The sequence below is a fragment of the Plecotus auritus genome, assembly GCF_963455305.1.
Source record: "Plecotus auritus genome assembly, chromosome: 8".
NCBI classification, from domain to species: Eukaryota; Metazoa; Chordata; class Mammalia; order Chiroptera; family Vespertilionidae; genus Plecotus; species Plecotus auritus.
The window spans coordinates 5628398-5771711 of record NC_137782.1 but is presented as its reverse complement, the minus strand read 5'-3'; the positions used below and the strand labels follow the sequence as shown (position 1 = coordinate 5771711).

General features: G+C 47.1%; 3 protein-coding genes across 8 annotated transcripts; all 3 read right to left on the bottom strand.

The window, feature by feature from the left end:
- Window positions 1–34908: 34908 nt before the first annotated feature.
- MEP1B (meprin A subunit beta) lies at window positions 34909–64196 on the bottom strand. Its single transcript, XM_080685359.1, has 15 exons — window positions 63562–64196; window positions 61458–61476; window positions 60584–60634; window positions 60450–60493; window positions 57667–57745; window positions 55093–55210; window positions 53944–54122; window positions 51513–51731; window positions 49774–49926; window positions 47097–47312; window positions 44251–44694; window positions 42348–42527; window positions 40148–40304; window positions 38656–38860; window positions 34909–35353 (listed from the first exon to the last, which is right to left on the bottom strand). The coding sequence occupies exons 1-15, from the start codon at window positions 63622–63624 to the stop codon at window positions 35339–35341; spliced, it is 2142 nt and encodes a 713-aa protein (XP_080541485.1). The 5' UTR covers window positions 63625–64196; the 3' UTR covers window positions 34909–35338.
- A 13890-nt stretch (window positions 64197–78086) lies between these two features.
- On the bottom strand, window positions 78087–100570 carry RNF138 (ring finger protein 138). 4 transcript variants are annotated; one of them, XM_080685362.1, is made up of 8 exons: window positions 100512–100570; window positions 99717–99889; window positions 90133–90298; window positions 87276–87391; window positions 84887–84943; window positions 83719–83827; window positions 82154–82261; window positions 78087–80448 (listed from the first exon to the last, which is right to left on the bottom strand). In XM_080685362.1, exons 2-8 carry the CDS (start codon window positions 99824–99826, stop codon window positions 80380–80382), a joined length of 735 nt encoding a protein of 244 aa, XP_080541488.1. In that variant the 5' UTR covers window positions 99827–99889; window positions 100512–100570; the 3' UTR covers window positions 78087–80379. The 4 variants fall into 4 exon arrangements, with proteins under 4 accessions (XP_080541488.1, XP_080541487.1, XP_080541486.1 ...); XM_080685361.1 differs by having other exon boundaries at window positions 100400–100526; XM_080685360.1 differs by lacking the exon at window positions 100512–100570 and having other exon boundaries at window positions 99717–99933.
- Window positions 100571–109513: 8943 nt separating this feature from the next.
- On the bottom strand, window positions 109514–142332 carry RNF125 (ring finger protein 125). Of its 3 annotated transcripts, XM_080686190.1 has the most exons (7): window positions 141988–142179; window positions 132260–132395; window positions 129833–129986; window positions 123037–123131; window positions 119633–119723; window positions 116467–116574; window positions 109538–113467 (listed from the first exon to the last, which is right to left on the bottom strand). In XM_080686190.1, the coding sequence occupies exons 2-7, from the start codon at window positions 132367–132369 to the stop codon at window positions 113381–113383; spliced, it is 645 nt and encodes a 214-aa protein (XP_080542316.1). In that variant the 5' UTR covers window positions 132370–132395; window positions 141988–142179; the 3' UTR covers window positions 109538–113380. The 3 variants fall into 3 exon arrangements, with proteins under 3 accessions (XP_080542315.1, XP_080542316.1, XP_080542314.1); XM_080686189.1 differs by lacking the exon at window positions 132260–132395 and having other exon boundaries at window positions 109514–113467; window positions 129833–129959; window positions 141988–142332; XM_080686188.1 differs by lacking the exon at window positions 132260–132395 and having other exon boundaries at window positions 141988–142329.
- Window positions 142333–143314: the final 982 nt, after the last annotated feature.

Here is a 143314-nt window from a genome sequence, read left to right as displayed (position 1 = left end):
AGTGTAAGTGGACGCTGAGTGTAAGGGGCCGCTGAGTGTAAGGGGCCGCTGAGTGTAAGTGGCCGCTGAGTGTATGTGACCGCTGAGTGTATGTGGCCGCTGAGTGTAAGTGGCCGCTGAGTGTATGTGACCGCTGAGTGTATGTGGCCGCTGAGTGTATGTGGCCGCTGAGTGTATGTGGACGCTGAGTGTATGTGGACGCTGAGTGTAAGGGGCCGCTGAGTGTAAGGGGCCGCTGAGTGTAAGTGGCCGCTGAGTGTATGTGACCGCTGAGTGTATGTGGACGCTGAGTGTATGTGGACGCTGAGTGTAAGGGGCCGCTGAGTGTAAGGGGCCGCTGAGTGTAAGTGGCCGCTGAGTGTAAGTGACCGCTGAGTGTAAGTGGCCGCTGAGTGTATGTGACCGCTGAGTGTAAGGGGCCGCTGAGTGTAAGTGACCGCTGAGTGTATGTGACCGCTGAGTGTAAGGGGCCACTGAGTGTATGTGACCGCTGAGTGTAAGGGGCCGCTGAGTGTATGTGACCGCTGAGTGTATGTGGCCGCTGAGTGTATGTGGCCGCTGAGTGTATGTGGCCGCTGAGTGTGAGTGACCGCTGAGTGTGAGTGACCGCTGAGTGTAAGGGGCCGCTGAGTGTATGTGGCCGCTGAGTGTATGTGACCGCTGAGTGTGAGTGACCGCTGAGTGTGAGTGACCGCTGAGTGTATGTGGCCGCTGAGTGTATGTGACCGCTGAGTGTATGTGACCGCTGAGTGTATGTGACCGCTGAGTGTATGTGGCCGCTGAGTGTATGTGGACGCTGAGTGTAAGTGACCGCTGAGTGTATGTGGCCGCTGAGTGTATGTGACCGCTGAGTGTATGTGGCCGCTGAGTGTAAGTGACCGCTGAGTGTAAGTGACCGCTGAGTGTATGTGGACGCTGAGTGTATGTGACCGCTGAGTGTATGTGGCCGCTGAGTGTATGTGGACGCTGAGTGTAAGTGACCGCTGAGTGTATGTGGCCGCTGAGTGTATGTGACCGCTGAGTGTATGTGGCCGCTGAGTGTATGTGGCCGCTGAGTGTATGTGACCGCTGAGTGTGAGTGACCGCTGAGTGTAAGTGACCGCTGAGTGTATGTGGGCGCTGAGTGTATGTGGCCGCTGAGTGTAAGTGACCGCTGAGTGTATGTGGCCGCTGAGTGTATGTGGCCGCTGAGTGTATGTGACCGCTGAGTGTAAGTGACCGCTGAGTGTATGTGGACGCTGAGTGTATGTGACCGCTGAGTGTATGTGGCCGCTGAGTGTATGTGGACGCTGAGTGTAAGTGACCGCTGAGTGTATGTGGCCGCTGAGTGTATGTGACCGCTGAGTGTATGTGGCCGCTGAGTGTATGTGGCCGCTGAGTGTATGTGACCGCTGAGTGTGAGTGACCGCTGAGTGTGAGTGACCGCTGAGTGTATGTGGCCGCTGAGTGTATGTGGCCGCTGAGTGTAAGTGACCGCTGAGTGTATGTGGCCGCTGAGTGTATGTGGCCGCTGTGTGTATGTGGACGCTGAGTGTAAGTGACCGCTGAGTGTAAGGGGCCGCTGAGTGTATGTGGCCGCTGAGTGTAAGTGGCCGCTGAGTGTATGTGACCGCTGAGTGTATGTGGCCGCTGAGTGTAAGTGGCCGCTGAGTGTATGTGGACGCTGAGTGTAAGTGACCGCTGAGTGTATGTGGCCGCTGAGTGTATGTGACCGCTGAGTGTATGTGGCCGCTGAGTGTATGTGGACGCTGAGTGTAAGTGACCGCTGAGTGTATGTGGCCGCTGAGTGTATGTGACCACTGAGTGTATGTGGCCGCTGAGTGTATGTGGACGCTGAGTGTAAGTGACCGCTGAGTGTATGTGGCCGCTGAGTGTATGTGACCGCTGAGTGTATGTGGCCGCTGAGTGTATGTGGACGCTGAGTGTATGTGGCCGCTGAGTGTATGTGACCGCTGAGTGTATGTGGCCGCTGAGTGTATGTGGATGCTGAGTGTAAGTGACCGCTGAGTGTATGTGGCCGCTGAGTGTATGTGGACGCTGAGTGTAAGTGACCGCTGAGTGTAAGGGGCCGCTGAGTGTATGTGGCCGCTGAGTGTATGTGGCCGCTGAGTGTATGTGGCCGCTGAGTGTATGTGGACGCTGAGTGTAAGTGACCGCTGAGTGTATGTGGCCGCTGAGTGTATGTGGACGCTGAGTGTAAGTGACCGCTGAGTGTAAGGGGCCGCTGAGTGTATGTGGCCGCTGAGTGTATGTGGCCGCTGAGTGTATGTGACCGCTGAGTGTATGTGACCGCTGAGTGTAAGTGGACGCTGAGTGTAAGTGGACGCTGAGTGTAAGGGGCCGCTGAGTGTAAGGGGCCGCTGAGTGTATGTGGACGCTGAGTGTACGGGGCTGCTGAGTGTGAGTGGCCGCTGAGTGTATGTGACCGCTGAGTGTATGTGACCGCTGAGTGTAAGTGGACGCTGAGTGTAAGGGGCCGCTGAGTGTAAGGGGCCGCTGAGTGTATGTGGACGCTGAGTGTACGGGGCTGCTGAGTGTGAGTGGCCGCTGAGTGTAAGTGGACGCTGAGTGTATGTGACCGCTGAGTGTATGTGGACGCTGAGTGTACGGCGCTGCTGAGTGTGAGTGGCCGCTGAGTGTAAGGGGCCGCTGAGTGTATGTGGACGCTGAGTGTATGTGGACGCTGAGTGTACGGGGCCGCTGAGTGTGAGTGGCCGCTGAGTGTATGTGGACGCTGAGTGTATGTGGACGCTGAGTGTACGGGGCCGCTGAGTGTGAGTGGCCGCTGAGTGTATGTGGACGCTGAGTGTAAGTGGCTGGTCGCACACAGACTCCGAGCGTCAGGCCCGGTGCTGACCCCGTGCTGCAGGAAGGGGTGCTCCTGCCCTCGGGGATGCATCACATCTGCATTCTTCGCAGTGGTTAGACGGGTCTGATTCATGGAATTGCTGTCCCTGCGCCGAGCGCTTGTCCGGAGGGGACCATGGCCCTGGCAGAGAAGGCAGGCAGAGCCGTGATCGAGCCTCGGGGGCAGAGCCGGGGGAGGGGGGGGCAGAGCCGGGGGGGCGGGGGGGGGGGTAGGGGCAGCTCGCCCTTCTGAGCTGTGCTTTTTGCAGCGACCAGTGATGCGTCAGGGAAGTCCCACCAGCAGAGCTGCTCCCAACCCATCAGGTGGAGGCAGAGCGTGCCGGCCGCTCCCCGCAGACAGGGCGGTGGCCACACGTCCCGGGGCGGGGGGGGGGGGGGGGGGGGGCGGGGAGGAAGTGTCGGTCAAAACAGGACCCTTCGTTGGGTCCTTACATTCCTGGCCAAAATCATCACGGCCCTCCGGAAAGACAGTCAGCAGTAAACCAACCCACGCAGCTACAGTGTCAAAGGTGGAGCTGGCTCCCCGAAGGAGGGAGCGAGGGAGGAAGGGAGGGAGGAAGGAGGGAGGGAGGGAGGAGGGAGGGAGGGAGGGAGGGAGAGAGGGAGGGAGGGAGAGAGGGAGGGAGGGAGGGAGGGGGGAGGGAGGGAGGGAGGACCCACACCCTTGCAGCCTGCAGCCCTCTCCCTCCGGGTGGGCTGCTGGGCCTGATGAGCTGTGAGAGTTACATACGTGCTCTCTCACCCCCCATGCCGTGTAAGCGTATGAAGTCGCCCCAAGCTGCCCAGGCGAGGACACGGCAGTGTTTATCCTTGTCTCGTGGAGAAATAACACAACCATCGGACGGGAAATGTTACGGCTGCTTCCAGACACAGCCGTAAACACCCTCCGCTCCATCCTGGACCCCCTGCACATCACCCGGGAGGTCGGGGTCCATGGGTGCGAGGGCCCTTCTTCTCCCCAACACTGCGATTCACAGGTCACCTCTCGTCAGCCACGCCGCGGGATCTAAGATGAACATCTCAAAGAACAAACAGGAAAACAGCAGCTCCCCGAAGAACCTCCGAACTGCTCCAGACGATTTCCACGTCCTGCCCCGAAACCGTCATCCCCCTGTTGGGCGGGGGGGCCTCGCGGAGACTGAGTTCATCGGATGGACCCCCACTGTTAGTCTGGTCCTGGACGCGCATCCGCTGCTGGGGCCAGAGGAGGGAGGTGCCCGGAATGCCCACGATGGGAACGGGACTTGCACCGTGTGGGGCTGTGGGATTGCGGATCCCGATGGCTTGCCTCTTGTCCAATCACACCGCGTCGCCTTTAAAACATGGTGTTTTACAGCTGGTCTCCCGTGAAAGCCAGGACCCAGAGTAAACGCCGTTTCCGTTAAAACTGGAGAACCGGCCCTAGCCGGTTTGGTTCCAGGGGTGGGCAAACTTTTTGACCCGAGGGCCACAATGGGTTCTTAAACTGGACCGGAGGGCCGGAACAAAAGCATGGATGGAGTGTTGGTGTGAACTAATATAAATTCAAAGTAAAGGAGCGGAGGGGAGAGCAAGAGAACTGGATAGAACAGCCAGATCCGGCCCGCGGGCCGTAGTTTGCCCACGGCTGGGATAGAGCGTTGGTCTGCAGACTGAAGGGTCCCGGGTTCGATTCCGGTCAAGGGCACGTGCCCAGGTTGCGGGCTGGGTCCCCAGTATGGGGCGTGCAGGAGGCAGCCAATCAATGATTCTCTCTCATCATTGATGTTTCTGTTTCTCTCTCCCTCTCCCTTCCTCTCTGAAATCAATAAAAATATATTTAAAAAATAAAAAATAAATAAAACTGGAGGACCGTCTTCTGTGAGGCTGCTGCTGTCTCGGGTTTAGGCTATGATTTTCGTAACGAGCTTATCCGATTACAGATTTCCTTCGTTGACGATCTCCTGTAGTAGGGCTCAGATCCCTTCTCCGATATCCACCTCCTCTCCCATTGTCACGTGACGTTCCATGAAAAATACTGATTAAGCCAAGCCTAAAGAATTGAACTCAAAAACTGGGGAATTTTTTTTAACTTCCGTGGAAGTGGCCGGTTCTTCTCACAGAATTCCGTAACCTGTACTGTTTCTGGGCCTGGAAACCGGGGCCCGTGGACTACCAGGTCCCAGTCGCATTACTGTCCAGACTGCAGGGGTCCTCAAACTTTTTAAATATATTTTTTAATTGATTTTTTACAGAGAGGAAAGGAGAGGGATAGAGAGTTAGAAACATCAATGAGAGAGAAACATCGATCAGCTGCCTCCTGCACACCCCCTACTGGGGATGTGCCCGCAACCAAGGTACATGCCCTTGACCGGAATCAAACCTGAGACCCTTCAGTCCGCAGGCCGACGCTCTATCCACTGAGCTAAACCAGTTAGGGCCTCAGACTTTTTAAACAGGGGGCCAGTTCACTGTCCCTCAGACCGTTGGAGGGCCGGACTATAGTTTAAAAAAAAACTATGAACAAATTCCTATGCTCACTGCGGGCCCGGGATGAGTCGGCTGCTAAGCAGGACAGGCAGCGGCACCCGGCGGGCCAGATCAATGTCCTCGGCGGGCCGCATGTGGCCCGCGGGTCATAGTTTGAGGACGCCTGGTCCAGAGCATTACCGGATGGGCCTGCGGTGTACCTCAAGAGAAACGTGGGATGTTAGTCTGAAAAAATTCGTTGTCACTTTTCAATGGTTCTGAAATGTCTATAAATAAATTTTAGAAGTTGCTTTCCTACGATTGTTCCTCAGCGAGTCAGACCTGTGGTTTTCTAGAACTGCTCTTCCCCGTCCTCATTAAAGAGAAGGAAACTTGCCCTAACCGGTTTGGCTCATTGGATAGAGCGTCGGCCTGCAGACTCAAGGGTCCCAGGTTCGATTCCGGTCAAGGGCATGTACCTTGGTTGCGGGCACATCCCCAGTAGGAGGTGTGCAGGAGGCAGCTGATCGATGTCTCTCTCTCACCGATGTTTCTAACTCTCTATCCCTCTCTCTTCCTCTCTGTAAAAATATCAATAAAATATATTTTTAAAAAAAGAAGGGAACTTGCTCTCACTGGTTTGGCTCAGTGGCTAGAGCGTCAGCCTATGGACTGAAGTGTCCTGGGTTCGATTCTGGTCAAGGGCACACACCCGGGTTGCTGGCTCGATCCCCAATGTGGGGTGTGCAGGAGGCAGCCGATCCATGATTCTCTCTCATCATTGATGTTTCTAACTGTCTCTACCTCTCCTTTCCTCTCTGAAATCAATAACAATATATTTAAAAATAATAATAAATAATATGATTTTTTTTTAATTAAATAAATAAATAAAGGAGCAGGGAACTTGTCTGAAGGGAATCTTAATGCTGCGAGCCCGTTCTGTCTGAACAAGAGCCGAGACCCACGGCATTCAAATAACCCGACAGCTTTCACTCAGAATGCAGCGTCTGTGTGATCGGGAGTCAGAACCAGAACACAGACAGATGAGCTGGAGAGCTTTAAAATAAACAGTGTCCATGTTTGCACAGGACAAAGAGAGGACACATGCACAGCGCTGGCTCTTTGCTTCTCGGACCTCTAGGCTTTAAGTTACACCTTTGTATCAAGCAGAACCAGCGAGCAGAAATGGTGAGGGTGCTGGAGAAAGGCCTGGGCATTTAGTGTGTGCGCTGTGGCATCCACCTGTAACACCTGTATGTTTTCCAGAAGGGTGAGCAAGTGGAGGCTGGTAAGCGCTTTTATGGTACTCCAACCAGCATCAAGTAGCTCCCCAACATGTATGCCCCACATTTTTCTGTCTTTTTTTTTTTTTTTTATCGAGCCGTTGGAGTGAGAGTCACTAGGGGAGGAGGATGGGAGGACAGTGAGGTCAGATGTTCTGACCTCCTCAGCTTCACACCAGAAAGTCGTGCTGTTCTCTCTTCCTGGACAGGGCACCCCCAAGTCATTCACCCCATCTTAGTACCTGAGGCTCGACCCTCTGTCCCGTTTCCCGGGGATAAACCTGTGGCTGAACTGTAGGTGACCCTGTGCTGGAAGAAGCTATAGGATCCACGAGGTTGTCTGAAGCGTCCGAGGATCGGCCTCACAGTCCCGGGAGCTCTGACCCCGTGTACGCTAGCACGTCTGACTCCCCCAAACGGGACCCTGCGAAGTGAGTTTGAGTTTAGAAGTAAGTTGCGTTAGGATCAAGGGTATTTGGGACCCTCCATACCTGAGGCTAGAAAAAGCCAGGTCATTGGAAAGAATGCTACGTCCTGGGCACGTTCTTACTGCACGGACTGAAATTTCCCTTAAGCCCCTTCCCCGCCCAGCCCCTTCTTGCGCATCTAACTCACACAGACCCTTCAGAATTGGCCAATAGCACCCGCACGCTCACGAGGTGTCTCTCTTCTGTGCTGAGGTGGCCCTCCGTGCATACCTCCGACCAGCAGTTGAGTGTAACCCAGGAACCAAGGGGTCATTGGTTCAACGCCTGGGCAGAGCACATGCCTGGGTTGTGGGCTTGATGCCCCGGAGGGGCCCTGCAGGAGGCAGCTGATGGGTACTGTTCCTCTCTCGCCGGTGTTTCCAGCTCTCGCCCCCTCTCCTTCCTCGCTCCCTCAGCATCAGTAAATCATATTTACAAAGAGCAGGAGGCGACCTTGCCCGGCTGCTCCCTAGGCAGTGCCGGCTGGAAATCAAGAGACGCTCCCCCTGCTTGCTTGCTGCTTATAAAACGGAGGCTCTGGACATGTCCCCCGCTTTTTGACCCAAAGGGGTGACTCTGGAGAAGTGAAACAGTATCAGACTTAAAAGCTGTAAGCAATTGACACAGAGGGCACACACCTTTCACCCCGCTGTGGCCAGGGGAGCCCCAACAGGGGTCCTCAAACTTTTTAAACAGGGGGCCAGTTCCCTGTCCCTCAGACCGTGGGAGGGCCGGACTATAGTTTTAAAAAAAAACTATGAACAAATTCCTATGCGCACTGCGGGCCCGGGACGCGTCGCTGCTAAGCAGGACAGGCAGCGGCACCCGGAGGGCCGGATCCATGTCCTCGGCGGGCCGCATGTGGCCCGCGGGGGCCGTGGTTTGAGGACCCCTGGGCCTAGGAAGTTTACACACTGGGCCATGTGGTGGAGAAGCAGCTGTAGTACTAAGTATGGCCACATGGTGTCAGGCTTTTCCAACCAGCTAATGGGCAGGCAACATTTTTTGTTTTGTTTTTCTGTAATCATTATTTCTATGGTATGTTTCCCCGCAGCTGTAATTACTATATACCACACTTTTTAATGCAATAAGGGAAGGGGAGATAAAAGGGTAATATTATGTCGACCGGTGGGACTCCGTGGTTGAGCATTGACCCATGAACTAGGAGGTCATGGTTCCTGGTCAGGACACATGCCCGGGTTGTGGGCTCCATCCCCAGGAGGGGGCGAGCAGGAAGCATCCAATCAATGATTCTCTCTCATCATTGATGTTTCTCTCTCTCTCTCTCCCCCCACCTCTCTCTCCCTCTCCCTCTCCCTTTGTCTCTGAAATGAATTTTTAAAACTATATTTTTTTTAAAAAGATGAATGTTATGCTAGTATTCTGGAGCTACAAGACATGAGAAGAAACAAGAGGATGTTAATTTTATTGCAAACGAGGAATCTCCGGGCGGAATCTCCACTGGACCCTTCCTGCGTGGAAGGAAAATGGGAACTCAGTCAGGCAGCACATGCGCTCTGTCCTCTCGACCGTCCCTTGGGTCCCACACCTACAAGCGTTTTTCCAGGCTGCCAAGCAGGAAGAACGCTTAGACGTGGGAAGGATAGAAGACACATAGCAAATGACTCTGGCCTTTTTAAAAAAATAAGGGGGGGGGGAGGGTATTGATTTCAGAGAGAAGAAGGGAGAGGGAGAGACAGATAAAACATCGAGGAGAGAGAAACATCCATGGGCTGCCTCCTGCACGCCCCTCACTGGGGATGGAGCCCGCCACTCGGGCATGTGCCCTGCCCGGGAATCAATCGAACCGTGACCTCCTGGTTCATAGGTCGATGTTCAACCACTGAGTCACACCAGCCGGGCCTTGACATGACTTTTTGAACAAGGGGCTCCCCATTTTCATTCCGTCCTGAGCCTGGCAAGCTATGTCGCTGGTCTCAGGCAAACGGGGTAAGCCGCGGACACACATGATCCGTGTTGTTGGCTCGGTCCTGTCTCAGAAGAAGCAGCCCCTGCTCGTTTAACGCTTGCCCTCGTGCTGACGCGATCGGCATGTGAGATGCTGAAACAGCGACGCCTTCCCTCATCTCCACACCCTTCCTCCACCCATTTGTGGAGAAGGGGGTGGGGAGAGGCGTGTCAAATTAGTATCCGATGTAGTGACAAAAGAAATAAGCCTCGCCTTGTTATCGTAAGTGGATCTGAAGAGCCATTTAAAGCAAACTTTCTTTAAACGGGAAAGCAATGCAAGGGACCAGTCTCAGAGTGCCTTGGGGAAGGGAGTCACGTTTCTCTAACTGATGTCTGTCCCCGCGGACAGGGGGAGCCCAGTGGACAGGAGGAGCTGGTGGCTGGCGGGCTGCAACAGAGGCTGAGGGATGAATGGGGCTGACAGAGTTCATCGGGAGGTCAGGGACGCTCTCCAGGCAGCCCCCGCCAGGACCAGGGCACCCACTGCGTGCGCCAAGGAACCCCGAGGCTCTTGTCCCGCTGCCCGTCCACGGTGTGTCAGTTTTGTGTGGGCTTCTGGAACCTGCACTCACGGCCAAGCCGGACCACCACTCACGAGACCACAAAGGACACACGCCCGCAGCAGCGAACGTCCGCATTGAAGGAAACGCCTGGCAACGGGACAGCACCCACACCCGGTCTGGGTTGCAGATCTCCAGGAGAACGTTGGGATGCAAACCTCTGGATGTTGACAAGGACGGCAGGATGGTATAAACAGAGCCACCCACAGTCTAACCAGGAAACAAAAGTAATGAAGAAGCTGATTTCCTAAGCCGTAGGTCCAGGCACATAGGCAGTTTTTAATGTATTTTCCCTATTCTATCACTTTCAGCCTAAAATGTCTTTACCGGACCCCCATCACCACAACCCCACAAACGGAAGGCGAGCGGGCCTCCCGGAAGGCGAGTGTGTGCTCCATAGGGTGGTGTGTGACCGGCACGCCTCCCGCTCTGTCGCGGAGAATGCACGTCTACCTCTCTTCAACTTTGACCGTTAGGAAGAGCAGCGCAGAAACGTTACCCTTTGATCTGGGAATGGAGACGGGAGCGCATGCTCACAGGGGCCCTCTCTCCAGTGGGAGGGAGCCTTCCGCATTCTCTAGGTGAGCACGGTCCTGCTGCTGCTACTGCACTCTGCTCCTTTGCACACGCCCCTTTGTACACACTTCTTTGTACATACTCCTTTGTACACGCCCCTTTGTACACACTTCTTTGTACATACTCCTTTGTACATACTCCTTTGCACACGCCCCTTTGCACACGCCCCTTTGCACATGCCCCTTTGTACATACTCCTTTGTACACGCCCCTTTGTACACACTCCTTTGTACACACTCCTTTGCACACGCCCCTTTGCACACGCCCCTTCGTACACACTCCTTTGTACACGCCCCTTTGCACACACTCCTTTGCACACGCCCCTTTGTACATACTCCTTTGTACACGCCCCTTTGCACACACCCCTTTGCACACGCCCCTTTGTACACACTCCTTTGCACATGCCCCTTTGTACATACTCCTTTGTACACGCCCCTTTGCACAGGCCCCTTCGCACACACTCCTTTGTACACACCCCTTTGCACACGCTCCTTTGCACATGCCCCTTTGCACACGCCCCTTTGTACACACTCCTTTGCACACGCCCCTTTGTACACACCCCTTTGCACACGCCCCTTTGTACATGCCCCTTTGCACACGCCCCTTTGTACACGCCCCTTTGCACACGCCCCTTTGCACACACTCCTTTGCACACGCCCCTTTGCACACAATGCCTCACTGCATCTTTGCCCTCAGCACCTGGAATCCTTTTCAGGTGCTGTAAGCAGGCCTGGCGATGACTATGACGTCGCCTCGGTGTTGGGAAACGTGGGGGTCGCGTACAGGACAGCCTGGTGACCTTGGGAGCGTACTGGAAACAGTAGGGTTGCCTTCAGGGAGCAGGAACCTGGCTTTCAAACACTTGAAAGAGGAGCGCTGAGCCCAAAGGAAAAGCAACGAGAAGCAGCAGGGTCTCTGCCTCAGCGGGAGGGGGAGGCGCTTCCTGCCTTAGATGAGGAGCCCGGGGTGGCCTTCTCCCTGGAAGGAGACGGCCTGCCTGCCGGTGCCATTTGGAGTCAGGAGCTGGGCCGTGTCCTCGCGCCCCACAGCGCCCCACAGCAGGAGCTGGCCGCGTGGTGGGCAGCAGCGGGGTTGTTTCCTGGGTGGCTGAGTGCCTGGGTTGGCTGGTTGGTGGATTGCAGTTCAACGAGTGCCGTCCTCTTCTTCTCCCGTGTTAGTGTTTTGGGACTGAGGGGTCCGATCGCGAATCAGCGCCCAGTCAGACACGGACAGGAGTTGGCAGCGCAGAAGGCAAGGGTTTGTTTTTAGGAAGTGGCCCAGAGACTGGTGGGCCAAAGACCTGCTCCCCATGGCTCCCGGGGCGGGTCTGCAGGGGAGATCCTTAACCGTGGGGACCGAGGGGTTAGGGTCGTGGTCTCTACTGGCCCGTCAGTGCTAGGGCAGGGGCAGCCGATCCCTGCATCCATCCTGATATCAGCCATGGCGTCGCTTTGTGTGGTTTCGATGCTACCCTGGCCGGGAGCTACAACATGACGGAGGCCTAGACATGCTCTCTAATTTGACCCAGACTCTGTCTCTGGGTCAACAGACCCAGGGTTTGTTCCTAAGAGGATCTGATGCCGATCAGAAGCTCACTGTCCTGGGGGCTCCATGATTAAGGGAGTGGCCTGCAAGGGAGAAGGAGAAAGGGGAGGCAGGGGCTGGGGAGGCCAGTTTGAGTCAAAAGGAAAGAAAGGAGAGAAGGTTGTAGAAGAGAAACGAAGCCCTAACTGGTTTGGCTCAGTGGATAGAGCGTCAGCCTGCGGACTGAAGGGTCCCAGGTTCGATTCCGGTCAAGGGCATGTACCTTGGTTGCGGGCACATCCCCAGTTGGAGGTGTGCAGGAGGCAGCTGATCGATGTTTCTCTCTCATCGATGTTTCTAACTCTCTATCGCTCTCCCTTCCTCTCTGTAAAAAAATCAATTTTATATATATATATATATATATATATATATATATATATATATATATATATAATTTTTTTTTTTAAAGAAGAGAAATGCAGTTTTGCCCAGCCGGTGTGGTTGAATGTCAACCCATGAACCAGGAAGGAGGTCACAGTTCGATGCCCAGTCAGGGCACATGCCCAGGTTACAGGCTTGATCCCCATTAGGGGGCGTGCAAGAGGCAGCCCATCAAACTTCTCTCTCATCATTGATGTTTCTCTTTCCCTCTCCTTTCCTCTCTGAAATCAATTTGTGTGTGTGTGTGTGTGAGTGTGTGTGTGTATGTGTGTGTGTGTGAGTGTGTGTGTGAGTGTGTGTGTGTGTGTGAGTGTGAGTGTGTGTGTAAGTGTGAGTGTATGTGTGTGTGAGTGTGTGTGTGTGAGTGTGAGTGAGTGTGAGTGTGTGTGTGTGAGTGTGAGTGTGTGTGTGTGTGAGTGCGTGTGTGTGTGAGTGCGTGTGTGTGTGTATGTGTGAGTGTGTGTGTAAGTGTGAGTGTGTGAGAGTGAGTGTGTGTGAGTGTGTGTGTGTGTGTGAGTGTGTGTGTGTGAGTGTGTGTGAGTGTGTGTGTGTGAGTGTGTGTGTGTGAGTGTGAGTGTGTGTGTGTGAGTGTGTGTGAGTGTGTGTGTGTGTGTATGAAAGGAAGTTTCTATGGTCGCAGGAGCAGCCTCCCCCTCGTTCTCCTGTCTCGGCCGCACGCTGCCGGGCCCTGCCCTGTCCTCAGTAACGTTGGAACCAGCGGGCGCGTTCTCACGCTGGCGCCATGAAGGGCCTCTCTCTCCACCAGAGGACGAACTGGGCCCTCAGGCTCATGTTTCCTCCCACCGGATCGCAAGCTCCGCTGTCTTCTTTCCCTTAGTCCCCCTCCTCCCTGCCCCCGGCTGTCCCTCCCTGCCACATGCGATAAATAGTTAAGTTGTTGGATTGGAGGATTTCAGCAAATTAACCATTTACTTAAATTCTGCTTTTGAAAACAAACTCCTTTTTGAGCAGTGTTTGTTAAAAAGAAGATACACGTCTGCCAAAAGCGGTGTTTAGATGCCTGTGCTGTAGGCGGCGGAGGGGCACCAGGTGTGTGATCCGTGGGGAGGAGGAGGGTAAGGGCAGGGAAAGGCACGGGTGGGTGTCTCCGGGGAGGGAGAGGGCGCTGGGCCCTCCCTCCTCAGGGTTCTGAGGGCGGGGACTTTAGGGGAGGTCCCGGACTTTTAGGGGAGGTCCCGGACTTTAGGGGAGATCCCAGGGAAGAGCTCAATAGACTATGCAGCAGCTTTCCAGGTGTGTCCATTCAGGGCTGTGGTCTCCACTGATTGGCCGGCACCGGGCCGGGGTCCTTACCCCATTCAGCTGGTCCTGACGTCAGCCCTGGCTGGTTTTGATGCTTATCTGGGCCTGGAGCTGATGCACCTGAGGCCTGGATGCTCTCTCTAGGAGGAAAGGTCGGGGCTCCAAACCGCAGTGATAGGCTGGGGCAGGAACAGTCACCCTTGGCGGGGGTCCCATCCCACAAGTGACTGTCCACTGGAGGCACCTGGGCTCTCCGCCTGGGGACCTCCCGTACGTGGGCCATCGTCCTTGCCCTGCTCACGTCTGTCTCATTCCCACAGCAACTGCATGTCTCTAACTGCTGGAGAAATCCATTCTGCTCTTAACCCTGAAGCTGCGTCGAGTTTTCAGTCCAACGAAAACTGCTGTTAAAAAGGCACCCAATTTTCCAAGCTTTTTAGTTTTCCCTCTTCTCCTTGGAAATGATCGGAAAAAAGCGCACCTGAAAGCATATAGTTCTCTCTCAGTGACGGTGTGGTGTCCTTCCTGTGGTCTGAAACATTGCACTGTGCTGTCCTTCTCTCCCCGTGTGCACACCAGCTGCACCCTGTGGACTTGTCCGAAAGCAGAGAACACCAGCCACCTCTGGACGCATCTTATTCCCCATTCCCGAGAGGGCCTCCTTGCCGGTCCCTTCTTTCAGCAGTTTCAGGAGAGCGCCCAGCCGGCATGGCTCAGGGGCTGAGTGCTGACCTATGAACTAGAACAGTGGTGGGCAAACTCATTAGTAAACAGAGCCAAATATCAACAGTACGACGATTGAAATTTCTTTTGAGAGCCAAATTTTTTAAACTTAAACTTCTTCTAACGCCACTTCTTCAAAATAGACTCTCCCAGGCCGTGGTATTTTGTGGAAGAGCCACACTCAAGGGGCCCAAGAGCCGCATGTGGCTCGCGAGCCGCAGTTTGCCAACCACGGATCTAGAAGGTCACACAGTTTGATTCCTGGTCAGGGCACGTGCCTGGGTTATGGGCTCGATCCCCATGAGGGGGCGTGCAGGAGGCAGCAGATCAATCATCAATGATGTTTCTCAATCTCATCCATGTTTTTATCTCTCTATCCCTCTCCCTTCCTCTCTCTCTAAAAATCAATTTAAAAAAAAAAACATTTTTTAAAAAAAGTTTTAAGAGAGCACAAGTCTAAAAAGAGATACACAGCCTAATTTTCTGTCTGAGATGTAGAGAAGGCAGGCAGAGATGAACAAAAATAGAAGGAAATTTAACTCATTGCCTTTTATCGACAGCAATTTCCAAGTAGCTTGCTGTTATGAAGATAACTATCCAAATTAACTATTTAATAGTGAATTAGCAGCATCCCTTAGGACAGTGGTTGGCAAACTCATTAGTCAACAGAGCCAAATATCAACAGTACAACGATTGAAATTTCTTTTGAGAGCCAAATTTTTTAAACTTAAACTATATAGGTAGGTACATTGTTATTAACTTAATTAGGGTACTCCTAAGCTGGCCTTTGCTAAAAACTCAAGGGGCCAAAGAGCCGCATGTGGCTCGAGAGCCGCAGTTTGAAAGCCACTGCCCTAGGAGATTTCCCCACGGGGCCATCATCCTGGCTAATAGCACCCAGCTGATGAGCGAAAACACTGCACCTACGTTGCCAGTTGGTGATGTGGCAAAGATCAGGAGACCCTGCAATATACACAAGCTAAGGTGCGTTACAGATGGCGCTTACACCAGCTAATGGATAATGAGATTCTACTCTAATGTTGATAATGGGCCACGGAAGTGTTCCCTGTTTCTTAAACAGGGTATCTTTGACCATTTAAACAAGCCAGGCATCCACACACGAGTATACTAAAAGGGCCATTTTGCGTATACGGCTGGAGGTAATGCACGTGAGAGAAGACATCAGCGTCTTGTTAATAGCTAAGAGCACGCTGAGCTAATAGCGCGTTGATAACTTATTCTTATTCTCCCCTCCTCGCCACGCTTGCATGACCCGGATGATGTAATATTAGCGAGAAAACCAACAGCCAAACTCACACAATTACTGTGTCATCGTTTTTTTGTATCGGGATGTGCTTGCCTTCTATTAGAAACACTTTTTCATCCTCCAGAACATCATTTGACCTTTTCCACAAATATTTTGTGTCCAATACATCAAGCCCCAAACTCCCCACTTCTCCCCTTCCTCTCCCCCTTTATCCAACCCCAAGGTACAACTTCGACCTATTCAAAAACTCACCCAACACCCGAAAAATCTGACCATTGGCTCCGTCTCCCTCTAGCCTGGGCCCTGCTCATCTTTTCAGCCTTCCCTTGGAGCAAAGGCTCACAGGCCAGTAGAGTTTGAGCCAAGATTTTGGGGTGCTTTTGCCCAAGAGCTTGCAATTGGCGATCTTTGCCCACTGCTGACTCTGTCTTTCTCACTGCTTGGCACTCCGGGAGATTAAAGATACACGAGACACAATACTGCCTGATGTATTCCTCGGACTTGGCATTTACTAAGTACTTACTCCATGCCAGGAATTGCCAGACACGGACAGAACCAAAACGTGGAGACATAAAGCTGTCCTCAGGAACTTACAGAAAAGAACAAGAAGTAGACGTGTTAAAAGATTAGTGCATGGCCCGGCTGGTGTGGCTCAGCGGTTGAGCATTGACCCAGAAACCGAGAGGTCATGGATTGGATTTCCAGTCAGGGCACATGCCCGGGTGTTGGGCTCAGTCCCCAGTAGGGGGCGTGCAGGAGGCAGCCGATCCATGATGTTTCTCTCTCATCCATGTTTTTATCTCTCTCTCCCTCTCCCTTCCGCTCTCTCTAAAAATCAATATTAAAATATTTTTAAACCTTTCTGCAAGGTTGTTAAGTCCTTGTCTTCCAGTTTGCTGTTATGTTAGAAAGGAAGGGACGGGGCTCCTGTTAAAAGAAAAAGATTAGGATTCTCTGGGAAAGAACATCGGACGTTCTCCATGGATCTCAGGAAGTATTGTCTCTTCACATATTGAGTTACATCCACTGGCATTTATAAGACTCTAAACCCAAAGGCAGGCCAGTGAAATTAGTCATTTCCCATAGCCTATCTCTAGTACGCGGAGATACAAAGACACTATTCATTCACTGACATTTGGAAATGAATTATCCAGGGCAAGCATGTCAAACTCGAGGCCCGCGGGCCGCATGTAGCCCACAACAAATATTTTTGCGGCCCAGCCAATATAACAGCATGTAAGAAATTTTAATAAAAATTCTGTAACTTAATTTTTACAATATCCTGTTATACATAATTATTAATAACGAACTACAACATTCGCTAATGACTGATGACTATCATCGTGTTGCATTCATTTCCCTTACGCGCCTTACGCACAGGCACACCATTTCTCTCCACTAATACTAGCAGCGAATATTCTAGCGGCCGATGGCCACGTCCTTAGTCTTGGACTGACTTGTTTGATGTGCGCAACAGGAAATATTTCGCTTTCGGAGAACAAAAAAAAAAGGTTTGTTTGCGTACACTTATTAATTTGTGCGGTTATTCAGTGTCTGGTAAGTTAATGTTCAAGAAAAAATATTAATTTTTATTAAAATGTTCTATTATTTTATGTTAATGATGACTCATTTATTTCAGCCCTTTGTATTTAGCATGTCTCTATTGAAATAAACCTACGTCTCTATGAAAATTGAAGCTTTTGTTTTTTTGCGGCCCACATCCACGTAAACCTTGTTCATTTGGCCCGTGTTAGCCTTTGAGTTTGACATGCTTGACCATTTTAAGAACCAACACTTTTCCATTTGAAACTATTTGTTGAAAGAAGTACGAATGGATGGATGGCTGAATGAAATGAATTGTGTAGTTGCATTTAGCAGTGGACATGGAACGTGATTGCTCGGTGAACTTGTAAACATGAGCTACACTGCAGGACCATCAAACAAGTGCACCGTGGGAGCGGAAATGTGCGTTGGGACCGAAGCTTCGTCCACCGCGCTCACCTGTGGAATCAGAGGAATGGAGCAAGCCGAGGTGGCGGTGGGGTGGGCCAACCAAGAGGCTGTCCCTGATGGCTACCAAGGCATCTGCCGAGGAAGCACCTGCAGAGAAGCCATCAGACCCAGGACTGGTTAAAAAAACAACCAGGGCCGGGCTCCTTGGAGGCCGGGGGACTCTGAGACCTGCAGAGCACGAGTGAGTGTGGTGTCTGTCCTCTGGGAAGCCGTCATGAACTCGTCACAGCCCTAGGGAAACAGGGAGGTGGGTGCCGGGTGCGGCTGAGCTCCTGGGAGGAAACCCGGGAGAGCCTCAGAACCACTGTGAGTGGTGGGAGGTTCCCCGAAGCAGTTGGAGGCAAAAGACAGAAAGATGCTACTTATTACTTTTTAAAATTTCTCTTTTCCCGTTTCATTGAGATATAATTGACATGTTGTTACATTGCATAAGGTTGAGGTACACACAGGATGGTTCGATACACGTATGTAGTATTGGGAAATGATTAGCACAATAGAGTTAGTTAACACCTCCATCACCATCACCTCCCAGGATTACCTTTGTGTGTGTGGTGACAACATTTCCATCTACTCTCTTAGCAACTTTCAAGTGTACGATACGGTGTTGTACACCATAGTATCATGCTGTGCATTAGATTCCCAGGACTTGTTTACCTTATAACTGGAAGTTTGTACCCGTTGACCAAAATCTCTCCTTTTCCCCCACCCACACCCTTTGCAGCCACCACTCTCCTCTCTGCAAGAACGCTCAAACCCACCTCTGTCAGCTGTATCCCTCCAAGCCTTCCCTTCTACCCCGGGCTCCCCAGGAATTTGCTACAAGAAATAGCAAATAAGAAAGTGCCATTTTGGTAGGAATGAGTTAGTGTCCAATGCCCAGCATAGCCCTGTGATGAAACTGAGCTGGAGCATACAACATGGGCCTCCCAACTAAAAGTCTGCACCCAAACCTGAGATAATACCACTCTCCAGCCAGACGCAAGGGGCGGCAGCTCAGTGATCTGCACCTTTAGGCGTGCGTACAGGGAAAGGAGAGACCCGGCAGGCCCTGAGTCCACCTAGCCAAGGGCATAGAGGCAGCTCAGACCAGGAGGCCGGGAGGCAGAAAAGCAAGGTGAGGGCAGAATTACTCCTCAGTGGTCACAATGCATCTGTTTTGTCATATACTAGTATTAATTTCATATATATGAACAATAAAATAGACTCCCCTGGGCAATTTACTTTTTTAACCCAATACTATAATGTTTTGGTTTTCATTTCTAAAATGTTTCAAATGATAGAGCAACTTTATGTAAATCCTATCTAATAAAAGAGTAATATGCAAATTGACCATGCCTCTGCTGCACCCACAAGCCACGCCCACCAGCCAATCAGGAGTGCGTATGCAAATTAACCCAACCAAGATGGCTCCAGCCACGGAGTGAGCAGGAGGCTTGGGTTTCCCCGGCAATGGAGGAAGCCAAGCTTCCCGCACACCCTGGCCTGCCTTGGCCTCCACTCAAGGGTACAAAGTTTCAATTATAGAAGATAAATAAATCCCAACAAAAATGGCGGCAGCCACGGAGCTAGAGAGAGCAGGAGGCTTGGGTTTCCCCGGCGATGGAGGAAGCCAAGCTTCCCACACACCCTGGCGGGCCCAGGCCTCTGCTCAAGGCTACAAAGTTTCAATTATAGAAGATAAATAAATCCCAGATACCAGGGCCTCCGCTTGGGTTGCCGGGGGGCATGGCCAGCCTGCAAACCACCACAGGCCCCACGCTCAGGCCACCCCATGCCCCAAGGGAACCCCCACCCTGATCCAGGTCACCCTTCATGGCAAACCAGCCAGCCCCCACCCGTGCACCAGGCCTCTATCCTATCTAATAAAAAAGTAATATGCAAATTGACTGTCACTCCAACACACAAGATGGCTGCCCCTATGTGGACACAAGATGGCCACCACAAGATGGCCAGCAAGGGAGGGCAGTTGGGAGGGATCAGGCCAGCAGGGGAGGGCAGTTAGGGGTGACCTGGCCGGCAGAGGAGGGAAGTTGGGGGCAACTGGGCCTGCAGGGAAGGGCAGTTGAGGGGGACCCAGGCCTGCAGGGGAAGGCAGTTAGGGGTGACCAGACCTGCAGGGGAGGGCAGTTAGGGGTGACCAGGCCTGCAGGGGAGGGCAGTTAGGGGAAATCAGGCTGGCAGGGGAGTGGTTAGGGGGTGATCAGGCTGGCAGGCAGAAGTGGTTAGGGGCAATCAGGAAGACAGGCAGGCGAGCAGTTGGGAGCCAGCAGTCCTGAATTGTGAGAGGGATGTCCGACTGCCCGTTTAGGCCCGATCCCGGTGGGGTCCCAGATTGGAGACGGTGCAGGCTGGGCTGAGGGACACCCCCCCATGCACGAATTTTGTACACCGAGCCTCTAGTATATACATATTTGCAAATTCATATTGAGTCCTTTAGTCCTCTAGGTAATTATCAAATTGTCAAGTTCTATTTTCTATCCTATATAATAAAAGGCCAGGGACCATAAATGTAACAACTGGAACAACCACTCGATCAGTCGCCATGAGGTGCATTGACCACCTCTCAGTCCCTCCCCCGCTAGCCCGCAGGTTCCGATCACAGCATGGCGAATGGGGAACCACAGCGAACTGAGGTGAGTGGCTGCAGGGCGGCACTGGAGAGCGGGTGGAACGGCTGGCCTCTTGGTCCCTCCCCCTGGCCCACAGGCTCTGGGAAACCGGAGCCATGCTGAGATCAGAGAATCATGGCAAACCGGGGGGTGGCAGCAGAGCAGGACTGGGGATTGTCAAGCAGGCAGAAGATGGCCCTGATCACAGGCTAGGCCTAGAGGCCCTATCCATGCACAATTTCATGCACTGGGCCTCTAGTTGTGTTATAACTTCCATTGATAATGCATCAGTGATGCATAAATCTATCCTAGATAATAAAAGCGTAGTATGCAAATTGTCCCCTTGACCAAAAGGTCATCCAGGAGTTTGACCAGGGGGCGGGGCTGGCTGGGGGAAGGGAAGAAGGCCCCAGCAGCGGCAGAAGGCCAGGGGAAGGGAGGGAGTTCCCGGCCGGCAGCCAGCAGCCACTAAGGACCCTACCAGTGCACGAATTTTGTGCACTGGGCCTCTAGTGTATTATACTTAGTTAGGAATTCATTCTCTTCCTTATTTAAAATTCTCACCTGTGACTATTACATACCAGCCCATTTATTCTTGTCCTTTATTTTTCATGTTAGGGTTTTACGATTTTCTTAAATGTTGTGTGTCCTGAGTAATTCTCAGTTATTCAATATTTACACCAAAAAAGAGGAATCTTTCATTATCATTGAATAATTTAGCATATAGCATTCACATGTACAAATAATGAATGTTGTATGTTTATTTAATATATATAATTAGAATATTTTATTACCTCTGATCATTTTTGATAGATTCCTTTAAATTTTTCAATGATAGATTAATAAAACCTACAAAATTTAACTGTTTATTCTTTTAGTTCTTTATACTTATTTTTTTCTTTCTCAACTATCTTTTTTAAAAAAATTTATGTTAAAAGGGTGAATTTCATTGAGTGTGGAATAAAATACAATAAAAAAACAAACCCACCAAACAAAGTTCTTTCAAACATCCCATATATATCATCGTAGTAAATACGTTTCCTCAAAGTAATCCCCACCCTGAGCTTCATTCATGTATTCCGCCAGGAATTATTTCTTTTTTTTTTTTTTTTTTTTTTTTTTTTTTTTTTTTTAATTTATTTATTTATTTTAACTATGTGAAAGTAGTTTTTATTTTTTTATTTTTTATTTTATTGTTTTTTTTTTAATCTTTGAGTGGTAACTAAGTCTTTTATTTTCTGTCTAATAAGACTATCTCCAATGTTAAATTACGCAATTCTTTTTCACTTTTACAAATCTTAACATATGCAGTTTTTAAGATCAAATGGAAAGAACAACATGAGGTTACGTATAAGAAATTCAAGTGCTGCCGTAACCGGTTTGGCTCAGTGGAGAGTGTCGGCCTGCGGACTGAAGGGTCCCAGGTTCAATTCCGGTCAAGGGCATGTACCTTGGTTGCAGGCACATCCCCAGTGGGAGGTGTGCAGGAGGCAACTGATTGATGTTTCTCTCCCATTAATGTTTCTAACTTTCTATCCTTCTCCCTTCCTCTCTGTAAAAAATCAATAAAATATATTTTTTTTAAAAAAGAAAGAAATTCAAGTGCTAAGTAGAATAGCAGTGTTTCATTCTTTTTAATGAATTAGAAAAAAAGCTCTCTACAGATTAACTATGTGGGACATTCCTCAGTATCACCCACATTTGGGGGCCACTTACCTCTTTCTCTTTATCTGGGGTTTCCCAGAATCACACGGCCTGTGAATGGGCGGTGAGAAGGGCGGTTCTGATCATCAGGGCAGAAGAACAGGTGCCAGAAGTTACCCTCCTGACTCTCCCCACTGCCCATTTGGTGATTGTTTTCCAACTAGAAAAGAGGATCATCAGTGGTCAGCCGCTTAAAGAATGGAATCTGGTTTCTAGCAGAACTGCTTGAAAAACGCAATCTCAACTTTTGGGTGTTACTCCAATATCAGTCACTTACTGCAGGCACGACACAGTCTGGGCACCCAATCCACGGTGATTTCCCTGCAGCCAGGGTGCCACCCCCTCCTTGGTCACAGGGGTGCGCACTTGAGCCACACTGGGCCAATCGCACCACCTTAGCCTGGCCACCTCCTTGGCCCAGAACCGTTTCAGCTGTGGGCAAACTACGGCCCGCGGGCCGGCCCGTTCGGCTGTTCTATCCGGCCCGCGGAGCCGAAAGAGCAGAGGGTTCTCTTGCTCTCCCCTCCGCTCCTTCACCAGCAGCAGTGTTAACATGGCAACGTCGGGAAACACGGCCGCAGCTCCTTCTTCTGAGTGGGTGGATTTATATCCCCATTCAGTAGAAGGAACAAACTCTCAATCTTCCAGAGGCTCCTTGTAATGCCCGCGGACGCGTCCCCGACATCACCCTGGGAATGCGGAGACACGTTATCGTGGTGATGGAGGGAGACACGCCCCTGGAGAGCACAGGATCAGAGCATTAGCTAAAAAGGAGACCAACAACACTGTTCCCACTGAAGTGGATGTTTTAAAGACCAAAAACCTTTCAACCCAGTCTACATTGCCATCTACATCTACGTCCCGGGCATAATTTGGAAGTTGCACTAAAGAAAATGTTTCATTTACTGTTTACACATTTTGTTCTTTTCTGTTTGTTTTAGTTTTAAATTATTTTATTATATTTAAGTTTAATTTGAAAGGCTTTTGTACCTTTCCTTTGTTAGGCAATTTTATTTTGCCTTTGCCATCTTCAATATAAGGTATGTTATTGTGCTATGATTCCTCCATTTTTTGAAGTTTCAAATTATAATAATTAGTGTTTACATTCTTCTTGTTAAAATGTTTGAAATGAATAAAACTATTGAAATTAAAAAAAAAAAAAGACCGTACCCTTTTATGTAATGATGTTTACTTTGAATTTATATTAGTTCACACAAACACTCCATCCATGCTTTTGTTCCGGCCTCCGGTCCAGTTTAAGAACCCATTGTGGCCCTCGAGTCAAAACGTTTGCCCACCCCTGACCTAAACCATGGCGATCACAAATCCTTCTCCACAAGCTTCCAAGTGCAGCGGGAGGCAGAGCGCCACGTCCCGTCTGTGGCAGAGCTGCTAGAACCTGTGCCACACCCCCTGCCACAGAAAGGGGGCCGGTTTGACAGAACACAGCCAGCACACAGGGAGAGGCGGAAATGGGAGAATCTGGGCCAGAGGAGATCCTGGTGGCAGGCATGTTTCTGATTCCTGGGCCAGCTTGATGGCCAGCCTTCTTCCGAAGGTCAGGATTTCAGGCCCATAAAGTCCTCATTTGCTTAAACAAACTGTAACTCCTTCCCTTATCACCCAAAGAGCCCTGAATTGCACCGTCAAAGGTCATGTCTCCACTCAGCTGTTCCTGGAGCTTATCTTCCTCGGTTCTCTGAAATCCCACTGCCATGTCCATGACTAACCAGCAGCGACTGTACTCTCTCTAGGGACAACGATGATTTCTTTCTCATTTCTCATAGGCTCTGCCAGGTAGCAGTGGTTCAACATCTAGGCTCTTGAGTCAAAGGTTCTGGTCAACTCTCAGCTGGAGCGTGTGTTTACGAGCGGGGAGATGAAAGCGCAGTGGGGACACCTGGAGAAAGTGGTCCATTTACGTGGTCTGTGGAATGGAGGGTCCTTTTGGTGGGCCGCCTGTAAGTGGGCATCTCACAGAGCATATGAATGTCACGCGTCATAGCATGGTCTCCAGAAAGCATTCTCATTCTGTCGCTCCGGCCATCGCTCTGTAGCTTTTCCTTCCTTCCCTTTTCCTTCTTATATTGTCACCAGAGGCCTGATGCACGAAGATTCATGCAAGAATGGGCCTTCCTTCCCCAGGCTGCCGGCACTGCCTTCACTCTGGCCGGAACCGCCTTTCCGCCTTCCCATGCTGCCCAGAGGCCCATAGCGGCTGGGGTGTTGCATCCTGCCCCGCCCATAGCCGCTAGGCACCTGCATATGTAAATTAACCCGCCATCTTTGTTGGGTTAATTTGCATACTCACTCCTGATTGGCTGGTGGGCGTCACAAAGGTACCGTCAATTAGCATGTTACTCTTTTATTAGCGTAGATTGTAAATGATCCCAGAGGATACAGCCAAGAGAAAGAACAACAGACAGGCAGCAGCAGCCAAAAGAAGCCACAACTGGAGGGGCATTCAGTGGTTGAGCATCAACCTATGAACCTGGAGGTCACGGTTTGATTCCATGCCTGGGTTGCGGGCTCAATCTCAAGTAGGGGGCATGCAGGAGGCAGCCAATCAATGATTCTCTCTCATCATTGATGTTTCTATCTCTCTCTCTCCCTGTCCCTCCCTCTCTGAAATCAATAAAAAATATATTTTAAAATAATTTTTAAAGAGTAGAAAATAGATAAGTTTCTTAGGATGATTAGAGTTTCCAAGGAGAGAAAAATATTCCGATCTTTCCTGACATCAACTACCTTCTTCGTAGTTACCTTAATGTTGGCTTCAAGGCTTTCAGAGGAGACCATGAAAATTAATTCAGGAAATACTGCCAAACTATGGAAGCCTTCCCTGGGGGCAGGGTGCCTCTATGGCTAAGGGTTACAGATCAGTAGGCGTTGGTTGTACGTTGCTGACAGTAAGCCTGCCTTATCAGTCAGCGCATTATCAGCACCATCCTGACAATTCCATGTGCTCATTACATGTGATATAGTGTCCCAAAGCTCCGTGGAAAAGGAAATGTTTCGTAATCCTAGCTGATTGGGGCTACACCAAATCACTATCACTTATCACTAAGGTTTGTGATGACTGGGTCATTTCCCAGAAAAAGGACACCTTTGACCTAAAGCTTTCCATCCAGGCCCTAGCCAGTTTGGCTCAAGGGATAGAGCGTCAGCCTGCAGTCCGAAGGGTCCCCGAGTTTGATTGAGGTCAAGGGCACATACCTTGGTTGCAGGCTCCTCTCAGGCCCTGTTCGGGGGGCATGCGGGAGGCAACCCATCGATGTGTCTCTCTCACATCCGTGTTTCTCTCTGTCTTTCCCTCTCCCTTCCACCCTCTCTAAAAATCAGTGGAAAAAATATCTTCAGGTGAGGATTAAAGCTATTCATCCAGAAAAGTTGAGTCTTGAGAACCTGGGAGTGATTTTTATACAATTATCAGAAAATGAGGACAAAAATTAAATTTTTTTATTGTGACCATTAGAGTAAGAACACAAGTAAACCCAAAAAGATCCTGTGATGTTTGAAAATACTTAGGAAATTGGTTTAAAGGTAGCTAACAACACATTCTCTAAACTACACTTCAGGTAGTTATATGAAAGATGTACAAATGAGATTCTTGTAAATAAAACAACTTATCCTTCCCTAGCCGGTTTGGCTCAGTGGATAGAGCGTTAGCCTGCTGACTGAAGGGTCCCGGGTTCGATTCCGGTCAAGGCCACATACCTGGTCGCAGGCCCCATCCCCGGCCTGGGCCCTGGTTGGGGCTCGTGCAGGAGGCAACCAATTGATGTGTTTCTCTCACACTGATATTTCTCTGTCTTTCCCTCTCTCTTTTACTCTCTCTAAAAATCAATGGAAAAATATCCTTGGGTGAGGATTAAAAAATATATTAAAAACAATAAAAAATTTTTTTAAATTTATCCTCACAGTTTAGATGTCCTAATGTAATGATTAGAAAACATGTTAAAAATGTAATCATTTAAAATATTAAGAAGGAAGGGGACATCTCTAATACTTTTAATAATGAAGATAAATTTAAAACAATTAAGAAAAAATATTGTACCTCCTCCCTCTCCGGCTCCCACCTGTGTGTGCCTTCCCTGAGCCTCTGGAAGCAACTCTAAAGCAAAAATTCATACACTCTCCAAAAGCTTAATGTCTGAAACTAACAGGTAACTAAGATTTGGACCCACTATGGCTACACGATATTCATGAATGGCATTTTACTATGGTATATGCACCCCTGCTCCTTCCCTATCCTTATGATATGTTCATATGTTACATATGAGTGATATGATCATACTCAATAGAAGAAATTTGGGACACTTTCTTCCACTGGTCCTAGAGTAAAAAATATAAAATTCTCAAAAACTTATCTCAGTCTCCATTGGGGAATTAGTAACAGCTGCCCATAACTGGGAGTGTTAGTCACCCGAGAACCACACTTAGAGACCAATAGCTGCATAGAAGACGAGAGCAACCTTTGAGGGCTCCATTTTTAACCACTATCTTTACGGCAAATAAAAGTTTAAAAAAATAAGAAGCCATGAACAAGCGCTTTGAGGAAAGGCTCCTACGCAATTGCTTTTGCTAATGAGATCGTTGGAAAAAGCTCCTTTAAACGGTTCTTCCTACCAATTCGCTGAACATAATCCGCTATCACCCAAGATCTTTCCTCCTGCTTCCCTAACCTCCCTCCGCAGTTCCTCCTCTACAATAGCAGCTCTCTAGCACCTAGTGCTCATGACGTGCCAGGCTTGTTCGAAGCACTTGACATAAACAATGCAATTTAATCTTGCAACAGCATTATGAGTAGGTGCTATTTTCACTCAGTAGAGAGATGAGGAAATTAAGCAGAGAGAGATGAGTAACCAGTGTGTGGGCAATAATTTCCTGCTGTGGCTAAAGTGATTTCCTACAACTTCTTCTTTTTTTATTTTGTTTTGTTAATCCTCACCCATTGATTTTTAGAGAGAGTGGGAGAGGGAAAGTCCATCATATAACTTAGTATCTAAACAGGGACAATTTTGAGGGTGATAAGAGTGCCAGGCAATAGGTTTTACCTGTCCCAGGTGTGGCCACCCTAATAAAAAGAAGTTGAGGGGCCCTAGCCAGTTTGGCTCAGTGGATAGAGCGTCGGCCCGCGGATTGAAGTGTCCCAGGTTCGATTCCAGTCAAGGGCACCTACCTTGGTTGCAGGCTCCTCCCCAGCCCGACTCGTGCAGGAGGCAACCAGTCAATGTGTTTCTCTCACATCGATGTTTCTCTCTGTCTTTCCCTCTCTCTTCCACTCTCCTTAAAAATCAATGGAAAAATATCCTTGGGAGAGGATTAACAACAACAACAAAAAGTTACACGTGGAATTAGCATATGACCCAGCAATTGTACTCCTCGGTAAATTCCCACAGGATTGAGAATAGGTGTTTAAACAAAAACTGGTACATGAATGTTCAGAGCAGCACAGTTCACAACAGCCCAAAGGAAACAACCCAAAAGTCCACCAACTTTTGAATAGATACGCGAAGTGTGGGGTGTTTATCAGTGGAATGTTACTCAGCTTTCTAAAGGAACAGTGCACTGATGTTTGCTAAGTGAAAGAAGCCACACATAAGAGGTCACATCTTGTACGATTCTGTTTATACGAAACTTCCAGAATAGGCGAGTCCATGAGGCCAGCAGGTCCGTGGTTGGCCGGGACGAGGGGGCCTGGAAGGGGAATAACTTGAGGCACAGAACTTCCTTTGGGGGTGAAAGTGTTCCGGAACTAGATAGTGACGGTGACTGTATGATGTTTTCAATGGACTAAATCAGGGGTGGGCAAACTTTTTGACTCGAGGGCCACAATGGGTTCTTAAACTGGACCGGAGGGCCGGAACAAATGCATGGATGGAGTGTTTGTGTGAACTAATATAAATTCAAAGTAAAGGAGCGGAGGGGAGAGCAAGAGAACCCTCCGCTCTTTCGACTCCGCGGGCCGGATAGAACAGCCGAACGGGCTGGATTTGGCCCGCAGGCCATAGTTTGCCCACGGCTGGACTAAATGCTACTTTAAAATAGTTAAAATGATGACTTTTATGGTTTTAAAATTTTATCACAGTTTAAAATTTAAAAATTGTGTGTGGTGGGTGGAGTGGGGGGATGTAATGATGAATAAAACTGGTGGTGCCTTAGCCCAAATCAAGGCAGTGGTTCCAAACTCCACTGCTAGGCACTGTAATCTTCACTGTTACACACTTGCAGTAAATAAATAAAAAAATAAGCAAATAAGTAAAGTTCAAGCCGGTTTTATTAAGAAAGCCCTTCATGAAGCAATAAACGCTGTTAACTCTATGGACGCTCACCCCTCTAGCACACATCTTTAAACAGCCTGTGTGATAAGTGGGAGGTAGCAGGGAGGCACTCTGCTGCCTGGGGAAGTAGAGTCGTTGTCTCAAGGAAAAGCACCAGCATGGTTTTTGAGTTGTGGGATGAATAAGCTTCTTTTCTCATGGAACACAATTTTTACTTTAAAAAACAACTAAAGGATAAATTATGGTTGTTCAGACTTAGTTATTTGGCAGATATTTTTTCAAACTTGAATGAAGATTATCCTAATATATAAAAAGCCAGGGGCCATCATGACTGAAACAACTGGACAGACGAACTAACAGCAGGGTGCGTGGGGCGACCAGGCTGGTGGGGGGGGGGGGCAGTAAGGGGTGACAAGGCTGGCAGGGGGGGCAGTTAGGGGCAACCAGGCCAGCTGGGTGGGGGGCAGTTGGGGGAGACCAGGCTGGCTAGGGGGAGGGGCAGTTAGGGGTGACCAGGCCAGCGGGGGCGGGGGGCAGTTAAGGGCAATCAGGCTGGCAAGCAGAGGCAGTTAGGGGAGATCAGGCAGGCAGGCAAGTGAGCAGTTAGGAGCCAGCGGTCCTGGATTGTGAGAGAGATGTCCGACTGCCAGTTTAGGCCCAATCCCCAGGATCAAGCCTAAACCGGCAGTCGGACATACCCCAAGGGGTCCCAGATTGGAGAGGGTGCAGGCTGGGCTGAGAGGACCCCCCATCTAGTGATTTTATATACATGTATAATGTAATACATTATACATATATATGTCTAATATATGTGTTTTAGCATGTCTTCATATGGCTCTTAATAGCGGTTGCTCTAAGTATTACATTATATACATAATTATAAACATAAATTATTACATTATATATTATTTATAATGTACATATAATCCTAATATATAAAAACCCTGGGTTGTAACAACCAGAGGCTGACCAACCGGAAGTCAGTGCTGGCCCCACCCCCAAGCAAGCGGATAGGGGCAATCAGGCAGGGAGGCAGAGGGGTTAGGGTAACTAGGTAGGCAGACCAGTGGTTAGGGGTGATCAGGTAGGCAGACCAGAGGTTAGGGGTGACCATGTAGGCAGGCAAGTGGTTAGGGGAGATCAGGTAGGCAGGCCAGCGGTTAGGGGTGATCAAGTAGGCAGGCAAGTGGTTAATGGAGGGCCCCTAGCAGGGCTGGCCCTGCCCCCAAGCAAGCAATTAGGGGCAATCAGGCAGGCAGGCAGAGTGATTAGGGGTGATCAGGTATACAGACCAGTGGTTAGGGGTGACCAGGTAGGCAGGCAAGGGGTTAGGGGAGATCAGGTAGGCAGACAGCCCCTCACCAGGCTGGCCCCACCCCCAAGCAAGCGGTTAGGGGCAATCAGGCAGGCAGGCAGAGGGGTTAGGGGTGATCAGGTAGGCAGACCAGCGGTTAGGGGCAATCAGGCAGGCAGGAAGAGGGGTTAGGGGTGATTAGGTAGGCAGACCAGCAGTTAGGGGTGATTAGGTAGGCAGACCAGCAGTTAGGGGTGCTCAGGTAGGCAGACCAGTGGTTAGGGGTGATCAGGTAGGCAGACCAGCGGTTAGGGGCAATCAGGCAGGCAGGCAGAGGGGTTAGGGGTGATTAGGTAGGCAGACCAGCAGTTAGGGGTGATTAGATAGGCAGACCAGCAGTTAGGGGTGCTCAGGTAGGCAGACCAGCGGTTAGGGGCAATCAGGCAGGCAGGCAGAGGGGTTAGGGGTGATTAGGTAGGCAGACCAGCAGTTAGGGGTGATTAGGTAGGCAGACCAGCAGTTAGGGGTGATTAGATAGGCAGACCAGCAGTTAGGGGTGCTCAGGTAGGCAGACCAGTGGTTAGGGGTGATCAGGTAGGCAGGCAAGTGTTTAGGGGCCATCAGGTAGGCAGATGGCCCCTCACCGAGCGGGCCCCACCCCCCAGCAAAGGAAAAGGGAGGCCCAGGCCAGCCAACCCATTGCACCCCAGCCTGTCACCTGCAGAGGGAGGCCACCGGTTGCAGGGGAGGGGGGGCAGCGCTGCACAGATGGCAAGCAGTGGCAGCAGCGGGGGTGGGGCCAGCTGCCTGCAGCCCAGGGAAGAAAAGCCCCAATAGGTCCTGATCTCAGGCCAGGCCTATGGACCCTACCCGAGGGATCCCAGACTGTGAGAGGGTGCAGGCCGGGCTGAGGGGACCTCCCCACCCCACGAGTGCATGAATTTTTGTGCACCGGGCCTCTAGTCCTATATAATAAAAGCCTAATATGTTAAGTGTCCGGTCGACCCGTCGGTCGTTCAACCAATCAAAGCGTAATATGTTAATGATATGATAAGGCCGCTCAACTGCTCACTACGTCATGCACTGACCACCAGGGAGCAGACAGTCAACTGGTAGACCAGTCACTATGACATGCACTGACCACTAGGGGCAGACGCTCCAACTGGTAGGTTAGCTTGCTGCTGGGGCCTGGCTGATTGGGACTGAACAAGATGGGCCAGACACACCTGGAGCCCTCCCGCGGTCCCTCCCCAGCTGGCCAACCTCCCGCGTCTCTCCCCGGCTGTGACTGTGCACCAGTGGGGTCCCTCGGCCTGGCCTGCACGCTCTCGCAATCCAGGACCCCTCGGGGGATGTCAGAGAGCCGGTTTCAGCCCCATCCCACAGGGGCAGTGCCGCTCAGCCAGAAGCCGGGCTCATGGCTGGCAAGCTCAGTGGTGGTGGCGGGAGCCTCTCCCAACTCTGTAGCAGCGCTAAGGATGTCCGACTGACAGCTTAGGCCTTGGGAGTGGGCCTAAGCTGTCAGTCAGACATCCCCCGAGGGCTCCCGGCCTGAGAAAGGTCACAGGCCGGGCTGAGGGACCCCCCACACACACACAGAGTGCATGAATTTTGTGCACCAGGCCTCTAGTTATATAAATAATGTAATACAATCCAATGGAGTAAGAATTGCCTTTTCAATAAATAGCAGCCGAAACCGGTTTGGCTCAGTGGATAGAGCATCGGCCTGCAGACTGAAAGGTCCTGGGTTCAATTCCGGTCAAGGGCATGTACCTTGGTTGCAGGCACATCCCCAGTAGGAGGTGTGCAGGAGGCAGCTGATCGATGTTTCTCTCTCATCGATGTTTCTAGCTCTCTATCCCTCTCCCTTCCTCTCTGTGAAATATCAATAAAATATATTTTTTTAAAAAATAAATAGCAGATACCAAAAGCACAATCTATTTTTTTAAATTGATAAATGGGATTTCATTAACATTTAAAACATTTGCCCTGCAAAATACCTTTTTTTTTTTTCATTGATTTCAGAGAGGAAGTGAGAGTGAGAGAGAGATAGAAACATCAATGATGATGAGAGAGAATCATTGATCGGCTGCCTCCTGCAAGCCCTCCACTGGGGATCGAGCCCACAACCCAGGCATGTGCCCTTGACCAGAATCAAACCTGGGATCCTTCAGTCTGCAGGCCAACGCTCTCTCCACTGAGCCAAACCGGCTAGGGCCAAAGTAACTTTTTAAGAGACAAGCGACGGAATGGAAAAATATGTTTCCAAACTACATAGTCAACAAAAGCCTAGAGCTAGCGTATGTAAAGAACTCTCAGAGCACAATGGTGTACGAGCACCAAACCCTTTTAGGGTCTGAGCAAGGACATAAAAGAGATAGTCTACTGAAGAGAAGGTACAGGGGGCAAATTAGCACAGGAAAAGATTTCACTGTCATCGGTCAATCGGAAGCTGCAAATGAAAGCCACAGTGAGATATCCTGATCTACTGCTCACCACAATGGCTCGAATACACGACAGTGAGAGGAGCCAATCTGAAAAGGCTACTTGCTGTGTGAGTCCACCACCTGGCTTCCTGGGGAGGGCAAAGCCAGACTACAGCACGAAGATGAGCGGCTGCCGGGGGTGGGGGAGAGAGGGGTGACAGGTGGAGCGGAGGGTTTTAGGGCAGTGAAACTATTCCGTAGGACACTGCTTCTGTGGATACATGTCATCATACACTTGTCAAAACCCATAGAATGTACACCACCAACAGTGCATGCCCATGTAAACAAACCATGGACTTGGGGGGTAATACTCATGTGTCAACGTCGGTCCATCAATTGTCACCAACGGATCGCTCCGGTGGGGATGCTGATAGAGGAGAGGTTACGCTTCAAGGGGAAATCTCTCTAAGTGCCGCTCAGTTTTGAATTGAAAACTCTGCTCTAAAATACAGTCTATTTAAAAAAACAAACAGTGACAACACCGAAAGCTGGTGAGGGTGCAGAGAAACGGGTCACCTCTGACCGTGGGAATAACATGACACAGCCACTCTGCAAATCAGTCTGGCAATTTCTTAAAAAAAAAAAAAAAAAAAGAAAAAAAAAAAACTAAACATGCAACTACATGCAACGACCATGACCCAGCAATGCTAACCTCAGCATGTATCCCAGAGAAACAAAGATTTATGTCTCTGCAGAAACCTGTTCATGGAGGTTTATAGCAGCTTTAATCAGAATAGTCCAAACTGGAAACAACCCCAGTGATTGAACAAACTGCAGTGTGACCGTATCATGGAATACTACTCAGCAACAAAAAAGAACAAACGATTGTACACACAACAACCTAGATGCATCTACAGAGAATTATGCTGAGTTGGGGGTTTTTTTAAAGGCAATCCCCAAAGATTCTATACTGTTTGGTTCCATTAATATGACATTTTTTATTTTTTTAAAATATATATTTTTTATTGATTTTTTACAGAGAGGAAGGAGAGGGATAGAGAGCTAGAAACATCGATGAGAGAGAAACATCGATCAGCTGCCTCCTGCACACCTCCCACTGGGGATGTGCCCGCAACCAGGGTACATGCCCTCGACCGGAATCGAACCCGGGACCCTTCAGTCCGCAGGCCGACGCTCTATCCACTGAGCCAAACCGGTTTCAGCAATATGACATTTTTTAAATGATAAAATTATAGCAATAGAGAACAGATGAATGGTGGCCAGGAGATAAACAGGAGGTGGGAACAAGAGGGAAATGGGGGTGGCTCTCTGAAGGCACCTTGATGGGTCTGGTGGCAATGAAGCCGCTCTGTGTCGGTGCAACAGCCTGGTCGTGACATTGTCCACTAGTTTTGCAAGACGTTACAGGTGAGGGAAACTAAAGGGTAACGGGGTCTCTCTGTGTTTCTTACAACTGCATGGGAATCTATAGTGTTCTCAAAAACAAAATTTGAATTTTATTTAAAAAGTGAATGAAGTGAGCCTTTTAAAGATAAACTGTATTTGTTGCTTCCAAGCAAAAATTAGAATTTTGACATTTTTTTTGTGCCACCAGGAGTGTCAATTTCCCAAGACCTAAAGACTCTTTAATGAAGGTCGTGGTGATATTAACTAATGCTATGTTAATATATTAAGAAATGTGCCCAAAGTGGTAATAGCTGCAATATGAATCAATGAATCAATGTTTTCTAACTAATCAACACACAATATTGAAAGGAATTCTTAGGGGTGAAATAGGCAGGTTTCGGAAATTTTGGAAATTAAGGGGTCCCTAGAAAAGACACAGGGCTACAGAGTTGCAAAAGGGTACATTTCCATAAGACATGGGAGCTGGGAGTAGCAAAAGGGACACGTGTGCAGAATAACAGGAAGGAAAGGCCTCATTCAAAGAGGGAGCAAGAAAAGCCCAGAGGGAATAGGGGAACAATAAGGGAGAAGAAGGAGGGAACCTCACATACTTCACGGGAGACTTGAGCTCAGGAGTTGCCATAGTGACCAAATCAAAGGGGAATAGTGGCCAATCAGAGGGGCTATCGAGGCACAGAGAACTGCAGCCTTTACAAACCATGGAAAAAAGGGACTCTGTGGGACTCCTCCCCCTCCCCACATGGGAGTCTGTGCTTGTTTCTCAGTAAATGTCCACCTTTTCCTATGCCATCTCTTGTCTGTGGTCTCATTCTCCCACTCCACCGGACAAGAGCCCAGAGCCATCCAGGGAACGCCGCACGTTCCAGTCCAACCTTTCCGTCTCAGTATTAGGAAACCGCGCATAGCTGAAGGATCCATTCAAAACACAGGATAGAGCGGCGGGTTTCCTGGACAGAGTAGAAATGTTCACAGATTCCAAATGCAGCTAACCTTTAACAAGCTACCATGGAGCAAAGCATTCAAGAGCAATGTCTACCATCTCCTGGAAACCATTCAATGTGACTCCCTTTCCCCACGGTGTGTCTGCATGACGTTAGAGTGTCTCCGTGCCCTTCAGCTAAAATAATATATTAGAACAGACTGAACTGAATGAGACATCTATATGAGAAGTCAGCTATTTTCTATTAAGTCAGACATCAGAAATTTGCAACAAAAAACTTCAAAAAGTCTCTCTTTTTGCTAAAGTTGCTTCATCTCGGAAAATACACTTTTTTTTTTCATTAAAAATGTGACGTATGCTACCATAAATGGGCGTGTTTTATTAAATGAGTAATAAAAACGCAGATTTAAATTTTCCTGGCTTGAATTCCTAACGAAGTAAGTGTTCGCAAACATCACGCTCATAAGCAAAAGCTCTTCCGGGCCCTGAAGAATGTTTAAGAGGGTGAGGGCTCTGGAGACCCAAGCCTTTGAGTTTCAAGTTTCCTTGTTGATTGTAGTTGTAGGTTCAAACAAATTCTAACCCAGGCCCAGGGACCCCAGGATCTACGCAAGAAAGTAAGAGGGTGGCCAGTTTGGGAGAGAGGGGCATGTGTCCCCAGAGAGCACGGAGCTGTCCCACTGCCCCCCAAGGGGACAGGACAGCACGGCAAGGCCAGGGCCCGGCCCCCGGGAGAGGGTGGGAAACGCGGCCAGCTCTCTAGCTGCTGGCTCCTTGGAGACAGTATGCCTGAGTTGCTCCCACCTTCATTTTTTTTTTTAATATGTTTTATTGATTTTTTACAGAGAGGAAGGGAGAGGGATAGAGAGTTAGAAACATCAATGAGAGAGAAACATCGATCAGCTGCCTCCTGCACACCTCCCACTGGGGATGTGCCCGCAACCAAGGTACGTGCCCTTGACCGGAATCGAACCTGGGACCTTTGAGTCCGCAGGCCGACGCTCAATCCACTGAGCCACACCGGTGAGGGCCCACCTTCATTTTTTTTAACGTTTATTTTCGTTGCTTCCCCTCCTTTCAGAACAAACGCACAAACAACATTCCACTAATGTGCCATTTGCCACAATAACGATTTACTCCAGCGGATGTCGCTATGTACGGAGCGGGTCCGTTTTTAGAAGGAGGGGGCTGCAAGGTGTTTGAGGTGAAATCCACGACACAGAGTCCTCTTGGGCTGCGTTTGCCAAGCGGCCGCCTCGTTGCGCTCATCTTCAAAACGCATGCTCCTGAAGGGGAAGGAACAACGGATGGCTTAACTTCTAACCTCGAAAACTGCCCTTTCAGTGAAGCCCAACCAAGTGGCCCCATTTTTAACATGGGCCTCCCCTGGCCTCCCTCCCAGCACAGGCAGCCCGGCTGGGGCCCAGGAAGGCGCCCTGGCCCGTCCAGCTCATGTTATTCAGAAGCTACACCTTAAGGTGAGGGCACCCGTCAGCCTCAGAGAGAAGGTCATTCTGATTAAAGATCTAAACTAGATCTGGACACTCTCATCAGTGAACTAACGGAGGAGAATGTCAGTTGATTCCTTGCTCTTGGGAATGTGCTTCAATGACCCAGAGACAAGACAGTTCTGTTCTAATATTCCGGTGTGTGTTTCCATGTCCCTGATACCCTGATAATCCCCCCATTTATTGACTTAATTTCCTTCTTTCTCTCTGTTTTGTCATTTTCTTTCATTCCTTCCAATTCTTACTGAAGAAGGCTCTTATAATAATTCTTATATTTGCCAGTTTCCAGAGGAGTATCCTGGCCATTCCGTTCACCCAGCTGACTGATGCTCCCCTCCCTAACCATCCCCCCATTTTCCCCACTCCAACCCCAAGTTCATCAATTCTGGCCCAGGGGACCATGCCCGTAGGTTGTGCTACCGGGTCCTGGATTGGTGGATCTGTTCCTTTTATTTTGAGTCATAAAATAAGCTGGGAATAGCTGTTTAAAAAAACAAAGCAACCTGTATACATCCTAAGTGCTTCTCTAAAGAGCTTGTGAAGTAATTGATCCACTGCTTACAGTTAACTTTAAATATCTTCCTGGTGTTGAAGAATAGAACAATAGTACATGAGAATAAAACTCTTTGTGTTCTGTCCATTATCATTGGCCATCTTTGGACTAACTTTGCAATCAAATTTAGTATCTTGACACCAAGTTGCTCACTTTAAAATATAATAACCTTGCCCGTGGTTGAGCATCAACCTATGAGCCAGGAGGTCACGGTTCAATTCCAGGTCAGGGCACAGGGCACATGCCCAGGTTGTGGACTTGATCCCCAATAGGGGGCATGCAAGAGGCAGCCAATCAAATCTCTCTATCATTGAGGTTTCTATCTCCCTCTTCCTTCCTCTCTGAAGTCAATAAAAATACATTTTAAATAATAAAATAAAATATTATAACCTTAAAATAAAGTAGGTCTTGAATAATCATTTTTCTTAAGAAAATATACTCTTAATTTAGCTACTTGCAATATTTTTATTTTCATAAGTACCCTAATGGGGCATGTTTTTCTTTAGTTTTACGTACTAGTCATTTTCAGAGACCATTTTGAATGAAATAGAACTGGACAATTTTAAAGCTTCAGTTTTAAGCGATGTTCAGATCTTATGCCAATTTTTTGGTGCTCTTTTGTGAGTGGGAATAGAAGTCTGCATGTGAAACTCTGTGCTCTCAATTATTGGGGTACATAGTGGATGCTGGGGCCCATTAGTCCTGCTTTTTAACACGAAGGCTCCCATGTAGGACATGTGCTACCCCCAAAACACCCTTGCCCAATTTTTCACTCTTCTTGGGGGGCAGCTCCAATACAATGGCAAGTGATGCTGTGAGTACCCGCCCGCCTGGCCTCCATTCAGGACACACCTAAGGGGCCATCCCAGCTCCAGAGATTGAGGGGGGCTGATCCCTCAGCTGCTGAGAGGGTTAACTTGAAACGACAGGGCAGGGTCCAGCGGACACAAAGGCAGGTGGGACACAGGCAGGGCAGACACGGCAGGTTGAGCAGCCTGACCACAGGGATCAACCAAGCGGAAATAGTAACATGTTTCTGGACCCAAGCGGGAGGCCTGGGAAGACAGGGCGGGCGTGCCGCAGCCAGGTGTACGAACGAACGCATGGAAACAGAGAACGTTCAGCACGGGGACAGAAAGCACACACAGACACAGGGACCGTTCAGGTCCGCTGCTGGGCTAGAACAATTGAGGGCGTCCATCGGGTGACGACACAGGTAGCAGAGAGCAGGTGTAGCAAATACATACCCTGGACTACAAGGCTTTCCGGGGCAGCCCATTCTTGGGGCCCCTCCCCTGCGGGGAGTCTGAGTCTGCTTGTAATAAACTTTCACTTAAATCTCCTGTCCGCGGAGCTCATTCTTCGGTGTCCCGAGACACGGCCCCGGGAAACACCTCGGCTCACCGTTCTGGCCACTAACCACGCATCCCTGTGACCGCATGCAGCCCACCGCCCCTCCCTCAGCCCAGCCGCCCTCACTCTGGCCCAGGGGCTCCCGGGAGCGCTGCCCACTCCACCTCCCGCCGGCCAGCAGCCACCTGAGCCTGCTGCCCAGCAACCAGCCGAGCCCGGGGGTGTCAGGAGTCTGAGGCTGGACTTCAGACCCCCACGTGGGAACTGGCCTTGCAGGTAGTGACTGCACATGGAGCCGGATCTGGAGCCTTCTCGCACAGAAGGGCCCCAGATACGCCTGCAACCCCTTCCCACAGCCTGAGCCCCGCCGTCACTCACAGGTTTTTCAAACAAAACCCTACAGGCCGCCTCTCCCCTTCCCGGAGCGGGGAACTCGGGCAGGGTCAGCTCTGCCTTTCAGCAGGGACACAATGCTAGGGAGATAACCAACTCCCCCCCAAGCCTCCGCGGACCCCAGTTTAAGAACCCGTGATTCAAAAGTAGATCCAGAGACGTAGAAGCATCAGACAGACTGTCCAACCTCAGAGGGAAGGCAGGGAGGGGTTAGAGATCAACCAAAGGACTTGCATGCACATAAGCATAGCCCGTGGACACGGACAATAGGGGGCAAGGGCCTCGAGGGGGCGCGGGGAGAGGTCAATGGGGGGGAAAGTATGGAATACTTTCAACAATAAAAAATTTAAAAATATGCCGAAACCGGTTTGGCTCAGTAGATAGAGCATCAGCCTGCGGACTGAAAGGTCCCAGGTTCGATTCCGGTCAAGGGCACGTACCTTGGTTGCGGGCACATCCCCAGTGGGAGGTGTGCAGGAGGCAGCTGATCGATGTTTCTCTCTCATCGATGTTTCTAACTCTCTATCCCTCTCCCTTCCTCTCTGTAAAAAAATCAATAAAATATTTTTTTTTTTTTAAAATTAAAAAATAAATAAATAATTTCCAAAAAAAAGAGCCGTTGATTCGTAGTGAAGGCCACAGAAACGCGTGGTCTCCAAGCAGCCGTCCCCAGCATGGGGAAGGAAGAGAAGAATTTTTAAAGTCTGTTTAAAAGGTCTTCATTCTTCCTCATATGCGTTCATTAACAGGTTTGAAGAACCACATCTCAGACTCGACTTACGTTTTCCACCGGTGCGTCCGCTGCGCTCGAGCCTGTCTTCCGTCGGTAGCGCTTCCGGGTGCAGTAGACACTGACCAGGGTGACCACCAGCATCACCCCGAACACGGCGGCCGTGGACGACGCCGCGATGATGATGGTGTCTCGCGTGGAGCCCCTCTTTTCACACCGCTCCCCCATGTACCACCAGTCTTCCCCCGACGGGCACCTGCGCGGCCAGAGCATGCTCTGTTAGGAGTTGGCGTTTAAATCGAGCATCTTCTGCCCGGCGGGCGTGGCTCCGTGGATGAGCGTGGCCCTAGGAACCAGGAGGTCACGGTTCGATTCCCAGTCAGGGCACAGGCCCGGGTTGTGGGCTCCATCCCCAGTGCAGGGCGTGCAGGCAGCCGATCAATGATTCTCTCTCATCATTGAAGTTTCTCTCTCTCTCTCCCTCTCCCTTCCTCTCTGAAATTAAATAAATTAATTAATTACTCTGAGCATCTTCGCCATGAAAGGTGTGTGTCAACGTCCAGGTCCTTGACCTTGGGGACATTTCACTCCGGACTAGAGGGGGTCGGACTAGCACCAGGGGCCAGCCAGGTGGCGACACGGAAGGGGGCCAGGAATGACTTCTGATCTGGTTCTCAGAACAGCAGCTCCCGCCGAAACCAGTGTGGCTCAGTGGATAGAGTGTCCACCTGTGGACTGAGGGGTCCCGGGTTTGGTTCCGGTCAAGGGCATGTACCTTGGTTGCGGGCACATCCCCAGTGGAAGGTGTGCAGGAGGCAGCTGATCGATGTTTCTAGCTCTCTATCCCTCTCCCTTCCTCTCTGTAAAATATCAATAAAATATATTTAAAAAAAAAAAAAAAAAAGAACAGCAGCTCCGAGGGGGAAGGAAGGGAGTGTGGGGAATGGCGAAAATTTAGTTCTCAGGGTCCTGGTCCCTTGCCTCCCAGCTCTACACCCTGGCCAAGCTCTTCCCAAAACTTAAGTATCTCCACCTACTTAACGGAGCAGTTACACTGACCACGTCAGACTATTGTGGGGACGTCAGATATGTCACTCATGAGGACTTTTTCAGACAATGAGAACATAATGTGCTGTTTTTTATTGATTTTTTTTAGAGAGAGAGGGAGGGAGAGAGGGTTAGAGAGATAAAAGCATCATCAATCAGCTGCCTCCTGCTCGCCCCCCACTGGAGATCAAGCCCACAACCCAGGCATGTGCCCTGACTGGGAATCAAACTGTGACCTTTTGGTTCCTAGGTTGACGCTCAACCACTGAGCCACACTGGCCAGGCTCACGTGCTATTATTTTTCATAAGTCATTTTATTTTCTTGTGACTATCCAAAGTCCCAAATAAAGAGCAAAAAATAAATATCCTATGGCTGGTTCTGAGATGGGAATGAACTGATTTCACTCATGTGAGATATCAGTCTTTACTCGTACAGAGTGGGAATGATAGGATTTCAGACGGAAGAGGGGGGAGGTCTGGCCCAGGGACCCCTCACCTGCACTCAGCTTTGCCACCCCGGACAGTGCAGACGCCGTCGTTCTCACAGGTGAAGTTCACGCAGAGGTCAGGGGTGCCGGCGGTGGGGGTGCTGGCGGTGGAGGCGCCGGCAGTGGGGACCGGCTGCGGGGATGTGGTATTCAGGTGGGATATGTCTAAGGGCGGAGAGCAGGGGTGGAAATCAGGTTTTGCTTTAACAAGTATTTGACTTGTAAATTTCAGGACAGAGGATCGGGTTTCGGGTTGGTGAGAGATGCGGGTAATCTGGCAGCATAGTCCAGCCTAGCCTCAGACAGAGCTAACACAGAGGCAGGTTAGTCTAATACAGAGGACAGCTGGGCCCGCCTGTGGGGCTACAACTGCTCCCCGTGCTCGCTGGGGCCTGGGCTTGCTGAACCCCAAGGGCCCGTGGCATGGTGGCTGTTAACCTGAGAGCGAGAGGCATTCCGAGAGGCCAGAGGCGTTCCCTGAGATCAGCTCTTGGGGAGGCAGAGTTCCTGCAGACGCCCAAGCAATGTGATGGGGAGACAAAAGCAAGGGGTGCTGCCCTGGCTGGTTTGGCTCAGTGGATGGAGCATCAGCCTGCGGACTGAAGGGTCCCAGGTTCGATTCTGGTCAAGGGCACATGCCTGGGTTGTGGGCACATCCCCAGTGGGAGACGTTCAGGAGGCAGCCGATCCATGATTCTCTCTCATCTTGATGTTTCTCTCTCTCTTTCCCTCTCCCTTCCTCTCTGAAATCAATAAAGATATATTTAAAAAAAAAAAAAAAAAAGCAAGGGGTGCTGGTGAGAAGGGTGGGGGTTCTGCCCATGGAGGAAAGGCGCTTCTATTGGGCAGATGACAGAACAGCGTGGTGTTTGTTCAAAAGAACGTTGTTATTGTCAGTCCCCCAGTCACCATGTCTGCATCTTGTTATCTCTGCAAACAGTTCTTGGGACACAGGCTCAGCCCCGAGGGGCCTTGGCCCCGGGCTAACATTCCCAGGCGCGGCCTCGGGCATGCACTGCAGCTCCGACTCCATCGTTAAGTGGCCCCTTGGTTGTTTTTTTACAGGACCAGCCCGCAAGGCACGGACAAGGAAACCACAGAGGGGGTCCCAAGGCAGCTGCGGGGCCTGCCCGAAGCCTCGGCTCTCTCGCTTCCTGCGTGGGGCAGTGGGGGGGCACTTGGTGAGAGCAGCAGGCTGCTGTTCAGGGGGGGGGGGGGGTTCCCTGTGGCTTCCTGTCCACACGGGGTCGGATGGAACTGACAACGTGTGACTAGTTGAGGGAGGAATCATTTCGTGTCGCCTCTCCTCCCTCGACACAAGTTTCCCGGAATAGTTTTTCCAAGAAGCATCCTTTAGACTTACTCCAACTGACACTGCAGTAAAAACGCCCTGGGTTTCACCGCACCGCTTTCATCACAAACAAGATTCTGATTTACGGAGATGCAGCTGGGCCTTCAGCTGTAAATGAGTTAAAATCCCACCACATAAAACATGGAAACCACCAGAATTCCTGGAAAATGTATTCTTGGGCGCCACAGGTAAGAAACTTTAAAAGATGGTAGATTATTACTGCCACAATGTGTGTGTGTGTGTGTGTGTGTGTACCGTATATATTCCCAGAAAAATGTATACATGCACTTTGAATAATTATAAAGGCAGTGTTTATTTATTAAGATACATTTCATTTTCAAAATTGAGCTATCAGCTGTTAAAGTGTGTACACATTTGTGGGGGGGACACCCTGTATATTTGAAAAAGATAATAAAGATAATTCATTTTAAATGTAATTTCATGTGCTTGTGTGACCTTTTTATTTCTGGAATCCTAGACTATAGTTCTAGGGTATAACGGCTATACTTTAACTTACCTTTTTTAAAAATACTTTTTTATTGTCGATAGTATTACAGATATGTCCCTCCCCCCCTTACCCCCCTCCCCCGTTAACTTATTTCTAAAGTTGTCCGGCTGAAAGTTTTTTACTATTATTCCATGGAGTGGTAATTAAAATCTTTCTCCTGGAACCCTCCATTTCAATTAGTTTCATATTGTTAATGATTCATACCAAAATAAATAAATAAATAAAATTTCCACCGGGGCCCATTTCCTCCCACATCCCTAGTTAATACGCCTAAAAACAGACCCTGCCAGCTCACAGTAGCCACAACAACGACACAAGCAGCTTAGGTAGCACCATGCTAGCGCCGTACCTTCCACGGTCAGTAGGATGTAAACGTCGTCTCCTTTGATGAAGTCTCTGCTCCTCAGCCGCTCGTGGGTGATGAAGGCACTGGTTCCCAAGCCCCGACCTCTTCTAAACTGAGTTCCGTTCGGGAAAGAGGCCACTCCCCCCACTTCGGAAGGCCTGTCCCAGAAATAGCTCCCATCGTCTGCAAAAGCAATTCGTGTGAGGGGGCTGTGTTCAGCATCCGCTCGGCTCCCGGGGTAGGAAACCGGCAACGGGAAACCCAACTAGGATTGTCTCCAATAACTAAATGACACCATGCACCTGTGAGGCGTCCCTGCCAGTCGCTGGAGCGTGTCCACTTCTATGCCCTGAGGAAATGAGGCTGCCCGGCAGGGAGGACCACGCTCTGGGTCACGGCTGGAGGGTACAGGAAGTGTCCCAGGTGGGGGGTCAGATCTGTACTGCCTGGCCAGCATAGAGACCCACTGCCCGGGACAGTCATTCCTCACATCCTTCTGAGCTGTAGATCGGCCTGTTGACTGAGTTAAACCAATTTGCTGCTGACCGAGTTTTCAATATTAGCGCAGAGCGACTTAACTGACTGGCTCACCTACCAGCTGAGTCCTCAGGAGCAGAAGCCAGAGAGAGATCAGTGCCCTGGGGACAGGTGGCGACCACCCAACCCGGAGCCATTGTCAGCATCATTCAGGGAGGAATGTGTTTTAAAAAAGGAAAGAAATTCTGAACATCAAGTCCCTGCAGTCTTTTGTGGATATTATTTTTCCCCCTATGTCACATAAGTCCGTTATTTTCCTGTGTAGAGTTCAGGTTTGGCAATGATATTCACCGGGCCATAATTCCAGGTGTCCCTTTATTGGGTTCCCAGGTGGCAACGGATTATTCAAATGAGAAATGTGATCATTGTACCCCGGCCACGTGGCTCGGTTGGCTGGAGCATCATCCCATACACCAAAAGGTTGTGAGATCAATTCTCAGTTAAGGCACATATCAGGTTTGCGGGTTCGATCCCAGTCAAGGTGCTTACGGAGGCAACAGATCTATGTTTCTCACTCACATCCATGTTTCTCTCTCTCTCTCTCCCTCTCTCTCTCTCTCTCTCTCTCTGTCTCTCTCTCTCTAAAATCAATAAAAACATATCCTCCATCGAGGATATAAAAACAACAACAAAGAAATGTGCTCATTGCCTTCTGGATTCTGCTCCTTTTTGAGACTGGAAGATGGGGGAAATGTCCCCATTGGCAAATCCTCCGGAACTCCACAAAAAGGTGTAATCCACTCCCCCGCTTCCCGACACTCCACAGCATCTGCTCCTCTGCCTTCCGAACAAAAGCCACCCCCCTTACAGGAGCTGCCGTGGTTTGGGCGATCCCAGTGGCAATATCAGGGTGGCACAGAGGAGGAGAACTCAGCACCTGGGCGCCTCCTCATTCCAGGCCTTCGCACAAACTTCGGTGCTCGATCTGGAGTGATTCTCATAACTAATCTCTGTGGTTATTGTCACCGCCCCCGTGTCACTGCGGAGACACTAAATACGCTCCAAGATGTTATTGGCTCAAGATCTATTTGCTTAGCTAACGAGAAGCAAACCTTGGATTTTCATGCAGGCATGTCAGACTCTAAAACCAGCATTCCTGGCCCAACACTGGGAATTCAAGAATGGCCATCAAGTCCCAGGAATACAGTCAGTATCGTCTCTGTCTGCCGGCTTCCCTGCTGACACTCCTGACACTCTCCTGCCCGGGAGACTGTCCACAGCTGCGGGAACTCTTCCCACTTTTCCCCTCTGCTCCTAAATCTGGGCTCAGAACCCCCTAGGTGCCTGGCTGTGCAGAGTCATTCCCAAGCCACCCGTCCCTCCACGAGCAAGGACCGTGTGTGAGCAATAAAGGAAAGGAGTCACGAACCGGTGGTCAGAAGTGGGTCTGTCGTTACACTCCGCTGGTTGGACATACGCTGTCGAATGTCAGGGTTTTGGTCCAGGAGTGTCATCGTGGCTTGTTGCCAAGGACAGGGCCACTGTAATTGATCATCATTGGCTCCAGAGATCAAGTGGAAATATATCCCTGCATTAGTCGGATGGCTTAGAGTCAAGGAAATCTGAAAGGCATAACCTTTAGGAGAGTAAAACGGAGGGCTATAGAGAGTTCCATCGGGGCTGCCAATCAACTGCGTGAAATTCCTTATGCGCCAGATATGATGAGGGCACCGTGTCTCCGAAAGATTGATGTCGTCAATGGACAGGCCACCCAGTGATGCACCAGCACCTCTGACCCCTCCAAACGCCACCCTGAATTTGTTGGTTACTCTCAGCGTCACGTGGTAAAGTTGCCAGCTCCCCGTGGGTATATCTGCAAAACACACATTATTATTGCAGAGAAGACACAGGACAACGGACACATGCAAGTCAACATGAGAGCTCTAACCTTCGTGGACGAAGGCTCATCCTAGGACTACCGGTTCCCACAGGTCTGAGGTCTGGCTTTCCACTCCTCCAGCCCCCGTCCTTTTACTTCCAGATATTTCTGTGGGGTCGGACTCCTCTCTGTCATATTCCTATGTTTATCTAGTTGTTTCTCAGATAGGTTACCCTTTCCCAGAGATGGGTGAGCAAACAACAACATCAAACGCATGAGTACTCCATGCCCTATGTAGGGGTGATCTTTCATTCTGTGTCAATTCTATGTTAATTAAACGGTCAAGCAAGCCCAAGGGTCTACACTGGTACGCACGATTCCTGTGATACCCAACCAAAACCTCCTTTAATATACTTATACTCTGCTTGGAACACTGCCTTTACATGGAACATTTTCAACCAACTTTTCAGCAGTGTTAAACAGGACCCCACCAAATGCTACAAAGCCCACATCCTACAATTTACTCCTTAATCAGACCAGTGACTCAACATTATAAATATTTATCTAATATTTCAGACCGTCTCCTCTCTCCCCAACTGCACTCCCCTCCACTGGTTTCCCCGCCCCCGGCTGGCCGCAGGGCTAGGCAGTCCTGTCTTATTTTCCTGTATCACATACCCAGGTAAGAAAGAGTACATTTTTTCAGAAGCCCCCAGGGAGAGAACAGTTCAATTTATGTGAAACTCATAATTAACACAACAATTTGAGGTTTAAGTATACTGGCACTTAATGCGAAACACAATTGCTTGAAAATAATGTAGAAATATCCAAACTACAGAAAATGGCATTTTCCATGGATGGACTCTAAATTGAGCAAAAACCTTTCACAAGAGCTTCCACTTTATTATTATAGTACTGTCTGTTTAAATTCTGCACTCCTAGACGAGATCAACCAAAGAACTTTTATACTCATATGCATAGCCATGGACAAAGGCAAAAGGGTAGTGAAGGCCTGGGGGAGGTGTGGGTAGGGGCTGAGAGGTAAAGGGGGGAAATGGAAAATATCTGTAATACTATCCTATATAATAAGAGAGGAATATGCTAATTATCCGTTACGCCATGAGGCCTAACGACCAACAGCGTAACAACCGGATCACGGATCTGCAGGAGGGTGGGCCAGCGAACTACAAGCGGGTGGCGGAGAGCTACAGGATGGGGCAGGGCAACAAGCTAGGAGGGAGGGAGGGGGAGAGGGGTGGGGGGAGCTACAGGAGGGGGCAGGGCAGCAAGCTATGAGGGGGGCAGGGGGAGCTACAGGAGGGCGGCAGAGAGCTACTGGTGCACGAATTTGTGCACAGGGCTACTAGTCAACAATAAAAATATATTTTAAAAATTAATAAATTCTGGGCTCGTGAACAAGTTTTTAAGTACCTTCTGTGCTATTGTGTATCAGTGATAACAGCACAGATTGCTAATGGAAATGCATATCTGTATCTTATCTATGTGCTGTATATTACATTATATATACTTACATATAAGGTATGTGTACAGTGTGTGGTATGTGTATATGTGAAGTGAGATTGAGACCCTCACTGTAGGTGTTCACAGGGAAACCATCACTGTTTTTTCTAGTTAAGCGGGGGCGGGGGCGCATGACCTATAGCATACTATGGATCGATTTTACAGTAGGTTTTACTCACTTCATTCAAACCAGGAAGCCAGCATGTGGGCAGACAGTCACGTAGTTGCCAGCCCCACAGGAACCCTTCCCAGCCCTCGGCTTTCATAGGGGATCGGCATGCTCCCTTCTGGCCGTGATTGGAATGACGGTGGGTGCCCATCATGGCGCTGCCCTCACTCCACAGAGGAATTGCCCCAGAAGTCCCATTAACCAAGTCTTAAACATCAGACCCTTCAGCGGGACTTATTTGTAAGCTAGAAAGTAGAGGAAAAGTCCCCTTCCCAGTCCGGTGTGGTAAGGAGTGAAACAGCCAAAGCCCCAGGTTCATGGACAAAGCCCAGTGAGACACAGGAGAGGCACCCAGCCGCGTTCAGGGACAGGTCCCACCCTGCTGAGGCCAGCTCCTCCCTCGTCCACCCCTCAGCTCAGCCACACCGAGCCGGGGACGCTTCCCAGGTTGCCGAAGCTGGCTTCCATTCCTGGCCAAGAACTGGCCTCCTCCGTGCCGGAGACTGAGCTGCGGTTTCTTAGGTGAGTCACACACACAGTATAGAGGCCCCTCGTCTTAGCTTCCTTCCCACAGCATAGCCCCACAGGAGCAGCTGCTAAGCTGAAAAGCAATGACCCCGAGCCCCTGCCCGCTTGTAGGTGGTGCACTGAGCAGAGTTGAGATTGCCTCCCTCTGACCCACACAGGGAGGATGTGGGCACGGTACCTTTTATTTCTTCCACCAGGGTCACAGTTCCATTCTTGGAGTCTGCAGAATACTCGCGGATGTAAATGTTCAGCTGGTCACGTTCACTCCCACTGTTGTATAAATAGAACTGCAGGCACTGAAACCCTCGCTTCGGGTACAGGGTCCTGCTCTCCAGCACCGCTGTGGCCCCCGTGTTCACAGCGCTGCTGTTGAAGTGCATGAAGAAGCCAGCGCCTGGGACAAGGGTAATAGCAGACATGAGAGAGAGCAGCTGCTGGGTCTAGGAAGCATGTCTGTGGCTCCAGAGTTCCCCTCACTCCCCCTGGTGTGCAGGGCATTGACATACAGTTCCAGGAGCAGGGAGTTTATGAAAGAGACGGCATCAGGCCTCCATTTCCTTTCTATAGATGCTAGCTTTCAGAAATGGAAAAATGTGTCACCTACCAGGCCTATTCTCTCTCTGTCTCTCTCTCTCGTTCTTGCTCTCTCTCTCTGTCCCCTCTTCCCTCCTTTTCTTCCCTGTTCCTTCTGGCCTATGTAGAACTACTATCCACTGTCCAAATCTGATTTAAAATGAAAAATAGCTCAGTCAGCATGGCTCTGTGGTTGACTGTCATCCTATGAACCAGGAGGTTGTGGTTCGATTCCCGGGTTGCAGGCTCGATCCCCAGCGGGAGACGTGCAGGAGGCAGCCGATCAGTGATTCCCTCTCATCATTGATGTTTCTATCTCTCTCTCCCTCTCCCTTCCTATCTGAAATCAATAAAAATGTATGTAAAATACATCCTATCTAATAAAGAGGGAATATGCTAATTGACCCTCACGCCATCGCAAAGATGGCGGCACCCACAGCCAATAAGGAGGGAATATGCTAATTGACTGCCCCACCCTCCAAGATGGCAGCGCCCATAGCCAATGAGGAGGGAATATGCTAATTGACTGTCCTGCCCTCAAAGATGGCAGTGCCCACAGCCAATAAGGAGGAAATATGCTAATTAACTGCCCACCCTCAAAGATGACAGCGCCCACAGCCACAAGATGGCAGCTCCCAGTCCCTTCAGCTCCGCCAGGGTGGCAGGCGCACGGCAAGGCCAGGTCCACCCCAGGTGAGCCCGGCCTTGCTGCATGCCTGCCTCTGGAGTCCCCCAGTCCCCTCAGCCCCCCAGCCTCCCAGGGCCAGTCCAAGGCATAGGCAAGCCTTGGATGGAGGGTGCCCAGTTGCCCAGGGTTGGCCTGAGGTGCAGGCAAGCCTCAGATGGCGGCTGCCCAGCCACCCAGGGCTGCCCAGGGCTAAGGTAACAAGGGCCGGCCAAGGCTTGCACTGCCAGCAGTGGCAGCAGCAGAGGTGTGATGGGGCATCGCCTTCCCCTGATTGCCGGGTCGCCTCCCGCCCCTGAGGGCTCCCGGACTGTGAGAGGGGGCAGGCCAGGCTGAGGCACCCCCACTCCAGTGCATGAATTTTCATGCACCAGGCCTCTAGTAAATAAATAAAATGAAAACTATTTTCATTAAAATATATTTGACATATAGCATTGTGTAAATGGAAGGTGCACAACATGTTAATTGGTACATTTATGTATTGTAATAGGCTTGCCATTGCAGCCATACCCAGCACCTGTGTCATGTTACCTAATAATTATTGCTTCCAAGTGGTTGGAATAGTTAAGTTCTCCAGGGGTCCTCAAACTACGGCCCGCGGGCCACAGGTGGCCCGCCGAGGACATTGATCCGGCCCGCCGGGTGCCGCTGCCTGTCCTGCTTAGCAGCCGACGCGTCCCGGGCCCGCAGTGTGCATAGGAATTTGTTCATAGTTTTTTTTTTAAACTATAGTCTGGTCCTCCAACGGCCTGAGGGACAGTGAACTGGCCCCCTGTTTAAAAAGTTTGAGGACCCCTGTACCAGCCTTTTAGCAAGCTTGAGGATGATAATACAATATTGTTGCCCATATTCATTGCTGCACATTAGAGCTCTAGGGCTTACTAACTACTCGTTGCAAGTTTGTTCCCTTAAAAAACACCTGTCTCTCTCCAACCCCACCCATCCGGAAGCGGGGAAGCCCTTGGCCCTTGGAGGCCCACTCCCCGCCTAGGCCAGCTGAGCTGCCCGCAGTGCCTCTGGGCCGTGCAGTCTGCTTTCACCTATTTGCTGACAGAAATGAGCGAATAAATGAAAAATTGGTACTTGTGGCCAAAAAAGAAGCCCATTTAATTCAAAAGAAAATTATAATAGGAAAATATACTTAAGTGAATAAAATTAAATAAATTGTACTTTCTGCCTTTAAGTATTTTTGTAATGGCAGCGTGCAGTCACGGCCAGCTGAAATCCTGGCGCTGACTACTCCACGGCCCAGTGCTGCTCCCTAGCAAGTCGCTCGCGTCCTGCAAGCTTCGAGGAAACAGCTCACTCCAAAGATGGGGTCCCCCAGGAGAGACCACCTCTCCTGCGTGGGTGCCTAGATGAGGGGGTACAGGCTTCGCAGAGCCCAGCTCAGACTCAGGAAGTAAGGCAAGCTCAGACCACAAGCAAAGCTTTAGCTGTGTCCTTGTGGCACAGATCTGATTCCGTGGCAGCAGCTGTGGGCTCTCGTGAGTGATTCAGATAGGAGTTAGAGAGAGGAGAGCCCAGTCTCTCCTAGCAAAGGACAAGGCTGGAAGCGCCGAGTGGGAGTGAGCCCCGACGCCCTCCCTCCGGGTACCTGCGCACTGGCCCATGTTGGAGTGGTCGCTCTCTGGCCCCCCGGGCACCTGGGAAACCCGCTGCCAGTCAGCACTGTCGCCTGAGCCTTGGATCATACCGCACACGTTTTCCAGCTCGAAATTGCACGAGTCCATGAAGCTCAAGGAAGAGGCTACAAAAGCAAAGAACAATGATTGACACTCACACATCATGATCATCTAAGCAATAGAAATAGAGCTTAAGCCCTAGCTGGTTTGGCTCAGTGGATAGAGCGTCAGCGTGCGGACTGAAGGGTTCCAGGTTCGATTCCGGTCAAGGGCTCATGCCTGGGTTGCGGGCTCGATCCCCTGTCGGGGGCGTGCAGGAGGCAGCCGGTCAATGATTCTCTCTCATCATTGATGTTTCTATCTCTCGTTCCCTCTCCCTTCCGCTCTGAAATCAATAAAATGTATTTAAAAAAATAATAAATATCTATTTTAAAAAATAGAGTTTAGTCCCACTGGTGTGGCTCAGTGGTTGAGCATCGACCTATGAACCAGGAGGTCCCCCTTGGATTCCCGGTCAGGGCACATGCCTGGGTTGTGGGCTCGATCCCCGTGCAGGAGGCAGTCAATCAATGATTCTCTCTCATCATCGATGTTTCTCCCTCTCCCTCTTTCTTTTCTCTGAGATCAATTAAAAAATATTTAAAAAACACACAGAGCTGCCAAAACCGGTTTGGCTCAGTGGAAGAGCGTTGGCCCGTGGACTGGGGGGTCCCGGGTTCGATTCCGGTCAAGGGCATGTGACTTGGTTGCGGGCACATCCCCAGTGGGGGGTGTGCAGGAGGCAGCTGATCGATGTTTCTCTCTCATCGATGTTTCTGACTATCTATCACTCTTCCTTCCTCTCTGTAAAAAATCAATAAAATATATTTAAAAAAAAAAAAAAAAAACACAGAGCTTATCACAGAAGTCCTAGGGATGCCAGGAGGGCATTGAAGGAGGCACCGTGGCCCTAGCAGGTCTGGCTCAGTGGATAGAGCGTTGGCCTGCGGACTGAAGGGTCTGGGGTTCAATTCCAGTCAAGGGCACATGCCTGGGCTTCGCGCTCGATCCCCAGCGGGGCATGCAGAGGCAGGCAATCGGTGATTCTCTCCCATCATTGGTGTTTCTATCTCTCTCTCTCCCCCTTTCCCCTTCTCGCTGAAAAATCAATAAAAATATATTTTAAAATAAAATAATATAAATAAATAAATAAAGGAGGCGCCTCCTGGTTTCGGGTGGTGGGGGCACGCAGGCGCCTGGGTGTCTGCAGGACCAAGACATGAGCCGCTCCGTGGATCTGAACACACTGCCTGGCCCAAGTCTTTCCGTGAAACTGTCTGACTATAGCACCCGAGTCTACACGCCTCGCCTGTTCCCATTACCAAGCCGGCACCCACATTATCCGGTCCCGTTTAGATGATGACTGCGCCTCATTTGGGCGGAAACGAGTTTGGAAGATCAAACTGGTCCCCATGCACATCAGGGACCGCTCAGACCCCTGCGTGGGACATGTTCCTTCAAGACCCGACGTATTTCTACCTCTGAAAGCCAGACTGCCTGAGAAGCAAAATGCTGCCTCCAAATGGTGGAGTGGGATTTGGGTGCTTTAAAAACTAAAATCAAGCTTTCATCATTCCAGAAAGCTCCGTGATGCTCAGCAAAATGGCACCGCACGTAATTTCCCCCCGTGGAGCAGAGAGAGACAGAAGTCACCACAGAGCCGGTCGCATACAGCAGTTGTACAGCCGGTTCAGCTTGAGCAGGTCAGAGTCGCTGAAGTCCATTCGCTGGCCGATCACATCCATGAAGTCGGGGATCCTCGTTACAATCGTGGGTTCCGTTCCGTTTCTGAAGGCGGTTTTGCTGTAGTGCATGACGGACGTGTAATCATAGGGAACATTCAGAGAGTCCGAGACTCGGTCATCATAGGTGTTAAAATTGTTCTCTTTGCCTGAATGGTAAATAAAAATTTTTTTTAATTACTTGATGTTCACAGAATTCCATTTATTTTACTCTGAACGCTGTTAGTTTAGGAATGGAGACTGTAATAAACACACGGCAACCTTTGCTATAAGTGCTGTACATTATCTCAGGGGAGTTTCATGCATCCTGTCTCAGAATGCAGTATTCAGGCTTAGAATGGGGACACCAGCCATCGCGCTGAACATATCTAAGTTTTCACTACAGCCCAAAGTTAGCTATTAGCATTGGGCCCAGGGTTCTGAGACCTGCACAGGGCAAGGAGGGTTCTAGAAGGTGCTGTGGAAACAGGCAGGTTCATTGGCAGGCGGTGACGGGAGGGCGGGGCATGCGCAGCGGGTGGAGGTGGAAGTAAGAGGATTTGGATTTGGGAGGTGCGGTGGGATGGGACCTGGGGGTTACAATGCAGAGTCACTAGAGAGGATTCACATCTTCAGGGGGTTCGTGGTTCCTGGAATACGTGTAGCTGTTTTGTAAAGGAATACATTTAGAGAAGATACCAAGCTGCTTAGTATCCCCTGTGGGCAACTGACTGCAACTTGAAATCAAATGGCTTTGTGGGCACGAGGAGGTAGATCTGCTGTCCAAAGCACATACATGCGTTCTCAAATCTAGACAGAAGTTTCTGGCAACAATGAGACGCCGGGCACCCTAAAGAATGAGGCTATGGAGTGAAGCTAAGCTCTGCTCTTGCTGTAGAAATCCTTTAGTCTCTGCTGGCCTTACCAAGTTGAGATCAGGACACGGGGAGAGGGGTGGGAAGGAGCAGGAGCTGTGGTGTTCAGATTATGATGTCAGCCCTAAGCGGTGTGGCTCAGTGGATAGAGCGTCGGCCTGTGGACTGAAAGGTCCCAGGTTCGATTCCGGTCAAGGGCATGTACCTTGGTTGCAGGCACATACCCAGTAGGAGGTGTGCAGGAGGCAGCTGATCGATGTTTCTCTCTCATCGATGTTTCTAACTCTCTGTTCCTCTCCCTTCCTCTCTGTAAAAAATCAATAAAGTATATATTTTTAAAAAAGATTATGATGTCAGCCAGGACAGCGTGGCTCAGTGGTTGAGCATCGACCTATAAACGGGGAGGTCACAGTTGATTCCCGGTCAGGGCACATGCCCAGGTTGTTGGCTCGATCCCCAGTAGGGGGCGTACAGGAGGCAGCTGATCAGTGATTCTCTCTCATCATTGATGTTTCTACCTTTCTCTCCATCTCCCTCTTTGAAATCAATAAAAATACCTTTTTTAAAAAAGATTATGATGTCATAGGCCTCGGTACCGAGCGGACCTCACAGTGCCCCACACGACAGCAATGCTGAACCACGGAGGCAGCTGTCACGATGGGAAAACGTGGAGAGCATGAGCTCTGGCCGGACCTGGTGTGAAAACCTTCCAGAGCTGGAACACAAAGTCACAGGAGTCCAGGCTGTCCAACTACTGCAGAGTTCCCCAATGTGGGTTCCACGGATCCGTAAGTCCAAATACCCCACAAAAAGCAAACACCAAAAGACCAGCAATTACGCCCCTTTAGGAAACGCTCCTGCCTCACAGATTTCCAATTCATGTTCATCTGACAAAGACTCGGAACAGCACAGCAGTGTACGTGACTGTTCATTTCATTCCTTTTAGCCTAGGATTTCCCAGACCCGGGTGACCACGGATCCCTTTGCCCTCAACGCCCGTGAGCATGTTGGTGAACAGTGCTCCGTAACACGTGCTTTAGGAAACATTAGCTTCTAAGATCATGGCCAGCTCAAATGTATGAAGGGATGTTGCTGTGCCCCAACGACCTTCATCCGCTTCACCTCACTGAGTTAGAGCTAAATGAAGTAAGACATCAAAACATCAGCGTTTTGCCCTAACCGGTTTGGCTCAGTGGATAGAGCGTCGGCCTGCGGACTGAAGGGTCCCGGGTTCGATTCCGGTCAAGGGCATGTACCTTGGTTGTGGGCACATCCCCAGTAGGGGGTGTACAAGAGGCAGCTGATCGATGTTTCTCTCTCATCGATGTTTCTAGCTCTCTATCCCTCTTCCTTCCTCTCTGTAAAAAATCAATAAAATATATTTAAAAAAAAACAAAACATCAGCGTTTTCCTACTCTCTACAGTTGGCACAGATGGCAGGAGAGGGCACAATGCTTAGAGTCAGTCCTTAACTAACTAAAAGTGTAAGCAAACAAGAGACATATACCTGACTGAATTCTGTCCCAAATTATGCTGACGTAGTCATCCCGGTCAGAACGCGACTGCTCGTGCCAGAACCCCAGGGCGTGGAGGAACTCGTGTTGGATCGTTGCTATTCTGTCACAGTTTTCCCCAATGGAGAGGTTTTGCTTCCCAACGCGCCTGTTTCCTACCGAAGACCAGCAGCTTACAGGAGAGTTGACAGGAGAAAGGGGAGAGGGTGTTATAACGATGCCGGTGGAGGTCTCAGGTCAAGATCCCTAATTGCCAATCTGCTTGGTTACCCACCGGGTTCCTTCACAATGGAGGGACCTGAACACAAGTCCCTTCTCTCATAACCCTGGTGAGCTACGAACAGTGTTCCACCGGATGGTCTTTGGGGAACTTGCCCTGATGCCAAAAAGAACATAGGAGCAAGTCATCCCGCGTCAGCCTCATCCTGATTCTTCCTGGAGATGTCCAGGTGTTTCAGATGGTCCTTGCTATGCCGATGACCATTCATAAGGGTCTTATAGGTACAGCAACCACTCAGAATGGCTGTGCTCTAAGCTAATAGCACTGTCACCTTCTTTTTTTTATATATATATTTTATTGATTTTTTACAGAGAGGAAGGGAGAGGGATAGAGTTAGAAACATCGATGGGAGAGAAACATCGATCAGCTGCCTCCTGCACACCTCCCACTGGGGATGTGCCCGCAACCAAGGTACATGCCCTTGACCGGAATCGAACCTGGGACCCTTCAGTCCGCAGGCCGACGCTCTATCCACTGAGCCAAACCGGTTTCGGCAGCACTGTCACCTTCTTAACTCAGGCAGTGAGAGTCATTAGGTAAAAATAAATTTAAACACACACACACACACACACACACTTGAAGAGGAACATAAGAAGTAGCTGAAGTTCACAAAATTGTGAGATGGATGCCATGCAATCCCACCCTCCTGATCTAAAAAAAAAAAAAAGATTGGCAGACTGCTTGCATGTATGAAAATATTATTTTATGGCTAGAAAAACTAGATCCAGGTGTCTTTTACTCTCCAACAAACAGGGAAGGAAGCCCCACCCTCCCTCAAGGTCAGGGCCTAGGGCAATTGCTGTGATATAATGTCCCAGCCACACAGTTCTCATTAACCCCTCAGAGAACACTCTTCACGTACCCACTGCCCTTGAACACTGATATATAGTTCGTTTCTCCAGTCCAAGGCTTGAAGTCAATGCATGTTTTTAAGCGATAGCGTTCAAATGCGTTGAGGATAACTCCCTTAGCATTCATTTCTGAGGGAAGAAGACAAACAAAAATATGTAGCTCATTAATATAAACAAGAGTTAAATCCCTATGACATCTCATCAACATTAAAACGAAATGACATGAGACAAAACTACCTTCTTCGAGGGCCTGCCACATTATAATGCAAGTATTTGATTACTCTTCAGGTCCCTTATTTCACCCCATATTTCTATCTACACCAATTCCTGAAAGTTGCTCCCCACGCTGAATGTCACCCTTGGCCATCTCACTCAATACTACCTTCTTGGGTCCTTCAATCAGATCCACTATCTGTGGAGTACCTGTTACATGCAAGGCTCCATGAAAGATGCTCATTCATGCCCACGGCTTCCACCTTTTCCTACATCCAAACAACTCCCAAATATTTCTCTCTCTGAGTGACCAGGCTATCCACCAACACCTTACCTGATATCTCTACCACAGTGAGCCTGATGCATTTCAAATTCTGCATTCCAAAAACTGATTTCCACCACACTCCTCTGTCCCACCCACTTTAGAACATATTCCTTATTCTGGTTAAAGGTGCTACGATTCATCAAGTTGGGTAAACCCTGGACATTAGCATCCCTTTACCTGGGCCTACCTTTTTGACCTCTTGCTGTCAATCACTAAACCTAACAACTGCCTCCTAAGTGTCTTAGATGTATCCATTCTTGTCTACCCTTACTTAGAGAATCGGCTCAAAAACTCTTCGGTTGTTCCCTAATTATCTCCCACAGTCTCCCAGCTGATCTCCCTCCTTTCCTATTGCCCCATTAATAATACATTTCTCTACTGCCACAAAGTGGTAACAATCTTCTTGCACAAAAGCTTTTGGTGGCTCCACGTTATCATCAGTATAGACATTCCCAGTCCTGATCCTGCCTACCTGTCCAAGCTCACTATCTCCTTCCTTCCCATCTACATTCCAGCTAAGGGTGGCTGTTTTTCCCTTCCCCATGCCTTCGCACATGGGCCTAGGGCACCCTTCCCTGGAGGCTCCTCACCTGGGAAATGCTGTAGGTGTCGCCGTGGTGGGTGAAAAGCACTTCATGCAAAGAAATGAATGTCTCTTGATGAACAGAATGCAAACTCAATTTCCCTCTCACTTGTCCCTCCTCCCAGCACCCGCAAATGGTGTACAACTTGCACAACCTTCACTCACCCCTGCTGCTTAGTGCCACTGTTCCCTAATGTTCATGCCTTTATATGTAGGTGGCTCACATAGCTCTTTGAACATATGACTAATCATTACGACTATTCCATTCGATTGTAATTAGTTTTTGGTTTATCTGAATATCCACTGAAATGTATGATCTTTAAGGAAAAGTTTCCAAACAGCAGTTTCTAAACTGATGCTGGCCAGTGAGATCATTTTCACTAGTCCATACACAAAATGAGGATCGGCCCTGCCTGCATGACTCAGTGGTTGAGCCGTCGACTTATGAACCAGGAGGTGATGGTTCGATTCCCAGTCAGGGCTCATGCCTGGGTTGCGGGCTCGGTACCCAATGTAGGGCGTGCAGGAGGCAGCCAATCAATGATTCTCTCTCATCACTGATGTTTCTATCTCTTTATCTCTCTCCCTTTATCTCTGAAATCAATAAAAATATATTAAAAATAAAATAAAGACCATGTTTTAGAGTGGCCCATTACAATTAAATTTCTTCTATAGCAAAGCTATCCTTGCCCTAACCGGTTTGGCTCAGTGGATAGAGCGTCGGCCTGCAGACTGAAGGGTCCCAGGTTCGATTCCGGTCACGGACATGTACTTTGATTGCGAGCACATCCCCAGTGGGGGGTGTGCAGGAGGCAGCGGATCGATGTTTCTCTCTCATCGATGTTTCTAACTCTCTATTCCTCTCCCTTCCTTTCTGTAAAAAATCAATAAAATATATTTTTTTAAAAATCAATAAAATATATATATTTTAAAAAAGCTATCCTTGATTTTGGATTAGATTTTTCTGACTTTTTACTATTAAAACACTATTTCTTCTATGAAAGGGGGGTGATAAAAGATAGTAGGTTCTTGTTTAAGCTCCTGACTTGGCAAAATGAAACGTTGGTAAAGCAATGCCAATTCCTAGAGTTTTATTTGTTTGGTTGTTTTTGTTTTCACTCGTATGTGAATCTGAACATACGGGAAACCACAGCTTCACAGTAAAGACCAGCTCCCTAATCTTCACGTCCCTAGGATGGAATAATCCAGCACAGAGGAGGCACTCCATAAACGTTGGTTAAATTAATTCCTTTATTGTCCAAAGCTCAACAAATATTTCAGACAAAGTCACTTAGGTTCTTTTTATTGTCCACTTTGCTTATTTTTTTAAGTAACTTTACATTCCTACAGAAAGCAACAAACAAAAAACCGTTAGAAACCATAATGGCATGCCCTTAGAAATAGTGTAATCACTTTCTTTCAGGAACCTACAACAGTTATGGACCCTCCAAGGTGTATACTAACCCAAGCTATCTTCTAGAACATATGGAATGGTATTAGGCCATCTATAGGTTTCTCCAATGATGGAATTTCTGTCTTGTACCTATAAAACATAAATATGAAAAAGGTAATTAAATGATTAACAAATAGTTAATCTAGCAATAAATGAAGTTTTAAACTTTCCCAACCAGTTAAAACAAACTGTGTGTGTGCGCACATGTGCCTGTGTGTGTACCTCTGCTTTTATCATATTAGAACAAAGTTTCTAGGAGGAAATTTCTATCACTAATTTTGTTTATAGAGTTGAAGAAGAAATCATGCAAAACCGTGTAAAGAATGATTGTTATAAAACTGAACTATGAATATTGGTAGACTTATAAACTAGTTTCCTATACAAGAGATTAGTGGCCCCATGCACGAAATTTATGCACATTAAAAGGGAATTAATTAGAGGAAATATTTTAATATTGCTATTTGCCCTTTCTCTATAATAGAAGTGTCAGAGGTTAAATAAAATTAGTAAAATGTATATGAAAATCTTCCTCCTGTCAGAGTCTGGGGCTCGCCATGGGACCCAGAGTCAAGTCCCCGCCCCTGTCACCTCAAAATCGCACAAGACCCAGACCCGGCCGGCCCCACCCCTGTCAAGCCCCGCTGGGCGGGGGGCACAGTCTCAGGTCCCCTGGCCTGGCGCTGGGCAGGCGACGCAGCCTCAGGTCCCCTGGCCCAGCGACGGGGCAGGGGGCATAGCCTGAGGTCCCCCTTCAAGCCCTACTGGGCAGGGGGCACAGCCTCAGGTTCCCCCGCCCCGGCCCGGCGCCATGCAGCCTCAGGTCCCTGCTGATCACTCATTACAGCTTGTTACAGCTCGTTACGGGAACCCCACCTCCACTGTAGGCGCAACCATCTTATGATGGTGTGAGGGTCAATTTGCATATTACCTCTTTATTATATAGGATTACAATTATACAAAAAGGAAGTGGTGGCAAAACCTCAATAATCTTGCCCTGACCGGTTTGGCTCAGTGGATAGAGCATCGGCCTGGGGACTGAGGGGTCCCAGGTTCGATTCCGGTCAAGGGCATATACCTCAGTTGCGGGCACGTCCCCAGTGGGGAGTGTGCAGGAGGCAGCTGATCGATGTTTCTCTCTCATCGATGTTTCTAACTCTCTGTCCCTCTCCCTTCCTCTCTGTAAAAAATCAATAAAATATATTTAAAAAAAAACAAAACTCAATAATCTTGATCTCACAGAGTCAGAAAAAGTTACATGAACTGGGGCAACATTTTAAAAAATTTTTAAACAACTTGAAATTTTTATAGTAAAGAACTAATTTCACCTATGCATTCATCCAGTCAACGGAATGAACACTGCTCTAGGGAATAGGGGTTCAGTGGTAGCAAAACTGCCAAGGTCTTTACCTTCATGGAGCTAATATCTAGCGAAAGAGACAAGTAGGATGTAAGGAAACAAATTAAGATTAAACCGGCTGCATTTAATTGTAGTGGAGGAAATTTTTTTTCAAAAAGGGGATGTGGATAAAAGTAAAGGGACGGGGGGAGTATGTTAGATAAGAGGTCAGGCCAGGAGTCTTTGAAAGGAGGACATTTAAGGTGGAACAGGAATGATAAGAAGGAGCCAGGATTGAAAGGAACCAGTGGCCCTGGTTCTGATGTGGAATATGCTGATTTGAAGATGATTTGAGGCCGAAGCCTAATGAGTTAGGACAGAAAAGAAATGAGATAAGAGAGGAGGACAGGGAGGGGAGGGGAGAAGAGGAGAAATGAGAGGAGAACTAGGCAGGAGTTAAATTATGTGAGGTCTTGAAGACTATGGGTGAACTTGGATATTATTCTAAATGCAATAGGAAGCTATTGAAGTTTCAGGCCAGGAAGTGAAATCGTGTCATTGAGTTTTCCCCTTAGAGAAGGGCAATATTTGAAATAGAAGGACAAGTTAGGAGAAAAGTGGATTCTTTGAGACAGTGGTCGGCAAACTCATTAGTCAACAGAGCCAAATATCAACAGTACAACGACTGAAATTCCTTTTGAGAGCCAAATTTTTTAAACGTAAACTATATATGTAGGTACATTGTTATTAACTTAATTAGGATACTCCTAAGCTGGCCTTTGCTAAAAACTCAAGGGGCCAAAGAGCCGCATGTGGCTCGCGAGCCGCAGTTTGCCGACCACTGCTTTGAGATAGAGGTTGGAGACAGCAATGACAGAACTTGCTGAAGGATTGGATGCTGGGGTGAGGGAAAGGGAAAAAGCAAAGGCGACTCCTGGATTTTTTACTTACTCAGTGGCAGGGGGTGAAGGTGTAGCAAGGACTTCACTAAGAGGAGACTCCGTGCAAAGTTTGGAAGGACCTCTACTTGGCAACACTGCTTTTAGCTGTCAGGGTAGAAGTCACGGAACCTATCTCTATGGTAAAAAGTCTGATTCACTGAAGATGTAGAAGTTTAGTTTAGCTTTGCTTCAACTACACTGGGTCAGTGAGGTTCTATTTAATAATGAAAATATTGTTCCAATAATGAAAATGAAAAACATCAATAAGACCGAGGCACCCCTGGTGAGTGATCGTGGCTTTAACCACACAGAAGTCTGAGTAACAGATCATGAAGACACAGTTTTATGAGTTCCTTGCAGTACAATGCACTCATTGAACACATGTGTCACTGTGATTCTGTGCACGTAGGGATAATCGGGTTTAACTAAGCCCGGGCTTGCCAATCATCCTCAGATATTCCGTTTTTTAGCTTCCAGTGATTAATAGAAGAGTCTTCCTTGCATCGTCTCAACTCACCCCGTCAAGTCTGATGTCTCCCTCAAAAAGATCCAGTCCCAGAGCTAAGAGGAATGATAAAAATTCATGTTAGCAAATTTGTTCAAAGTCCTCACTTAATAATTAAAAAGATGTAAAAAAAAAAATCCACAAACCTTCATTGATATCAAATATATCCTGGTCAGTTCCACCATCTACATCTTTAACTGAAATAAAGAAAAACACATTGAACATTATGTTTATGAAAGAAGAAATCTTTATCAATTATTGGATTAGAAGTGAGCAAGATTCTAATCAGATGAGTGATTACTTGGTTCTGAATTAATACATATACATTGATTGATGGGTTGATTGGTTGATTGGTTGATTGGTTGGTTGGTTGAGAATCTCTCATGAACCAGGCTTGAGGGTATGGAGCTTTCTCATATATGCTCTTGTCCTATTTGTGTCCCTTGAATCCCTAATGACTCCAAGAATAGGAAATTCATTACTTCATATAATATTAAACTCAATTTGGAAGACTAAGTAGCAGAATTGATGAAATAGGAAGCAAATGTTTAAATTTGGTCAAACCAGCTCCATCTACCCATATATGTATATTCTTTGCAATAGCATATCTTGGATCTCTCAAGCAAAATCCCTAACTTACATTTAAATTTATCTTTTAAATTGCAAAGGGGTGAATAACATGGCCGAATCTCTCAGTATACCACTGAATAGGATGTTCATCGGACCTGACACAAAACAGCTAAAGTAATAACAGCAAGCCTTTATGGATGTCTGTGTGTCAGGCACTGTGGCTGGCCTTTCCTACTCCTCCGTCTGTTTTTCTGCTGAGTCCGCAGAACCCTGGACCAGGAAGTAAAATGCTCCTCAATGAATCAAGAGAAGGCAGTATGTGATCAAAGGTCAATGCAATTACGCATGTGCTTAGCATTAAATGTGTCCCAAGTTCTTCTGGTCTGCTGTTCTATTACACACATAACTCTCTTTTCATTTAACGTAGAGCAAATCTCAAAATACACTCACCAAAGTTTTCTGGAGTTGGCTGGGAAATAAACACATAAAAGAAGATATTATTATGATGCCCATGATTTAATGGTCTTCTGGGTTCCAATGTATATCTAGCCTTTGAAGTGGGGGGGGGAGGGGGGCGCACAGGTTCCATTAATACTATGAATTACTTTCTGACATTTATCTAAGACAGTTAAATTGGAGTCTAAGATGACTTTCTGACCAAAGGGTCTTCCCATTTCATATAAAAAAAATAAAACTTCCTGCCCAGCCAGCGTGGCTCAGTGGTTGAGCGTCAACTTACAAACCAGGAGATCACGGTTCGATTCCCGGTCAGGGCACATGCCCGGGTTGCGGGCTCGATCCCCAGTGTGGGGCATACAGGAGGCAGCTGATTAATGATTCTCTCTCATCATTGATATTTCTCTCTCTCTCTCTCTCTCTCCCTCTTCCTTCCTCTCTGAAATCAATAAAAATATATTTTTTTAAAAACTTCCTGTTATATGAAAGAAACTAAAAACCAACTTCATAGATTGGAGAGAAGGCAGAACATAGGACTCCAGCCCTGAAATGTGTTTACTTTTATCCCAAATTTCCAAAGAATTCATGGAGTCGTGTTTGGAAACCCTAAACATTTATTCCCAACATTGAAATATTATTATAACGTATACCAATCTTCTAAAAATAAATTTTATTGAAGACCTCATTAATCATGGTTTACTTTCCTATTTCACTCAAGGCGCTTCCTTCAAAGACAATACCAATGTTTAAGGAAAAAGCCTATGGGTATAGGTAGGATTGTTATTAAAAACAAACAAACTTCTGAAGATAGAAGCAACCCAATGAAACCTAGACTACGTCGGGGGGAATGAGGTAACCCTGAGACATGCCTCGTGCGCTCTAGAGAAAAAGCTCATGGGGCCGGGAGACAGCAGATCTAGGTTATAGTTCTGATTCCACCAGCTACGAGGAAGGCAGTTCCCCTTCCTGCCACTCGTTAAACCCGGTCACATCTGCTCTGCAGGGCACCGTGAGGCTTACACGATGTCACACGAAAGCGCTTTTAAACCATAACAAAATGCCACCCAAATGTAAGGAACAATTTTATGTAAATACATTAATCACATCATTAGTATCTAACTTCTAGATTCACGTGGAGCCTTTGGTGAGAGTGGCAGTGCGTGCGTTGGACGATGTCCGTCCTCACTGACAGCCACAGGCGCTGCGGGTCTCACGCTTCAGCCACACAGACAGACACATGCAAGCGTTTCTACCGAACCACCTGTGCGTTTGGTCCTGATTGCAGTGTAAGGCTGTCCAATGGTTTCTCCTGTTCTCAGCGCGACCGCTGCTATTCACGGAACATGAGCGTATTATAAGAACGGTTATTGTAGATGACAGCCAGAGGCTGCCCAGGCATTTGGAACTTCACCTGTAACCTCGGGCTGGGTGACGGTACAAACTGCCTGTCGCTCAGAAGGCCTGGTCTCACTTCCTGAGGGAGCGGCCGGGAAACCCCATGTTGCCCGATTTCCTAAGCATTTCCTGCGCCCTGATGGGCACCATTCACTCCATTCGCGCCTCACCTCCTGGGCCAGCAATCTGATGTCATTCGGCAATGAAAATGGAATGATTTGCCCTAACCGGTGTGGCTCAGTGGATAGAGCATCGGCCTGCGGACTGAAGGGTCCCAGGTTCGATTCCGGTCAAGGCCATGTACCTTGGTTGCGGGCACATCCCCAGTGGGGGGCGTGCAGGAGGCAGCTGATCCATGTTTCTCTCTCATCGATGTTTCTAACTCTCTCTCCCTCTCCCTTCCTCTCTGTAAAAAATCAATAAAATATATATATTTTTAAAAATGGAATGATTTTCCCATTTCCCGTTTCCCATCTTATCAGAAGAAAACTTGTCACATGACAATGAAACGGAGAGAAACCTAGCGTTATGTCCATGTCTCTGACTCCCCAGACCCCGCCCGCCTCTGCTCGCCAAAAGGAAACGCTCATTCCATTAACACGTCAACATTCATAAAAAAACAGAAAGCGAACAAATGTTTCTTGAGCAGATGGTGTCCGCTGCCCAGGTTTTTCTAATTGTTCTCCACGCGTTGTTTTCTTACCAGGCCAGACGCCGCGAGGCAGGAGGCAGCGAGCAGCCACCACGGCGGAACCCAGGAATCCATGCTGTCACTTGCAGCTGGAAGTCGCAAACTACGCAATTGGGAACGGCACTCACCTTTTAAAAGGCAAACATCATAACTTCCAGCCTTTGATCCATCTCGCAGGCGAGCTCGCTGCAAGGAGTTAAAGTCCAGTATCCCGCACACGGCCCGTGGAGGTGATTGCTTGGCTGGTTTCTTCTGTGTGTGTCAACATTCAGTAGTCAAGTGCCTGGCTGAGACCTGTTCCTGAAGTACGTTCTCGAACATATACCTGCTGGTGCCCCAGACTAACGAGAGCCCACTGAGCGAGAGAAAATGTCATCTCGGTCTTTCCAACAGCAATCATTTGTGCGGCTCCGCCTGCCCGGGCAGCCCTGTGCTGCTTCCGTCCGGCCAGCATGTCCACAGCTTTTCATTGTTCATTCACTTAATGGAAATGCGCTGACTTACAAAATCCACTAATGTGCTAGACGCCTGGTACATTTGCTACCCAGGTAAACAGGGGCCAAAGAGCAACGTATTTCACTCCTGAAAATTCCCATCAAGAAAACTCAGGTGGGACTTCAGGTAAAGAGGCCAGAGCTGGTTACTGGTTTTCCAATAAACTGACGTTCCCAGCCCATCTCTCAATTCTGCCTCACTCTTTTCTTCCTTTCTTGGGCTAACGTCCCTTTAGGACAGGGGTGGGCAAACTTTTTGACTCGAGGGCCACAATGGGTTCTTAAACTGGACCGGAGGACCGGAACAAAAGCATGGATGGAGTGTTTGTGTGAACTAATATAAATTCAAAGTAAACATCATTACATAAAAGGGTAGGGTCTTTTATTTTTTATTTCAATAGTTTTATTCATTTCAAATATTTTAACAAGAAGAATGTAAACACTAATTATTATAATTTGAAACTTCAAAAGATGGAGGAATCATAGCACAATAACATACCTTATATTGAAGATGGCAAAGGCAAAATAAAATTGCCTGACAAAGGAAAGGTACAAAAGCCTTTCAAATTAAACTTAAATATAATAAAATAATTTAAAACTAAAACAAATAGAAAAGAACAAAATGTGTACAGTAAATTAAACATTTTCTTTAGTGCAACTTCCAAATGATGCCCGGGACGTAGATGTAGATGGCAATGTAGACTGGGTTGGAAGGTTTTTGGTCTTTAAAACATCCACTTCAGTGGGAATAGTGTTGTTGGTCTCCTTTTTAGCTAATGCTCTGACACTGTGCTCTCCAGGGGCGTGTCTCCCTCCATCACCACGGTAACGTGTCTCCGCATTCCCAGGGTGATGTCGGGGGACCGTCCGCGGGCATTCCAAGGAGCCTCTGGAAGATGGAGAGGTTGTTCCTTCTACTGAATGGGGGATATAAATCCGCCCACTCAGAAGAAGGAGCTGCGGCCGTGTTTCCGGACGTTGCCATGTTAACACTGCTGCTGGTGAAGGAGCGGAGGGGAGAGCAAGAGAACCCTCCACTCTTTCGGCTCCGCGGGCCGGATAGAACAGCCGAACGGGCCAGATCCGGCCCGCGGGCCATCGTTTGCCCACGGCTGCTTTAGGAACAACCTATGCTAACTCAGTTCCTACAGTTTCCCTCTCAACTTACTCGTGGGGCAGGTTACATTTTTTAAGTACTATTTTCCCCCACAGTATTTCTTTCCTACTCACACCGGCCCGGGCCCATCCCATGCTCACAGAAAGGATCTAAGAAGACATGTAGCAGAGACAGAGGGCATGGAGGCTGCTTTGTGAACACAAGAAGTCGTTCCCACCCGCTGAGAGTGAAGGCGTGTTAAATGCCATGTGTGGCTCAGGTCCCCGCTTGCTCCCTGGGATCCCCAAGGGAGGTTATGGGACCCAAACCCAGGAGCGCTATTTCCTGGCTAGAGCCACCAGGAAACAGTACAGAAGGGCGGCCATCGAACTCCTGTGGGGCCAAGAGTGGAACGGAGGTGTCAGAGGAAGCCCCCCGGCCTGGAGGGCCATGGCTGAGCAATAAGAAAGCCTCCAGCACATTTTTAAAAATATGTTTTTATTGATTTTAGGGAGGGAGAAGGGAGAGAGAGAGAGAGAGAGAGAGAGAGAGAGAGAGAGAGAGAGAGAGAGAGATATGCATCAACATCAATCGGCTGCCTCCTGCACACCCCATGCTGGGGATCGAGCCCACAACCGGACACGTGCCCTGACCAGGAATTCCTGACCAGGAATCGAACAGCTACTGCTTGGTGCATGGGTTGGTGCTCAACCACTGAGCCACACGGGGCTACAGGAGCATGGAGATCAACTTGCCATTTAAATCAACAGTAAGGACGCATTCTGATCAGTGTTATTTTTTTTTTTTTAAAGGCACCACTAAGTGCCAAGGTCAGGCAGTGAAATGCAAGCATAGAGTCTCTGTCTGCATTTAGGAAGCCAGTTGAAAAGAGAAGATGGTCTCTCAGGCCAGTCCAAGGGGAGAAGACTCTGGAGAGCCGGGTTTGACAAGGTTTGCTGCTCACCAAAGTGCCTGATGAGCCGGGGGGCCTATCATTCTGAACCACAAGCCACGCCCCGGGTGCAGAAGAGAGCTGTGTCGTGAGCCTCGGACACAGGCTTTTCAGTTCTCACCGTGGTGGTGAGAGCAGCAGCATCCGGGAACCTCTGGGTATAGAAGAATGATGCCCACATGTCCTGTGACCACGGGGTCTGCTGTGACAGGTGCCGCTGTGGGTTCTGGGCACTCCAGTCACTGACGTTGCTCTGTGTGAGCAGGAGGGCAGGGGGTGCAGGGACTCGGGGAGACGGGGTTCTCTGCAGCTTTGGGTGAGAATAAAAGGCAATGAACCACATTTGCTCCAAGTGTCATTACTTAAGCCTCTAGTCAGTGTTTCCATGGAACTGGCTCCCCAGATGGGACTCTGGAGGGTTACGGAGAAAGAACAACACCTCATGGACGCAGCAGATTAAGTCGTCATTGCTTCCTGACAAGCAGTCGGGAAGTACAGACCGCTGCTCCATTTCATCTGAGGGAGGAGAGAGGAAAAAAGAAATAATGAGCCATCACGGGAAGAAGTGTCATCTTACATGGGGACCTCTCAGGCGGGGAATTTTACCACCAAGCATTGCACATTCCGGTCAGAGGACCAGGAGCTAAGAAGAACCTGCACATTTCACCAATTGGCCCTCAAACCAGCCCTGTAGAGTGAAACGGCATGATTTGCTTTACTTATCCTAGAAATTTCTGAGGATGGCTTTGTGATAGACGGTCCTTGGTGCTAATGTAGACACCTCGCATATGAGGTATGAACAAGGGAGATGGGTTACACATTGATGCCTTTACAGCACAATGTCATTATTCAATAATGTAGGATTGTGTTTGGATGGATGGATGGATGGATGGATGGATGGATGGATGGATGGATGGGAAGGTTAGTGGTAGTTTGGTGTGAAATGTGAACTGTAGAGCTAAAAATAAAATAAAATTCAGGGGAAAAAATTAAAAGCTTTTAAGGAAGGGTATGAGACCTGCCTGGGGGTCATTTGCCCAGAGAATTGAGAGTACAGTTCAGTCATAGCTCTGGCCTTGGACTGGAGATGGGGAATCACTTTGAACATCTCAAATACTCAAGGGCACTTACTTTCTGTCTAACCAATACTACACCAGGTCCTGGTCGGCTTGGCTCAGTGGATAGAGCTTCAGCCTGCAGACTGAAGGGTCCTGGGTTCGATTCCCAGTCAAGGGCACATGCCCGGGTATCAGGTTCCATTCCCAGTAGGGGGCGTGCAGGAGGCAGCCAATCAATGATTCTTCCTTCCTCTCTGAAATCAATAAAAACATAGTAAAAAAAAAAAAAAAAAAGAAGTACAGCTTGGCCTGACTGATGTGGCTCAGTGGTTGAGTATCAACCTATGAACCAGGAGGTCACGGTTCAATTCCCAGTCAGGGCACATGCCCGGGTTGCAGGCTCAATCCCCAGTGTGGGGTGTGCAGGAGGCAGCTGATCAATGATTCTCTCTCATCATTGATGTTTCTATCTCTCTCTCCCTCTCCCTTCCTCTCTGACATCAATAAAAAATTATAAAAAAATAAAAAAAGCTCAGCCTCCACCAGGTCACTACCCTCTTCAAAGACCCTCCATGTCCCTGAGGTGGAGAACAGCCGGGGCATGGCTCCCAGGAGCCCTCCTGCTCCACCCCTTCTGCATCCATCCTCTCCGGCCACACCCCCAGGAGCAGCTGTCCGTCCGTTCCTCACACCTGCTGACCTGTCTCCCAGCGCCAGGAATACTTCCCTGCTGTTGGTATCTGGGTATGACGCACCTTCCAGAGTCCGGATCAAGGTCAGCCTCCTCTACGAAAGCCTCCTTGAAACCAACAGTGGTCTCCCTCTCCTCTGAGCTCCCACCGAATCCTATATGTTGTTGAGTGTTTTTAGGGACAAGTGACTTCCCCCCACTAGGTATAAGTCCCTCGAAGGCAGAAGTACACAGTACCTGTTGCCTACACGCATAGCTTTTCTTAGACCAGTGTGGGTCTGAGGAAAGGTGACTTTGCTAACATGTAGTTTTGATTTGTTATGTACTTAACAAAAGCTATGTTTTATGTAGTATGCAAATGGCTTACCATAAATAACAGGTCCTTTGCGTTACTTCAGTACCCCCACGTCCGCAGGGTCTGTGATTGCCTCTGGGCCGTCTGCTTGGCGGGCTGGCCTTGTAATCAGTCTTCATGAAGCGCCTGCTCTGTTCGGGGAACTGGAAACACGGCGTTCAGACAGCATGCCTGTGCTCAGTAAACGTGGCCTTGCAGCAACCACCTTCAGGACACCCTTATTCTCTTCAGCGTGTCACAGTCATGTGTGAAGACCTGGAGTTCAAGTCACTAGAAGGGCATGTGGATGTGGTGACCGTTTGGATCAAAATTGAGGAGAGGCCCGGCCAGCATGGCTCAGTGGCTGAGTATCGACCAATGAACCAGGAGGTCACAGTTCAATTCTGGTCAAGGGTACATGCCCAGGTTGCGGGCTTGATTCCCAGTGTGGGGCGTGCAGGAGGCAGCCAATCAATGATTCTCTCTCATCACTGATGTTTCTATCCCTCTCTGTCTCGCCCTTGCTCTCTGAAATCAATTAAACAAATTTTCTTTAATTGAAAAAAAAATTGAGGAGGGGCCCCTGGAACTCAGGGTCCATGAAACCCAGCAGCTGCGCTCTGAGACAAGGAAGAAAGGTGGCGTTCTCTTTCTCCATTGTGGCAACTTGCTCCCTGCGCTACGTTTAATAGTGTATGGCCCTCTGTGACCCTCTGCACTACATTGAGTGTTTGCTCTGCTGCTAAGTCTGCCCCTTCCCTTCCCTTCGTTTCCAAGCATATATGGAGCACCTACTGAGTCCCCGGCATGGTGGACAGCACTGGCTCCCTGACTTAAGAGCATCCTATGTTATAAAGAGAGAATATGCAAATTGACCATCACACCGTGACAAATATGGCAGCGCCCATCCATAGCCACAAGATGGTGGCACCCAGTCCCCTCAGCCACGCCAGAGTCCCCAGTCCTTTCAGCCCAGCCGGCGGGTGGCAGGAGCATGGTGCAGCCGGACCTGCCCTCAGCTGCCCAGCCGCTCAGGGCCCGCCCGAGGTGCAGGCAAGCCTCAAATGGCAGCTGCCCAGCTGCCCAGGGTTCAGGTAACCAGGGCCAGCTGAGGCTTGCGCTGCTGGCAGTGGCAGCAGCAGAGTTGTGATCGCCTTCCCCTGATTGCCAGGTCGACTCCTGCCCCTGAGGGCTCCCGGACTGTGAGAGGGGGCAGGCCGGGCTGAATTTTCATGCACTGGTCCCCTAGTGTGTTACATATTTTTACAAGATATAAAATATATGTGATATATAACATTAAAAAAATTACAGCCGAAACCGGTTTGGCTCAGTGGATAGAGCGTCGGCCTGCGGACTCAGGGGTCCCGGGTTCGATTCCGGTCAAGGGCATGTACCTTGGTTGCGGGCACATCCCCAGTGGGAGGTGTGCAGGAGGCAGCTGATCGATGTTTCTCTCTCATCGATGTTTCTGGCTCTCTATCCCTCTCCCTTCCTCTCTGTGAAATATCAATAAAATATATTTTTTTAAAAAAATTACATATGTACAGCCCTAACTGGTTTGGCTCAGTGGATAAAGCATCAGGCCTCAGACTGAAAGGTCCCAGGTTCAATTTTGGTCAAGGGCATGTACCTTGGTTGCAAGCTCGATCCCCAGTAGGAGGTGTGCAGGAGGCAGCTGATTGCTGTTTCTAACTCTCCACCCCTCTCCCTTTCTCTCTGTAAAAAATCAATAAGAATGTATTTTTTTAATATATTTTTCTTGATTTCAGAGAGGAAGGGAGAGGGAGAGAGAGAAACATCAATGATGAGAGAGATGGCTGCCTCCTGCACGCCCCCTACTGGGGATCGAGCCCACAACCTGGGCATGTGTCCTTGACCAGAATCGAACCCGGGACCCTTCAGTCCACAGACCTACACTCTCTCCACTGAGCCAAACCGGCTAGGGCGAGAATATATTTTTTAAAAATTACATATGTACATTTTTACAAGCAGAGTTGAGTCGTATTTACTAAGAGGGTTAGGTTCTAAAGTCCATGCATCAGGTGAGAACCAGACAAAAGTGAAATTAGCCTCAGGAAGTGCCTGCAGTCTGTGAGGCCCACCTGAGGGGCTGCACTCCTGTTCCAACGCCTGGTTCCCGCCGGGGCTTCCGAGGAACGCCCCCAGGGAAGCGAGGCCTCGATGAGGCTTTGCTGTGCATGAGCGTGTTCTTGTGTCTGTCCTTTTTCTATGGAAACAAAATCATAAAGATGTGAGCAGCAGGCACCACACACCACGGTCTCTATCGTCCTCCCCTGTTCCAGTTGCCCCTGTGGTACCTGCTCTCCCTTCTCCACTCTGCTCACCATCCCTGCAGTGTGGTCTTTGAATGATCCATCCCTGTGTCATAGTTCTAAGCTGCCACCTTGTGGCTGTTACATATATGTGGGGTTTTCTAAAATTATTTTTAAAATTTTTCAATTAAAACCAACATACATTATAATATTAGTTTCAGGTGTACACACCAGTGATTAGACATTACATAACTTACTAAGTGATCACCCCGATCAATCTCCATCCATCTGACACCATAGTTATTAGGATAATGTTATTTCCCTGTGCTGTACCTCACGTCCCCATGATGATTCTGTTACTACTGATTTGTACTTCTTAATCCCTTCACCTTTCTCACCCATCTAGCAACTGTCAAAATATTCTCTGTATCTATGAGTATGTTTCTGTTCTGCTTGTTCATTTATTTTGTTTCTTAGACTCAATTGTTAATAGATATGTATTTATTGCCATTTTATTGTTCATAGTTTGGGGTGTTTATTTTTCTTCTCCTACTTAAAGAGGTCCCTTTAGCATTTTATATAATACTAGAGGCCCGGTGCATGAAATTCATGCACGGGAGGGGGAAATCCCCTCGGCCCAGCCTGCACCCTCTCCAATCCAGGACCTCTCAGAAGATGTCCAACTGCCGGTTTAGCAGTCGGACATCCCTCTCACAATCCAGGACCACTGGCTCCTAACTGCTCACCTGCCTGCCTGCCTGATCGCCCTAACTGCCCCCCCCCTGCCAACCTGATCACCCCTAACTGCCTCTGCCTGCCAGCCTAATCACCCCCAACTGTCCCCCCCCTGCCGGCCTGGTCGCCCCTAACTTCCCCCGCCCCTGCCGGCCTGGTCACCCCTTACTGTCCCCCCTGCCAGCCTGGTCTCCCCCAATTGCCCACCTCTGCCAGCCTGGTCACCCCTAACTGCCCCCCCCCACCAGCCTGGTCTCCCCTTACTACCTCCCCCCCACTGGCCTGGTTGCCCCCAAACACCCCCCCCCCCCCACTGGCCTGGTCACCCCACGCAGCCTGCTGTTTGGTCGTTACTGTTACTGTGACGGCGTCCCAGACAATTTGCATATTCCTCTATTTATTAGTATAGACTAGGGGCCCAGTGCACAAATTTGTGCACCTTGAAAGGAACTGTGGTCCGAGAGGCTGCAGTGGGCACAGGGGTGAGTCTCAGCCCATCCTCCATGCCCCCACTTGGCCCCTCCCACCATGGCCCCTGGTCTCCTGTCTGCCAGCAGCCCTGACCCTGCCCACCATGGGCCCTGGTCTCCTGTCTGCCAGCAGCCCTGCCCCTGCCGCTGCCGCTCCCATGCACTGCTGGCGCCGGCCCCGCTCGCACCTGCTAATGGTACAGAGCGATTGGGGCCAGCACCAGCAGTGGGTGCGAGTGGTGGCTGCTGCCCTGATCGCTCCTCAGGAGCAGGGGGAGGCGGAGAAACCCTCAGGGGCGATTGGGGCTGGCAGCCGCCGCTCACACCCACTGACAGCACCAAGTGATTGGGACCGGTGACGGGCGCCGGTAGCAGGAGCAAGCAGCAGCTCCGGTGCCAGCTGTGGGTGGAAGCGGTGCCAACACCAGCAGCAGGTGCAAGCACCCAGTGGGACTGCATCGCACAGGAGCAAAGAATTTTCAGTAACCACCAGAGGCTCACCCCAATGACAGCGACTAGCACCCCGCCTTGGTCTGGCGCCCCTGCTCACCTGCTCCATCATCCCGCCACGGCCAATGCCCGCCATGTTTCACACTCTGCCGCCTGCTCCCAACACCTACCATATTTAGCGCGTGCCCCCTGGTGGTCAGCGCACATCATAGCTACCGGTTGTTCAGTTGTTCGGTCGTTCCACCGTTCGGTCTATTCGCATGTTAGGGTTTTATATATATAGACTAGTTTGGTGGTGATGAAACCCTTTAGCTTTTTCTTGTCTGGGACGCTCTTTATCTGTTCTTCGATTCCAAAGGGTAACTTTGCATGTGACAGGTATGTGTTTTTACCAGCCTTTTTCATGTGATGCTTGCCTCCCTGCCTTTGTCATCTGATGCCATGCCTCGTACCTTCTGCATGTCCATCACTACCACCCACTCGCCGGGCATTTAGGAACAACGTGCTGCTTTTGTGACAGATACAGAGTAGAAAGCTGTGCTTCCTTCCCCCGGAGCTGCCAATCTCCCTGGGGGAGGCTCATGAGAATGAACTACGGCACTCGACCTCCTTCAGGACAACCTGTCCCCGAGCTTGAAACCCTGGCAGGTCTGCACAGCACTTGGGGGTTAGACGTGATCATTGTTTTCTCCCAAACTGCCATGTAATTTTTATTTAAAGGCCAGTATTCCACGAGCAAGAACAAATTCCTTTCACAAGGCTTCACTGAGCACCTTTTAGCTACTGCCCTGCCAGCCTTGTGAGGAGGGGGGGTGTGGGACCTGAAGCAACAGCTATAATGCAACCTTCTTACCCAGGGGCCTGGGAGGGAGCGCCCGACTCTCTCTGAAGGGGTCAGTGATGTCTTCACCGAAGAGTCCAGGCTGGAGCTCAGACCAGAGGCCCAGAGCCTGAGGCTGGGAGGAAGTTAGAATCCCAGGACCAGGGAGAGCCCCGCTGTGTTGGGGGCAAAGCCGGCACTCTGCTCCCCAGCCCACAGCACCCCAGGATCTCACTCTTAACAGACTCACTTAAACTTTCTTAGGATAACTTATTTTTCTCCAAAACAATAGCTTACCAGGGGTCCTCAAACTACGGCCCACGGGCCACATGCAGCCCACCGAGGACATGGATCCGGCCCGCCGGGTGCCACTGCCTGTCCTGCTTAGCAGCCGACGCGTCCCGGGCCCGCAGTGCGCATAGGAATTTGTTCATAGTTGTTGTTTTTTTAACTATAGTCTGGCCCTCCAACGGCCTGAGGGACAGTGAACTGGCCCCCTGTTTAAAAAGTTTGAGGACCACCCTGGCCGGTTTGGCTCAGTGGATAGAGCGTTGATCTGTGGACTCAAGGGTCCTGGGTTCAATTCCGGTCAGGGGCATGTACCTTGGTTGCGGGCACATCCCCAGTAGGGGGTGTGCAGGAGGCAGCTGATCGATGTTTCTCTCTCATCGATGTTTCTGGCTCTCTATCCCTCTCCTTTCCTCTCTGTAAAAAATCAATAAAATATATTTAAAAAAAAAAAAGTTTGAGGACCCCTGGCTTACACTAAACCATAGGGATTCCTGAGATAGAGTTTGACCAAATACTGCATTACCGGATGTCTGTTCTCTCTTTCCTTAGTAGAATTTTCTCATTTCAAGATTCTTACTCTAAAGCAGCCCTCTTCTCACAGCCCATCCGTCCCTTGGAGCTGGCCTGGAAACTGGCTGAGACTGATCTCTCCAAGAAATCGCTGAAAAATACACATTGGTACCTAGTAGGGGAGAGAAAAGGGGAGGAGAGGTGTGGCCCTGCTTTCTCTTCTCCTAGGACTTCACATGTGTTGCATATACAGTAACAGTAAAGATAACAGGCTGTTTAAGCACTTCCTGTATTAATTCGTGCAGTCCCCATAATCCATTGAGAAGCTACGTAATTGTCCAAAACCACACAAGCATCAACCTCCAGAATCACCAAAACCAGGTCATTTAACCAAGAAATTAGGCTTACTTGTTTCCAAGGCTCTCGGTGTCCCAGCAAAGATCTACTTACCCCTTCTTCTGTGTCTACTGCAGCCCCTGTAGCTTCTATCAGTAGCATTCGCCTCTGTTCCCGGAAAACATCGTCCTTGCATACTTATTCAGATCCCGTGTCGACAGAACGCCCTGGGAACAGAGCACCCTGTCCTGTCCATAGCTTGGTCAGGTAGGAGCCGTGGAAGGCCATTAGGGCATACCTTCACCTGTCTTTTCTTAGTTATCATGAGGGAAGGACCAACCAGTTTTCCATTTTTACTGAGATTTGGCAACCACCCCCTCCCGCCCCCCCCCCCCGCCCCAACCACCAGCCCCAGGTGCTTCAAAGAACCATGTGCAATATATCTAACATAACTTTCGCGGATATTAAAAAGCAGCTTCAACCCTAGCCCCTTGGATCAGTGAAGAGCATCGGCCTGCGGACTGAAGGGTCCTGGGTTCAATTCCAGTCAAGGCACATACCTTGGTTGCAGGCTCAATCCCCAGCCCTGGTCAGGCGCGTGCGGGAGGCAACCAATCAACGTGTCTCTCTCACATGGATCTCTCCTCCTTTCCACTCTCTCTAAAAATCAACGGGAAAATATCCTTGAGTGAGAATCAACAACAAAAAAGTAGCTTTAAAAGCTACTTTCAAGCTTTTTTGTTCTGGACAAAAGACAAGTTTCTATATTGGTAAGCTGTTGACTAAATTGAAAACTGACATAAAAATCTCCAAACAATGTTAAGCAAAAGTCATCGTTTTTATTGGGTGCTTCCATTTGTATCCTATATAATAAACGCGTAATATGCAAATCGACTGAATGGGGGAACCGGTAGGTGGGGGGCGGGGCTGGCGAGCAGGCGGTGCCAAGCCAGCCAAGACACATGCCAGAGGGCAGAGGGAGGGGACAGCGATTGGGGAAGGGCAGCGGCAACCAGTGGTGGCAGAGGGGCAATGGGGGGGGGGGGGCAGGCACTTGCCGGCTGGCACTGTCCCCAGATTGGCCCATCAGTTGCCTCCTGCAGAGGGAGGCCGGACTGCGGCTTATGCCCACTCCCCGCGGGAAATCCTGAGGGCTCCTGGACTGCGAGAGGGTGCAGGCCGGGCTGAGGGGCCCCCCTACCCCCCCAAGTGCACGAATTTTCATGCACCGGGCCTCTAGAGTAGTAGAAAAGCAGCAAACGATCTGTGGTACCAGAAGTTAGTGGTGGTGGGGACTTACGACCAGAAGTAGGAACAAGGGGTCCTATGGGGATCCTAATAATGTTTCTTTCCGGACCCGAGCCGATTACAAAGGCTGTGCTATTGTTCACACGGTGCACTTCCAGTACCATGTGCCATTATCTTGCCCATTTAGGAAAACATGAAATTCCCTCCCTCACACCTCAAGTAATTTCTCCTCCTCCATAACCTCCACAGTATGGTTCCAATTCTCCTGATGATCGTCCCCTCCATGTTTGTTCCCGTGCTCTGCTCCTCTGAAGCTCTGCAGCAGTATCCCCTTCCCTGTTACACTCCTTTAAGAATCCCTGTGACATAGGAAATCGTATGGAAGTTTAGTGCAACTTTTCCAGCCAAGTACACAATGGAACGCACATTGCCTTCATTGCAGGGAGGGACGGCAGCATCGGGCCTCTCTTGGCCCCAGGATTGGACAGTTGCTGTCAGTGGGAGTAAGGCTGTAACACCCATTTTCTTTTAAATATTTTTACTAGAGGCCCAATGCACAAAATTCGTGCAGGGGAGGAGGGGTGTCCCTCAGCCCGGCCTACGCCCTCTCGCAATCCAGGACCCCTCACTCCTAACCACCCACCTCCTCGCTAACCGCTGCCTGCTCACTCCTAACCACCCGCCTGCTCACTCCTAACCACCTGCCTGCTCACTCCTAACCACCTGCCTGCTCACTCCTTAGCGCACACCTGCTCACTCCTAACCGCCCACCTCCTCGCTAACCACTGCCTGCTCACTCCTAACCACCCGCCTGCTCACTCCTAACCACCCGCCTGCTCACTCCTAACCACCCGCCTGCTCACTCCTAACCACCCGCCTGCTCGCTCCTTACCGCACACCTGCTCACTCCTAACCACCCGCCTGCTCGCTCCTTACCGCACACCTGCTCACTCCTAACCACCCGCCTGCTCACTCCTAACCACCCGCCTGCTCACTCCTAACCACCCGCCTGCTCACTCCTAACCACCCGCCTGCTCACTCCTAACCACCCGCCTGCTCACTCCTAACCACCCGCCTGCTCACTCCTAACCACCTGCCTGCTCACTCCTTAGCGCACACCTGCTCACTCCTAACCGCCCACCTCCTCGCTAACCGCTGCCTGCTCACTCCTAACCACCCGCCTGCTCACTCCTAACCACCTGCCTGCTCACTCCTAACCACCTGCCTGCTCACTCCTTAGCGCACACCTGCTCACTCCTAACCGCCCACCTCCTCGCTAACCGCTGCCTGCTCACTCCTAACCACCCGCCTGCTCACTCCTAACCACCCGCCTGCTCACTCCTTACCGCACACCTGCTCACTCCTAACCACCTGCCTGCTCACTCCTTAGCGCTGCCGGAGGTGGGAGAGGCTCCTGCCACTGCCGCTGTGCTCACCGGCTGAGCGGTGCTCTCGTTGTGGGAGTGCACTGATCACCAGGGGGCAGCTCCTGCATTGAGCATCTGCCACCTGGTGGTCAGTGCACATCATAGCAAACGGTTGTCTGGTCGTTCCGCCTTAACCGCTGCTGGGCTTTTATATATATATAGATTTCAGAGAAGGAAGAGGGAGAGAGAAATAGAAACATCAATGATGAGAGGGAATCACCGATTGCTGCCTCCTGCACAGCTGACCAAGCCCGCAACCCAGGCATGTGCCTTGACTGGAATCAAACTCAGGACCCTTCAGTCCACAGGCCAACCCTCTATCCACTGAGCCAAACCAGCTGGGACAACATCCATTTTCTTGAGGTTCCCATGTATTTTTAACCACTTAATGTAACTCATTCCTGGAATTCCTCTTTTTTAAAATTGTACTATATAATAAATTACATTGCACACTAAATCACATCATGGAATGAGTATTTCATACTTCCGAGTTGTATACTACATGCATGTCCATGCTTCCTGGGTCACACACCCAGTAGGGAGTGTGCAGGAGGCAGCTGATCGATGTTTATCTCTCATCGATGTTTCTATCCCTTCCCCTTCCTCTCTGTAAAAAATCAATATAAAAAATGTCACCACCTCCTCAAAGGGTTTATTCTTTTGAGTAGCAGCCAAAAGGGTTTCTATAAAATTTATGATTCACTAAAGATCACACTTACTGAGCAGCCCAGCAGGTATACGACATTGTACTTGGCAATATATTCTTATAGCCAGGATATCTTAAGGGGACTTCTCTATATAAAAGTATTTATTAACCAATTAACTATCTTTCTGCCTGGTTGCTAATAGGGCCTGAAAAGCTTGATGCATGAATTCTATATAATAAAAGGCTAATATGCAAATCGACCAACCAGCAGAACGACCGGTCACTATGATGCGCACTGACCACCAGGGGACAGACACTTAACGCAGGAGCTGCCCCTGGTGGTCAGTGCGCTCCCACCGGGGGAGTGCCGCTCGGCCAGAAGCCAGGCTCACGGCTGGCGAGCGCAGTGGCAGCACGAAGGATGTCTGACTAACGGCTTAGGCCCACAAGGGCTCCCGGACTGCAAGAGGCACAGGCCAGGCTGAGGGACCCCCCACCCCGAATGCACCATTTTCAAGCACTGGGCCTCTAGTACTTAATGAAATAACTTTATAAGTTGATTAACATTTGAAATAAAGATAAAATAGGTTTATAAAGTTAAATTCAACATAAAGCATCATCAGTATGTGGTAGCTTTCTCCTATCTACTTTTTAGGTGCAAAATAATGGATTATCTCCTACACATCTTGCAGAGTGGGTTATGAGAATTAACTGTTATCATGTTTGCCTCTAGACAAAATTTTAATTAGACACACAAGTAGGAGAAAACCACTTTTAATTGAAAAATAAAACAATACATCTCAAATAAAACTCTGTTTAACAACATAAAACGGTAATTTGTTGAAGAAATCACTTCCCTAGATGATAGTGTGAAATTTCGGTATGAGTATCAATACAATTTCCCTCCTTTATCCTGACTCAGTTATAAGCGTATTAAAAATAAGAACCTTTCAGGAATTTAAACTGAAAATCTGTAAAGCCTAACCTTATTTCTAATCCACTGACAAGAGGGGAGATTTTAAACAAACATTTCCATACTGAGGAGTTCCCAGATAATAGCAAATACAGTCGATATTTCCTTTATGAAAAAGCTTATATAAAAGACACACGAGACTATTAGTGATACTGAACTAATCCACAAATTTCAAAACACAATTTCATCAAGATGATCTCTACTACAACTTTCCTTTCAAGCTCTCACATCCCCAAATAGTTTAACTTGACATACTGGGAAGTATTAAATTTTGAAAGAAAGTACTAACGTTATTGCTTTAAGTTAGAAAAAATCTATGGTCAAGTCTCTTATTAAAGAGTTAAACAGCTATTCTTACAATTACACTCATGTAACTGCAGAAAACACTTCCAGCACGCAGTAAGCATCACTCTTCTGAATGACAAAGGCATCAGTTCATTAAGATGCATGGCTTTTGGTGACTGTTACTACCCATAAAGTCATTACTGTTTGACTGAGAAAGGTTGTTTACAAAACTCCACTTCCAAAATTAACATTTTTATTAAATCAAGTTAAAAAAAATGTTCACTGTAGAAAAGTCAACAAGGGTTTTAACAAAACTAAAATATCCCTTTTTATACAATGCATGTATATATTAGCAACTACTTCTGAAATTTTATGTTCTTTTAAAGAAAGCATAAACAATGTATATTAGTATGGAATGTCAGCTAACCCACTCTTCATCGTTTACTCTGTGATTTGGGCCTTCTAGTACAAGTTATTTTATAATTTTCATTAATGAATACTAAGAATAAACAAACCCAGTCTGACTAAAAAGCAGTGAAACAGAGTGGCTGGAAAATGTGTCACCACTTCAGTCATGCATTATCATTGAGAACAAAGAGCACCATATAGACAGGTAATTGAGTGTGTGTATAAACTCAATTTTTAAGGTGTAACAGCAGCCAACTAGCCCACTTAGCATTTGGCTGTTACCTTTTAAAAATGTGGTGATATACAAAATGTTAATCAAATCAAGTAGACACTTAAATCCCATATTGCTTATCTATTTTTAAAATCTGAATAGAAATCCTGTATATAAACTGCATGCGTGTGTATTATACATATGCATCTTTAGCTTTGCTTGAATTTCTCAATTGAGATCATGAAGCCAAACTTCTCACTTAATATGTATGTAGAACATACAACTGAACCACCAACTGAAAGTGTCTAATAAAAGTTTCATCTTAGCTAGTGAGAAACACTGGCTATTGAAAAATTCTGAAGCCCAAGAGCTGTAAATTCAACTTAATATACTTTAGGCTTATAAATTAGTCAGCCCAACAAACAAGATTTGAAATTAGCAACTGCCCGCCAAAGAAATAAATGTTCCTCTTGATAGTTCCTTCTAATAGCAAAAAAAAGGAGAAGGAAATACCCTTACATTGAGCTTTTACTTTTTAAAGTTAAAATTATTAAAGAAATCTCACTAGTCTTCAAAAATACTAAATGTTATATAAATACCATGTACTTAGAGTTGAATTCTTCAGCTAGAATCTGCATTAAAACTTTTTCCTTTGGATTGTTTCATTAGCACTTCAAGTCTCCGTTCCGCAACTCTGACAACTGGCTCAGATTTGTTAGGTTCATACCAACCGCCTCTTCCTGCACTTGCTACTGTGTTACCTGTGTTCAACAACGTCCCTGGGAGAAACCGCACCAAATTTCAAAAGCAACGTAAGGAAAAATTCAAGAGTGTGTAATATAAAAAAGATAAAGTACAACAAGAATTCCCTTTTCGCCATTACATTAGTGAAATATAATCCTTTCAATGCTTTGAAAGATAATGTCCTAACATTCATTTTTAACTTTTCAAGAGAAAGGAATTTTTAGATGGCCCACCTTTATTTTTCAATGTAAAAACTAAAACAATAGACTGAATTACTTTTATTAATATACACATCCAGTTATTGAAATGGTGACTGCATGTAGTTTTCTCCTAAAGATGGCACTTGCAGGTACAAAGATGCTCAGATGTCTACAGCCTTCAGATGTTTACTTGAAAAGATTCTTCAACAGCAGTTTGATATTGGGTTTCCTCATCTAGCTGAAGATTCTAAAAAACAATAACATTAACATATCAATAGAAAAATATATTCCACTATTCAATACTATGCCCAATATATTACACATCTTGACACACACTACACATAGTTGAAACAGTTTATGTTACAACATACATCCTTTTAAATAAATGAACTATAATAAAAAATTGAGTTTAATTATAATTATTTAAGAATAATTGGTAATCAGAGAGGATCAGCAGAGAAAGTTGAGAATTAAAAGTGCCTTATGATAAATCATAAATTCAAAGTATAGTTAAGAGTGAACTACAATCATAAATTTTGTGTGATTTCTAGAAAAGAGTAACAATGACTGAAGGTAAAATAAATTTATTTTAGAAAAAATAAGCATTTATTGAATCAAAGTTAAGTAACAGTTTCTTAACCATCACATGAAGCTAAAAACTATAGCTCACTCAATCTTATACTGCTAATCCTTAACTTTAAAAATTCCACTGTCGATTACTAATATGTCTACGGGTTTGCTTTAGAATAGGCTTCCACCGACAATCTCAAGTAATGAAAATGACCTATTTCTCTGTGGCAAGGTAAAACAATCTGCCAAATAGATCCAAAGTGGTTTACCAAACATGTTTTTGTTTTTCCAGTTACACAGATCTCCAGACACAGTAACCTTTCTTACAATAAGAATTTAAGAATAATCTACAATTACTTCATAAAAATGCTCAAATTGTAAGAGTACACCTAAATTTTACATATGTTTGAATTGTTAAGTGAAATAGTATGATTAAAAATGCAAATTCCACAAAATAAACACTTATCAAGAATAACTATAATTCTGCCATGGCCGGGATGGCTCAGTTGGCGTGTCATCCTGTACACCAAAAGGTTGCAGGTTCGATGCCCAGTTTGGGGAGTGAACGGGAGGAAACCAATCAATGTTTCTTTCTCACATCAATGTTTGTCTCTCTCCCTTCCTCTCTCTCTCAAAATCAATTTTTTAAAAAAAGAAGAATAGTCATTGTCAGAATTGCACATGCCTGTGTTTACCTACACTTGAAAACAAGTACAGTATCAGCTATTCTCTGTTGGAATGAATGTTAAATTAGATCAAGTTTTAATTCACTAAAGTGAATAAAATGCAATCTCACAATAAATAAAACAAAGGCCACATCTAATTTTTAAAAAATCATGACACATTTGGGAGGCAGAAATTAGCCCCATGTTTTGCTTTGGGGATCCATGTTTACATTATGAAACTTCCCTCACTTACTCTGTAAAAGCAGGTCAACTAAGGCCAAAATCTACAATTTAACTGGCTTTACTTGACAATTAAGCGCCCTCATTTTAAAAAATATGTCTCACATGCTAGATATGTCTATTAGAATGGGTTTAACACACAACTTACACTACATGAAAAATACACCCTCCTTTATCAGTTGTATCAACTTTACTTCTCTAGCAGTTACAGTTTTCCCTACACAGTCTCCTCCAACTCATTTTGTTTGTTTGCTCTTCCTCTATTAATTATCTCTCTAGTACAGGAGGTGGACAGTATATTAAACTTTTTACACTTCCACAAACCAAAATTCACCTAACTTATAAAAACAACAGAACTTGCTCTGTAACCATCTAATATGACACAACAGTTTGCCTCAAAACTCAAGTCTACGTGAGAAAGTTAATTTAACTTGTATACTTAAACAGTATTTTCTTAATCTCGAAGAATTCACTTACCACAAATTCTCCATAATCAAACTGATGTCTTTGATTTAGATGACTAACGAAATTTCTAGTAATCTGGCTAGGATCTCCCCAAGGAAGAGACACACAAATAGGACATGTCTATGAGAAACAATGTTTTAAATAAAAAACAATGAAAATAAAACGTTATAATTATTGAAGGCATTAAAACACAAGCTTATATAACCGAAAACACCTACATGAAAAGCATTTCTACAAGCCAAATTCCATGACTAGATCATTTGTCTACCAAATTAGCTTAAATAAACTACACGAACACAACACAATGAAAAGAGGATCTTATACATTCAATTACTTAAATCTCCAATTACACAGTTTCAAGAGAAACACCACATCCGGCCTTTAACAATATTGATTGTAATGGTAGTTATCATTAACCAGTATGTGAACTCACTTGAGCCACACAATAACTCTTATATAATTATTATAAGCTTTATTTCACTTATAAGTAAAATGAAAGGGTAGTAAACTTTAAATTGTATCCTTAAGGTTTTAAATGAAGTACATCTTAAAAAATGAATGGATGACATACTGAAATGAAAAAAAAACTTTAGTAATTGAACTCTAGCCAAAGTCTATGCTATAGTGAACATAATGTAGAAACAAATAAAAATTTGCTAATGCAATACAAAACAAAATCTCTTCAATATAAGGTTTCTCCTAGAGACAGCTTTGGCACTTCTATTCGTTTATTTAACAGTAACTGACCCTGCTAAGTCTCCCTTAGTACTATGAGAGAGTTTATGGACAGCCTCCATAGTTACTGAGGCATAGTCTTTCTTATTTTTGTCCTAGTACATCCACTAAAACTGCTTAGAAATATCTACAATCTTTATTTTATTTATAACATTTCCTTCTATATCAAAATGTACAACTGAAAGGGAAGTATCTCTTCTAGCTCAAGTTTCTCCTGCTTCACCCACAACTGAAGTCACTTACCTGTGGAACTCAGGTTCCAAATGAGGGGCTGTAGGGTTACTAACACATGTTGAGATCCTGCACTCTATCTCCTTCACTCACCAAAAAGGTCTCACCCCTTTCTTACCCTCAAGATGGTATAAAAAAGATATATATGCACCCAAAAGAATGATTGCTTTCCTTCCTTGCTGTATGAACTCACATACTAGATTCTGTAAGGATCCACATTTAAAACACCTAGTGACTTTATTCTTACACACAGCTTTCACTTGTAGCGGCTCCCCCTGACCAGGCTGAGCTGACTGCATCCGACACACCAAGACACTGAGCAGCCCCAACAGAGCTGGGTCTTGGCCCTCGGTAGCGAGCCCCCAGTTCGCTCTCATGACTCCCCTCTTCTCTAGACCCTTCTCCGATACAGCACTCACAATAAGCATTTCTCTTTTATAAGTTACTGAAATCTCATTTTGCTTCAAACCTTTCGTCTTTTGTCGACAAAAATGGACCTTAATGATAACGCCCCTTCCAAACTTAAAACTACCCTCCCTGTTGTTCACACGAAGTGAAATAAATGAACAGCATACTTTAAGCAGAAGGCTGTCTTAAACACATGTACTTACCACAGGAACTATTTGAAATAGGTGATTACTGTTACAGTGATCCAGTAAACGCTGTCTGGTAAAATTTGATTCTTGACACAAGGGACACTTAAAGGTGGGATGCCCAGAACTATAAAACAATTTTAAATGAAGTATACTTAAATTTGAAATCACAAACCAAAACATAGAAATAATGCTCTCCTGTTTTTAAGTCAATTACACTTACGGGTTTTTTTTTAAGTTATAATAATTAGACTATTCAAAGATTCTCTAATTTTTAAAAATAAATGTTTTCGATAAATAATCTACAACAGATGTTCCCAATCTCAGTTTACAGTATCGTTAATGTCTCAGTAAATTTTTTTATGGTGCCTCTAAGCCAAAACAAAAACAAACACAGCTGTTCCATGTACTGAGTAGTTAGAGGGCCAAAGAATTTAATTCAGTCATTCGTGTGAGGCCAACAGATGTCACTGAATGTACCCGAAAATTTTAATATCCTGTGGTGGCCCCAACTGGAAGCCCCCCATCTAGGAACTTAGTTTTGAAAAGACTTTCATCAATATCTTTCATCTATCACAGCCTCTGGGAATCTAAATACAAAATTACTAGGAAAAAGTGAAAAACGAAAAAGCACTAATTACCAGAATGATCAGTATTTCAAAGAACCTGTATGCATATATGCATAACCCATGGATACAGACAATAGTGTGATGAAGGCCTAGAGGGGGGTGGGTTCGGGGGGGGGGGGGGGGGGGAGAAGGGGTCAATGGTGAAAAAAAGGGGACATCTATAATACTTTCAACAATAAAAAATAAATAAACACGATGGACCAAAAGAAAAAAAAAGAAAAGCATCCTTTCATGAAAAAAACACACACATTTTGAGGATCATGCTTCACTGGGTTGTAATGCCTTTGAATTTCGGCAAGGGACGGTTCAATATTGACAACCTACCTAAATAAACTATGCATGGAAGAAACATCATCATGGTGAAGGAAGAGGGCTAACGACTTTTCTAACTTAATGTGATCCATAAAATCAGCAACTGCATCATTTATTTCTAAACTACTAAGTTCTAGCATAATATCTGGTGCTTTAAATGAATAAAAAAAATTTTAATTTAAAAATCTATTATTGTAAAGTAATAGACATTATTTAATAAAGTAGCAGGATTTTCAAAAGCTTACCTTGTATTCTCTTGATAAGTTTCTATGTTATCAGATGGAGATGTTTCACTCCTATTACTTAAGAAGCAAAGGAGGTAAAGTTAATACCTCAAGCAATAAAGCACATTATAGATTCATTAACTTGAATTGCTAATGAAGAAGGCTAGCCCAAATTTGTTTTAAAAGCCTGAACTTGAAATAGTTCTGAACAACAAAAAGGAGGGCATTAATTAATTTTCAAATAAATTCTGGTAAGACTGTTTATTGTGCCTTCAAAATTAATTTATGCAGTTACAAAAGTATAGAGAATATAGAGTTTTGCCTAGTTACCTTAAATCTACAGCATGGTAACATTTCCCCAGGTCCTTTAGACTTTAAAATTATGACTACCTCTACCTCTATCCAGGCTAGTAAGTATTTGAATGCTGGGATAGACTCAAAAATTCATGAACTTTTCGATTTGTAACTAGGATATGGTTTAAGGTTGTGGCCTCCAAAGTAGAGTAGGTTTAAGAAAATATCTCAATGCTCGTTTTCAAAAAAAAACTAGGCTCTCCAACAATTAATACATAGAATAACGTGACATCCTCATTCAGACCCCATGCTTGAGACATGTGTCATTTGCAGTACTGGAGAAATCCTGAGGGAAGCGTGGGCATTCCATACAGGGGCATTATTACAGAATTCATCAATGAGGTCAATTTTATAAAAACAAGGCCTTTCAACAGCAGAAATGTTAAAATAGAAATGAGATAGCTAGTGAACAAAAGAAATGCACCACACAGGTTTAAAAGAGTTGTTAAACTTAAAAACTGGTTATTCATTTTTCTTTTACCAGAAGACAAGCAGCACAGCCAGTCCTCTCTACCCAAGAATTTGCATCCACAGATTCAACCAACCATGGATTAAAAATAGGGGAAAAAAATCTCAGGAAGTTCCGGAAAGCAAAACTTGAATTTCCCACACGCCAATCGGCTGCCTCCTGCAGCCCCTTACCAGGGACTGAGCCCTCAACTCAGGGCAAGTGCCCGACTGGGAATCAAACTGTGACCTCCTAATTGGGGTGGACACTCACCAGCTGGGCTACCATAACAGTTTTCACTGAGGAGCAGGGAAAAGGCCCGGCTGCAGGAGAGTGATTAAATTGCAAAAAAATTAGCAACATGTGAAACAAATTGCTACTAAAAATAAAGTCTTAAGAGACTCTGCTTGGCCTACTGTCTCCTGGGGGCCTTACCTTTTCATTGTTACGGACACACCCAGGGGTGGTAATACCAGAAAGAAAAGGGAATGACCCAAAAACGAGGACAGTGGTTACGTCTGGCCATATGGACTGAGATGGTTATGGGTTCAAAAGGAGACTGTAAGGTGCTAAAAAAATGTTTAATTTCTTCGGACCTGGGTTTGTGGGTAACTAGGTATTTATCACTATTTTTTAAACCACACAGGCATTTTGGCCCTTCTTCTATATGAAATACATTTCCTAAAATATCTAATGTACAGAAATATGAGACAATATGGTACAAATCAAGCCAAACCCTAGTTTTTAAAAAACTGAGACTAAAACAGAACTAAGAATTTACTTGTACCAGGTTTCACTTTTACATGACATTTAATAGAGTAGAAACCTCAAACAACTCTATTTATTAGGTAGCAAACAAGAAGATTCCAGTTTGTACAATACTGAAAGGAACTTTTTTCTAGTTTTTAAATTTTAGTTGCAAAAGAAAACAGACTTCAACTCTCAAGTCTATTTTTTATCCAAAAACGTGTCAATTTTCCTAAAATGATTTTTAAATAACATAAGCTTAAGTATATCATGTCTAATGCATAGAAATCTGAGACAGTAAGATACAAATCAAGCCAAACCTTAGATTTTAAAAATTGAGACTATGAACAACATAAACTGATGAACAAAAACAGAACCAGAGACATGGAAGCATGAGGGAAGGCGGGGGGTGGGCGGTTAGAGATCAGCCAAGGGACGTGTATGCATGTGTGTGAGCATAACCCATGGACACAGACGGGCGGGGGGGGGGGGGGGGGGGTGAGGGCATATGATCAGGGGTGGGGCGGCCGGGGAGGTCAATGAGGGGAAAAGGAGACTCAATGTAACACTTTAAACGATAAAGAATTTAAATTAAAAAATAGTAAGTTAATAAAATAAAATAAAATAAAATAAACATTGAGACTAAAATAGAACTAAGAACTTACTAGTACCAGATCTCACCAGATCATCTGATCTATCAGATGTAATCTTTCATGTATCAAACTTCTGAATACACAAATGATATGGTTCTCGTATCATTTCACTTTAAACACAGACACACAAACAAAACAAACCTTATCATATAGCTCCCAAAACAATTTCAACTAAAAAATTCTCTTTTTAAGAATAAATATTGCTTACCTGTTCCCTACTGAATCTTGAGAGAGCTGGAAGTTTGGAATGATAGCAGAAACACCATATTCATCTTGATACTTCTTACAAGATTTATAATGATGTCTCATGCGATAGAATTTAATCTGTAAATTATTAAAATTTAATGTGACTTTTATTTAAAATAGAACTCACAAGATTTGAGATATTGTCAAAAGATAAAAATAGATAACTATATACCCCATTTAAACAAGAGGTTCTATTTAAGTAAATGGTTTCATTCTTAATTGTTTCTGTCCATTAAGTGCAAATGGAGAAGAGTCCATCAGTCTGTAAGCTCACTACAAAAAATACTAATAATTTTACACTTGGCCGAAACGGGTTTGGCTCAGTGGATAGAGCGTCGGCCTGCGGACTGAGGGGTCCCGGGTTCGATTCCGGTCAAGGGCATGTACCTTGGTTGCGGGCACATCCCCAGTGGGGGGTGTGCAGGAGGCAGCTGATCCATGTCTCTCTCTCATCAATGTTTCTAGCTCTCTATCCCTCTCCCTTCCTCTCTGTAAAATATCAATAAAATATATTTAAAAAATAATAATAATAATAATAATTTTACACTTGAAACAATACTGCTACCAGGCTGGCTCACAGTATTGGGCATTTCTTTATTCTTTAACTACTGCAACTCAGCAGAGTTAAAAGCACTTTAAAAAAATTATGTTTCTCAGTTAACACTTTTTTCAGTTTCTCAGTGAGGAATAGAGCCAAAAATCTCTCAAGTGTATTTTCCAGCTTTACTTCATTGCCCTGTCAGTTAAGACCTTCTTCAAAGAGATGGAAACACAGACTGACTTGTGTGAATGCATGAAATAGCAACTGGTTTTACTCACTGACTGTATTAGCTATTAGAAAAAGTGGCTGCAATAAATCCATAAGGACATGGCTTCACCATTTCACTCCCTCTCCAAATGACAGAACAGTAAAATCCCAATTGGAGAATTAATGCCCAGTTATTTGTTAATACCTGACTTTCCCACTTGTTCCAAAAAACTTAGGCCAAGTCTTCCGCCAGATATTTTGTGATTTCTTAGATAAAACACATAAATACACAAGTAAAGTGGGCTGCTAATGATTTCTTTATATATATATATATACATATACATATACATATATATATATATATATATATTTTATTGATTTTTTACAGAGAGGAAGGGAGAGGGATAGAGAGTTAGAAACATCGATGAGAGACATCGATCAGCTGCCTCCTGCACACTCCCCCACTGGGTATGTGCCCGCAACCAAGGTACATGCCCTTGACCGGAATCAAACCTGGGACCCTTGAGTCCGCAGGCTGACGCTCTATCCACTGAGCCAAACCAGTTAGGGCTGCTAATGATTTCTTAACTACATAAACCCATTTGCCCATTTCTATGTGCAAAATTGCAACGATGCCCTAGCTGGTTTGGCTCAGTGGATAGAGCGTCAGCCTGCGGACTAAAGGGCATGTGCCCAGGTTGCAGGTTTGATCCCCAGTGGGGCGGTGCACAGGAGGATCAATGATTCTTTCTCTTCATTGATGTTTCTCTCTCTCTCTCCCTCTCCCATCAGAAAAACTATTTAATGGTTGAATTTGTACCAGAATGGGGTTTAAAGGAGTTAAATTCCAATTTGCTCATTTAGTTCATTTAGTAGATAATAAATAATTACTTTGAGAAAAAGAAACCATGATAAAAATTATGGCAAAGTCAGAGTTTGTATCATTTAGTCTCTGTTCTCAATGAGTTTATAATCTACTAGAGGCCCGGTGCATGAAAATTCATGCACTGGAGGGGGGGTCCCTCAGCCCAGCCTGCCCCTCTCACAGTCCGGGAGCCCTCAGGAGCAGGAGGCGACCCGGCAATCAGGGGAAGGCGATGCCCCCATCACACCTCTGCTGCTGCCACTGCCAGCAGCGCAAGCCTCAGCTGGCCCTGGTTACCTGAGCCTCGGGCGGCCCTGGGCAGCTGGGCAGCTGCCATCCAAGGCTTTCCTGCACCTCGGGCCGGCCCTGGGCAGCTGGGGCGTTGAAAAGACTGGGTGCCGCCATCTTGTGGCTGTGGGCACCGCCATCTTTGAGGTCAGGGCAGTCAATTAGCATATTCCCTCCTTATTGGCTGTGGATGCCACCATCTTTGTGATGGTGTGAGGGTCAATTAGCATATTCCCTCTTTATTATATACGACTAGAGGCCCAGCACACGAATTCGTGCACCAATGGGGTCCCTCGGCCTGGCCTGCGAGATTGGGCCAAAACCAGCTTTCCAACATCCCCCGCGGGTTCCTGGATTGCAAGAGGGCGCAGGCTAGGCCGAGGGACCCCTCCAGTACACAATCAGGGCCGGGGAGGGATGCAGGAGGTTGGCCAGCCGGGCAGGGACCGCAGGAGGGGTCCAGCCTGTCTCGCTCAGTCCCGCTCAGCCAGACCCCAGCAGCAAGCTAACCTACTGGTCACAGTGTCTGCCCTGTGTGCACATCATAGCGACTGGTCAACCGGTCAACTGTCTTCCCCGATGGTCAGTGCATGTCATAGCAACTGGTTGACCGGTCGACTGTCTGGCCTCTGGTGGTTAGTGCACATCATAATGACTGGTTGAGCGGCCTTAGCATATCATTAGCATATTATGCTTTGATTGATTGAACAGACAACTGGACACTTAGCTTATTAGGCTTTTATTATATAGAACAGCCATCACTTTCTTATTTATTTTATTTTATTTTTTTTGCATTTTCACCCCCAATTCCCAATCTAACTGACTTCTTCCCTTCAAAACAATACCCACCAAGAATATTCAGACAGGAACTTCAAGATAGAAACTTGACTTGCAAGAGCTATTTCACACTCACTGTACCTGTTTTGCACAGCACCTGCAGCTACCAGATAACTTCCTCATGATATTTTCAAGGTCTAAGGCCCGTTCAGGACATGCTCTTTCTCTTCTAGTCACATTTCCACGACAGAGAGGACAATGTATTCCACTTTCTCTCATTGCAGTCAGGAAACATTTTCTACAAAAACTAAACCAAACAGTTGTGACATGTTAACCTCAGGAAAAAAATAGTCTTTTCATTGCTATAATTAAACACAAACAAGCAGTTACAGATATGCATTCGTGCTAAATAAGTGAGGCAATACACATGTACATAAATCTCAGAATTTTAAAAACTGTATGTGCATTTCTCAGAGTATAAGACTAATCACTGGACCACATGGGAATATAAAAGAAACTACAATCAAGTCTCCTTTATAATTTTTTAATATATGGAAAATAAACATTATATCACTTAGTAGCTCTGTGATCTCACACTCCATTCCTTCCCCTTATAAAATGAAAGAATGGACCATATCAGCTTTTGTCTCAAATCGATGTACATCAAGATGTTGTTCCATGGGATATGGACATGTCTACTACAGAACAGCACACAAATTGATCTGGAAAATTATAGGATAAACAAAGTTAATAAGGTATCTTTTTTTTTTTTTAATCCTCACCCGAGGATATTTTTCCATTGACTTTTAGAGAGAGTGGAAGGGAGGGGAGAGACAGAGAGAGAGACACACACACACACACACTGATTGGTTGCCTCCCTCACACACCCTGACCAGGGCCGGGGATAGAGCCTGCAACCAAGAGTCAAACCTGGGACCCTTCAGTCCACAGGCCAACGCTCTTATCCTCTGAGCCAAACCGGCTACGGCAATAAGGTATCTTCTGCTAAGAAAAATATAAATGTTGCTCAAACTTACGTGGTCAGGAAATATAAAAATTTCCCAAAACAGTGTGCAATAACTCGAAAAGTATTTAAGAACCCTTCCAGCTCTAACCATCTATAATCAACATTACACTAACTGAAACCAAATTACTAAAATTTTAATTTCTTCTCCCTTAACACAATGAAATACCAAATTTGATCAATTTTCTTTTAGAAAAACAGGTAAAACATTGCCATCTATATCTGAATTCAGAGTAAGTAGACAATTACTTACTCAACCCCCGATAAATACAAGTATACCAATTTCCTTCAATTATACTAAATTTGAGAGCTAATAGTGTAAAAACAGATTACAGAATCTGAGTTCCCTAACTGTAACATTGAACAAGTCATTTTTCCCCTCTAAAGTCAATTTCCTATCATAAAATAAAAAAGTATCTAAACTTGATAGGGTTGTTCAGATGATTAAAAAAAGTAATGCAGTAAAATGCTTTTCACAGTATTTTTTAAATATATTTTTATTGATTTCAGAGAGGTAGGGAGAGGGAGAGAGAAACATCAATGATGATAGAGAATCATTGATTGGCTGCCTCCTGCACGCCCCCTACTGGGGATCGTGCAACCCCGGGCATGTGCCCTTGACCGGAATCGAACCCAGGACCTTTTGGTCCGCAGGCTGACACTATATCCACTGAGCCAAACCAGTTAGGGCTTCACAGTATTCTTGACATTTAGGAAAGTACTCAATAAATAGTAGCTAATACCTTTAAAGTATTAGAAGTGACTACCAATTATTAAGACATTAAAAATATTCACCAAGCCCTGACTGGTTTGGCTCAGTGGATAGAGCGTCGGCCTGCAGACTCAAGGGTCCCAGGTTCGATTCCGGTCAAGGGCATGTACCTTGGTTGCGGGCACATCCCCGGTAGGGGGTGTGCAGGAGGCAGCTGATCGATGTTTCTAACTCTCTATCCCTCTCCCTCTCTGTAAAAAATCAATAAAATATATTTAAATATATATATATTCACCAAAACCAGGAGTAAAAAAATTTTAAAAAAAAAAACCTCCACAGAGTAATATTGAGATACCATTTTCCAATTGTCAAAATAAAAACTAGTTTTAAAAATAATAACTAGTGTTAGAGTGCTCCACATACTTAGATAGCAATTTGTCAATCCGTGAAGAGAGGTGTCCCAAAAGTCTGAGTGCGATTTTAAGCTTTAATAACTTCAAAAGTATAAATACTATGAAGTTAAAAAACCAACACTTACAAGTTTAATTATTTAAATTAAAAATTTTAAGTTTAGCCCTAACCGGTTTGGCTCAGTGGATAGAGCATCAGCCTGCGAACTGAAGGGTCCCAGGTTCGATTCCGGTCAGGGGCCATGTACCTAGGTTGCAGGCACATCCCCAGTAGGGGGTGTGCACGAGGCAGCTGATTGATGTTTCTCTCTCATCGATGTTTCTAACTCTCTATCCTTCTCCCTTCTTTCTGTAAAATATTTTTTTTAAAAAAAAAGTTGAATTGTTTATGTTTTCTAAACTTTGAATAATAAATTTTTAATTTAAATTGTTTCAGCGTTTGCATTCTTTAATCAGAGGAATTAGAACAAAAACAAAACACTAACTGAAATAATAGGCTACCAATGGTCAGCAAACTGAGGCTCGCGAGCCGCGGTTTGCCGCTCTGTTGACTAATGAGTTTGCCGACCACTGGGATGGGGCTTAATCACAAGGAACAATAACAGCCTGTAATTATTGGAATCGAGAGGCTAGGTCAGTGGTCGGCAAACTCATTAGTCAACAGAGCAGCAAACCGCAGCTCATGAGACGCATGCGGCTCGTGAGCCGCAGTTTGCCGACCACTGGGCTAGACCAATGATTTTCAACCTTTTTCATCTCATGCACACATAAACTAATCACTAAAATTCTGCGCACCAAAAAAACTTTTTTCCTGGTCTGACAAAAAATGTAAGCATAATTATGATTCGCTCCTACCCGATGGCTATTGTTGTACTGGCTGTCATCCTTTTTTTATTTGACAACCCCAGGGAAAAGAGGTCAATGTCCTGACCAAACAGTCCGGTGCTGCATGTTCTAAAAACTCTTGTGGAGACCTGGCCAGGTAGCTCAGTGGGTTAGAACATCATTTCCAGTCTTAACCAAAAAATTATGTTGAGATCTGACTGCAATTGCATTAGCATTTTTAGAATTATGTGGGGAAGAACTGACATCTTAATTTTACTGTTTTATCCATAAATATGTCAGATCTCTTATGTGTTTCAATAAAGTTTTTAAATTTCCCTAAAGAAACCTCTTAACTTTTATTAGCTTTATTCTAAACTATTCTGAACTAAATATTCTAAACTATTGTTCTTGCATCCAGAAACCTCTCTGTACTATCCTATTGGTTCTAATAGTGTCTCAGTTGTCACGCTTAGGTTTTGCATTAGTGTTATCATCTACAAATTACACTCAGACGTACACACCTGAAACAATACTGTATACTGGTTACAGATGCATTCACGTTTGAAAGTTTAAATTTAAGGAGGTGGGGGAATAAAAAAAAAACTTTATAAATTCATAAGATTTATTTATAAGCATACACACAAAAGTCCTAAATCAGGCACAATGATATAACAGAAAGGGTGTGGAATAGTTTTTTGTTTCATTTTTACTGAATGATTTTAGGGAGAGAGGAAAGTGGGGAGAAAGAGGGAAGGAAGGGAGGGGGAGGGGGAGGGGGAGGGAGAGAAACCAATTTGTTGTTCCACTTATTTATGCATTCATTGGTTGCTTCTTATATGTGCCCTGACCCGGGAGTGAGCACCTTGGTGTCTGGGGATGATGCTCTGAACCAGCGGTCACCAACCAGTGGTCCACGGAGGTGGGGTCCGAAAGGTTGGCGACCACTGCTCTACACAACTGAACTGCTACGTGCCCAGGGCTAGGTCTTCTGTTCTGTATCTTAAATCTAATCTTAGCAAACCAAGCAAAACTGGCTTTTAAAACAGTTGTCCTATGTGCAGTTTCGCTTTATACCAGATCACACAGCCAATGTATTTCAAAATAAACTACACATAAAATACACAATTTCTTGTTAGTATCGCTAGCAACTACCCTGAAGAGCACCGTGAAGGGCATTTCCAAAATCAGCACCTATCCTGGCCCACAGTTTTTTAATGTATGATCAGAAGCTTTCCCGGTGGCTCAGCTGGCTGGAGTATCAGTCCAATGCACTAGGTTACAGGTTGATCCCCAGTCAGGGCGCATACAGAAGGCAACCAGTGAACGCACCGATAGGTGGGACAACACATCAGTGTTTCTCCGTCTCTCTCTCTCTCTCTCTCAAATCAATAAAAAAACAATAATTATATTAAAAAGCTTTCACACACTCTCCTAAAAGCCAAGTATTTATTTGAAAATTACTGTTAATTGACTGTGTTCCTTCAGGGACACATCTTTTTTCTTGTGCCTTGCATATTAGCTAAATGTTGAATTAATTTTCACTGAAAAGTAGAAATACCAAAAACTTACATGTAATAAATTAATTGAACTGTACAATAAACTCTCTAAATATTACATTGCTACAGACTACTAACATTGCCAAAAATAATGAAAAACATTCATGTAAGAAACTAAAAAAAGTAATCAAGTTTAAAACTAACTTAGGACTTAATATTTATTCAAAATGTAAAGACCAAGAAAAACATTTCTAGTTAAAATAAACAACATAATAAATACAAAATAAGGGGCTTTATTAAATAGATACTGAAACTTCTTAAAAGAAGACTGGCAAGATACAGCTTAGAAAGCAAAAATGATTAATAGGTGCAAAGGCAATTTACTGGGAGAGAGACTTTTCAATCAATGATGCTGGAATGCCCAGCAAGCGTGGCTCAGTGACTGAGCCTGGACCTATGAATTCGGAGGTCACGGTTCAATTCCTGGTCAGTAAAAAAAAGAAAAAAGAAAGAAAGAAGAGGCAAGGCCCTGGCCAGGGACTGAACCTGAAGCAAGGTATGTGCCCTTGACCTGGAATCAGACCAGTGACCCTTCGGTGCTCTGGCCAATGCTCTAACCACGGCTCACATTCAATATTGTTAACTCACATGCTTTTCAAAGTATTACATCTCACCCACGCACGCAGTATTACACCTGACTACTGTTTCCTTATAATTTTTCTACTTCTACTGACACATTCCACCCTGGTTTTCTTCCTACCTTGTCCATTCCTTCGCAGACTGCGCTTTTCTTCACTCCGTATTTAAAATGTATTCTTCAGCACTTTGTTTTATCTAAGCCCTCTGCTATCTTTCAATTTACATACCTCTTTCTGTAGCAGCGTCCACATTCAATTTTACCTCCGTTTCCCAGACCTCCGTACACACACCTAACTAACGAACATACATTCATCAAATTTTACATGATATCCTTAAAATGTCACAAATCTCTCCTCTCCAGTCCCAGTATCATTACCCTGATTCCGGTTCTAACCATTTCCCTCTTTGACACAGCAACGGATGGCCTTTTAACTAGTCTCCCAATAACAAGCTGGACCCCGTTCTAAAGAGAACTTACTAGCCCTGGCCGGGTAGTTCAGTAGGTTATAGCGTCGGCCCAATATGCCAAAATTGTGGGTTCGATGCCTGGACAGAGCACATACAAGAATCAACCGATGGCCCTGGCCAGTGTGACTCAATTGGCTGAGTACCATACCATGCACTGGGAGGTCGACGGGTTCAGTTCCTGGTCAGGGCACATGCCTGGTGGCAGGCTCAATCCCCAGTAGAGGGTATGCAGGAGGAAGCCGGTCAATGTTTCCCTCTCGCTCCCTCTCCCTTCATCTCTCTCTAAAATCAATAAAAACTTATTTTAAAAAATCAACCAATGAATGCATAAACAAGTAGAATGTTTCTCTCTAAAACTCAATCAGTAAAAATAAATCCTACCTAATAAAAGAGTAATATGCAAATTGACCATCACTCGAACACACAAGATGGCTGCCCCCATGTGGTCAAAGATCCTGCCCCCATGTGGACACAAGATGGCCACCACAAGATGGCCAGCAGGGGAGGGCAGTTGGGAGGGACCAGGCCTGCAGGGGAGGGCAGTTGGGGGTGACCAGGCCTGCAGGAGAGGGCAGTTAGGGGCAAAAAGGCTGGCAGGGGACTGGTTAGGGGGTGATCAGGCTGGCTGGCAGAAGCGGTTAGGGGCAATCAGGAAGGCAGGCAGGCGAGCAGTTGGGAGCCAGCAGTCCTGGATTGTGAGAGGGATGTCCGACTGCCCGTTTAGGCCCGATCCTACCGGGATCGGACCTAAACGACAGTCAGACATCCCTCGAGGGGTCCCAGATTGGAGAGGGTGCAGGCTGGGCTGAGGGACACCCCCCCTGTGCATGAATTTCGTGCACTGGGCCTCTAGTAAGTAAATAAATAAATAAGTGGAACAACAAATCAATGTTTCTCTCTCCCTTCCTCTTTCTTTTTTTTAAAAAAAATAATATTTTTATTGAGTTTTAGAGAGAGAGGAAGGGAAAGGGATAGATATAAACATCGATGAGAAAGAAACATCGATTGGCTGCCTCCTGCACGCCCCCTACTGGGGATTGAGCTCACAACCTGGGCATGTGCCCTGACTGGGAATCGAACCCAGGACCTCTTGGTTCATGGGTCAATGCTCAACCACTGAGCCACACCAGCCATGCTTCCTTCCTCTTTCTAAAAACAAATTACAACAAACAAATAAATGAGTTTTATTTGCATTAGATAAGAACTTATTAAAACTGAAATGCCACTCCCCTGCCAAAATTATTGAATTGGTCTCTATGGCTTGAGGAAAAGTTTCGGTTTACACAGTACGTTCCTGCCCATATCTCTCAGCTCCATCTCCACTACACTCACCCTTTGGCTACAGCCAAACTTCGTAGTCCAGTTTTGTCACCCTCTGCAATCCCTGCTGGCCTCTGCATACGCTAGAGACCTCATCCAGGTGGCCTTCAGCAAACCCTGAATGCCAAGTTTGGCCTAAAAGTATTACTTCACCCAGCCTCCCCTATACTCACAGGCTGACTTAGACGCCCGTTCTCAATGCTCACGTCACATTTTCTGCCTGGACCTCTTTCACAGGCATCACATTCATGTACTTCTCCATTCGACTACACGTTAGCAGCCCCCAGGGAAGGAGCACTTGGTACTCCCTGTACCTGACCTACAGAAAGCCCTCAACAAACAGGAATTTATATGTTGGTAAAGTTAGTCTAATAAGGGACTTGCTCCTTTGCCTGGAATAGTAGTGGGCAAATCCTCTGCTGTCACCGAAATGGAAGTGAAAACTTTTTCTTTTCCAACAGACCCACAGCGCCACAACGCCGTCATTATCGCCTCATCTCTTTCTACCCACCAATCAGAAACTGACTCTGGAGCTAACTATACGTTTGTTTAAAGGCACAGGTTTGGGGCACAGGTTTGTCTTTTGTGAAAAGGGAAGAGCAAATCTAGATTATTTAAAACGGAATTCTATTTCTCCACAACACTCCTTTCATCAATCAGGCACTGTCCCACCATTACCACCCCTTCCAATAAAACTTCTTTCCCTTCTGCTTTCTTAAATTCATTGTTCAGCCAGAACCTGGAACAACTGTGTGTGCTGGGGGTTTGGCGGAGGAGGGTGTTAAAACAGTGCTCATTCCTCTTACCAACAAAACCTGCTCTCTATTTATTTCATTTCCATATCTAGTCCCAACACATCCAAGCCCAAGGAGGTGATTTGAGGAAGGTCCTTAACTCTTTTCACAGCCTTGAGGTCAAGTCAAATTCCAGTCTGATTTTAAATGCCCCACGAGGGAAGAGGACTTGAGCAGACTGCTTGGAATCTGAGGGCAGCTAGAGATTACACTGAGTTCTATAAGGTCAAAAACCCAGAGGGTGGCTGAAGTTATTCTGTCCAGGAAAAACCTACTTCCTCTCACTCTGCCCTTCATTCCCTCCCTCCCTCCCTTCCACCCACTGCCAGCACCAGCGCAGGAAAGGCATCAAGTCATGATAATGAAGACTGACAGATTAAAGGCTGAGAAGCACACTGCGCCCTGGACATCTCAAAATATTTTCCTAGCCATCTGCATCTGCTGCTCCAAATAATAAAGGAATTCGCACTGTCATTCATCTCCCTTGAACAACAAAGACATAAATGGCATAACTTCTATCATGAAAAGCCACAGACTCTTGGCTCACAGAACAGGAATAAGGCCGGCGGTCCAGTTAAGACTGAAGAGCTGGGTGAGCAGGACGGGCATCAGGAAGCAACGGTAGCCCTGCCTGGCTCCGTGCTTAGAGTGTCAGTCCTCGGGCCCAAGGGGTCTCGGGTTCGATTCCCGGTCAAGGGCACGTCCCTGGGCCCCAGACCCGGTAGGGGCGCAGGAGCGCGTGTGGGAGGCTCCTAACCACTGTTTCTCCCCCCCTTTCATCTCTCTCTTCCCCCTTCCTTCCACTCTCCCTAGAAGTCAGGGGGAAAAAATATCCTCAGGTGAGGATTTAAAAAAAAAAAAAGTATAAGTAAAAGAAACAATTGTCATGAAATTTCTGATTAACCCAAAATTCAATCCATTCCTTACCAAACTACAGAACCTCCCTCTCCAACAAAAAAAAAGGGGGGGACGGGGGTGGGGGTGTGGAGAGAGAAAGCAATGTCGTTAGAAACTTGTTTGATTCTTCTCAGCTACTTGCAAGCACGCAGAGCTAGTGTCTTCTTTTGAAATAAAGACGTCCAGACCTCACCTGCCAGAAATGCTTCCGCAGGTTTGGAGGGAGCCTGGGAATGGCTGTGTTTACTTCCAAGTTCCCCCGGGACGCGGGTCGCGGCGGGTCAGGGCGCCTTCACGCGGCTCCCGGCCGCCCGGCCGCAGCCCCCGGAGCAGCAGGACCACGACCCAGCTCCCCACCACCAGGCCGCGCCAGGCGGCACGACACCTCGCCCGGCCCTCCGCGCTCTCCCGGCCCCGGGGTCACGGCCTCCTTTCCAGCCTTCCTGCCTCATCTCCGCCCTGGGAACCGGCACGGCACGGGCAGGAGGGCAGCACAAAGGGAAGCCACCGCTTCAATGCCCGGAAATCCGTCCCTCCGAGCCGATGAGAGGAGAGAACAGCCAGCACCCCGGTGGCTGCGGGGCGCTCCGTGTCACACCGAACGACACGCTCTGGAGGGAGAAGCCGGGTCGCAGGCGAGCGGCGGGCTTGGGTCTGGGAAGGACGGGGAGCCGGAAACACCTGGAAGCCGCCGGCTCCCGCGTGGGGCGGGCCGGCACCTGGGCGCGTGTTGACACCGACACCAGCCTTCACTCACGTTGCTAGGAAACAAAAAGGCTCCCCGTGCCCGGCCGGTCCTCCCGGGCCTGGGGGCGAGAGGGCCTCCGGGCCTGCAGACGCCGCCGGGAAGGGCCTGGGCACTGCCCGGGGGCGCAGCCACGAGGGACCCGGAGACCCGCAGCTCGGGGTGCGGGGCCGGGCGCAGCCGGAGGGCCGAGCTCGGAGGGAGGGAAAGAGGGCGGGCGGGCCGGGCTCCGCCGGGCCGGGACCTAGACAGGTCCCGGGCCCTCCGCGCAGGGCGGCGCGCGGGCGGGCAGGCCGCGGCGAGCTCGGCTCCTGTCAGGCCGCGGCGGCGGTCCCGCGCCGGGTGCGGGGCCTAGGCGACCCCCGGCGGCGCGCGGAGGAGGGGCGTCCACTCACACGTGCTGACAGGCCGCGGTCCGCACCGGCGTCTTGAGCACCTCCTGGCAGACGGGGCAGTAGAAGTCGTCCTCGGTGTAGGAGGCGGCCGCCGAGGGGTCCTCGGCCATGGCGGGGGCGGGGAATCCCGGCGGCGGCGGCCGAGGTGGCAGTGGCGGCCCGGGCCCGACTCCCTGCGCGAACCCAGAGGGGCGGGGACTCGTGTGAGGAAGCGGCGCGCGCCGGGGGGCGGGCCCGGGGCGGGGCCAGCGGGAGGGGCGGGGCCGAACGCGCAGACACTGCGCCCGAGCGCCCGCCCCCAGGTGCTCCTCCCCGCGGGCGGGCGGGCGGGACCGGAAGGCGGGGCGGCCGGGGCCGGAGGGAGGCGCGGCGCGGCGCGGCGGAGGAACCCGCACCGGAGGTTTCTCTTTCACTTCCCCCCGGGCCCCGCGCCCGCACAGAGCCGCTCCCCCGCCCGCCCACCGCCGCGCTGGGACCCTGGACGCGGCCTCGGCGGCAGCCCCAGCCCTCGGTCTGCTTCTCTCCCCGTTCCCTTTCCCCCGCTTTCGGCTTGTATTCCCCACCTGCCCCGGCCGTCGGGTACCCCGCGGCTCCCTCCCCCGCCCAGCACCGCCCCGCCCCTCCACTCCTCGTGTGCACGCCCGTGGGGAGCCCCGCAGCGGCGCCACGATGGAGCCGCCTACCCGCACGTGCGGACGGAGAGAGAGCGCTCCCGCGCCCGCCCCGGGCCTGGGCCGCCCGGGCTCCCTTCGCAGCCGAGGCCGGGAGCGGGATGGCGGGCGCTGTGCGCCTTACTCATCGGCCCGAAACGGGGCGGGCCCGAGGCTCACGGCGCGCCGGGATCCCTCTGCCCCCTCCTGCCGCTCGCCCGTGGCATGGCGCCGCCGGTGGCTGCCCGGCAGGTCCCCGAACCCTGGAGGCCGACGAGCGCGGAGGGAGGCGTGGGGAGCGCGCGGTCTCCATAGCAACGGCGCGCGGCGCCTTCCGCGGGTTGTGACGTCGACAGCCGAGTGCCCACCTGGACGTTCCTTCCCCACCCGCTTCCCTAGGGCGGCGGCCTCCGCTCACAGCTCCCGTCAGTGACACTGGGTTTTTCAGGAATATTTTCTCAGAAACTGTCACTCCCCGAGGTTAACGGTTGGGTCCTTTCTGTTCGCCCCTGTCATCACGTTTTGTGTCATCAAGATGCACCAGGAAGCAAGTACTGTCCGTTATGGGATGTTCATCCAGAGGGAAAGGGAAAAAGAAGCTCCCGGTCCTGTTCGCCCCTAACACAATGGGACGGATCAGTCCCATGGCACCTGCAGTCCTGCACCCACACCTCTTGTTTGGATTTTTTAAAAATATATTTTTTATTGATTTTTTTTTTTTTAACAGAGAGAAAGGGAGAGAAATAGCTAGAAACATCGATGAGAGAGAAACATCGATCAGCCGCCTCCTGCACACCCCGCACTGGGGATGTGCCTGCAACCAAGGTACATGCCCTTGACCGGAATCGAACCCGGGACCCTTCAGTCCGCAGGCCGATGCTCTATCCACTGAGCCACACCGGTCAGGGCTTGTTTGGGTTTTTATAGCTCTGAAGAAAAGCGAGATAGAGACATGGATCAAGACATTTCACCAACGTTATTCACTAAATGCCTTCTTATTTTTTATTTATTTTTTCTCTTTTTTTATTGTTTAAAATCTTACATATAGTAGTACATTTATCTCCTTTTTTTCCCCCCATTGACCTCCCAGCCTCCCCTGCCCCCTGTCGCATGCCCTCATTATTATTATTATTATTATTATTATTATTATTATTTAGAGAGACAGGAAGAGAAAGAGAAGCATCAATTTGCTGTTCCACTTCTGTATGCATTCATTGGTTGCTGCTTGTGTGTGTCCTGACTGGCGATTGAACCATGGGGGAGGACTCCACTCTAACCAGCTGAACTACCTGGCCAGGGCATGTTTTTATTTTTCTAACGGGCCCTTAATTTACAGGTATATCCACTTATTCGGCATAAACATTCTGTGTCACCGGATTGACATGAAGCGTTGACCCCTCCGTTGGCTCTGAACAGCCTGTAAAGTCATGTACTTCCAGCTCCCCAACCTTCAGCGCTCCCCGCCACCTACCAGCACACCTTTCCCCTACTCTCTTTCCCAACCACATTCCTCTGCACTGGAGAGAATGGACTTTTCCTCCAGCTACTTACTGATGATGGGGCCCTCCCATATGCAAAACCCTCTAATCAAATCCTCTAGGCCAGGTAATTAGCATCCTAAAGGGGAACATAAATGCATTTAGAAAGTTTAGTCTCTTCCTTGACAAAGCCTGGCTCTGTCCTCAGAGCAAGAAAAGCCTGTTTTGCTTGAAGAAGTGATTGGGGGCTGGGGGATGGGATGGAAGGGAGGCTCATGATTCACTGCTTACCCTTTGCTATCTTTTTAAGATTGGTACCAGGCGCAGTGTTGACATGCAGCTGGTTTGCACAAACACTGCTCTGCTAGAACTTTCCAACCTTGTCCCTCCTGGACTGGTCGATAGTTTGTCCCAAATGGCCACGTGGTTAAATATTTTCAACGTTACTTTTGACCATTACAAAAATAAACCTATTCAGCGAAGGCATATCATTTAATTGTCCAAGCCTATTTTGGAAGCCTTTATTAATTCTTTTCATTCCTGTCGAAGCAATACTAATTTCTCCTATTCCCCACCTCACCGCACCCAACACAAACACAGACAGATGGATGTCCCAGGCCGAGTAGGAAGGAGAGACGAAGGAAGAAGCCAAGGTATTTCTCCCTCTCTGATACTGGGACTTAGAGTACGAAATGTATATCGGCCTGGCCAGGTAGCTCAGTTGATTAGAGCATCATCCCGATATGCCAAGGTTTCAGATTCCATCTCTGGTCCGGCCACATCCATGAATCAACCAATGAATGCACAAATAAATGGAACAACAAATTGATGTTTCTCTCCCCCTGCCTTCCTCTCTTTAAAAACCCACTTTAAAAATTAGTGTGTGTGTGCGCACGGGTGCACGTGTGTGCACGTGTGTGTGTGTGTGTGCGTGTTGGGTCTTTGTCCCCATTTGTGGTACGGAGCTCCTAAAACCTTTGTAATTTCCTAAGTGATGTGAGTAGTAAATGTGTCTTCTATGTTAATAAGGTGACTTTTCACCGGAAGAAGCAACCTTGTGATTAAAGGGTTGAAATTTAAGTCCAACACTCAGACCTCCAGGGAAGAGAGGAGCTGGAGACTAAGTTCAATTAAAAATGGCCAGTGAGCCCTAGCCAGTTTGGCTCAGTGGATAGAGCGTCGGCCCGGGTTCGATTCCAGTCAAGGGCATGTACCTTGGTTGCAGGCACATCTCCAATGGGAGGTGTGCAGGAGGCAGCTGATTGATGTTTCTCTCTCATTGATGTTTCTCTCTATCCCTCTCCCTTCCTCTCTGTAAAAAATCAATAAAATATATTAAAAAATAAAATAAAATATATTTTAAAAAATGGCCAGTGATGTAATGAATGACGCCTGTGTTGTGAAGTCTCCAGAGGAGTGTAAAGGACAAGGTCCAGATCTTCAGGCTGGGGATGGAAGAGAGGGTAGGCTGCTCAGAGAGCCAAGAGCTCTGCACCCCCCCCCCCCCACACACACACACACACACCTGGACCTGCCCCTCTCTTGGTCCTGCTGTTCCTGAGGAATGCCTTTCGTAGGAAACTGTAATCTAGTGAGTCAACTGGTTTCCTGAGTTTGGTGAGCTGCCCTAACAAATAAATGGAACCCAAGGAGCAGATAAGGGGAACCTCTGATCTATCGTCCGTCAGCAGCACAGGGGACAACCTGGACTTCCAGTTGGAGTTGGCATCTGAAGGGGTGGGGATGGGGGCAGTCTTGTAAGACTGACCCCTACCTCTGTGGGATCTGATACTCTCCGTAGGTAGGTAGTGTGAGGACTGCATTGAATTGTAGGACACCCAGGTGGTATCCAAGACTTACTTGGGGTGTGGCATGCACCTCTTCACCACACAGTGGAGTTGGGAGACAGAATTTTACCCCCTCTCTCTGCTTCTGGCAGTGGCTTCCTTTCTTTCATGGTTTCAGCTTCCGGGAGACGGGGAGACAGCCTGCCCTTCCCTCAGGGGCCCCAGCCCCTCCTGGGCATGCCCTGCCTTTTCTCAGTGGCCTCTGTGGTTGCCTCGCTGTCATACTTGGTCTTTCAGCAGTTCCAACATCTTGTCATCTGTTTGTCACAGTAAGCGCCCTCTTTTGAACTACTTATTGAGAGTTTTACTTTAAAAAAATATTCTTTTATTGATTTCAGAGAGAGAAACATCAATGCTGAGAATCATTGATCAGCTGCCTCCTGCACGCCCCCTACGGGAGATCCAGCCCAAATCTCCGGGGCTGGTGCCCTGACCTCAAATCTAACCCGACCTCCTGGTTCGTGGGTGGACATTCAACCCTGACCCATTTCCCTAACTAAATCAACACTTTAGGAGAGGGGAGGGCAAAGGTGTCTCTTCCTCCAAAAGAGAAGGAACGGAGTTGCTTTCCGTTGTAAGTTTCCATTCTCTTCACAACTCTGCAGATTGGCGCGATGGAAACTTAAAGTGAGGTAAAGCATAGAAAATAAAGGAATGTACCCTTTTCCAGTCTACCCCAGTCTGGGACAGCTAAATTTCCACACCTTCATAAATGTCATTATGAATATGCATTCTCATGTTACTGACATTTGATTTTATGTCAGCTATATTTTTAGGGACTAGCATAGAGCTGTCATTTGTAAGCCTATCAGCAGCCCTTCAGACCCTATTATTTCCTGTGGAATCCAGCTGGAGATAAAAGATCCCTCGCCCCTGCCCCTCCCCCCTCTTTCTCTCTCTGCCTTTCTTCTTCCCTCTTGTTATTTTTTTCTTTTTCCTTTTTTTCCCCATTACTTTACACATTTATTGGCATCCTCTGGTCATTGTTCTAACCTGGGCGCATAGCCAGGATAAAGGCAACTATAACAAGACTAGTAGCCCTGCCCATGAATCTGTGTGCCAGTAGCTCGCTGCTGCCCTCCTGGAGCTCCCGCAGCCTCCCCCCCCCCCCACCCCTCCCCTTATCGCTTGCTGCCCTGCCTGCTCCTGTAGCTCTCCACTGCCCGCTTGTAGCTCGCTGCCCCACCCTCCTGCTGATCTGTGATCCGGTTGTTACGCTTCAAGGCATAACGACCATTTGCCTATTACATCTTTATTATATAGGATTAGTTCCAGTATAAGAGTGGAGGCAGAAGCCTGGCACCAGTTTTAAAAAGCAAACGAAACCTAATTTTGGGGGAAGTAGAACCCTGCAGCATATATACAGCCTTCTTTCTGTGCCTGAAGTTCTGTTGTTCCAGCCATTCCTCTCTCAGCACCTGCGTGTTCACTGCTTCCTCCAGAGGAGACCATCTAACTCCCTCCCAGCTTGCCTCTCAGGCAATGCCATTTCCCAGTCCAATGCCTCTTTATCTTTAATTGAATCTTAATCTTTTCTTTAAAAGAAATTTTTTATTGATTTCACAGAGAAAGGGAGAGGAAGGGAGCGATAGAAACATCAATGATGAGAGAGAATCACTGATCAGCTGGCTGCCTGCAGGCCTCACACTGAAACCCAGGCATGTGCCCCAACCGGGAATCGAACCGTGACCTCCTGGTTCATAGGTTGATGCTCAACCACGGAGCCATGATGGCTGGGCGAATCTTAATCTTGAACATCTCATAATCCTGCAGCCTTAGACTAAATCATAAAGGTGATTCCTATCAACCATTTCTTTTTTAATGTCCAATTAATAATTTATTTTTATTTATTTATTTTCTTTTTTTAATATATTTTATTGACTTTTTACAGAGAGGAAGGGAGAGGGATAGAGAGTTAGAAACATCGATGAGAGAGAAACATCCATCAGCTGCCTTCTGCATACCTCCTACTGGTGGTGTGCCCGCAACCAAGGTACATGCCCTTGACGGGAATCGAACCTGAGACCTTTCAGTCCGCAAGCCGACCCTCTAGCCACTGAGCCAAACCGGCTAGGGCTATTTTTTTTTCTTTTCTTATTGCTTAAAGTATTACAAATAGTAATACATATGTCTCCTTTTTTTTTTTCCCAATTGACCTTCCCCAGCCTCCCCTACTCCCCGGCACATGCCCTCACCCCCCTCCCAGTGTCTTGCGTCCACTGGTTATGCTTATATGCATGCATACAAGTCCTTTGCCTGTCAACCACTTCCATGTACCACAATGCAGAACAAATAGAACTACAATGAGAACTTCCATTTAGAACCTGGAGAAAGGAGGAGGAACCATAGGCTATGTACCATCTGTTGCTGGACAGAGTAAATGAAGCAAAGCAGAGTCTCACGGGCATCATTTAGTTGACTTGGTAGAGGTGAAAATTCTACTATTAACCACTCCGGCTCTCTGATGTTGCCTGCTGGGACTGTTGCTATTGTCAAAGGAATACCTAAAAGCACGTTAGAGCAGCTGATCCTGTCTGGGGAGAGAGGAGTGGCATAATTCATTTGCAACTCACTTTTTGTTGAAGGTGTTGGGGTGCAAAAATGGCGTGAGGCTTTCTACGGAATTGGGCCATTCTGCTCAGGGATTTTAATAGATCACAGTGCTGTTACACAAGTTGGGCTTTTCCTGGGCCTACAATTCTAATAGTCACCTGTCCATCAGTCTCATTTTAGGAGAACTTCCAAAAAGCAAACACCAAAGACTTGGTGATGTCTGTGGGGCTGTTAAGTTGAAAAGCCGAGAACGGAGCTCCACCTACAGACTTTCTGTTTGTCAGCAGTAACTCTGGGGGCAACATATACCCCGTTTACCCTGACCAACTTCGTCTCAGGAGAAGATGAATGAAGGAAGTTGGCTGGGCTGGCAGAGAGCTCTTCTTCTCTGTCTTCTAAAACGTCCACCAAACTGCGTTCCAGTTCCGTGTAGGTTGCAAAGGCAGTGTCATCCTGATTGTCATGCGGGGTGGCTCGGGGAGTCAGGAGTCCAAATCCTCCTTTAATTTCCTTCCCGTTCCAGTGGCCAGGATCTCCGTTTTCTGTCAGCATTTCAGTTTCACACCCAACGGGAAGTGAATCAGAGAACGAGACATCTGCGCCTCAGTCCAGCAAACGATTACCTACTTGATTTGGACCTCAGCATTCTCAACTCCCAACTCTTCTTCCTCGACCCACGGCCAGCAAAATCGGGATGGGGGCATGCAAATCTCTTGTTGGTACTCGGGAAAAATCAACATAAACTGATTTATCAGTCTAGGTCAAATCGGGAGACATTTGAACAGACACAGTAATTTGAACTGAGAAAGTTTAATATAAATAATTTTTAATTTTAGCAGATTGGTTTAAGTAGAAAGGTCTAAAGACTAGAGTTGAGTGCTCACTCTACTAAAATTGAAACAACATAGAGAAGATTAGTATGGCCCCTATGCAAGGAAGACACCTAAATTTGTGAAGTGTTCCATATTACTTCGTCAATAAAAGGAGTATAGGGTTGAAAGAGAGTACCCAAAGAAAGTCTCCTCTCCCACCATCACTAGGGCCCAGGGGCTTCATCACAAGGAACAACAGCCTGTAATTATTGGAATCGAGAGTCTAGGTCAGCGGTCGGCAAACTCATTAGTCAACAGAGCGGCAAACCGCGGCTCGCGAGCCGCAGTTTGCCAACCCCTGGCCTAGATCCAGGCCTTGCTGGGGAGGTCTCTGTTGCTCACTAGATGGTAGAGAAGTCACTGTGGTGCCATGCGGTCAGAACTTGCTGGAAACCAGTCCTTCAGGGTCCCATGGAAAAATATCTGTTTGCAAAGAAGTATCTCAGGCATTCTGCAAGATACCATCCAGAGGGATGCTGGAGGCAGCGTCTGTCTGCAGGGTGCTGAGGGCCGCAGGGCACTGCAGAAGATGCCAATAGAGGGCACTAGAGAGAAATGGCAGTCCTTTTCCTCCTGCAGTTTCTCCCGTGCCCTCTGTTGGAAAGTCTTACCGTTGTGCCAGCTGGGAAAGAAAAAGTATGTGAAGGGCCCAGATTCATTTTCACACAGCAGGTGAGAAAGGAGTAAGTTTAGAGCGGAGTACATTTGCTCCCCATGTAGGCCTTGCTAGTGAGAAAAGAATATGCAGAGGAGCTAACAGGAGTCGTCGGATCCATGTGTCAGGCATTCATTTTTCTGTTCCACAAGCACATATGGGCTGAAGGTGTCCCTCCAAAGGTCCTATGTTGCAACCCTCCTCCCCAACGGTATTTGGAGATGGGGCCTGTGCGACCTGTGTGATCAGCCATTTTTCCAGGCTGTTGTGATGAGGGGTGTCAGGAGCAGCCCACGGTGACGTAGAAATGCCATGAGATCCATGTAGCCTGTAGCCCTGCAGTGAGAGCAGCTGCCTGCAGAACGGCCAGGGCCCACGGTGTACCTTGGTTGCGTGCCAGGATCTGAGGGTTTGTAACCGCAGCACGACCTAATCTACCTTGACCAATCGCTTCCCACGGTTCACTTCGCTGAGCCTCTTACCTGGCTACTTTGGGGGCAATGATTAGCCTTAATCAAGACCCATGTGTGTGGCTTTCTGAAACCTGCAGGACCAAAATACCAGATGACTGCCCTAACCGGTGTGGCTCAGTGGATAGAGCGTCGGCCTGCGGACTGAAGGGTCCCAGGTTCGATTCCGCTCAGGGGGATGTACCTTGGTTGCGGGCACATCCCCAGTGGGGGGTGTGCAGGAGGCAGCTGATGGATGTTTCTCTCTCACTGATGTTTCTAACTCTCTCTCCCTCTCCCTTCCTCTCTGTAAAAAATCAATAAAATATATGTATTTTAAAAATAAATAAAATACCAGATGATTGTCCAGTAATAAGATAAAAATGTAAGTATTTCACCCTAACCGGTTTGGCTCAGTGGATAGAGCATCGGCCTGCGGACTCAAGGGTCCCAGGTTCGATTCTGGTCAAGGGCATGTACCTTGGTTGCGCGCACATCCCCAGTAGGGGGTGTGCAGGAGGCAGCTGATTGATGTTTCTCTCTCATCTGTTTCTAACTCTCTATCCCTCTCCCTTCCTCTCTGTAAAAAAATCAATAAAATATATTTTTTAAAAAATGTAAGTATTTCTTAGCCTCAAGGATCTCAGGTACAGGTGTCCCTCTGTAATATTTTGTCTTATTTACTTCCATAAAGGTAGCCTAGGTGTCAATGCTAAGTCCTCCCAACTCCTCCTGGGTTCCCTCTACCTTGCAGGATGTCACTCATCATAGGTCATGTCAATAACACCCGTGTCCTGGCCTGTACCTCTTGTGAAAACATCTAAAAAGCTTTCATATGTTTGAGCGTCTCCTGAACTGGGGTACACAGGACAGGTGCAGCCACCTAAAACGTAGTACATATTTAGCAGAGAGTAAGACAAAGAATTCATCTACATTTTACCTTTTCAATTTCAGTGAAGCCCCTTGGGAGCAGAACCAATAACTCCATGGTGATCAGCATTTCTTTGGCCTAAACCAGGCTTCCTAAACCTCGACACTGTTGACATTTGGGGCATGGTAATTCTTTGTTGTGAGGGGGCCGCGCTGGGCATTGTAGAATAGTGAGCAGCATCCTTGGCCTCTACCTGTGTCCCTGGCCACTAGTAACCCCAGTTATGACAAAAAATGTCTCTAGATATTACCAAACGTTCCCCGAGAGGCCTACGTGAAGGTATATTTTTGTGATAGATACTGCTGAATGACCATTTTCAAAGTTTATCGGTTTGTGTAAAAAATGTATCAAGATCAATATTTAAGAATAGACACAACAGATATTTTAATGAAAGCAATGGTCCTGCCATTCTTTATTTCTCACAATACATTTTTACAGAAGGAAAAACAAAAACAAACTTGCACATTTTAAATTCTGATCATACAGTTGTTTTTTTGCAGTTGCATAAGGAAAGAATGAATCTCTTAATGACTTTTTAAAAGAACTTCAATGCCTAAAGGTACAAATTATACACTCAACGTTCCGTAACTGGAGTACTCGTAAGCTCCCTTCCACATGAAGGACTGAGCACCCCATGAATGTAATGAAGCGACATCGTTGGAGCTGGGTCTGTGACCGGAACTGTCTTAACATAGGTTCACAGACTCGAAACCCAACTTCCAACCTACGTTCAAAGCCCGGGAGGAAGGTAATGACAGGAAAAGCTCCACAGGTTTCCCAGGGTTCGAAGAGTTTAGCCTTGGAGAGAAACATGGGACTCAGACCTCCCTGATAAGGCCTTGGAAAAGCTGCGTCTGAGGACAACATGACACTTTTTGTTCGTCGTCAACAGCTTCAAATATTGGTCTTCGTTTTTTAACACAATGAATTACAAGACTTTTTTTATAGAAAAGGTTAAAGGCACCGTAAAAGGATGAGTATTTGCACTTGACCGTTTTAGAACTCAAAACAACTCAGAAGGCGGAATGATGCAGGCGGCCAGCGCCTGGTGTACCCTGGAGTTGGCACACTTATCCTCAGAGGGATCCAGGGGCCGGTTGTGAATTGCTGCGCTGAGCTCCACGGGTGACTTAAAGCTTTATTTAAAACACGGGATTTAAAGTTTTGACATTTTTTCAAGTTTTACAGATTTAAAGATGCCTTTTTGTGCTGCTCTAAATTAACGAAGATTTACTCTCTGGATAGTACTGATGCTCAGAAATTGTTTTTCAGGGACTAAAATTAGACTTTCAGTCTGACGATTACCTCCCTCCTTTTGCGCTTTATTGGATGATTCATCCGAAGCGGAGGAAGAGGTTGTGAAACCAAACATCTGTTACTTGCTCACAGCTGTGAAGCCAGAGGACGGAAGGCCCTCAACCTCATCGGCTTTACGTTGTTCTAATCCCCTTGTAGCGGGTGGCAGGATCGTAAGCAAGACTTTAAAGAGGAACGGGTAGTTTACGATTGATATTTTGGACACCACGATTGTGACTACATTTATGTGTAAGAAACAAAACCGTTAGTAATTGGTTACAATTTAAAAGCTAGCTGCCACCAAGTAAAATTTTAACTAGTCTTCATAGCTTCGTTGCTTGCTGTCACACAGAAACGTTATTCTAGGTCCTGGATTCATCCTTAAAGAGTCAGATATGAAAAAACAGTCCAACTATCAAATCCGGACTGGTGGCAAGCACTGAACACAGTTACGTGAAGAACTAGGACTAACTGGAGGAGGAGAGAGAGAGGATAGTATGTGATTCCATACGAAAATGTTCTGAAAATGCTGATAGACGTACAGCTTTCAAAAGTAGGGGGAGGATAGGGAGCGCAAATAAAAAATGCTTAATGGTTTTCATTACATGTTGGTGGTAGTTGTATTAGCACTGTTATTCTGAAACTGTGGCATGTGCAAGGTAATGAAAGAAATGACTATCTGTGTGATATTCTATCGTGGCCCGTCTTGGAAAAGCAGAATTCTCAGTATAGGAAAAATTGGAAATACAGTTGAAAAAAAAAAAAAGGATTAGATTGTAGTACTCCATTTGACTTGAAAGTATCAAAATAAACTCATGGCCCGGCCAGTGTGGCTCAGTGATTGAGCGTCCACCTATGAACCAGGAGGTCATGGTTCGATTCCCCATCAGGACACATGCCCAGATTGGGGGCTCAATTCCCAGGGTGGGGTGTGCAGGAGGCAGCCTATCAATCATTCTCTCTCCTCATTGATGTTTCTATCTCTCTCTCCTTCTCCCTTCTCTCTGAAATCAATAAAAATATATTTTTAAAAAATAAACTCATGAAGTGTTTTATCTTTAAAAGGCTAAGATATTACTTTTAGCTCCCTCCCAGAAACAATGGTAAGTCTAGTTGCAATGAGTTTAACAGCCCTGAGGATAGCACTGAAATGCCATTTCTCACTGAAAATGACCAGGTTTCTGGGCAAAACGGCCGATTCCAGGTCTGGGGCAGGAAACTTACAAGCTGGGCCTGGAATGTCTTGTCACGTGAGACGGCAAGGAGGCTACCAAAGCCTGCGAGAGTAGCGTCAAAAGGATTCGGAGGCAACGTGATGATACACCAATGGCCAAAGACGGGGCCATCTGAGCTTTAGTAAGGTAACGTTTAAAGTGGGTTAAAGTCTATGAAATATGTGTGAATTCCTAAGTTAGTTCACAATGCCGTTTAAAAAAGTGATCACTAGAAGATGATAGGGAAACGTTTTTCTTGAAAATTGGTACATAAAGGGAAAAATTCAAATATTTTTCTTTTCCTACATGAACATGACCACTGGTTAACCAAATCACAGATGTGGGGAAACACCTCTTTACAAAAAATGTTCCGAGTAATAAACAGAAAAGAAATGACAGAATTAGAATATTCTCCAACCCACAGTAAATCACTGGATCTCGGCACCGAGTGTCCAGTTCAGCTGACGTCACAAAAAGACTGAACTGGACAGTCGTTGCCGTAAGTCTGCTCAAACCTCTGGACCCATGTGTCAATGTCCAGAGGACAGAGGAACAGGCTGAGTTGTGCCATGAGTCTGCAGTCAGTACAATACAGACGGTGGGAAACTGTGAATCCTAAGACCAGGTTCTCCAACAGGTAAATTTTAAGAAAAAGAGAGACGGGGGGAATGTGTAAAAAGGGATGTAGAAGATACATCTCATAACAATTTTAAATGAATAAGAAAAAAAAATAGTGTGTAGAGATACACACTTGGGCAATAAAATACTAAAGAAATACAAGAAAGTGATTCGTACTGAAATCAACGTAATGGTTACTTTTGTGGAATTGGGGACAAGCGCTGTGAATTGTGACAGGACACACAGAGGACATCCAGGGTGGCTGACAAGAGTGTTTTCCTACAGTAATGTGATGAGCTGTAATTTTGTTTGGTTTTCAGTATTTCTTATAATTTTTCTAAAGGGTGAAATAAAAATAACATCAAAGCCCTTTGAATTTTCCACTAAGAATTATGGATGTGAATACCTCTACTATAAATAACAGCTGATGGTTCTTAAGAACTTGCCTACGTTATAGAAATATTCCTAAGCAATAAGCTACAAACATTTGAAAAATAGAATATTAAATTCTTATGTATGCAGTTATAAAAAGTAAAAGAATTAGGCGTTCATTCCTAACGTGAAATTAATTTTGTTACGTTATGTTACACAATTTGGTTAAATGGACTTCGTCGACTTCCAAAATTTTCCTTCCCTACCATACAAGGTTATTCATGTTATTCTATTAGTGATTAGAACATGAGCATTGAAACAGATTTCACATTTCCTTGCATGTCCACAATTTGTTTCACTTTCCATCTTTTTACATAGACCAAAGATTAGTTATCTTGCCCTACCATGATGGTGTTTACTAATAAGTAGCATTACACATCCTGTCATCCAATTTGCAAATAAAGATCCTTCACCCACAAATCCCAGCCTCAGGTTCTCTTTCTCATATTAATGGGCTAATGGAGACTCTTTTTGTTTGTTGAGCATCTAAGAAGCTCAGGAATGTAAAACAGATTTAAACCATGTAGGTAAAAGCAGTTTTAAAATGCAGTAAGAACTGTGTGGTACATTTTTGCCCATCAAACATTGACAATTCCCCTCCAACTGTTCAAGCAGCATCTTAACAAATGGCGCAACTGTATGGTCTCCTTCCTTCTCCTTTTCACCACATTATGTGGTATTTGAGTGACTCACATATTCCAGAAGTGACCGGTCTAATACCCTTCGGATAAGAGCTTCCTCAATTATATTAAAATCCTACAATTAAGAAAAATAATTAGAAACATACAATCAGAGACAGTTTTCAGAAACTGAGAAGATCCCTGAGTTCAGTGACCTGTGCAATCTCCCATAAGAAAAACCTGTCAGGGAACCTAGCACTTTCATTTGGGGCCAGAGCATTTTCTAGTTCATTGGGCTGCCTCCGAAGTAACCAGTCATTGTCATAACAAAAGAGTCTTGATTTGGAATTTGAAGTTTTGAATCTGATCTAATGAGTAGTTTTTAATCAGCACTACAAACACTGGTCAGAGAGCTAGGTTCCACATAATAGGTCATATAAAGTTAAGACATTTCCATAGGACTCAGCAATCTCAGTACAACGACTGAATATCTATCTGAAAACTGCTGAAAGCAAAACTCTTTCTCTGCCTTCCTGTGGTCAAAATGGCATTCAAAACTTTAAGTCAGCGCATTCTATAAACAAGACAAAAACTATCAAGAGCCCTGTCCTTTGCAACCCATCTCCTCTTCCTTCAAAAACTAAAAACAAACAAAAACAAAACAACTCGTAAATCTGTGTTGAAAGTCCACTGTGAAACATCTATATATATAAAAGCCTAAGCAACCTTTGGACCGTTCAACTGGTAGCTATGATGTGCACTGACCACCAGGGGGCAGACACTCAACGCACAGGCATGGAAACATGGAACAGAATGATGAATCTCAGAGGGAAGGGAGCAGGGGGGAGGGCAGGAAGAGATTAACCAAAGATCTTATATGCATACTAGAGGCCCGGTGCACGGATTCGTGCACTGGTGGAGTCTCTTAGCTTGGCCTGGTCTGCGGGGATCGGGCTGAATCCATGCACCGGGCCTCCAACATCCCCCAAGGGGTCCCAGATTGTGAGAGGGCACAGGCAAGGCTGAGGGACCTCACCGGTGCACAAATCTGTGTACTGGGCCTCTAGTAAAACCATAAAGTCAAATAAATAAAATCCAAAGGAAAGCCATAAAGAGTAGAAGAACATAAGATCTGGGACTCGATCCTGGTTGTTTCTTAGGCAATGTATTAACCTTTGAGCTTCAGATATTTCATACCTAAGTGAGGATAATAGAGTACTCCCTTGACAATAGTTGTTAGAAGGAATAAAATGAGATAATATGCATGAAGTGCCTTCCATAGTACTTGGTAGCGGAGGAAACAAACAATCAAACCAAAGAACACTGTTCCAGCCTCACTTCCATATCCAAGAATATGGTTTTGAGTGGGTAGAAAGTATTCTCATCAAAGTGGCTTCCTCCTTGGATTCATACTTGGAAAGATCTTGAGAAGAATGGACTGAATGTGAACAGCTGGAATAGGTAATGGCTTTTAGAACGCCTGATGGAGCTAAAATAAAGAGGAAGCCCTCCCTATGTGCTGTGAAACATGAGAACATAGACCAGAGCCAGGCTCTGTGAGGCCTTGTGTCCTTTGGGGACCAGAGACACTATTTGAGAGGCGGAGCAGAGCCCATGAAGCTCTGGGGTAGCCTGTGCAGTCCTTCAAGTGGTCCTCATATTCCCATCGATTCTCTCCCCACCTCCAACTTGCCTGAGATCCCTGCCCACACTGCAAAGCACTTGACCTGCTTCCCTCACTCAATCCTCTCAAAAGCTTTGGGGAGTAGGTGCTGTTTACTCCCTTCACTTAGTAAATCAACAGAGGCTCAAAGGTCAATAGTCTGCCCAAGGTCACACTGTTGTGACAGAGCTGTTACTTAAATCCAGGCCAGAACCTAAATTCCGCGTGTTGAATCTGGATAACCAGAGAGGGCAGATCAGAAAGCAAAGAGAGAATTTTCAAATTAACCACTTTTAACAAATCTTTAACAATTACTAAATTCTATCTTCAAATAGCATAAAAAACAATGTCAAATTATCCGCAAATTCAAATTTAGCCGTTAACATTCCTGTATTTAGATGAAAGTTAACAATAAAATATTATGTTTCAGAACATGGCTCTGAGTGATTTTCCCCCCTTACAGGTTGAAAGGGACTCAGGATAACATACTACCCGCCCATGACAACACATGGACCAAAGTACAACAAAGGCTACATTAACTTTTTTCTTGTTATTCTCATTTTGATCATGGGAAATACAGTCATAAGCATTGGGACTATTCATGCAATACCTAACTTTTCCTGCATTTAAAAAAAAAGTCAATATAATGAGATTGGCCATGAGTTGGTAGTTATTGATGTGTAGGTGATGGTTCTATGGGGGGTTCATTATACTATTCTGTCTACTTTGTGTTCATTTAATACTTTTCATAAAAAAATTTTATGTTTAAAAAAAGTTCAATAAATGAATATTGTTTACTACACAGATAATGTTATATCTGTGAACAGCCATTCAATGTACTATAAAAGCAACTGGCCCAGCTGGTGTAGCTCAGTGGTTGAGCATTGACCTATGAACCAGGGGGTCATGGTTCGATTCCAGTCAGGGCACATGCCTGGGTTGCAGGCTCAATTCCCAGTGAAGGTTGTGTAGGAGGCAGCTGATCAATGATTCTGTCTTATCATTGATATTTCTTTCTCTCACTCCCTCTTCCTTCCTCTCTGATATCAATAAAAACATATTTTTTAAAATAAAATATATAAAAGCAAGTGGATGCAGAACAAACTCTCTGAGTCATTTCATTATTGATGTGATTTCATCTCAGCTATATAAGTTTTCAGGTTCACAAAAATTATAACTATACAAAGGGAGGAGTAAAGTAGAAACTAAAATAATTCGAAGGTGAAATCTGGCTCCTTATACAATGGATAATTATATGGATCACACAAAAAATAGTTTTGTATAAGGCAGATAACAGCTTTAATATTCATAGCCAAATTTACAAAACACTCTATTTTTATGATTTCTTAGTTAATGCTAATACTTAACACTTTGGCTATATATGCATTTTTTCCTCCTTATTCGCTTGGATTAAAAAAGTAAGCTTAACACAGACAGCATGAAGACAATGTAAAAATAAAACAAATACTTACTAAGAAATCCTCATAGAGCTGAGTGTGACTGACTTGCAAATGTCTTATTAAACTGCCATTGAAGCTGCTTGGGTTCTCAGTAGGTATTAAACGGCAGAGTGGGCAGAACTGGAAACAGACAAGAGTTCAAGAAAGAATTTAAAATAATCACTAATGTCAGAATTAAAAAATCAAAAAGCCAACTACTCAGCCATAAGAACAGATGAAATACTGCCATTTGTGACAACATGGATGGACCTTAAGAATAGGCTAAGCAAAATAAGGCAGTCAGAAAAAGCTAAGAACCATATGTTTCCCTCACACGTGCGATGTAAGACTGAAACTCATAAACACAGACACCAGTATGGTGGTTACCAGAGGGAAAGGGGTGGGAGGTAGCAAAGGGTAGAGGGAGCCAAATATATGGCGACAGAAGATGCTTTGACTTTGAGTGGTGGGCCCACAATGCAATATAAGGGTCATGTATCATAGAAATCTATACCTGAAACCTATATAATCTTATTAATCAATGTCCTCCCAACGAATTTTAATTAAAAAAATAACCATTCAAGAAAGTGCAATTTAACTCGACAAATCTATTGGCCATACCTCAGTTTTATGTTTTAAAATTTCATAAGCATTAAAACAACATTAAACAAATAAAATTGCATTTATTCTTGTATACATATTATTGTATAGCTATTATTTTCACAGTTATTAACTGATTAATTAAACAATTAAACAGTTAGTAGACACACTGTAATGTACTTAATTAGTTGCCTACCTCTTGAAAGAAGTTTTTTGTATGTAGATATTTTATTATTACAAATGATATTATCTATAGTGTTTATCTTTTGGAGGATTATATTCTTAGGATAAATGACCGGGAAATGGAGAATCATAGTCAAAGGTTATGAACATTTATGGTTCATAATATCTAAAATATTTTTATTACCACCAGCAATAAAGATTATAACACACCAGCATCAGTAATTAGTATTTACATCTATTTCCTAATTTAATAGCTATGAATAGCTCTTCAAAAAAACTGTCATTTTGAAATATTTATAAACTCACAAGAAATTGCAAAAGTAATTCAGAAAGGTCCCATGTCCCATCACAGTTTTCCCAAATGGTAATATCTTACATAACTATAGCACATTATCAAAATCAGGAAGTTGGCAATTAACTAGACTACAGATCTGCCTTAGGTTTCACCAGTTTTTACATGAATTCAGTTGCGTGCGTGCGTGCGTGTGTGTGTGTGTGTGTGTGTGTGTGTGTGTGTGTGTAGTTCTATGAAATATTATCACTCATATAGATTCATATACCCATCAACACAATCAAGATACAGTGTCCTGTCATTGAAAAGGAACTTCCTGGTGTTACCCCTGTACTTCCTTTCTCTCCCGACCCTGGTGTCCACCGATCTGTTCCCCACCTCTATAATGTCATTTTTAAAAAACTTTTATTTATTTAAGATTTTATTTTTTTTTATTAAGGTATTATATGTGTACATATCTTACCATTGACCCCCCCCACCCCACTCCCATACATGCTCTCAACCCCCAATGTTTGGCATCCGTTGGTTATTCTTATATGCATGCATGTAAGTCCTTCGGTTGATCTCTTATTTCCCCCACCTCTCCCTAACCTTCCCGCTGTAATTTGACAGTCTGTTTGATGCTTTACTGCCTCTGTATCTATCTTTTTGTTCATCAGTTTATAATGTTTTTTATTATCCACAAATGAGTGAGATCATGTGGTATTTTTCTTTCATTGCCTGGCTTATTTCACTTAGCATAATGTTCTCCAATTCCATCCAGGTTGCTACAAATGGTAAGAATTCCTTCTTTTTTATGGCAGCATAGTATTCCATTGTGTAAATGTACCATAGTTTTCTGATCCAGTCATCTGCTGAGGGGCACCTAGGCTGTTTCCAAATCTTGAGAATGTTAAATAAATCCAATTATACAGTATTTAATCCAGTTATATAGTACTTAATCTCACAAGCTGCTAATCTTGTGAGATTGGCTCTTTATCACTGAGCAGAATGACCTTGAGACTCATCCAAGTTGTTGCTTGCATCCATAATTCCTTCCTTTCTTTTTTTTTTTTAATATATTTCATTGATATTTTACAGAGAGGAAGGGAGAGGGATAGAGAGCTAGAAACATCGATGAAAGAGAAACATCGATCAGCCACCTCCTGCACACCTCCCACTGGGGATGTGCCCGCAACCAAGGCACATGCCCTTGACCAGAATCGAACCCGGGACCCTTCAGTCCGCAGGCCGACGCTCTATCCACTGAGCCAAACCGGTTTTGGCCATAATTCCTTCCTTTTTATTGCTAGTGGTAAGTAGACCATGATATGGCTGTACCACAGTTTAACCATTTACTTTCTGAAGGACATTTGTTGTTTCCAGTTTGGGGCTGTTACAAATAAAACTGCAACGAACATTTGTGTACAGATAGTTGCATAAATGTTTTTATTTCTCTAGGATAAATTTCCAAAAATTTGATTGCTGGTCCTATGGTGAGTGTTATAGTTAACTTGGAAAGAAAAAAAAAAAAGGCCTTACCTCACTACTATACAGCAATAAAAATTATAAAAGCCACACCACAAAGAACTAAAATGCCAGATTGAAATGAAAAAAGGCAGCACTCACTATGAATCTAGGAAATGATGAGCAGTATGTGTATTTAATGCACAAGCATGTGGATATATATGAAATAAACTAATAGAATGATTAATAAAGATAACGACTTTATGCTTTTCTCTTTTGTTTCTTTTTATTTTATATAACTTTCTACTTTTCATTTCTAGTGTATTTTCATAAGTCTATTTGCATTATTTAAAAATGTTTTTAACCTAGGATGTGACCATGGTTATTACACTAAAGTTAGATCTTAACTGTGCATTTGGGATATTCTTAGTTGATTATGCCCAGGATGATCTGTAAGAGATAATGTCTAATTTCATAAATGAATGAATGAATGCACATTAGTAATTCTTATCAGTTTCAATTCAACACTTGCACATTTCGTTAATGTCATAGAATTACCATAACCTCGACATAAATTACCCTGTATAATATATCTATAAGCAGAAGCCTATCAAATGACTTTTCTAATATATATTGAATTTAGACACTGCAGAAATGTACAGTGACAAAAATCCTTACCACCGGTCTCCTTTCTGATCTGTGATGATTAACACAATGATCCAGCAAGCTGTCTTCGTCCAGTTCCTTCTGACAAAATGGACACACACACCTGGAAATGGTACAGAATAGAATATCACTAAAGGACTGGCAATGAGTTAGTAGTCACTTAACTACAGAGGTAAAAAAAACAGATCCCGTTTCCAGTCCTCATTCTCTCTGAACGGATACAATTTTTTCCAATCCCAATGATGGTCTTGGTGCCTGAAGCCTTTCTCCTGAGGGATGTAAACGCGTGTCCTTCCGGTGAGCGGGGAGAGAAACAGCCACAGTGCACTAGCAGCACCGTTCACTGAGAAACAGCACGCAGTCCATCCACCTGCCCCTGCGTTACTCTGTCACTTTTCCATCCTCCCTTTCCTAATTTTGATTTGGGTGTTATTTGTCCTCCAACTCTTCTAGCACACATACAGGGTGGGGCAAAAGTAGGTTTACAGTGGTTGGTATGAAAAATAATACAATCCTATATAATAAAGAGGTGATATGCAAATTGACCCTCATGCCTTCGCACAAGATGGCCGCCCCCATGTGGTCAAAGATGGCTGTCACAAGATGGCCAGCAGGGGAGGGTAGTTGTGGGCGATCAGGCCTGCAGGGGAGGGCAGTTAGGGGCAACCAGGCCTGCAGGGGAGGGCAGTTAGGGGCGATCGGGCTGGCAGGGGAGGGCAGTTAGGGGCGATCGGGCTGGCAGGGGAGGGCAGTTGTGGGCGATCAGGCCTGCAAGGGAGGGCAGTTAGGGGCGACCAGGCCTGCAGGGGAGAGCAGTTGGGGGCAATTGGGCTGGAAGGCGAGCAGTTAGGCGTCGATCAGGCTGGCAGGGGAGTGGTTAGGGGGTAATCAGATTGGCAGGCAGGCGAGCGGTTGGGAGCCAGCAGTCCCAGATTGTGAGAGGGATCCCAGATTGGAGAGGGTGCAGGCTGGGCTGAGGGACCCCTCCCCCCACCCCCATGCATGGATTTTGTGCACTGGGCCTCTAGTAGTTAATAAATAATAATACAAGAATAAACTCTGTGTTTTGCGTACTCACAACTGTAAACCTATTTTCCCCTCCCTGTGTAACTCCAAGTGTCAACTCACATAATTAGTATCGAGTGAAGAATGAAAAATGACCTTCAACTACCCTGTTAAGTCTTGACATCTGGGGGTATTTGTTCCTATATCCGTGCTGCCCAATACGTAGCCATTGGCCATATGTGTCTGTTGGGCACTTGAAATATTGGTAGTCCAAATGAGATATGCCGAAGTATAAAATACACACTGAATTTCAAAGGCTTAATCTAAAAAAAATGTAAAATATCTCAATAACTTTTATATTGATTCCATGTTGAAATAATAGTTTGGCTATATATGAATTAAATAAAATATATCAAAAATTGATTTTCCTTGCCACTAGAAAAGTTTAAATTACATTATGTGTTCTGCATTCTATTTCTATTGACCAGTGCCGCCTTAAATTCTTTTTTTTTAATTTTTTAAAATTTTTTATTTTTTTTATTAAGGTATTATATGTGTACATATCTTACCATTTCCCCCCCCACCCCACTCCCATACATGCCCTCACCCCCCAATGTTTTGCATCCGTTGGTTACTCTTATATGCATGCATATGCTGCCTTAAATTCCAGGGACAACATGGAAACTTGGAATTTTTTTGCTCACTTTCCATTACAGATATAGCTTCCTACTTTCTAAGACTTGTATTCTAGACAAGCTGCCTGCGTAAGAAATTTAAAAATTTGAATCACGGAGTAAGTTCTTCTATAAAGCAACCACTTCTATCTTAAATGCAAAAATTAATCTATCCAGTAAGATTGATTCATCGCCAACCCTTGTCATTTTCTGTTATTTTAACTCTTTACTATTTAATTCTAACTAGCGGAAGAAATTCGGCTTTAGATTAGCTTTTGATATTTTAATTTTTTATAAAGCCTATCAACCTTGCAATCAAATACACACACACTTTCTCAAACCAGTTGCTCTCTCCTTCTTTCCTATTGGCCCTTGTGGTCAATCGAACAGAATCTGGACTCTGCTTATAAATTTAAAATTTGTACTGTCATGGTATAAAACGAATCCTATAAAACAAGTATATTTGCAAAGCAATGTCCAGTAAAACAAAAGGGATGGAGTGATCATTTAGACTTCCAGGTTAAAAAGTATAAGCTACATTTTGAGCGTGTTTTCTTAAAATAAGCAGAACTAACATTTTCCTTCAGAAGAGAGAAAGAAATCACCCCTACTGAATCCCACTATTGGATAACTGAGTTTATACGCACATTTAATGGTTTCAAAGTCACCATTTCTTTATTTCGTTAGTAATAAAGAAAAGAGAGACTCCAAACTTTGTGATTATTCTGGCTATCCGATAATAATGACCCAGATTTTTCTTTTTTTTAAAGAAAAAAAAAAGGGGCGGGGGAGATCAATATCTGCCATTAAACCTACTAGCTACCCCCATCCATCTTCCAGCGCCCAAAGGCATAGAATACAGACGCCTGCTGCGGCCTGTACCTCCTTGTTGGAACATACATGGAGATGGATGGAGATGTGGCTTCCTGCTTCCTACGGAGAAACCAGCAGAATGAGAGGGAATGAGCTGGGAACTGCGCAGTGGTGGTGGAAAAGTAAAGATGAATATCCCCTTTTTTTAAAAAAAAAAAAGATGAATAACCTCTTAATCACGATCCACCTCGGGGATCTATTAGTCAGAAAGCAGAGCCCAGCAGAAACGAGCAGTTCTGCATTGTTTGTGGATCTTCCTCCATATAAACCCGTCTGAGGACGTTTCCCTCATCCCTCCAGCGCTCGGCTGGTTCCCTCCATGCGAAGTGTTTCAAGCAGAGAGAGCAAAAGTCTTCCATAATTATTGCCATCAACCAAGGGTTACCACCCGGCCATGGAGGCTCAGTGGTTCCGCGTTGACCTATGAACCAGGAGGTCACGGTTTGATTCCTGGCCAGGGCACATGCCCACGTTGCAGGCTTGATCGCCCAGTGGGGCGTGCAGGAGGCAGCCCATCTGTGATTCTCTCTCATCACTGATGTTTCTCTCTCTCTCTCCCGCTTCCTTCCTCTCTGAAATCAATAAAAATATATTAAAAAACAAACAAACACAAAACAAATGGTATTATGGTTAAGAGCCAACAACAGGGATTACGGTTAAGAGCCTGTACATAATTACATGCATGTTTTCACAATAAACATTTTAAATTTCCCGTTAAATTTTTTTTTCCTTTTCTGTAATGTACCATTAAAAATTTTTTTTCAATTACAATTTACATTCAATATTATTTTGTATTAGTTTCAGCATTCAATTCTTTACAGACATTCCGAATTTAGCACTGAACTGTACTCTATTGAAACAAACCTTGCTGCTGTCTCCCCAAGTTCTTGTAGCGGTCCGTATTTATCTATGTACTTCTGACAGGTTCTTATGTGTGCCCTCATCTCGCTGAGGCAAACCTACACAAAAGCAAATTCAAAATAAACTCACTGTTGAAAGGGAGCTCAGTGGAGTCTATGTGACCCGGCTTTATTGCTACTTTCATTATTTCAAATAAGGTCACAGTGGGGGTCAGCTGACTTTAAAAGGATGCATTCATGAAAACAGTACCACAAAGCTAGGGCATTATCTAGAATAGCACTACTTTTCAGTGTCTCTAGCACTTTGAAGACCCAAATGTTGCGTTACCGATTTCGGCTCTTCTAGAAAGCATTTATTTGTTAAGTGGAAAGACGTCGATTAACTGAAATTTACTTTTTGGGAATGCCATTACCTAAATTGGTGATGGGAAGAAGCAAGTGGGAAAGAAAAGGGGGAGAGGAAAAAGAGAGGAAGAGGGAGGAAAGGGGGGAAAAGTAAAAAAAAAAAAAAAAAAGACAGAAAGAAACGTATAATAAATGGATGGATTTTCGGAATATCCATAGGAAGTAAGGAGAAACCCTGTGCCTCGGGAAAAGCTATAAATACCCCGGTTTTCGAATGTATCTCGCAGCATCACATGAATTCACAATGCACAGCATGCTTAATGGCCCCATTAAGAGCACACATGAAAGGCAGCTCTTGCAGTCCGTTTTTATCAAGGCCAAAGAAAGCGCCCTTGTTCCTCCAGATATACATCCAGAGGCCTCACCATGAGGGGTCTGTGCCAAATAACACGTTCTACTCAGCGCTTCCGTAGACACCCTGGTCAGATCTGCGCTGCGGGGAGCTTTCTCAGCTGCGGCAAGGCGGCGACCCACCCTGCTTCTCGCTGCCCACGCGACCCAAGTGAACCCTCCAACTGGAAACGGTCATCATCGCTTCACAGAACACGAAAAGTAAAAGCCAGTCCTGGCCTTACGGATATCTACGCGAAAGATGTGAAAACTGGGACTGGGGTAGGCAGCCGCCTTGAAACAGACTGTTACACCATCGCTCACACCCAACCTTGCCCGCCAGGGCCCTCTCATCTCTCCAGCACCTGTGTTAAAGGGTTCTTCCCCTCTGTGTTCTTTCATCAACAAAGCGAAGGGTTCTGCACCTAAGTTAGCGATCTGGGGACCATACATGCTGACAAACGAACTGCTAAGTTCACACCGTGGCCACTCTATGAACAACAGCATGTAAGACAGTGTAAGAGATGACGGAAGGAACATAAGCCACTGTGGTTGGCCCAGCCAGCCTGGCTCCGTGGTGGAGCGTCGACCTACAAACCAGAAGGTCACGGTTCGATTCCCAGCCAGGGCTCATGCCCAGGTTGTGGGCTCCATCCCCAGTGTGGGGCGTGCAGGAGGCAGCCGATCCATGATTCTCTCTCATCGTTGATGTTTCTATCGCTCTCTCCCTCTCCCTTCCTCTCTGAAATCAATACAAACATATTTAAAAATAAGTAAATAAACCACTGTGCTTGCTGTAAAGCTGCTTCTAGTCCAGCCGTGGGCAAACTACCGCCCACGAGCCAGATCTGGCTGTTCTATCCGGTTCTCTTGCTCTCCCCTCCGCTCCTTTACTTTGAATTTATATTAGTTCACACAAACACTCCATCCATGTTTTTGTTCCGGCCCTCCGGTCCAGTTTAAGAACCTATTGTGGCCCTCGAGTCAAAAAGTTTGCCCACCCCTGTTAATGGAAGGGGGAGAAAGATATGGACGTAGACAAGTAGGGAGGAAGCGGATACTGGGCACGGCAATACGGAAGCCAGGCGATGGGAGTAGCATCTAAAATGACTGTAAAAGGAATGGCAGTATCCCTGGCAGAACGAGTAACGGAAAACGGAAGAGATGGATTCAAGAAATACCCCAAAGAGAAAATGCAAAATGCAGAAATGGGCGGGGGGGGAGGGTGGGGGGAAGAGAGAGGGAGAAAAAAGAAAGGGAATTTCCACCCAGAATAATTGAATGTTCTTGTTTCTGAAGGACACCAAAGGTGGGATAAAGAATGGGATGATGGCCCTAACCAGTTTGGCTCAGTGGATAGAGCGTCGGCCTGCGGACTGAAGGGTCCCGGGTTCGATTCCGGTCAAGGGCATGTACCTTGGTTGCGGGCACATCCCCAGTGGGAGGTGTGCAGGAGGCAGCTGATCGATGTTTCTCTCTCATCGATGTTTCTAACTCTCTATCCTCTCCCTTTCCTGTCTGTAAGAAATCAATAAAATATATTAAAAAAAAAAAAAAAAAGGAAAAAGGTGACTCCCTTGATCCTTTCCCTTTAAAAAAAAAAATAAAAAAAGAATGGGATGACGGCCCTAACCGGTTTGGCTCAGTGGATAGAGCGTCGGCCTGCGGACTGAAGGGTCCCGAGTTCGATTCCGGTCAAGGGCATGTACCTTGGTTGCGGGCACATCCCCAGTAGGAGGTGTGCAGGAGGCAGCTGATCGATGTTTCTCTCTCATCGATGTTTCTAACTCTCTATCCCTCTCCCTTCCTCTCTGTAAAAAAATCAATAAAATATATTTTTAGAAAAACAACAATGGATGACAAAATACCCTAAGTTTGACTTGGGACATGTTAAATTTTATACAATGAAAAAAAATATCAAAGTAAAAATAAGCAATAGTCTATTAAGATGAGGTGAAATCTTTTGATTTTGAGCATTTCCCATGTTTCAGACCATGCTAAAAAGCCTTGTTTCCTCATTTACCTTGAAAACCATCCTGTGACACAAACATTACCTTTTCCCTTATTTTCCAGAGATAAACAAAAATTCAGATTAAAACTTGTCCCAAATCACAAAGAATAAGAGAATTAGGATGTTTGACTCCAAAGACCATGCATGTATTCCGTAGCCAGGCAGCCATGAGGAGATTACTGAGTCTTACATAAATATGAATTAAAAACAAAACTGCATTAAGCACTTACTATGTGCCAGTCACTTTTCCAAGTGCTGGGTACACAGTTGCCAAAAAAACAGACACAGCCCTTACCTTCTTGGAACGTAAACCGGGTGGGAATAACTGATATGCAGTTAAAAAGTCATAAAAGCATAACAATAAGGGGTGAAACGTGTTACAAAGGGGACAGAGTGCTAAGAGAACAGGCTATAATTTAGGTTAACAATCAAGAAAGATTCTCTAAAGGAATTTAGACCTTCAGTACATAATCTCTCTTTTGATCTTTGGGCTGGTACATCTAAGAATCTCCTACTTAGCTCAGACGTTAACACATCTCAAATTTAACTCCGTGGATTCTGCTCCAAACCTGATCCCCATCTTACCACCTTCACTACTCATCTCAGAAACCCTGCAGGCACTTTGACACTTCGCTCACTCACCCCCACATGCAGTCAATCACCAATCTCCTTTGACTCTCCTTCCTCAACACACCTTGAAAAAACGTCTCAGCCCTAGCTGGTTTGGCTCAGTGGGTAGAGCGTCAGCCTGTGAACTGAAAGGTCCCAGGTTCGATTCCAGCCAAGGGCACATGCCTGGGTTGCGGGCTCGATCCCCAGTAGGGGGCGTGCAGGAGGCAGCCAATCAATGATTCTCTCTTATCATGGATGTTTCTATCTCTCTATCCCTCTCCCTTCCTCTCTGAAATCAATAAAAATAAATATTTAAAAAAGAAAAAACGGAAGGAGAAACCAAGATGGCGGCATAGGTAAACACCTAAACTGCTGCCTCGCACAACAATTTCAAAACTACAACTAAAAGACAGAACGGACACCATCCAGAACCACAGGAAAGCTGGCTGAGTGAAAATTCTACAACTAGAAGGAAAGAGAAAAGCTCACAGAGAATTGGAGGTATGGCAAAGGGGCTTTGTGCGCGCAGAGAGGAAGGGCGGCTGAGAGCCTGGCTGACTTTCTCTGGCGGAAGGGGGAAGGAAGCCTCCGACCGCACTGAACCCCAGTTCTGACTGCACTGAACCCCAGTTCCGGGCGAACCCCTGGGGACCCATGCTCTTACGGGGGGAGTCTGAACTCTCGGGCGAAGACTCGGGAGCCGGGGAAGGCGGAGGACTGAAAGTGTGCATGCGCACGCGCCAGTGCGCACAAAGGTTGCGGAAGTTGCCACAGGCTTTCCCTAGTGGAAGGGAGTCAGAGGATTCTGACTGCACTGAGCCCCAGTTCTGACTGCAGTGAACCCCAGTTCCAGGCGAGCCCCTGGGGACCCACGCTCTTGTGGGGGGAGTCTGGACTCTCGGGCGGAGACTCGGGAGCCAGGGAAGGCAGAGGACTGAAAGTGCGCACGCGCGCGTGCGCGCGCCAGTGCGCACAAAGGCTGCGGAGGTTGCCACAGGCTTTCCCTAGTGGAAGGGAGTCAGAGGCTCCTGACGGCACTGAGCCCCAGTTCTGACTGCAGTGAACCCCAGTTCCAGGCGAGCCCCTGGGGACCCACGCTCTTGTGGGGGGAGTCTGGACTCTCAGGCGGAGACTCGAGCTGGGGAAGGCGGAGGACTGAAAGCGCACATGCGCGCAAGGGCAAGGCTGACAGGAAGCCAAGACTGAGACTCCACCCCATCCAAGCTGAGCACAGAGCCTATTGCAATTTGGCAAGTCTAATCCTATAAGGCTGTCTCCAGCACCGAACTTCTCACAGCATAGACACAGCTGATCCTTACAGCCAACTGGCCCGGAGGTCAATTCTTCCCAGTGATACCAACAACAATAAAGACTTAATTACAACAAGGCTGTACACACAGTCCACAAAGGGGTGCACCAAGAGTGTCCACCTCAGGTTAACTGGGGAAGCAGACCCACTGGGCCATATTGGAAACCTAGCACAAATATCTACCTTACCAACTCAGGGAATCAGTGAAAATGCGGGGTCAAAGAATCAGATCACAAATGAAAGAAATGGAGGAAAACAAACGACTGGATATAGAATTCAAAACCACGGTTATAAGACTTTTTAAGAATATCCTAGAAAAGGCCGATAAATATAACGAGACCCTCGAAGATATGAAAAAGGACCAACTAGAAATTAAACATACACTGACTGAAATAAAAAATATTATACAGAGACCCAGAAACAGAATAGAGGAACACAAGAATCAAGTCAAAGAATTGAAATACAAAGAAGCAAAAAACACTCAACCGAAAAAGCAAAAAGCAAAAAAAAAATCCAAAAAGTTGAAGATAATGTAAGAAGACTCTGGGACAACTTCAAGCGTACCAACATCAGAATTATGGGGGTGCCAGAAGAAGAGAGAGAGCAAGATACTGAAAACCTATTTGAAGAAATAATGACCGAAAACTCCCCCCACCTGGTGAAAGAAATAGACTTACAAGTCCAGGAAGCCCACAGAACCCCAAACAAAAGGAATCCAAAGAGGACCACACCAAGACACATCATAATTAAAATGCCAAGAGCAAAAGACAAAGAGAGAATATTAAAAGCAGCAAGAGAAAAACAGTTAATTACCTACAAGGGAGTACCCATACGACTGTCAGCTGACTTCTCAACAGAAACTATGCAGGCCAGACGGGAGTGGCAAGAAATTTTCAATGTGATGAATAGCAAGAACCTACAACCAAGATTACTCTACCCAGCAAAGCTATCATTCAGAATTGAAGGGCAGATAAAGAGCTTCACAGATAAGAAAAAGCTGAAGGAGTTCATCACCACCAAACCAGTATTATATGAAATGCTGAAAGGTATTCTTAAAGAAGAGGAAGAAGAAAAAAGTAAAGAGAAAAATTATGAACAACAAATACATATCTATCAACAAGCGAACCTAAAAATCAAGTGAATTAAAAACCTGAGGAACAGAATAATCTGGTGAATATAATAGAATCAGGGGCATAGAAAGGGAGTGGACTGATAATTCTCAGGGGGAAAGGGGTATGGGGGGTTCATGAAGAGAATGGACAAAAATCATACACCTATGGATGAGGACAGTGGGGGGGAGGTAAGGGCAGAAGGTGGGGTGGGAAATGGGTGGAGGGGAGCTATGGGGGGAAAAAGGAGAAATAATTGTAATAATCTCAATAAAGATTTATTTAGAAAGAAAGAAAGAAAGAAAGAAAGAAAGAAAGAAAGAAAGAAAGAAAGAAAGAAAGAAAAAACGTCTCATTTCCTACCTAACCCTATCACCCCACTCTAGCTGCCTTACCGGATCCATACTGACAGCCACCGAACTGGCTTCACCCGTCCTGCTTTTGCCCACTCCAAGCCACCGTCCACACACACGCTAGACAGAGTAACATCCCAAACGTGTAACCCCGCTCCAAGGCTTACACGTTCTCTACGTGTCACTATTGCATGTGAGAGAAAATCTAGATAGAGTCTTTGGCATGGCCCCCAAGCCCTCGCAAGACCTAACCGTGCTCGCCTAGGATCGAAGGATGAGAATGGCAACAGGAGGAAGTGATGGAGAGAGAGAAACACTGCCAGGGCAAGGGCGTCGGTGCAAGTGTGCCCCTGGACTGGCTAACAGAGCGCTCGCTGGTGGGCTGCAACAGAGCAGCAGGAACGGAGGCCACATCACAGGGGGGCACGGACCCATGGGAAGAGAAGAAATGGAGGCAGCCAAGGAAAGCATTTGTTTGGAAAACTCGGCGGTGGTAGGCATCGGGTGACTATTTTCTTGCAGCTCACACCTATGAAACCGGACAAAGGCTGACACAATGAACTTTCGGAAGTCGGGGTAGGGTGAGGTCAAAGGGCACAGGTGAACCGATGAGCTGTGTCCCCCTTTTCCCAGCGGTGCAAGCTGGTGCCCGGGAGCACAGGGCCACTCACCAGGGTGCCGCACTCGGCGCAGTTCTGGAACTCTGATTTCATCCTCTTGGTTACGTCCGTGGCTGGAACGCCTTCCGAAGGAAGGGATGCCCGGCAGTAAGGGCAGGTCCACCTGTTGCTCTTCAGACTGGTAGCAATGCAGGAACGGCAGAACCTGCCCGAAACACACCAAGGGTACATCACGTTCCCTCAAGGGTGTGACGAAGCCACCCCTGCGGGCTCACCTGTGGGAACTGCACTTTGGGGGCCCGGGGTACACTGCGAGCTGCAGAACTGCAGGAGAGGTCCGTGGGCACCCGCCACTGGTCCGTCCCCCACCTCCCCCAGCAAGACCTCGCCGGGTCACGGGTTCTCACCACAGGCATTGCCCGCATGTAGACGAAGGAACACAGACCGAGTGGGAAAGTGGCATTCTGGAAATGGAGTTAACAGGATAACCCTAAGGATGATTACTGTATTCTTCCTTTCCTTTAACCCTACTTTACCTACAGTTTGGGGGGAAATAGGTATTTTGCTTTGTAGAATCTGGAGTGTTAGATAAGAAAATAGCAAGCTAGCCCAAATGGTTCACTTCGCTGAGCCTCTTACCTGGCTACTTTGGGGGCAATGATTAGCCTTAATCAAGACCCATGTGTGTGGCTTTCTGAAACCTGCAGGATCAAAATACCAGATGACTGCCCTAACCGGTTTGGCTCAGTGGATAGAGCCGTCGGCCTGCGGACTCAAGGGTCTCGGGTTCGATTCCGGTCAAGGGCATGTACCTTGGTTGCGGGCACATCCCCAGTGGGAGGTGTGCAGGAGGCAGCCGATCGATGTTTCTAGCTCTCTATCCCTCTCCCTTCCTCTCTGTAAAATATCAATAAAATATATTTTGAAAAAAAGAAAAAAAGAAATAGCAAGCTGAAGGCTGGTCAGCATGGCTCAGTGGTTGAGCATCGAAACCAAGAGGTCATAGTTCGATTCCTGGTCAGGGCACAGGCCCGGGTTTTGGGCTCAGTCCCCAGTGTGGGGCGTGCAAGAGGCAGCCAATCAATGATTCTCTCTCATCACTGATGTTTCTGTCTCTCTCCCTCTCCATCCTCTCTAAAATCAACAAAAATATATTTAAAGAAAACCAGCCAACGAAAGAACCCCAGATCTGCTAGGTTTCTACCCGTTCTTTCCTGAGTGTTTTTGCGATTATTATTGTTTGGTAACTCTTTATTTTGATATAATTTCAAACTTGATACACTTGTTTTGTTTACAAACTTCTGAAACACTTTTTAAAATACCTTAATTCACTAAACCCCTAAGAAAGAGGATCATTTCCATTTATAGATGAGGAAACTGAGGTACACAGAGATGAAGTTATTTCTGCGAGGCCACAGCTATAGTAAGTACCTAAACTTGATTGGTCTTAAGCTGGGGTTTTCTGACCCAAATGCAGTAACCTTTCTCTCCGCCCCCACAGCTGGCCGATGGAAAGAGCAACCCTTTTGTTGGAGTCGGGAGACCCACGTCCTCTGCTCTCTTTCCCTTCTGCCTCGGGTGACTCAGTGTGAGCACGGAAGCCAATCCACCCTTCCTTGCGTTTCTTTGAGCCCCTGAGAGTCGGTCCTCACAATGCAGGCTCTGAGGAGTATTTATTACAAATGGTCCAACTCCCGATATTTCTGATCCAACACCTATGGCTCGGACGTGAAGTATTTATTTACATACAAGGGGCCCAGTGCACGAATTCATGCACCTTGAAAGGTACCGTGGGCCACGAGGCTGCTGTGGGCACAGGGGCGGGTTTCGGCCCATCCTCCACGCCCCCGCCCAGCCCCTCCCGCCGCAGCCCCCGGGAGTCTCCTCTCCGCTGGCAGCCCCGCTCCCCCTGCTGCAGCCCCCACGCACTGATGGCGCCGGCCCCTCTCGCACCCGCTGACGGTGCGGAGTGATTGGGGCTGGTGCCAGCCGTGAGTGTAAGTGGAGCTGCTGCCCCGATCACCCCTCAGGAGCAGGGGGAGATGGAGAAGCACTCAGGAGTGATGGGGGCCAGCAGCCGCCGCTTGCACTCACTGATGGCGCCGAGTGATCGGGACCGGCGCCGGGTGCTGGCAGCGGGTGCGAGTGGGGCCAGCGCCAGCAGTGGGTGCTAGTGGCGGCTCTGGCACTGGCAGCGGGAGCGAGCGGGGCCTTTGCTGGCGGCAGGTGCAAGAGGCGGCTGTAGGCCCCGATCACCCCTCAGGAGCAGGAGGTGGAGAAGCCCTGAGGGGCGATTGGGGCCGGCAACCACCGCTCGCACCCGCTGACAATGCTGAGTGATCAGGGCCAGCACCGGGAGCAGGTGTGAGCACCAGGCAGGACCGCGGCATGCGGGAGCAAAGAATTTTCAGTAACCACCCGAGGCTCACCCCGATGACAGTGACCGGCACCCCGCCTTGGTCTGGCGCCCCCGCTCACCTGCTCCACCATCCCGCCACAGCCGACGCCTGCCACGTTCTGCGCTCTGCTGCCTGCTGCCGACACCCGCCATGTTCCGCGTGCGCCCCCTGGTGGTCAGCGCATGTCATAGCGACTGGTTGTTCTGCCGTTTGGTCTATTTGCATAATAGGGTTTTATATATATATATAGAATTTAGGAACAAGCAGATGACACTTTGTTTTTCTGTCAACCAAAAGCCTCTCCTTTTCTTTCTTTTTTTTTTTAATATATTTTATTGATGTTTCACAGAGAGGAAGGGAGAGGGACAGAGAGCTAGAAACATCGATGAGAGAGAAACATCGATCAGCTGCCTCCTGCACACCTCCCACTGGGGATGTGCCCGCAACCAAGTTACATGCCCTTGACCGGAATCGAACCCGGGACCCTTCAGTCCGCAGGCCGACGCTCTATCCACTGAGCCAAACCGGTTTCGGCCCTTCCTCCTTTTCTCACAACTTGAGTTTTATGCCGATACAAGCAGGAGACCAGCACTGGTGCCAAGCCCTGCGGTGGGCACGGATCCACGTTCTCTCATTTCGTCCTCACAGTAATCCTGAAGTGGGCTCCGCTTTCTCCTCTCTTGATGGATGGTGAACTGAGGTTCAGAGAGGGTGACAACGTGCCGAGGCCACAGCCAGAGACAGCCATGCTTTTCTCCTCAAACAGGTTCCAGAGAGGCTCAAAGGTTGCCTTTTCATTCCTCCCAGTGATAAGAGCAGCAACGTCCTACCACTGATCTACTGTATATAAACCAGTGGGTACATTCTAGTAGAATGTGATTTGAAGAGAAAAACATGGTTGAAAATATATTTTTGCCTGGCTGGTTGGCTGGAGCATCGTCCTGCATGCCTGAAGGTCACAGGTTCAATTCCCAGGTAGAGCACATACTTAGGAGGTATGTATCTCTCTCACATCAATGTTTCTCTCTCTCTCAAATCAATAAAAACATACAATTACCAAAATTCATCAACCAATACACCATTCAAAAAAATTTTTTTTTATTGACTTCAACAGGAAGGGAGAGGAAGAGAAAGACAGAAACATCAATGATGAAAGAATCATTGTTTGGCTGCCTCCTAAATGCCCCACCCTGGGGATCAAGCCCGCAACCTGGGCATATGCCCTGACCAGGAATTGAACCGTGACCTCCTGGTTCCTAGGTCAACGCTCAACCACTGAGCCATACCTGCCGGACTCAACCTATACCCTCTGTGTGAATTGTACTGTATCACTTCCATAAAGCTAGAAAACAATACGGCAAAACAAAAAAATTCCCAGACACAACACTGCCTGGAGGAGATCACAGAAACCTATACAGCGCAGAACCATTCGGAATCCTGCAGGCCTCCCTCCTACACGGCTCGACACATCGCACCTATTCAATAAATCGAAATAACTAAATCAGTTATGAGAAAATGCCCCAAAGAGAATTGTCTGGGCAGGTCCCAATGTGCCCATTTATACATAGGAGTCTTGCCCTAACCGGTTTGGCTCCATGGATAGAGTGTGGGCCTGCGAACTGAAGGGTCCCAGGTTCAACTGCGGCCAAGGGCATGTACCTGGGTAGTGGGCTCGATCCCCAGTAGGGGGCGTAGCTGATCGATGCTTCTCTCTCATCAGTGTTTCTAACTCTCTATCCCTCTCCCTTCCTCTCTGTAAAAATCAATAAAAATATATTTAAAAAATAAAAATAAATTAAAAAGTAAATAGGAGTCTTATGTCCTTCCGGAAGAACCCAAGGGGTAGAAATAGACACTAACCTAAGGAGAGAAGGGATCTCTATTTGTCTGCCCCACCCCACTCCATAATGTGGCTCGGAATGACGAATTATAAAAGATATGATGAGAAGTAGGTGAAAGATAGAAGCTGAGGGTGGAAGTCAATTGCATGTGTGTGTGTTTTTTTTACTTTGTATCTTTTATTTATTGAATTTATTAGGGTGGCATTGGTTAATAAAACCATATAGGTTTCAGATGTATAATTATTTTTAAAACATTTTACTTAATGATTTGAGAGAGAGAGAGAAAGAGAGAAGGAGATATCTCTTTGTTGTTCCACTTACTTATAAATTCATTGGTTGATTCTTGTACGTGCCCTGACGGGGGATCAAATTTGCAACCTTGGCGCATTGGGACCACACTCTAACCAACTGAGCGACCCAGGCAGGGCTCAGGTGTGCCATTCTATAACACATCATCTCCATATTGTGTTGTGTGTTCGCCACCCCAAGTCAAGTCTCATTCCGCTCAATGGCACGTTTTTTCAGACCAGTTCAATGCTTTCAAAAATTCTGAATGAGCTGCTTCAAAATCAGATTTCACACAGAAACCCAAATTTCTGGCTTCTCTTGAAAAGCTAACCAACCTCCTGCAACCCTGGACTCAATTCCCAAATGGCCTTATGGGTCGGTGCCCCCTCCTGTGGTGTACTCACCCTCCGCAACCATTGGTACCACTTGCAGCTCACCCCTGCAGAATGCATTGCTCCTTGAAGAAATCATTAGGAACTAGGTCAGCCTTGGGCAAACTACGGCCCGCGGGCCGGATCCGGCTGTTCTATCGGGTTCTCTTGCTTTCCCCTCCGCTCCTTTACTTTGAATTTATATTAGTCACACAAACACTCCATCCATGCTTTTGTTCCGGCCCTCCGGTCCAGTTTAAGAACCCATTGTGGCACTCGAGTCAAAAAGTTTGCCCACCCCTTGCCAAAACCAGTGTGGCTCAGTGGATAGAGCGTCAGCCTGTGGACTGAAGGGTCCCAGGTTCGATTCCGGTCAAGGGCACGTAACTTGGCTGCGGGCACATCCCCAGTGGGGGGTGTGCAAGAGGCAGCTGATCGATGTTTCTCTCTCATCGATGTTTCTAACTCTCTATCCCTCTTCCTTCCTCTCTGTAAAAAATCAATAAAATATATTTAAAAAAAAAAAAAAAAGTTTGCCCACCCCTGAACTAGATCATGACTGGGAGAACTCTGAAACCAGCTGGAAACTTAATTTCCCCACTCCAATTGGCTATCTCATTAACCCTTTCTGTTTTCCTGAATTAAGTGATTGCCAAAGGACTCAGCAAAGGATTGGAGGAAAAAAGGGAAAGAGTTGCTGAGGCCATTGGGTAAAATTATGTAACCAATCTTAAGAGGTAAAAGAACCCTAAGTATAGATTTAAAGAGGAAAAAGATGCATTACGGCAGTGGTCGGCAAACTCATGAGTCAACAGAGCCAACTATCAACAGGACAACGATTGAAATTTCTTTTGAGAGCCGAAAACCGACTTCTGCGCATGGACCACGAAGTTTCAATCGCACTGTCCGTGCGCACCCGCGCGTGGTATTTTGTGGAAGAGCCATACTCAAGGGGCCAAAGAGCCGCATGTGGCTCGCAAGCTGCAGTTTGCCGACCAAAGCATTACAGAATCCACGGGGCCTGGGTTAGACAAGCAAAATAAGTTACCCAGAGGTAGTCCTCGAATGGGGTTCTGGAAGAAGCCATTGGCAACACGTGGCTGGTCTAAAATTTCATTTTTGTTCTCGACACGAGGCTGCCTCACTGTGGGTATGCTGATAGGAAGCTGATGAAAATCTTGAACTGGCTTGGTGAGCTTGAAAATGTGAGCCAGTGTGGCTCAGTGGTTGAGCAACGATCTATAAACCACGAGATCACTGATCGATTCCAGGTCAGGACACATGCCCAGGTTGCGGGCTCAGTCCCCAGTAGCGGGTGTGCAGGAGGCAGCTGATCAGTGATTCTCTCTCATCATTGATGTTTCTATCTCTCCTTCTCCCTTCTTCTCTGGAATCAATAAAAATATACTTAAGAAGAAAATGTGAACAGACTAAGGCAGTTGCTATTGTTATTCCAAGTGATGATAAGAGTGTGGGGCTAAAATGTTCCAATATAGGACAATAAAGACACACAGATACACATACCGCTCCTTCTTCACCAACGACATTATTCTTAGAGCACAGGCCCTCCCGCCATGCACTGCCCGCCCCCCAAGGTTTCCTTCGATGCTGTGTGCTAAGTTAGATTATACTCAAAGTCCATCCTGGGAATCATCCAAAAAGAGACTTTGCATACCTCTACACTCCATCATGGGTTGATTTTAAATTTAACCCCTGAGACACATTTTATTTCCTTTAACCTGACATCTTAAAGGGGTGCCTCTCTATACGCCTCAAACCCTGTCCTCAGCTTACTGAACCTCACTGTCAATGAGAAGTGGTTGTTTAAGGCTGTGCTCCTCAAACTTTGAAGTATATACAAATCACCGCGGCATTTTGTTAAAATGCAGACTCCGATTCATTAGATCTGAGGTGGGGCCCGAGGTACTGCAAGGCTGCTGGACCCAGGACCAAGATTCTAATGAGAATCTGGACATAAAACTCCATCTGCTACCGTATTTAGGTTCTGTTTGTTAGAGAATACACAATTTAATACAAATACTAGTATTTAATGTGCCTAGAAAACCAATGTTGCTAAGTAAACACAGAGCAGTCCAACCGCCAGAAGAGGCAAATTTCAGGCCAGCTTAATTACATCTTTCCGAAATTCCCAGTAACACAGGCACAGAGGAGTAACCCTATAAAAGGAACGGAGTTCGAAAACCATCATGGGACTCATAGCTACTATCAAACTGCTTATCACCAGCGGGCTGGCACTATGGAGCGGTTGTCCCCCCTCAAGGGGTGTTCACCAAAGTATCCCAACTGCATTTTGTTGAAGAGTCCTTCATTAATTCACTAATACCTAACCCCTACTAAGTGCCAAACCTTAAAGGAATGGCAACGTGGGAGTCGGCATTCCTGTATTAAAAGGATGGCTCTCAAGAGCTTTTGAACCTTGAGGGTTCAGAAGACTCCATTCAGCCCATTTTAAGTGACACTTACCCAAGCACTTTGGGAGAAGGAGGCATCTTACATACATCTGTTTTTATTTTTATTTTTTTTAAATATATTTTATTGATTTTTTACAGAGAGGAAGGGAGAGGGGTAAAGAGCTAGAAACATCGATGAGAGAGAAACATCGATCAGCTGCCTCCTGCACACCTCCCACTGGGGATGTGCCCACAACCAAGGTACATGCCCTTGACGGAATCGAACCCGGGACCCTTCAGCCCGCAGGCCGACGCTCTATCCACGGAGCCAAACCGGTTTTGGCCATACATCTGTTTTTAGCATCAGGAGCCTGGATGCTTCATATCTAAGCTGCCAAGTTTCATGTGAAGTCAAATAACAGGTCAAATATCAGGTCAATGATAACTGGCAATCCTAGGGGAACTTCCACAAACTCCCACTTCCTCAGTTCAACTACCTGCATCTGTGAATGACAGCGCTGAGGTACATTTCTGGGTCATTTAAAACGCATCGGGCCCTGACCGGTTTGGCTCAGTGGATAGAGCGTCGGCCTGCAGACTGAAGGGTCCCCGGTTCGATTCCGGTCAGGGGCATGTACCTTAGTTGTGGGCACATCCCCAGGTGGGGGTGTGTAGGAGGCAGCTGACTGGTTTCTCTCTCATCGATGTTTCTAACTCTCTATCCCTCTCCCTTCCTCTCTGTAAAAAATCAATAAAATATATTTTAAAAAAATAAATAAATAAAAATAAAACGCATCGGTTGATGATTCTTAGACTCGGAGAATCACTAATTTGGTGTACACCTTCTATTGCTTATACTTGTCTACAAATGGAACGTTTTAATCCATTACCTGAGAGCACTTCAGAATTGTCCTCAACTGTTTCATTATTAAATAAGTTCTGTGACATAGAGCAATTTAATGCAATCGGATCGATGGAGATGTGGCTCTTTGTGCCTTACAGTGTTCTGCAGTAAGTACTGAGCTCTGTTAGTGTTAGGGGCAAAAATAGAATATTGGGGACTAGCGATGGTTATGGGAAATACTAATCATGCTGTTAACCATGACTGCCTTGTGCTGGTTCAAGAAAGGACATTCTGCCCTAGCCGGTTTGGCTCAGTGGATAGAGCATCGGCCTGTGAACTAACGGGTCCCAGGTTCAATTCTGACCAAGGGCACATGCCAGGGTTGCGGGCTCGATCCCCCAGTAGGGGGCGTGCAAGAGGCAGCCAATCAGTGGTTCTCTGTCATCACTGATGTTTCTATATCTCTCTTCCTCTCTGAAATCAATAAAAATATAAGGAAGGAAGGAAGGAAGGGAGGGAGGAAGGGAGGAAGGGAGGAAGGATATTCTAACCTGGCTGGGAGTTGTACGCCCTGGGACCTGGGAGTCAACCTTGGAATGTGGTCCATTCTCACTCAAGCACTGCCTATTATCAAGGAAAGATGAACAACCTAGTTGCCCAAACAAGGAAGTCCCACCTCAGCGCACACTGCCTACTTCCCCTGCCTGGGATCCCTACTTCCCCAGTAATCTCTGTCCTACCCTATAAAGCAGCTGGCTTATCGGGGCTGCAGAGCAGATTTTTGTGGATGACCTGCTGCTCTCTCATACTGCCGGCAGTACTGGAATAAACGCTCCTATATGAGTCAACCCTCTCTCTGCTTAATTGGCATGGACCCATTGGTTGTCCAGTTACATTAGATCCATTCTCAGACCCTTTTAAAGATAACTCCCTGACAGCTCCAGTTCTGATCTCTTTCTCCAAACCCACTCTCCCAGTGCCTCTGGAGTGTCTCCCCTTCGGATATCTCCCTCGGGCACTTTCAACAGGCCCAGTCCCGAGTTCATCAACTCCCTCCTGAGCTGCGCTCTGCTCCCTTGATGTCACCTGTTGGGGAGCTGCCTTGCACTTCTTTCTCCCTTATCCAATGGGACAACAAATGTCTTTGAATATTTCTGGATATTTCTTTTAAGTGTAAATCAGATTCCCTTTTTCATTTGAACAGGTTAACTACCCAGCCCGCTCTCTCCCAGCTCTGTCGGTATGCTGATAGGAAGATAAGACAAAGATAAAATAGCCTCCCTTGCAAGTGTATTTTTACCAATGATAAAGTGATGTCAATAAAGTCATTTTAAAGTCATAAAACTTTAAAATGGAACTTCTCAAAATCCACCTTTTGTGGCCCTTTTGTTTTTTCCCCAAAAGAAGTATAGAGATAAGAAATAATAGCCCTTTAAGGGTTTTTGCTGAGTGGAATGATTGTGAAGGAAATACAAACTATGTTTTGAGCCTTTATTATGGGCTCCTTGTACATGTTAAATACTCAAAGTCCCATGACTCACCCTGTTTTACAAGCGAAACAGAGGCAAAGAGATTAAGCAACGTGCTGGTCATCACCCACGTTTCTACTGTATCACAATACAACTTACAAAGTGCTGTAAGGTGTTGTTGCCATGGTTACACTTGCTCCGCTTGAAAATAGGTTTGTTAGTTTAAAGGAGCATAAATGACCTAGTTCAACAAGTTTGGAAGTTGGCTTTAACAGGGGATAATGCGGAGGTTTCATTTGCATGTCTTCATGTCCCAATTTAGGTTCAATGGCACACAGTAGTCGATTTAGGAAGGACAAACGGTGTTCACGGCACTCGCCATCTCCAGGGCAGAAGGGACGCTCATTAACATGCATAAAGTGGAAGGGGCCCAAGTGAACTTGCCAAAAGGAGTAATATGGAAATTCTGCCCACAGCCAGAACAATGGACATAGATTTGTCCAAACAAAGAACCGTCAAGTGAGGAAAGGCCATTGCTCCAACCCTGGGTATATTTCATGGCTGTTTTTCCAGTGGCTGGCTTCCTATTCGCTCTAACAAAGAAAAAGTTGAAACAAGCCTTAACGTTTTGCAAAAATGTGCATTATCCTTTAGCAGAAGCAAAAGCGCAGCAAACTGTAAGTCACAGCTTTCAACCCCAAACGGGGGGAAACAGTCCACGCAGACAACCATCTCCAGGAGCCCCCCAGCAAAGCTGCAACAGAAATCCTCAGGACTTAATAACCACTGCCCACCTGTGGCCAGCAGTGGAGTTTGAAAGCTAAATTTAAACGATGCTAAATTTATTATTATTTTTTAAATATGTTTTATTGATTTTTTACAGAGAGGAAGGGAGAGGGATAGAGAGTTAGAAACATCGACCGGCTGCCTCTTGCACACCTCCCACTGGGGATATGCCTGCAACCAAGGTACATGCCCTTGACCGGAATCGAACCTGGGACCTCTCAGTCCGCAGGCTGATGCTCTAGCCATTGAGCCAAACCAGTCAGGGCAAACGATGCTAAATCTTAACGAGGTGGTCACGGCTCTGAAAATCCAGACATGTTACACTGGTACCCAGCACTGCCTTGGTTTCCCGGGTGGCCTTGGGACAGGAAGCCCAGGAGCTACATCTGGACAGCTGGGAAACAACCCTCCTGATCAGACAGACAGAAGGTGACTTGGCCTTGGGTGCCAAGCACAGCGCTGAAACCACAGGCCCTGGGCACAGCCACAGGGCAATGCCCAGGACACGCCTCATTTCACCGACGTGTGGGCTGAAGATTTCTCTCCCCAGGGCTCACTGCTGGGCTTCTGCAGCGTGAAAACCACTTCGCGGGCCTAGGCCATAGGTGTGGAGGGCCACCTCAGTTCTTTTGCAAGTGTTTTGTGCGCTTCCACTTAGAATATGGTACTTTGGTTTTGTTTTGTTTTGTTTTGTTTTAAGGGGTAAGCCAAAAGCACTTCCTAGCCCCTGGGCTACCGCCCTGGAGCTGCCTTAAACTACAAACTATAGGTGGTGGGCGGCCCTCGGTTTCCGCTCTTGCTCCAGCCATTCCCCACTCGCACCCACAGTCACCACGCACCCACAGTCACCACGCACCCACAGTCACCACGCACCCACGAGAGCGAGCTTCTAAGTAAACAAACAAATTCACCGATGCGACTCCGGCTACCGGTTACTCCAGCGCATCTTCAGAACGTGCCAATTGCACGGAGAGATTCTGTTTTTCAGCTCTTCTGAGAAACGACCAGGGCTGCGTGCCAACAGCGAGTCTGACTTACGGGGCTGGTGGTTTTTCGGTTATTTTTACCCACGCTTTCCAGCCAGGCGCGTAAGGCAGGGAGTCCGTCTCCTGCGTCCGGGGACCTGGCGCACCCCTCAAGCCCAGACCCCACCCCGCGAGGCGGTTCCACTTGAACGACTCCAGCAAGTCGCTGGGGCCTTCCCGCGTCCCCGGGGATCCCGGAGGGTGTGTGTCAGCCTTGGGAGAGGGAGGCGGGGCTGGCGGTGGAAGGACACTCTGCACGGGTCCGGGTTTGCGCGCGTGGAGCCCCCGCGGGCGTCGGGAACACGGCACACGCACAGCCAGGAAAACAAACCTCACCCCGGGGTTTGGGGGAACGCACCACCGCTTTAAGGGCGCGCAGCCGGGGTGACCGTGCCCTCCCGGGGGCCCACGGCCCGGTGCCAAGGCGGTGCGCCTTCTCCTGCCCGGATGCTCCTGCCGGGATCCCCCTGCCCAGCCAGCTGGCAGCCCTGGCTCTTTGCGGGTTCCACGCCCGGGATCCCACCCCTGGGGCTCCGCACCTGTGCGTCGGAGGAAGCAGCTCCAGGAGCTGTAGGGCCCGCTTTTTTTTGCTGTTTTTTTCCTCCTGAAATCCGGTGTCACCTTCCGACCCGGAATTCTTTCCCGTGGCCCGCCCCCGACGGGTCCAGGGTACTCCCTGCCGCCTCCGGGCCGCCCCCTCCCCAAGCCCTCGGCTCGCTCCGCATCGCCCGCCCCCGGGGTGGGCACGCCAGCCGGGCTCTCGGGCACTCACACGTGGCCGCAGCGGGTCCGCACGGGCTGGTGCAGCACCTCGAGGCACACGGAGCAGTCGAAGGACGTGACGGGCAGCTCGGGGTCCCGCCTGCGCTCCAGGGCCCGCGGGGTGGCCGAGGCGGGCACGGACTTGCCGCCGTCGCTGCTCAGCACGGAGCCCATCGCCGCGCCTCCCGCCCAGCCCGCTGCCGAGAGCTCCGCGCCGCGGCGGGGGCTTTTGTTGTCCCGCGGGAGGAAGGAAGTCCCGGCCCAGCCGCGATCGCCGCCTCCCAGCGCGCCCAGCGCACGCCGCCGTCTCCCGTGCAGCCCAGCCCCGGGCGGCGGGCGAGGTGCGCGCTGCGAGTCTGAAGCTGCCTCTGGGGGCGGCCCGGGCGGGGGTGGGGGCGGGGCGGGGCGGGGCGGGGCGGGGGCGCCGGCGCGCCTTGCAGGATGCAGCGCCTCAGGGTCCTGCGGGGATTGAAACCTGAAACTGCAACTGCAGAGCCGAAGGCTCAGGCGGACCAGGCTCAGCAGAGAACCTTCCAGGCCCTGGTGCACATCCACCTTCTCCCCGGGGCAAGTTCAGGGACGAGCAGGCCTGGTCACGCTTTATGGGAATCCGCGAACACCTACTTGTCAGGGGGTGGTCCCATCCACCCTGCGCTGTTGTAATCGTAACAGGCTACAGAGATGCCCGATGGCTGAGCATCTCCTAAGACAGCGCTCAGCACCACTTCAGTCCTCTCATCAGTACTCCGTTGGTGGAGAGGCAGCTTGGAGCAGGGGACCGAGCTCTGAAGACCAGCACTGGGATGCCAACGCTAAAGCAGGAGCTCCATGCCAAGTTCCTCCATCCCCACTCCTTCGGCGCAGGACCTCCTGCTGCTGTTCGTGTTCTCCGCCCCATTCTCTTTGAAACATAACCAAAAATATAACTTATTAATACGGTTTATTTAGTGCCTACGGTATGCCAGACTCTATTCTGGTGATGGGGACCCAGTTCCCAACAAACAAAAAATCCAGTTTTCACAGGATTTACTAAAAAAAAATAAAATTTATTTTGAGATAATTATAGTTCCGCATGCTTACTAAGAAATAATTCATAATACATACAATACTATGTAATACAATGATACATATAAATACAAAATAATCCCATAAACTTCATCCAGGTCCCCCAGACGTGAATTTTAATGAGAAGATGCAAGGAATGGACAGATAAGTACATGAGCAAGATCATTTCCGATAAAAGGAGCCGTGAAGAAGATAGAACAGGGAGGGAGGGTGGGAGAAGGATAAGAAGGTCAGAGAAGCCCTGACCGGTGTGGCTCAGTGGATAGAGCGTC

Bases quoted from the DNA above. Each gene is read 5' to 3' on its own strand.
- RNF138 (XM_080685362.1), bottom strand. From the start codon at position 99,826: ATGGCCGAGGACCCCTCGGCGGCCGCCTCCTACACCGAGGACGACTTC. The intron at 84,944-87,275 runs GTAAGCAATATT...TTGCTTCTTAAG, and splicing joins CAAGATTCAGTAGGGAACAG to TAATAGGAGTGAAACATCTC. The intron at 82,262-83,718 runs GTAAGTACATGT...TGTTTCTCATAG, and splicing joins TATTTCAAATAGTTCCTGTG to ACATGTCCTATTTGTGTGTC.
- RNF125 (XM_080686188.1), bottom strand. From the start codon at position 142,151: ATGGGCTCCGTGCTGAGCAGCGACGGCGGCAAGTCCGTGCCCGCCTCG. The intron at 119,724-123,036 runs GTTTGTTTCAAT...TACCATTTCCAG, and splicing joins CTTGGGGAGACAGCAGCAAG to GTGTGTGTGTCCATTTTGTC. The intron at 113,468-116,466 runs GTAAGTATTTGT...TCTTAATTGTAG, and splicing joins AGCTCTATGAGGATTTCTTA to GATTTTAATATAATTGAGGA.
- MEP1B (XM_080685359.1), bottom strand. From the start codon at position 63,624: ATGGATTCCTGGGTTCCGCCGTGGTGGCTGCTCGCTGCCTCCTGCCTC. The intron at 60,494-60,583 runs GTTTGTGGATTT...CATTCCTCTTAG, and splicing joins TATATTTGATATCAATGAAG to CTCTGGGACTGGATCTTTTT. The intron at 51,732-53,943 runs GTATATGTCTCT...TTTACCATTCAG, and splicing joins TTGGGACAGAATTCAGTCAG to GCAAAGAGAACAATTTTAAC.